We start from the raw sequence: 136,155 nt of genomic DNA, 5'->3' as shown, positions 1-136,155 counted from the left end.
CCAGTCCAAGTAGTTTCCAAGGCAGTTTCCTTCCCTCAAGGACATTAGTGAACCAGATGGGTTTTGTTTTCCTGACAATTGACAGTGGATTTGTGGTCATCACAGATTTTTAATTCCAGATTGCTTTTATTAAATTCAAATTTTACCATTCATTGCAGGATTTGAACACGATTCTCCGGAATATTACCTGGGTATCTGGATTAATAGTCCAGCAATAAATTATTAGGCAGTTACCTTCTCAGTGAAATTTGAAAATCCTACCAGTCAAATATATTAAGCTTTAAAATTTTAAACATAAAGGTCAGGAGGAATTTCCCCAGTCGGTGGGAGATATGTTCTGTGCCTGTGAGGAGTTAAATCCCATAAGAGTGACACTGAGTTGTGATGCACAATGAAAGGTAATCCTGGTTTCTGTCAACATAGTCATAAAGTCATAAGTTATAATGTTATACAGCAAGGAAACAGACCCTTTGGTCCAACCAGACTAAACCTGTTCCACCTCCCTGTGCGTGGCCCATATTCCTCCAAACCTTTCCTGTTCATGAACTTATCCAGATGATTTTTAAACATTGTAACTGTTCCTGCACCCACCACTTCCTCCAGTAGCTCATTATACTCATAAACTGCAAAAAAGTTGACCCTCATGTCCTTTATAAATCTTCCTCCTTTCACCTTAAAAATACGCTATCTGATGTTGAACTCCCCCATCCTAGGGAAAATACCCCTGTTGTTCACTTTATCTATGCCCCTCATGATGTTATAAACCTCAATGAGGTCACCCTTCGACCTCCTACTTTCCAGTGAAAAAATTCCCAGCCTCTATTTTTGTATCTCAAATCCTTCATTCCCAGTAAGTTCCTGGTAAATCAGAATATTTCCAGCATTTTCATATTTTCATTCAATTTGGGCGATTATATTATTCTTTAAACCCATCTTCTGACCATGTCAGCTAACACATTGGTTTCATGAGGTCTTGACCTTTCATCAAGTTGGAAATGGTAAGTGCACAGTAAAAATTCATTCTTCAATGATATTGGCCTACCAACCCTTCCTTCCCAGCAACATCCTGGTAATTCTTTTTTGTACCATCTCTAGCTTAATAATATCCTTCCTATAGCAGGGTGACCACAACTGGACACAGTACTCCACAAGAGGCCTCACCAGTACTTTGTACAACCTCAACAATGGACTCTATTCATGGATCTATTTCTATCACCTTCTCAGGAAGGGAGTGCCAAAAGCTCCCCACTTTCTGTGAAAAAATATTGTGCCTCATCTTGATTTTAAATGGGTGACTCCTATTTTAGACAATGACGCCTCATGCTACATTCTCCTGGAAGAGGAAATATCTTCCCACATTTACCGTGTTGATATCCCTCAGAATTTTGGAGGTAGCAAGGACTGCAGATGCTGGAAGACGGAGTCGATAAAATGTGGATCTGGAGGAGCACAGCAGGTCAGACAGCATCTGTCGGGTGCTGTCTGACTTGCTGTGCTCCTCCAACTTCACATTTTACCGACTCCCTCAGAATGTTAGATGTCAAATTATCTCTTACTATTCTGAACTCCAGCATGACAAACTTCGCCTATCCAAGCTTTCCTCATGAGACAACCTACATATTCCAGGTAATAAAGCTTCCCTGAACTGCCAAAACATCCTTCCTTAAGTAAGTGGACCAATACTGTGTTCTGTACTCCAGATGTGGTCTCACTGATGCCTCGCAAGGTTCCCATGTGTTTCACAAATTGTAAATAAATCAGAAAACAGAATGGGAAATGGAGTGATTGGTTGGGAGATGGGGAAAATTGAGCTATCATCACAATGCTTTCAAAACTAAACGGTGAAAAGCTTGGGAAGTCAAATTGTCATGCAACATAATCTCGACAAAGATCTTGGTGTTCTCGATGTCGAGATGCAGGAAGTTGCGGATCATTCCTAACTTTAGTTGCACAGATGGCAATTGTGTATTCTGTGATTCTGAGGTTTCTGATAATATGGAAACGGTAGGCTGAAAAGTCATGGTGTCACAGGGACTGCAACACAAAAAATAACATGAAGGATTGAAGACATTTTTGGATTATAAACAGAACCTACAAGTCACTTACACTGAAATGAAGCTGGAACCCTGTCACATGCAATCAAAGATAATTTGCACAGTAAGTACACAAAGTGGCTGACAGTGCATGCAGACTAAGTGAAGTAAGTTTTGTTTTGTTTTGTTTTTCCTGTTTGAGGCAGAGTAAGAAATCTTTGGAAGCTGTCCTGGGTGCCATTGGAGTAATTACTTATTCACTTATTCAGCAATGCCAACCATCTGACCATAATTTATAGATATTTTCCAAGCAACCTGCTCAGAGGATGTTATTACACATCTCTAGAGCAGGTAGGGCTTGAACCACATTACATAACAAGCACTGGGAGACAATACTTCACAGCTGCCAGATTTACACGCTTTGACAGAAAAAGAGAACTCAAGCATTTTGCTGTCAAAGAGAGAGATCCATAGCAGCTTCCAAACCCCAACAGCTGCTGAAAATTAAAATAAAATCCTGGTTCTGTGGGAGCTTGCTGCTTCTGTTGTTCCATAGAAGCTGTTTACTTTATTGGCTTGGAACAGACTGCTCATTACCACTGTCTCAACCTCTTTTCACAAAAATAAACCCAGGGCAACATACACCTCCTAAAGCTACAGTTTTGTCACATTTGTTTGTAAAGACAACGGATGGCACATTATGAACACACTGGAAAATGTAACCAGTGAGGCACTGTGTTATCATCACACAGGGGTAGTATAGTGGCTGGGGGGGTAGGGGTTATGGTGGTTGGGGTGGCATGGTGGTTTGGGAGCAGCACGCTGTCTCTCTAGTTAGCACTGCTGCCTCACAGCACAAGATATGTGAGTTCAATTCTCACCTCCAGCAACTGTCTGCGTGGAGTTTGCATATTCTCCTCATACCTGCGTGGGCTTCCTCTGGGTGCTCTGTTTCATCCTATAGTCCAAAGGTGTGCAGGTTAGGTGGGTTGGCCATGCTAAATTATCCATAGTCCCTAAGGATGTGCAGGCTAGGTGGAATAGCCGTGTGAAATGTAGGATCACAGGGATAGCGTAAGGGGTGGGATGATCTTCAGTGGGTCAGTTTGGACTCAACAGGCCAAGTGGCCAGCACATACTATAGGGATTCTGTTCTACAATCACAAAAATTGTGATGCAATAATATGCAATTCATATTCATGGGTGTTATTACGCAAAATATTCTACACATTCACAAAACCCACAGTGGATTATAAAGCATTTAAACATCTGTATTTTTTAAAAGGATGTTTTAAAGCCAAAGACTGTGGAAAGAATTTCTGCATATTTAAGAAGAAGTTACTGAAACTCATTGCAAGCATTGGAGTGGGGGTGAAGAGACAAGATGCCATGGCGCCTGTGTGTCAGCAGAATGAGATTCAGCCAGGAACAGATTGCTGTTTGTTTCGTACGATTGTGACTGGTTGTGGATACCTGAAGAGATCAGCTTTTAGCAACTTCTGATTGGCTTCTGGGCCTGGTGAACAGCTTGGGTGTTTACAATCGAGGGAGTGAAGCCTGCATACTGCTGAAAGTGCAGTCTCTATCTCTCTGGTGTACAAGTAACTGAAGTCTGAAGAAAATCAACTATTTTCTCCCAGCAGTTGCTGTAAGCTGTTGCCTTTATCCAGGAGCTAAGAAACTCTCTAATTAGTGTCCCAACTGGCCTGTGCCTCATGCAAAGAAGGGAAAGAACTTAAAGAGGGAAGTCAGAGAACAGAAGGTAATGGAAAGCAAAAGAACATCTCATCAGCTCCTGTGAACTGGTGCTATTGAACTGTGTTACCCTTAGTAATTTTTCGTCCTCAACCATAATATCAATGTTTCATTGTTTGTCTGTGTTTGTCTATATGTATGTGTAAGGCTAAATCTTAGGTTTTCTTGGCTAAGGCCAAGTTGCATCCTTCACATCCAGTCTGGCCCCATCTTACCACACTTCATTCCCAGAATGACTCGATGCTGAGTGGATATTCTAGAATTCATGGCATCCCCTGCACCAGTGCTATCTGTAAAGGCCAGTGATGCATCCAGGCAGGTACTATCAGTCCATGCTGACCTGCACAGTTTATGACAATTGCCCCAAATGTGGCAGACAGAAAATTGGCACCTCGCCATGCAGGCAGGTGTCTGGAGCTCCTGCTGGGCTTGCCAGTGCAAGTGAAGAGCCTGGAGATACCGCCTGGTCCAGGCCATGAGCTGAGTGCATGTCCCTGAATGTACAGTGCTCTTGCTGCAGCATTACAGTTGCAGTTACTGGTTTAGCCCAAGGTGTAGCATCGACATACAAAAGTCATCTGCAGGTGATGGGAAATGTGCCATGACAGTTGTTGGAGGCTGGCACATATCGAATGTGAATATCCATAATGTGGGGTGCATGTGTCTGGTGCCCGTGCCCTGAAATGTAGGTGCCTATTGTTCAACATGTCGGTTATGCAGAGCAAATGGTGAGCTGAGTTTGCTAGGCACTCATTTCGGTTTCCAAGTCAGGCTTTTCCAATGTTCAAAATGAAACAAATAACTGAGGATTTTGGAAATCTAGTTCTGAAGAAGGGTCACTGGACTCAAAACATTGACTTTCTCACCACAGATGCTACCATACTGCTGAGTTTCTCCAGCAATTTCTGTTTTTGTTGCTTGATATCGAGCTACGCACTGTGCCACCATGCTGCCCCACAGTATCAGTGACACTTCCTCCAGGGTACTGAAAGTGTTTGTTGAATTCTTAGCTGAATTTTGAAGGACTGTACCTTACAATACAGGATAGAACATAGAGAAATGTTACAGATATTCACTTTGACCTATTTGAAGCCATTTCAAGATTTTGCCAGAATAACCATGAGATGGCAGTAGTGTGAATTCATTCTGTACTACTACCTGAATGTTAAATACTAAGTATGAAACTTAAAAGGTGCCCAGATTAAAGTCTTAATTCCAGTTCATTGCCATTGAATTCAGAATTTATCAATACTGAATGAAATGTAGGTATTGTAAATTATATTTTAGGCAAGAAGTTGCAAAATAGAAAATGTCAAACTGTAGCTGTGAATAAAATTCACTGACTTTACATCATTATTTTGTGCATTAAGACAATTTAAATAAAGCAATGATTGGTACATGAAAAATAAATGATTAAAGATATTCAAAGTGCATTGCATTTGTATGGCCAAAATTCACAAGGCATTAATGCTGTCAGAATCTGCTACCCTTATCCTGTTAAACATCTCTAGAGTTCTCATAGTTTTGGTACCAATTTCAATGAGATAATTTCAAATTCTATTAAAACAAATTTTAAAGTGGACATGCATTAATTTACTCTACATTTATTTTGATATATTACATTTTAACTGATTATGGTTTAAATTAATTATAAATTAATTTTATTTCTAGATATCTTCGTTTTGTTATAAGTACAGCACAGAATAGAACTAATATTAGAAGATGATAAAATGTGAGGCTGGATGAACACAGCAGGCCAAGCAGCATCTCAGGAGCACAAAAGCTGACGTTTCGGGCCTAGACCCTTCATCAACTTTAGAAATGTGGTGAATGAAAAGAATAATAAAGGGGACAAGGAAAGCACCAGGAGTTGGACTATTGTACTTAAATTAAATAACAAAGACAGAAAGACAGATGGGTTGAGTGGCCAGTTTCTGTGTAATAATTTCTACGCAAATTGTTGGATCTACAGGCCTCAAATTCATGCTGGTTTCTATTTACTGTGAACTATCGATCTAGCTTGTCCAGATACTAAGTCCCATTGCAGTCAATGAAAATAAACACACAGGTGCAGTAGGCAGTAAAGAAGGCAAACTATATGTTGGCCTTCATAGCGAAAGGATTCTAGTATAGGAACAAGGATGTTTTGCTGCAATTGTATAGTGTATTGGTGAGGTCACATCTAGAATGTTGCATGGAGTTTTGGTCGCCATATCTGTGGAAGATGTTCTTACTGTAGAGGGTGTGCTGCAAAGGTTTACCAGACTGATTCCTGGGATGGCAGGACTGACGTATGAGGAGAGATTGAGTGAATTACAGTTGTAATCACTGGAGCTTAGAAGAAAGAAAGATTGCAAGAAGGAGCTCTGGCGAAGAGTCATCAAGACTCAAAATATTTACGCACTTTCTCTCCATGAATGTTGCCTGACTGGCTGTGAGCGCTAGCATTTTTTGTTTTCAGTACAGATTCCAGCATCTGCATTAATTTGCTCCTACAATGTAAGAAGAATTTTCCTTGTAGTGGAGGCATCCAGAACCAAGGGTCACAGTTTAAGGATATTAGACAAACCTTTTAGGACTGAAATGAAGAGAAATCTCTGCATCCACGAAGTGGTGAGGCTGTGGAATCCACTAGCACAGAAAGTGATAAAGGCCAAAACATTATGTGTTTTCAAGAAGCAGAAGGACATAACTCTTGTAGCTAAAGGGATCAAGAGATACGGGTGAGGGCAAGGTTAGGATATTGAGTTCGATGATCAGCCATGATCATATTGAATGGCGGGTGGCTGAGTGACCTACTCACGCTCCTATCTTCTATGTATCTATGTTTCATTGCACCAATGCTTACTGAGCTCCACTCACTCACCACCCTCATTCCCAAAAAAACTTGCATGCTTACGTTCCACCTCAGTAACATTTTCCAGTCCCATGCCTAAACTTGAATCCTCTGCTGTATTGAATTTGAGCATTTGATTGCCTATGCTTTCCCACTCCATACGTCTGTGCTGAAAGAGATTTAGATAAAAACATGAGAACTTGGTGTTAGACTGGGCCTTTCAGCCCCCTTGAAACTGTCCTACTATTCAATAAGATCATAGCTGACCCAACTATGGCCTTAACTCCAGTTTCCAGTCAGTGACTACACAATCATTCCCATCAGTCTGAATCTCTGACTCCTTTGGTGACCAATGGCTAGAGGAAAAGCTAATTGGGTCCCAGTGGTAGCCTCCCTCAAGCCAGAGGTGTTAACCAAGAGCTGAGGTTGCTACCATTCTTGTAATGTGATCATTAATCTCAGCTTCCATGGCCCCTCTGACAGATGGACCATATGTGCAGCACAGCTCAATGAAGAGGTTTCTCCTGCAAAGATGTTGATGTGCAGTTCTAGGAGAGACCCTAACAGTAATCTCCTTGACAAGGACAATGCAACATGATGGCAGCTGCAAGGCTGGAGAAACAAAGTAACCTGCTTCCTTCTCCTCCAAAACAACAAGGGCAGCATCACATAGAGCTGTTGAAGAATTTACGGCACCAAATCAGTTAGATCACTGAGTGGATCAATGTGATGCTATGGATCGATGCACTGTTAGTGTTTTGTTCTCATCGCACAGTATAAATAAATGTAAGTATTGGTAAACAGAGAGCTTGTGCAAAACAGTCAACAATGTCAATGCCAACAAAACGGCAGTTTGCCATCAATGACAAACATTCCTTCTATCAGCATAGGTTTCAATTTACTTATTAACGTCCAAGGAGGATATCCTTCAGGTTTTGCCACGTATTAGTAGAATCTTCCCGGGATCAGATGACCCTGCAAATGTATTACATCCTGGAAAGACTTTATTCTGATACCCTTGGCCGAAAGGCCTCCATGTTGACCTGAACCATGCCCTGATCCATCTCCTCCCACCTCCTCGCCTCATTTCTTCCTCTGACGAGATCTGACTTCATGATTTCTGCAACTTTAAGAGTTACTCTTTGTTGGTCCACATTATGGAGAATGCAGACCACAATTATTTGAGAGACTCTTGGCGGTATGCATTGCAGTTGCCACCCTACTGGTGCAAACAAGGAAAGTGCATCTTTAACACAACAACAAGGGTACTCAATGAGTTGAGCAGATGTCTTTCATTGTGTTATGCCTCTGTTTCTATTGTTTATGGAAAGATGAGAAGCTATCTGTTCAAAGAATATTCCTTGTCCCCTAATGTCTATTCACAGACTTTGGGGTGGAATGGAAGATGCAGTGAATTGACTGCTTGGGGATGGAAGCATCAAGACTGTTTCCAGGGCAATGTGCACACTCAGAGCCACCAGCCAGCTACGTTGTCAAAAAGTGCAGATGTTCTTGTGAATTAACCCTTTTGATCAGTCACAGGCTGGCCTCAAGATGATGTGGATGCAGTCAATAATGCCCTACACGGGATGTATCTGGTGATGGTGACAAAATCCATTAGCGGCCGAGCCTATGACACTCCATCAGTCATGAGATTCCTTATTCTCCACCCTTGGTGAAAAGAGCAAAATGATGATGCAACAGTCTACAAGATAACACACAGATCAGCAGCTCACCCTTGAAAGGATCTTACCCTGAATAAATTCAAGAACACAGTTACCAAGATTGGTTACTAGCTAATGAAGGGTATGGCCATCAGTGGGCCAAGTGGTTTGCTTTTCGCTGAGCAGTACAGAGTTATTTGTGACCAACTACCGGCAGGTTCACCGTCTGTTTTGGCACTGATTTTCAATCATGTCTAGGTAACTTAAGTTCTGCCTACAGATTCTGTGCTCAGACTACTACCTTACAGACCTTTCTACCTCACCTCTGCCCTCTGGATACACAGGTTCTCGATGCTCCTGTGCAGTCTGCACATTCAGTGGTCTATATTTCTGAAAGTGCAAAACCCATTTCTAGCTACAGCGTTCCTGGTGCAATCATATTGATCCACAGCTTTAATCGATGTTCCAATACCAATATGAATTGGAGTTTTGAGAACTTTGTGCATTTTGTCAAAGTTCCTACTTCCAGCTTATCCCTCGTCTTTCGATGTTTTGCCACAATATTCTCCTTAAGGGAATGAACCTTTTACCCATCAGCTGACATCACATTAACCTTCACAAAGTTTCAGCTCTCCTGACTTTCTCCCAACTTACATGCCTGCCCTTAATGTGTTTGAGAGCTAATAAGAGTCAACCACCAACATCAAAGTTCAGAAATTCTGAAATTGCAGCTTTTAACAAATCCCTCACACAGTTCAATTGGTCTGGTTAGGAATGTGGGTGAGATCGAAGGCTCATGCTATCCAATACCTTTGAAACATCACTGATGTCTGAACAGAAGAAGTCTTCTGAAGAAGGGTCACTGGATTCAAAGCATTAACTCGGCTTTCCCTCCACAGATGCTGCCAGACCTATTAAGTTTTTGCCAGCTATTTCTGTTTTTAGTCACTATATCTACTTGTTCACCTTTATTCAACCTGCTTGTTACATTCTGAGAAAGCTTAAGTAAATTTGCCAAGGAGGAATTTCCTTTCATAGGACCATGCTGATTCAGTTTGATTGTAGTATGGCTTTCTAACTGTCCCTCTTAATAATTGATTCTGGCATTTCTCAAAGTGGGATGTTACACTAATTGTGATACTGCTTCCTAAATTGTCTTTCCTTGAATGGCAGATTGATATCTGTGATTGTCCAAACTGCAGGGATTTTTCCAGGATTTGGAGAATGTTGAAAGATTACAATCAATGCATACACTACCTCAACAGGTATTTCTTTAAAGACATTAGGATGGAGACCATTCTGTTTAGGGGAATCACAGCCTTTGGTCCCATTAGTTTACCTGGATCTATTTTTTCCTGAGATAGTAATTGTCTAACCTTTTCTTTCCAGTTTTATCCTTGGTTTTTTTCTGTTATTAGAGTGATTTAGGGTCATCTGCCTTGAAGTTTGAACAAGCTCTCTGCCATTTCCTTGTTTCCATTATTAATTCCCATTTTTATCTTCTCATATGCCAATAGTTATTTTTATTTCGGGCTCAGGGTATTTTTTTTTACCTTTGAGCCCCTTATCTCTCACTTCTGATTTCTTGATGGGTGCAATACCCATTTCTAGCCACAGGCTTCCTGGTGCAGTGATATGGACACACAACCTTGTTCAAAGTTCCAATACCAATGTGGTGCTGAACAGTTGAGAACTCTGTGCACTGCTGAAGTTCTTACTTCAATCTCCTCCCTTGTCCTTTGATGTGCTGCTGTAATATCTTCCTCCAGGAAATGAGCCTTTCAAGTCTAGCATAGTCTGCTGTGTATTTGGTTCAACGACATGTTGTCCAATGAAAGTACTGAAACACACCGTAATTATCCAACATTCCCAAAAGAGCAGTTCCAATGATGTTGAAGTAAATCCAATCCCAATCAACAGCTCCCTCTTTCCCCAATACTGGTGGCAGTGCTTCATTTGTTGAAACCCATTTCTCTTCCACGCAATCTTTGAAACATACCTCAAACTCTCTGATTTCACTGACCTTCTGCCACTTCAATCATGGCTCATTTGTAATTCATAAATGATTACCTCTGTGGCTCTGCTTCTTAATTTAGACCCCAGCTGTTCATTGTCTTGTAGCAGACCATCTTCCTTAGTCCAACCAGCCTCATTGGCACCATGACAACCAGATCTCCCCCTCTCACTTCAATTTCTTCTTCAACTCCAAGCAAATGTTCTTAACTTTGTGCCTACCACACACAGTCTCATCAATCATGCACATAGTTGAAGAGAAAGCAGTGTCTATTCCCCAAAATATGCTTTCCCCTGCTACATAAGGTCATAGAGTCATGGAGTAATACAATATGGAAACAGGCCCTTCAGGGTAAACTGGTCCATACTGACCATGGTGCCCAATCAGCCTGTTTCAATTGCCCACATTTCATCCATATCCCTCTAAACCCTTCCCATTCATGTACCTATCAAAATGTGTTTTTTTTAAAATATTGTTACTGTCCCTTCCTCAACTACTTTCTCTGGCAGCCCATTCCATATACACACTCTGGATGAAGAAGTTGCCCCCTCAGATCCTTCTTAAATCTTTCCCCTCTCACCTTAAACCTATGCCATATAGTTTTCAATTCGCCATCCCTCAGAAAAAGGCAATATGCCTTCATCCTATCGATGCCCCTCACAATTTTATACACCTCAATAATGTTGCCCCTCATTCTCCCACACTCCAAGGAATAAAACCCTATCCTGGCCAATCTCTCCCCTTAACACAGCCCTACTAGTCCTGGCAAAATCCTCATAAATCTTCTTTGCACACTTTCCAGTTTAACTATGTCTTTCCTATAACAAGGTTGACCAAAACTGTACACAATGCTCCAAGTGCAGTCTCACCAATGATTTATACAACTGTAATACAGCATCCCAACTCCAATACTCAATGCCTTGACCGATGAAGGCCAGCATGCCAAATGCCTTCTTCGCCACCATCTCAACCTGTTATGCTGCTTTTAATGAATTATATACTTGTACTCATAGGTCCCTCTGTTCCACAACACTCCTCAGGACCTTATCATTTACTGTATAAGTCCTACTTTGGTTTGACTTTCAAAATGTAACACCTCACACTTATCTGTATTGAATTGCATTTGCCGATCCTCAGCCCACTTTCCCATCTGATCAAGATCCCTCTGCATTTTTTGATAACCTTCCTGACTATCAACAATACCTCCTAATTTTGTGTCATCTGAAAACTTACAAATCATGCCTTGTACATTCACATCCAGTTCATTTTTGTAAATAACAATTAACAAAGTTTCCAGAACTGACCCCTGTGACACACCACTAGTTTGAGGCCTCCAGTCTGAGAAACAATCTTCAACCATCACCCTCTGCTTCCTACCATCGAGCCAATTTTGAATCCAATTAGCTAGCTCTTCCTGGATCCCATGAGACCTAACTTTCATGACTAGCTTACGGTGCGGGACCTTGTCAAAGGCATCGTTAAAGTCCTTAAAGACAACATCCATTGCCTTACTCTCATCTGTCCTTTTGGTTACCCATTTGAAAAACACAAAAGATTTGTCAGACCTGACTTCCCACACACAAATCCATGCTGTGTATTGTGAGATCGCGGTCAAAGAACAAGACAACTAGACATCTGTCCTGGGTTTTTCTGGGGCTGCTGGGGTCTGTCTTGTCCTGTCTGCAGGGCTCGCATCTGAACTCCCACATCCCAGTCAAGCTGGTGGGCTCGGTCAGCCAGTTCACAGTACTTGGCCCCGCTTTGGTCCCAATCTGGTTTAGTGATTTCCAGCATTTTGGAGACCTCTGGTTTGAGTCCTGCCACAAAGACAGACTTTAGCAGGCTGTAGTTGCAGTTTTTGAAATCTTAATCATCCTTTACATGTGGCACCCCTGCCTTTTTATTCCAGGTTGTCCTAATACTTTCCTCATATTTGGGAACTTCCTCAGTGGCTTTTTGATAGCAGACAGTGATCTTTGTCCAGTCAGCCTTAGCTGGACTATATCCCCGTAGGCACTGTTTTATTGCTGTCCGGCCAGCTTGCAGCTCCTGCTCATATTCCCTGAGGGCACCTTTAACTGCCTCATGGAGGTAGCGTCCCTCTCTCTTGGTGACTGTGACAGTGAGGATTTTTACTCCGTCCCAGGAATGGAGCAGATATGTTCCCCTTCACCAGTCTAGGCCTTCCCAGGTTTTCATTGGCTCTTTCTTTGGGTGAGGCATTCCTTTAGACCACCTGTCAATGTTCTCAGGGTTCGCAGGCACATGTACAATCTGGTTTTCGGTCTGCCTCACCGAAACCTCTACCTCTACTCTTTGCCTGACCAATTTCACAATTTCTACTTTTTTGGTTTTAAGGGGCCGTAAGAAGGATGTTAGGGGCGTATAGTCTTTGTCACTGTTGCTGCCCGAGAATTCCTCAGTTTGAAGAGCTATAGCTTTGTTTTGTTTAATCACTTCCTGGATTTCACAGGTGGTTGGGTATAGACTCGGCATTGGTTTTGGAGCCAGGGGAGAAACTGACAAAACTGACTGTTCATCTTTCAGTTTCCTGTTTTCCTGTACAAGCTCCTGATTTTTTAACTTCGGCCTCCTCTCATTTGGATCTCTCCTGTAGTTGCTCCCGCATGGCTTTTATCTGTTCTTTGTATTTGTTTATTTCTCGGTCATGAGCCAACAGAGTCATGGTCTCATTTCTTTGGCGGAATTGTGCCATCAACGTGAGGGACATTTTAACCCTGTCCTTGTTCTTCTGTCAGGTTGATTTTCTCCCCAGACCCGACTCAGGTCCTCCAGGAACCACTGTCCTTTTGAAACACTATATTTCTGCTCTGTTCTAGTTAGAGTCTCCTCTAACGAAAACTGTACTTCAAAGTACTGTTGTAGCTGTCACAGCATTTCGTCCTCTTTTATGTCGGCGGGGGGTGAATTTACTAACGGGTGTCAAGCCCACCTTTGGAGGTTGTAGACGGCTTACTACTACTCGAAATCACACACCGTAGACAATTTCTTGCTGCGGACACCTTGTCCTAGACCTGTTTCGGCCGAATTTGAGCCTTCTAGCTCTGGGCACAGGGGATCTAAAATGATAGCTCACTCACGATAGGTTCCGGACGCTTTCAGGGACTAGATCGCGACAGAAAAGGGTGCTGCTTACCTCCTCTTAGTCTCTGTGGCCCGTCAGGTTTGATAGTGCCCCCAGTATCCTGCCGACTATGCCAAGTTGTGAGATCGTGTTCAAAAAACCAGACGACCAGGATCAGTGAGTGACACAAATTGCCTCTTTATTGCACATTCACAGCAGCATGTTGTGAGGCGAAATAGAATCCCCCAAATCGTAGCTCAAAAGTAGCCATTTTATACAGAATTCAAGCATACATCAACATTCTAACACTTGAGTGTTAAGCAGTAGACACTGTACAAAAACTGTTTTGCAGGAAATCGGAAATGGTTTAAACATATGCTAAATGTTACTGTTTATTGCTGGGTCTTAATGGTTATTTTAATGAGATTCGAGTGTCCTTGCATAATTCAAAAGGTGTTAGTCTTGTTTAGTTAGTTTCATGGTTGTGTCCACCTGTGGGTTCTATTTACTATCATTCATTCATTCGGTTTCATGGTCACACCTGTTGAAGTAATGCTGTCAGTTTCATTCATTCATTCATTCATTCAAGGTTGCGCAGGTCTGGACATCACACCGTTAGATTTATTAATAAGTTGCCAGATAAACATGGTCCCTGTGGCAGCTGATCAAAAACTTCAAAAAATCACCTACTTAAGCTAACTCTAATCCTTTTCTGATGAAGGGTCTAGGCCCAAAGCATCAGCTTTTGTGCTCCTAAGATGCTGCTTGGCATCCCATGTTCTTCCAGCTTCACACTTTGTTATCTCGGATTCTCCAGCATCTGCAGTTCCCATTATCTCTAACCCTATCCTCTGTGTTTCTAAATGGCATCTATAGTCATTACTTTAAATGTGCCTGGTAGCAGTAAATCTTACCACCCTTTGGACAAGGACATTTCTTCAGAATTGTTTCTTATATCAAAGATGTGCAGGTTAAGTGGATTGGCCATGCTGAATTGCCCCTAGTGTTCAAGGGATGCCGAGATTAGGGGCATTTAAGGGGGATAGGTCTGGGTGGGATACTCTGAGGGCCAGTGTGGCTGAAGAGCCTGTTTTCACAGTCGCGATTCTATGATTCCTCGATGACAATCTTATATCGATGGCCTCTAGTTTTGTTCTTCCCTCACAGAGAAAATATTAATTCTCCACCAATTCTATCAAAACCTTATCTGATTTTAAAAACCTTGATTAGGTTATCTATACACCTTTTTTGTCAAAGCATTTGCCAATCTTTTCCTGAAGTGTACCACACATTTCTGGTAGCATCCTGGTATTTTTTCTCTGCAAATCTTTCTGTAATGTGATGGCCATAACTACACGTGGTACTCCAAGGTTCCGTAGAAGTTCAACATAATTTTCCTACTGTATTTCTAAAAGAGATTGAATTGCAATTTTTTTTAATGTCTTCCTAATAAAAGAGTGAATTTACTAATTGTTAAACATAAGACAAAATGGTAACACAACACATTTACAGAAAACAAGAATTAAGAGGTGAGTACTATTTGATAAAAATATATGCAAATCAGTGTCTAAATTGTCAATGAAGAGAAGATGGTTAAACATTGCAGTTAGTACAGAGGATACTACTGGTAGTGTTGACATTGATAACTGAGCAATCAATTATGAGATACAAAAACAGAAGTTGCCGGAAAAGATTAGCAGGTCTGGCGACATCAGTGATGAGAAATCAGAGTTAACATTTCAGGTCTGGTGACCCTTCCTTAGAATCAGACCCGAAATGTTAACTTTGATTTCTCTCCACAGAAGCTGCCAGACCTGCTGAGCTTTTCCAGCAATTTCTGTTGGGGCTGACAGGCAGCAATCAGATCGAATGAGATAAAACAAAAAGTTGATGTTGAAGATTTGACACAAAAACAGAAATTGCTGGGTAATCTCAGCAGGTCTGATTATATAGGAGGAGAAAAACCAGAGCTAATATTTCAAGTCTAATTACCTTTCTTCAGAGAAAGTTATTTTGCTTCTTTATTTACCTGAGTACAGGGTTGTTTAAATGTCTGTTCTTGGAGTTGTGAACCTGAGTCCACAGGTTAGGATATCAGGACAATGATACACACAGAGTCATAGAGTCATACAGCATGGCAATAGATCCTTCAGTCCAATTCATCCATGCTGACTAGATATCCTAAATTAATCTAGTCCCATTTGCTAGCACTTGGCCCATATCTGTCTAAACCCTTCCTATTCATACACCCATCCAAATTCCTTTTAAATGTAGTAATTTACCAGTTTGCACCACTTCCTATGGCAACTCATTTCATACATGCACGACCCTCTGTGTGAAAAAGTTGCCCCTTACATCCCTTTAATATCTTTCTCCTCTCTCCTTATACCAATGTCCTCTAGTTACGGACTCCCCTACCCTGGGGAGAAGACCTTGGCTGTTCACCCTATCCATGCCCCTCTTGATTTTAAAAACCTCTAAAAGGTCATCCTTCAACCTCCAATACTCCAGAGAAAATAACCCCAGCCTATTCAGCCTGTCCCTATAGCTCAAACCCTCATACCCCGGCAACATCCTTGTAAATCGTTTCTACACACTTTCTAGTTTAACAATATCTTTTGTATAGCAAGCAGCCGAGAATTAAACAGAGCATTCTAAAAGTGGCCTAACCAATGTCCTGTACAGCTGCAATATGACCTTGCAAATTTTTTGTCATTATGTAGAACTTCTGGCTATAAGGAAGAGACCATTGTAAATCTGAAACCAATTGTTTGTGCAATTGTTAGTACACTGATGCTCACAGTGTAGCTCACATATGCTTGCTAGAAATTGTATATATTCAACTGTAGGGACATGTCCTGTGCATTCATTTTTTTGATTCAGCAGAAGTATGGTTGAGGCATTGCCATGCATAATGCACCAGCAAATTATAGCCGCTATTCCATAGCCAAGCAACAGCCTTTTCTAATGCAGTATAAATTGTCATTTCCTTTTGAGATGTGGTTGTATTTGCTGATGCTTGTCTACAAATGTCACCATTCACATCCCATGTGGTTGCAGTTTCTGTGATGCCACAGCTAAAGGTGTCAAAGGTAGTTGCTTTTGTCATAGAATGGGACTATCCATAACAATGAGCAATTCAAAGAACTTTCAACAATTGCTGAATAAATAGTTTGTGTTTTTTCTTGAATGTTTCTGTGATGTGTAGAATTTCAAAGTGTTTCATGGTGTCACTCTGCCAGGCTAATACCACGGTTCAGGATTGTAATTGTAATCTTCACAATCATTAAAATCACTAAAAGTATTAGAGAAAAACATTCAAACCAGTCTCAGACAGTATAAGCAGCCCCCCCCCCCCTTATTATTACAGGGAGAAATGAATCATAGGTACTGAAATTAGCAGATATTTGAATGTTGATTGAATGAACACATTAAACACTACTTGTTAGCTAAAGAATTGTAACAGTAAGTGTAACCACATAACTGTGTTGGAACTGATCAAAAATCAATATTCTTTTGTATTTCTTGTAATGAGGAATTGAAAAGGTCCTGAAGTAAGGGGCAAGTAACCAATTGATTGGCAGTTAACACAGTGCAGTTGGCAAATGTTAACTGAATACAGTATCTATTGTGAAAAGCCTCAAGAAGGGACATAACAGTGTCTGGAAAACATCATGATGGACTGGGATTTGGCCACAAGCCTGTCTGTCTCTTTGTCGTTCAGTGATATGACTAGTTTAATTGGAAATACATTGAAATTGCTGAGGTAAGCTTGAACTGTATAAGGCGCTGTGCCAGAGAGCTAGTTACAAAGGGATAACTCAGCACCGCTGACCAATAGTAATCAAAAGGGGGCGTGTGTGCTCTAAGTTTAAACTGTAGAACTGTCTGGAGAAATGAAGCTGTAAATTGCCATAAAGGTTACCTGACATCACACTGCAACTTACAGTCTCATTGGAAACTCTGAGATCCAACAGAAGGCAGTAAAAGTTGGACAATTTCCTGATCATCCCTGTGACAGAAAGAAATTGGAATTTCTTCCATCAGCATCCATGTGGATCAGATTAGTGCCAACAGTATTGGAATACAATCACCATTCCATCTGAGATAACAAGGCATAGAACTGGATGAACACAGCAGGCCAAGCAGCATCAGAGGAGCAAGAAGGCTGACATTTCAGGCCTAGACCCTTGGGCCGGATTGGGACCTGCCTCCTTGCCTTAGCCATGGTGGAGCCACATCTTGTTGCTCATACCTGCCTTTAAGCAGGGAGGAGACATTTCTCTTTGTCTAGATTGGAGATTCTTAAACACACAAATCAAAACAATCTCAAAAGCAGAATAAAATTATTTCTACAAAAAAAAACAAAGAACTGCAGATGCTGGAAATCTGAAACAAATACAGAGAAATTCAACAAGTCTGGCAGCATCTGTGGTGAGAAAGTTGAGTCAACATTTTGGGTCCAGTGACCCTTCTTCAGAACTGACTGTAGCTAGTGAAAGGTTGCTCTCTATGCTGAAGCTGGGGGCAGGTGGAGGAGTAGTAGTAGGTGGAGATAGAGCCCAGGAAGAGAGAGATGGAGAGGTAAAACAGAGCTTGCTTGTTAGACAAAAGAATGGATAATAGTGAGCTGGGGAGAAAGGAGAGCTGCTAATAGTAGTGGATGAATAGTTATTGCTACAATTTGACTAGCCATTTATTGGTAACAAAAACAGAAGTTGCGGGAGAAACTCATCAAGTCTGGCAGCATCAGTGGAGAGAAAACAAGTTAACCTTTCCAGTCCAGTGACCCTTCTGCAGAATTGATAGCATCTGGGAAAAAGTTGGATTTACCTTGATCACATTCATTGACTACTTTAAAGGTACAGCAAATGTGTTTGTCGGAAAAAAAATTAAAGGCACCGAAGCTGCAAAATTACAGAATAATCATATTTTCTATCTAAAGATACGATCTGTGTCCATCTTATCTTGATCCAGCAGTTGTGATATTCCCACAGAAGAACAACCAAGCAGTCAGAGAGAGGTGTTAACTCGTTGATCTGCTGTTAATAAAGTGAAACATTCCCGTATAACTAACAGTCTAGGAAACATTTGGTTGCTCTAGTCTCACACATTCTGTCCCTCCTTGGAAACCAATCTCCTATTCTTCCAACAAAGTAGAGATTTCGCACGGCCGATGCCATTAACGGAAGACGGCAAATATTTGTATGTGTAAAACAAAACAAACATATCTTTCGGTATAAATGCGAAGCTGTGAAAGGAGACAAAGGAAATCAAAACTGTGCTCTACCGTTGTCGCCTTGTGGCTTGTAGACATATCTAGCATGAAGAATGGAACTGTATGTTGTAAGTTGAGCTGGCCCCACTGTCTGCAAAGAGTGGTTGAATCCCAATATGATGTCATGTAGAAACCCAGTTGTGCAGCTGCCAGACATAGATTCCCTGTAATACCATCCAGAGCAAAGGGAGCTGCGGGTGGAATTGCGGAGCATGTATACAGCTGACTTTTAGGTCAACAAAATATCCGGAATGGTTTGAACCATACGCACGATTTAACCTTTCTATAGAAGGGTAAGTGAGGATGTAATTTTTTAAAAAGAAATATAGTTTATTGCACTGAATGAATCCAGATACTTTTAAGCGGCGATTAAACTGACAATTCAGTGCTTGCCTTACGTTCTGTGATAATTTCCTGTTTTGCAAAGGATACCGTTAGACAATGTCATTGGAATTTTTTGGGGAGGGGGGAGAGAAAAGGCGTGGTTTTGCAGCAAAACATCTGAAGGGCAGACTATTGTTTCAGAGCACAAAAGAGTGTCGAACTGCTCAGAGATAATACACGCTTTTACCGTGGGCAGCTGGGAAGCTCGCTTATCAAAAAGTGCCTTTGTGTGCCCATTAGCTATATTTCTTTTTATTGCAATGTTAGCTATGAATGTAAATGTATCGAGATAGACACAACCAATTAGACATTGTTATATCTGTCATTCTCGAGCCATAACAAAACCGAGGCACTCAGCAGTATTATGTACCAAATGAACCAGCCATAAATCCTAATTGAAAGTATTAAAGGGCTTTTACAATATGCGTTATGGCTTGGGGAAAGGATGTAACCTACCCGCTAAATGGTATTTCAGTTAATTGACAAATGGTAGCAAATAACATGCCTAATGCATACATACATATATCTGAAGTTTGCCATTTTTAAATATAAATCAGTATTAAAAATACTTTTTGAATGATCCCTGTTGAGAGTTCAAAATGTTTCTGTGTCATTTGTTTCATAAAGTGTAGCAATAACAGTATTATTGTATAAAATCCTCATTTTGATTGTTCTGGAATTAATTTGTGACATATTGGACTTACATAGCTGGTAGGGGATAAAATACTTAATTTTGTTGAAGGATTAATATGCCAACAGATCCCACATATCTTCTTTTCTGAACCAGGAGGCAGTTTGCTAAACACTTAACTGGTTTCCTTTATTCTTATCCAGTATTAAAGCAGGTGCGCATTATAGTTCCTAAATGCAAATAATCATTATACACAGCAACATTCTTCAGCTCACGACTCAGATGAAATCACTGTTATTTCCAGAACAGAATAATTTGAGGGTCATGTACAGTAACATCAATTATATTATCATTCCCAAAAATGAAGGTGTTTACTTCTAAGACTGTAAGAAGACAGAGAAACAAAAAATAACAAAGGAACTGTGGATGCGGGAAATCAGAAACACCATCAGAAATTGCTGGAAAACCTCTGTTCTGAGAAAAGATCACTGGACTCGAAATGTTAACTCAGCTTTGTCTCCGCAGGTCTGCTGCCAGACCTGCTGAGTTTTTTCTGTCCATTTCAGTTTGTGTTTAAGAAAACATGTATGGAATGAGCTGCCAGAGGAGGTGGTGGAGGCTGGCACAATTACAATATTTAAAAGGCATCTGGATAGGTACATGAATAGGAAGGGCTTAGAGGGATATGGGCTAAATGCTGGCAAAAGGGGTGAGACTTATTTAGGTCAGCATAGGCAAGATGGACCGAAGGGTCTATTTCCCTGCTGCACATCTACATGACTCTACAAAACAGAGCCTCACTGGCTCTAGTTAATATGTTTTTCAGTTCCAACCAAAGACTGGAGATATTAAATGTTACACTTTTAGTTCAAATGAAGTATGAATCAGGGAATTATAAAACCATATGGAAAGAAGGAGGCCATTCAACCCTTAGAACTTGCTCCCTCATTTCATTTAGAGCATGGCTGATCTTTACCTCACCTCCCTGTTGCTGACTTAGGTTAGAGTATTAAGAAATACAGAGCTAACAAAGAGCCATTAGTCACAGTCTTGAAAACTCTAATTGTCTCAGCACCTGCAGCCTTTTGGGACTGAATATTTTATATTTTTACTATCTTATATCTGGAAAAATGCTGCCTGATTTTTCCTTCTAAGTTGCTTAGCTGTGATTTTAAAGGTTGTATTTCGCGGTCTTTTAATCTCCCCTCCGCAGAAGGTGGCATATTTCTACAACATATAAAATCCTTTTCACATTTTTAAAGCCTCAACTAGATTACCCCTCAATCTTTCGTATTCTAGCGTACAAGGCAAGTTCATGCAACCTGTCCTCATAATTGAACACTTGGATCATTATGATCTGTTTATCTTTTTCTGGAGAAAACAGTTAAGAAATTATTAATAATATCCAATAAAAATGTTAAGGTCATCAAGTCTGTAGAGAACTGTCAATATAGCTTTGAAAGCCAAAGGGCAGCCTGACAAATTTACTTGAAATCTATTAGGAAGCAGACAAATTAGTATTGACAGATAGCTAGCAAACTAAATTACGGGCATCTTAGAACAAGATTGATAATGTTTTGAAGATTAAGAAATAATTCTTGCTTTGTGGCATGAAAAATGTTTGTTACATATTAAATTACATTTTGAAATGCATTAACTATTATACAAGCAAATACCCACAAAATCTTAACAACTTGACATATGACCAGGCAATCGGCTCTAGCTGATGTTGTGTGAGAGAAGAATATTGGCCAAGACACAATTAAACATTTCTGTCTGAATAGTGATGAAGGGTTCTGAAGCTTGCCTGCCTGCACCATTATGCTGGATCACAGTTCTGATTCCACATCCAAAGGACAGATGAAAAAAGTTTGGGACTAAAGAAATTAACGGTAAATTAATTCTTTAATTGCAAACTGGCCAAGCAATGGAAGGTAATAATAAATGAAAAGGCTTATCTTGGACTGTTACCAGTAGAATGCCAGGAAGATGGTTCTATTTCTTCAGCTACTGAAGTGCTTTTACCAAGAATATTATGCATAGTAGCAATTATTTTGAAGATGAATAAGAGAAATGCATTTCTAGAATGATGTACTTTCAGATGGAATCAGAAGTTAATGCATTCAAAAGTTTTAAATGATATTCTAAATATCTACTGAAACCAACATGTTTATTAAAGATAATTTGTATTTAAATAGGATACATCAAACTTAATGCAGTCTCTTTCATTGCAGTGGCAGTGTCTCTACCTGAAGGCCTAGTTCAAATCCCAGCTGCCCAGAAGTGTGTAGGTTGGTTTCAATAGTTCAGTGAGGGTGAAGAAAAAGTAAATTTGTTATTTTCATCTGTATTCAATTAATATGAAGCAGTTGACATCAAGCTAACAAAGTATTTAATTTTTAAAACAATGAAGGTTATTTTGACTCGAAAGTTTGAGCTGTTGATTTATTGTCCATTGTATAGCATTCTGATTTGGCATTTCACATTCTGAAGTGATGAGACCGAGAGCCTAAGGTTTTGCTACAGATAATTGAGAGGAGATGTGATCCAAGTTTTTTGTCATGTTGATAAATATGAGTAAATTAGATGTAAACTGTTTAGTTTGGAGTGCAGTACACTGAAAGGCTTAGGTGCAAAGTCAGGAAACCTGAGATGATCTAGGAAGTTAAATGAAATTCTGCCTAAACACACACACCTACCATAAGATAATAAAATGTGAGGCTGGATGAACACAGCAGGCCCAGCAGCATCTCAGGAGCACAAAAGCTGACGTTTCGGGCCTAGACCCTTCATCAGAGAGGGATATGGGGTGAGGGTTCTGGAAGAAATAGCGAGAGAGGGGGAGGCGGACCGAAGATGGAGAGAAAAGAAGATAGGTGGGGAGGAGGGTATAGGTGGGGAGGTAGGGAGGGGATAGGTCAGGCCAGGGAAGACAGACAGGTCAAGGAGGTGGGATGAGGTTAGTAGGTAGATGGGGGTGCGGCTTGGGGTGGGAGGAAGGGATGGGTGAGAGGAAGAACAGGTTAGGGAGGCAGAGACAGGCTGGATTGGTTTTGGGATGCAGTGGGTGGAGGGGAAGAGCTGGGCTGGTTGTGTGGTGCAGTGGGGAGAGGGGACGAATTGGGCTGGTTTTGGGATGCGGTGGGGGAAGGGGAGATTTTGAAGCTGGTGAAGTCCACATTGATACCATTGGGCTGCAGGGTTCCCAAGCGGAATGTGAGTTGCTGTTCCTGCAACCTTCGGGTGGCATCATTGTGGCACTGCAGGAGGCCCATGATGGACATGTCATCTAAAGAATGGGAGGGTGAGTGGAAATGTTTCGTGACTGGGAGGTGCAGTTGTTTATTGTGAACCGAGCGGAGGTGTTCTGCGAAGCGGTCCCCAAGTCTCCATTTGGTTTCCCCAGTGTAGAGGAAGCCACACCGGGTACAATGGATACAGTATGCCACATTGACAGATGTGCAGGTGAACCTCTGCTTAATATGGAAAGTCATCTTGGGGCCTGGGATAGGGGTGAGGGAGGAGGTGTGGGGGCAAGTGTAGCATTTCCTGCGGTTGCAGGGGAAGGGGAACCCGAAGGTTACAGGAACAGCAACTCATGTTCCGCTTGGGAACCCTGCAGCCCAATGGTATCAATGTGGACTTCACCAGCTTCAAAATCTCCCCTTCCCCCACCGCATCCCAAAACCAGCCCAGTTCATCCCCTCCCCCCACTGCACCACACAACCAGCCCAGCTCTTCCCCTCCACCCACTGCATCCCAAAACCAATCCAGCCTGTCTCTGCCTCCCTAACCTGTTCTTCCTCTCACCCATCCCTTCCTCCCACCCCAAGCCGCACCTCTATCTCCTACCTACTAACCTCATCCCACCTCCTTGACCTGTCCGTCTTCCCTGGACTGACCTATCCCCTCCCTACCTCCCCACCTATACTCTCCTCTCCACCTATCTTCTTTTCTTTCCATCTTCGGTCCTCCTCCCCCTCTCTCCCTATTTATTCCAGAACCCTCACCCCATCTCCCTCTCTGATGAAGGGTCTAGGCCCGAAACATCAGCTTTTGTGCTCCTGAGATGCTGCTGGGCCTGCTGTGTTCATCCAGCCTCACATTTTATTATCTTGGATTCTCCAGCATCTGCAGTTCCCATTATCACTCACATCTACCATAAGAAATGGTTTTATTGCTTAAATGTTATGTTGTTTATAAATTAAATATATGGGGAAGTATATAACTGAGAATAGATCAGGAGGTTGCAGGATTGTCTGACCTGTTCAAAAGAAGCACAGACATCAATGTTTCTGGTGCTGTGAGGATGTCAGATGAGTCATCTGTAGCTGGCTGGAGTTGAACGCGTGGGCAGGAGGAATTGAATACTATCTTAAGTTTCGTTGGCTATCTAAATGAAGGCCACAAAAAAAATTGACAAAAATTTAACTTTTCTTAGCTTGCCCACCACCCTCATGCTGAAGAAATTGAAGACAGAACAATTTCTGCACAGTCTGTGAATAAATAATAACTTCATCTGATTCAGTACTTCTATGTTCGTATCTTTATAATATCGAATATTTTTACATGGGCATTTCCTAGTTTATTTGGATTTAAAAGCATCGCACTTAATGGTGTAATGCATACAAACATATTGTTGCATTTGTATTTCAGACAGTGAATATAATACGTTATTTGTGGGGATAGTCCCAAAGAAGGGCATGGCAGCAGCTGATTTAATGCTTCTGTGGTAAGGACTTCCAAAGTCACACAACCCTCTGAGAGAAGAAATTCTTCCTCATCTCAGCCTTAAATTGATGCCCCCTCTTTTTCCTGAGACTATGCCCTCTAGACCTAGACTCTCCCACGAGGGGAAATATTCTGTCACCATTTACCCCATCAAGCCCCTTCCGAGTCATATATGTTTCAATGAGATCAGCTCTCAGTTTTCTAAACTCCAGAGAGAGTTGTATCCCAGTCTGTTTAGCCTTTGTCATATGGCAATTGCTCCATATCTGATCATCCTACTGAACCTTCTCTGGATTGCCTCTGATGAAACAATATTTTTTCCTACAGTAAGGTGACAAAAACTGCTCACAGTATTCTAGATGTGTTCTCACCAAAACTTTGTACAGTTGCAGCAAGACTTTCTTACTGTTACTCCAACCCCCTTGAAATAAAGGGCCAACATTCTGAGCTTCAATTTCTGAAGAAGGGTCTAGGCCCGAAACCTTTCTGCTCCTCCGATGCTGCTTGTCCTGCTGTGTTCATCCAGCTCTACACCTTGTTATCTCAGATTCTCCAGCATCTGCAGTTCCTACTATCTCTCTCCAACATTCCATTAGCCTTCCTGACTACCTGCAGCACCCATGTGCTGGCCTTCTGTTTTTCATGCACAAGACCCTCTTTGTTGCAGTTTTTCTCAGTTTAAATAATATTCTGTTCTTATGTTCTCCCTTCCAAAACAAATATTTTCTCCTACATTACACTCCATTTGCCACCTTCTATTGTCTCTCTGCAAACTGTTTGTACCCTCCCGCATGGCGCCTTTCCACCTAGTTTTGTATTGTCAAAGCAATGATGTAGCATTTTAATCATTCTAAAAATTATTTTCTTATTCAACTAGCTTGGGAACCATGTCCCACAAATGTGTTGTTATGTGAATGAAATCCATGCAGTTCACTCGCAACCTTGCGCAAGTAATGTAACTCAGATTCCATCATCGGCTCTGGCATCAGGTGTCAGTCCTCACTGGTATCTAATGAAATGATACTTTAGGTTTAATAAATGCAAATTATGGCAGACGCATCCAGGCTTAAACAAACAAACAAATCTGTATACAACTTGAGTGATATCCAAAGTAAACATATAAATTCAATACTGAATCTTTTTAGTGGATGTTCTAAATATTTTACATCCCAAAGAACCTATTATTTGAGCTGTTAATTTTCTTGGGGAAAGAAGACATCTTCACAATATCCCTCAGGTGATATGTTATACAATCATGAGAAATTCAAATAAAATGAAACAAATGCACAGAAATGATCTGAATATCTTTAATTCCTTTGAGACAGAAAGGTGTTTGCACTGAAAGTATCCAGAGGTCCTGTAAAATAACCAATTATGCAATTAAGTGAGATTTCTAATTAAATCAGAAGCCATCACTGGTAGTTTTAGCAGAAACAGCCATTTTAATACATGCAACACAGAGAAAACACATTGCTATCATTCAAAATCATGAAATGTACATAAATTGCAAAACATATTTAATAGTTAAATGTTGCAGGATGCATATTCTCAAAACAGATGAACGAGAATGGACTGAAGTCATTCTAACCTGAATCTTGGAGTTTTGCTAAAATCTCATGAGCTGTATCAGTCAACTACCATAATCGAAAACTATTGTCCTGTTCAAGGAAAACAAGATGAAAAGTTCCTTTCATTAACGTCAGAATAGCTATCTCAGTAAAAAGATCATTTTAAATTAAAGGGAAGTGGTCACCTTCTCAACTTGGACAGAATTACTGCTGGTGATTTTAATGTGCCTTAAAATTAAGAAATTTCACTATTCAAAAATTAATTCATTTCAAATTTGCTAATTTTTCCCATATTATTGAATACATTTACAAATAGTAAAGTACATTCATTTTACAGAAAAGGCTATATGTTTTGCCTCTTGTTTGAAAATCTAGCTCATACATTAAGCTGACTCTTACCTTTCTCAGCTAAGTGTGGGTTCACTTGAGTTGTTTTGGAAGAATTTCTCCATGAGGCCGAGTGAGATTTCTTGCCGTATCCAGCCAAACTCACCTCATTAACTACATACCCACTCCCATGGATCTGTTATGTCCAATTGTATACCCATCTTATCACTTAACACTCAGCAGATATTTGCCAAAAGATCAACATCCCTTGTGGTGTGCAATCATTACTGGGCTGCTGCACAACCAGACAAGCGTTGCCAATCTCACCAGCAATACCATGACACAACAAAATCAAGTTGTCCACAGCTGGCACTCACTCAGTATAACGCCATTGGTGCTCAACCACAAGACCACACAGTTTACCCGTCTCTAGCAATATCCCATCTAAACAATTTCTGTAGGTTACCATTACTCTGATTTCAGTGCCTGCTGGGTACCAACATTTTTGTCATTTGCCTGTGGGTGATGTTCCCATTCTGGTCATCAAATAGAGGTTGCAATTTGACCCCACGATGCAAACCAAAACCTGACCTCATGACCGATGACTATTTTATAATCCATGTTGGTCTGCTGCATCCAGCCTTATCCACTGGAATCCGGTGTCAGTCCTTTCTGGTATTTAGCACATGATGTAGCTGAGCTCAGTCATGTAATGCCGTTGCAGCCCCCAGCTCCCCCCACCCCCACCCCCTACTCCTTGGAAGACTGCTTCATCAATTCCTCAGCGTCAATCGCATCGCCTCATTGCATGCTCCATATGTGCAGAGCACCTACTGGAGGGCCTCCCAGACTGGTCCAAGCAGCAGAAACACATTCAAGAACTCTAATGTATGCTCCTGCATGGCCCTGATAGAACCATGGGCATTACTATATCTGTGTCCTGCATCAATCAGGGGGTTGCGGCACCTGTCAGGGTGGTGGGCACGCATCTCCAGGTGTGGTAATGGCAATCCCAGATCACCTTTTGAAGGCCTTTTCTGTAGATGAGTTCTGCAGTGTTGTGACATGGCCTTCTCGGAGCCACAGGTGTGCGCAGTCGATAGCACTTGTATCCCAGGGAAACCAGATTCACTTCTGAATCCTGCTGCCCAGGCTGCAGCACTCATCATTGGGAAATGAGAATGAACCAATGTGACCCTACACAGGTGGTATCAGTCACTGCTATAATGCATTTGTAATTGGATGACTGAGTGATTCAACACAAATCCCTGGAAGGAGCCAATTTGCATAGACTTGCCCTGAGTCTATAGATTCTTGGCAGATTACATCCATTACTTCTGCAGCTACTTCCTTTAATATCTTAGCATGCTTCCCATCTTGGGTTAATTACCTCTCCTCCTTTTGCCCCTTAATTGTGTAATAATTTTGGAATATTGTCTTCTACTTTTGAAGATGGATACAAAGTGTTTATTCAACAAGCTTTTTGACTTCTCTCTTCCCTTTTTTTATTTGAAGAAGCTCTTGCTGTCTGTCTTGATATTACCTGCAAGTTTGCTCTCAAAGTTTATGTTTCCGTCCCTTTTTTGTAATCTTTTGTTGGGTTTTCAACCTTCCCAATCTCTACCCCATCACTAATCTTTGCCATATTGTTTGCTGTTTCTTTTTAATTTGATGCTACCCTTATATTTACTGGTTAATCTGGAGATTTTAGATTGCTATCCCGGTGTGTCATTCAAAAAGATGCCCATTTACCCAAGACAGATTCCTCATGACAAGCTTGACAAGTAGCCCTTCTGTGTGTCTACGTAAAAGAGTGCATCAATATGACAGTACTGATAGCCTTTGGCGCTGGCTGATGCATCTATACAGTAACAGCATGGTGTGGCAAGGGTGTGGACGGTTTGAACATGCTCATAGGTGCAAAGCAAAAAAGCCCTAAGAGCAAAACCTGAGATGCTGCCTCACTAAAATTCTCACCTGTTTCTGCCACTAATCTTCCCATAATCCACATCACTCGGGCTTGTAAGATTCCACCCATTATGCTTAAAAATAGTGAAGTGCTGTGCCTTGATTAAAAAATTCTCATTAGTTTTAATTGGGCAACATCAACAATAACAAAGTAACAACATCCATCATGTTTTGTTATTTGGTTACCATGTACTGTAGACAGTGCACAAACCATCCAATTTTTGAAGGATAATAAAATGTGAGGCTGGATGAACACAGCAGGCCAAGCAGCATCTCAGGAGCACAAAAGCTGACGTTTCGGGCCTAGACCCTTCATCAGAGAGGGGGATGGGGAGAGGGAACTGGAATAAATAGGGAGAGAGGGGGAGGCGGACCGAAGATGGACAGTAAAGAAGATAGGTGGAGAGAGTATAGGTGGGGAATTAGGGAGGGGATAGGTCAGTCCAGGGAAGACGGACAGGTCAAGGAGGTGGGATGAGGTTAGTAGGTAGCTGGGGGTGCGGCTTGGGGTGGGAGGAAGGGATGGGTGAGAGGAAGAACCGGTTAGGGAGGCAGAGACAGGTTGGACTGGTTTTGGGATGCAGTGGGTGGGGGGGAAGAGCTGGGCTGGTTGTGTGGTGCAGTGGGGGGAGGGGACGAACTAGGCAGGTTTAGGGATGCAGTAGGGGAAGGGGAGATTTTGAAACTGGTGAAGTCCACATTGATACCATATGGCTGCAGGGTTCCCAGGCGGAATATGAGTTGCTGTTCCTGCAACCTTCGGGTGGCATCATTGTGGCAGTGCAGGAGGCCCATGATGGACATGTCATCTAAAGAATGGGAGGGGGAGTGGAAATGGTTTGCGACTGGGAGGTGCAGTTGTTTGTTGCGAACTGAGCGGAGGTGTTCTGCAAAGCGGTCTCCAAGCCTCCGCTTGGTTTCCCCAATGTAGAGGAAGCCGCACCGGGTACAGTGGATGCAGTATACCACATTGGCAGATGTGCAGGTGAACCTCTGCTTAATGTGGAATGTCAACTTGGGGCCTGGGATAGGGGTGAGGGAGGAGGTGTGGGGACAAGTGTAGCATTTCCTGCGGTTGCAGGGGAAGGTGCCGGGTGTGGTGCGGTTGGCGGGCAGTGTGGAGCGAACAAGGGAGTCACAGAGAGAGTGGTCTCTCCGGAAAGCAGACAGGGGAGGGGATGGAAAAATGTCTTGGGTGGTGGGGTCGCACTCATATTCCGCCTGGGAACCCTGCAGCCATATGGTATCAATGTGGACTTCACCAGTTTCAAAATCTCCGCTTCCCCTACTGCATCCCTAAACCAGCCTAGTTCGTCCCCTCCCCCCACTGCACCACACAACCAGCCCAGCTCTTCCCCCCCACCCACTGCATCCCAAAACCAGTCCAACCTGTCTCTGCCTCCCTAACCGGTTCTTCCTCTCACCCATCCCTTCCTCCCACCCCAAGCCGCACCCCCAGCTACCTACTAACCTCATCCCACCTCCTTGACCTGTCCGTCTTCCCTGGACTGACCTATCCCCTCCCTAACTCCCCACCTATACTCTCTCCACCTATCTTCTTTACTGTCCATCTTCGGTCCGCCTCCCCCTCTCTCCCTATTTATTCCAGTTCCCTCTCCCCATCCCCCTCTCTGATGAAGGGTCTCGGCCCGAAACGTCAGCTTTTGTGCTCCTGAGATGCTGCTTGGCCTGCTGTGTTCATCCAGCCTCTCATTTTATTATCTTGGAATCTCCAGCATCTGCAGTTCCCATTATCTCTGATACAATTTTTGAAGGAAGCTGTTTTCTGTTTTTTCCTTGCTATCAACATGTGACTCCAATTCAACCCAGATCCATGTGTCCCCCTTTAAAGTTACATTTCCCCAATTCATTATTCTTATTGATTGTTCATTATCCTTTTGCATAATCTTCCTGAAACCTATGATACAGTGATCAGAGTCCCCCAAATGTTCTCCGAATGGCACTTCTCCTTGCTCCAACTCTTGGGAGAGTCAGATGTAGAGGTTCATCCTTTTCCTATTGGAATGGACACTACTACTTTCAGAAATTCTCCTGAATGTCCACGATGTACTCTTGCTCCTCTCTGACTATTGCACAACTACAATCCCAGTGTATATTCAGATAATTAAAGTCCCCAACATAACTACTAATTATTGGACCCCTGTAATTTTCTTGCCAGTTTGTTCCTCTTCCTCCTTTCCACTAGTTTGTACACTACACCCAGCAATGTAATCATATCATTTTTGTTCCTTAGATCTAGCTAAATCGATTCTGTGCTTGGCCCTTCTGGGTCATCTTCTTTCTCCAGTTTTCTTCTCTATCATTACTATTTCCTCTTTATCTTTTGATCCTTTCCCATCCTTTCTGAGCACCCTGTATCCAGGAATATTTAACATCCTCTGTCCTGCCTTGAGCCAGGTTTCAGTTTTGGCCTCAATGTCATATTTCCACATGGTAATCCACATCAGCAACTCACTAATTTCATTTACTGCACTCAGTGCATCCATTTACATGCACATAACCATGATTTAGACTTCATTACTTTGTCACTCACCCTGCTCCATTAAATTCTTATGCTGTCTTCTAGTGCTATCTAGCTCTCCTAATATTTTCTGTACCTTGCCATTCTTTTCTGATATTATCTTCAATTTCCATACCTTGCCCTCCCCAGCAGCACTTGCAAAATGCCCCAAAAGGAACTCACTCCTGTCTTTGTTCAACAGCAAGTCACCTGACTTGTACAAATCCCATCTTCTCCTGAGCTGGTTCCAATGTCCCATGAATCTAAAGTCCTCACTCCTGCACCAATTTTTCATACTCATTTTTCTTATCTTATTTTTATACTCATTATATATGCCACTCGGAATAACCTGGGGATATTATTCTTGAGGTTCCACTCTCTAATTTTCTGTTCACCACCACCCCCACCACCATTTCAAGTAACCTAGCCTAAAACTTTTGCAGTCTTCCCTGTACCCCCATGTGCAGCTGAGTCATTGACTATGTTCCCCAGATAAACCATCATTCTTATGAGTATTCAAAGCTGAATACTCTTTGGAGAGCAGGTTGCATTCAGTAGAAACAAAAACAGAAGTTGCTGGAAAAGCTCAGCAGGTCTGGCAGCATTTATGAAGGAAAGAAAAAATCAGAGTTAACGTTTTGGGTCCAGCAGAAGGGTTATCGGACCTGAAACTTTCACTCTGATTTTTTTCTTCACAGATGCTGCCAGGTCTACTGAGCTTTTCCAGCAACTTCAGTTTTTGTTCCTGACTTACAGCAGCTGCAGTTCTTTTGGTTTTTATTTTGTATTCAGTAGAGACCTTTACTAGCCGATAGTCAAAAAGAACAGTCTGGTGGTCACCCATACAGTCTCCCCCTTATTATGATTCACCGGGTTAGCACACTGGAAATCCAGTCCCACTATCGCCAGGGTCACCACAATAGTTAAAGATTTCATTAAAATTTGCAAAATCCCCTATTTTACCTATCCTTTTAGACCCAGGTTAACAGCAAGCACAGACTGGGTTTCTATACTTAACAAGAGTTATTCTTGATAGCAATTAAGTAGAATGTGGCTAGAGGTAAATAATTATGAACTGTCAACACATAGCAGGAGAGGCATGGTGGCTCAGTGGGCAGCACTGCTGCCTCAGAGCAGCAGGGTTCCCTGTTCGATTATACCCCACGGGTGACTGTCTGTGTAGAGTTTGCACATTCTCCCGGTGTCTGCGTGGGTTTCCTCTGGCTGCTCTAGTTTCCTCCCACAGTCCAAAGATGTGCCGGCTAGGTGGATTGGTCATGCTAAACTGCCCATAGTGTACCAAGGATGGTCGGCTAGGTGGATTGGCTATGGGAAATTGCCCATAGCATTCAGGGGTGTGTAAATTAGGTGGATTAGAAGTGAGAAATGCAGGGTTACAGGGAAAGTGTAGGGGGATGGATCTAGGTGGGATGTTCTTTGAAGGGGCAGTGTGTACTTGTTGGGCCAAATGGCCTGTTTCCACATTCCAGGGATTCTATGATAACTCTGCTAGGTGAACCTCTAGGCCCTTGTCCACAGTTTTCACTGAGATGATCTTGAGGTCAGAGAATGAAGCTTTTCATCTTACACTCAACTAGGACATACAAAAGAGACTCGGAAGAAAGGGCACCATTTTATATAGAATGAAAGAAAAGGGATGTTGGTTAAAGCATCTTGAGATGCAGCAAGATCAGTTAACCATCAGACCAGGTAGATAAATTCTGATTGGTCAGGGTTTGGGCATGGGCATGGAGTTACAGCAGATTTTGACTGTCTGTCACCCTCTTCTAAAAGTAAGATGTGCAAATCCTTTTTTCTATGTTATACATTGTATTTAGTACTTGTATATAGCTTCTAACACACACAAATGCATCACACTGTGAGCCCAGATGATGAAGTTTAACTGGTTTCCATTGTAATGCTGAGCACAGTCCAGATTATTCAATGAATGATTCTCCAATAGCAGAATACATCTGATGAACCATGTACTAGCTGAGGCTTGTACACATGGGCTGGTTGAGTATGTGCACCCTGCTGCCAACAGTGAATGGTTAACAGGGCAGGTTGTTTGATATCTGTATGTTGTATGTTTCACTGACTCTCAAACTATAAAAAGCAACATGCAGCCCAAGCAATCAACATTCGCTTCTCATTCTGTATTAAATCATAAAAACAGACTTGGAAAAAAAAGGTGCATGTCCTAGTTCTGATGAGTGCACAATGAAAATCTTCAACCTCTGTTCTCTTTTTAGAATGCTTAAGATCTATAAATGTGCTATCCACAGAGCTGTCAGCCTCATGGGTGCACTGTAGTGATGCCAGCTACTGCTCAAGTTCCATTTCAGAGTTTGAGCTGTTTTAGCTGACGACAATTGATTTTCCAGGACATGTAAACATCCTGGAGATTACAAATAGCACAGGACATGCATTTTCATTTTGAAAGAACTCTTACTTCTTTAGTTATTAGTTAACCTTGCCACAAAGATTATCAATTCTATTAGTTTATACAAGTGTTAATTAATCTTAACTAGTACTGATAAATTTTATTAGCTGCTGTAGACCTCGATTAAATCACTTTTCCCTCTGTGCACTGAATTGCCTGTCCCACCCCCATCTGCTGTTACTCAGCCGCAGTTCCCTAACTCTCTGGCTCTACTGTCTGTGTGGTTTGAAAAACGTGTGACTTACATAGAGCCTCTGATGAGTCACTTGCTGATTTAGCTTCCTGCTACTCTCATCAACATCAATTGAGCTAACTACATTCGGATGATTGACAGATTACACCAGTTTACCCGGCTGTTGTTTAACAATGCTGTAATCTGAAGGGTGATTAGTTTTATGTCAGGCCTGACTCTTCTTTTTTCTTAAATTTGAAAAAGAGTTATCGACCTTACCGGGTGAATGGAATTCACTACCATAATTGTGGTCTCCTGACTCTCCCTTGCTTACCCGAGATAGTGGGTATTCCACAATGGAAAAGACAAGGGCCTTAACCTGTGCTCCTTAGGAACGGGAGCAGGAGTGGGCTGTTTGGCCTGTCAAATTGAGAGGGAGCGTTGAGGTATAAAAACTCTTGTACCAATAAGCTCACAGTTCCAAATTCTTAATTTATGGCAGAGGGGTTCTCAATGAGATGGTACAAACAATCAGTACTTGTGAATCAAATAGACTTTTAAGCAACATTCCAAAAATACATAACACAAACGAGCAGTGAGGGCAAGATGAATCCTTCAGGGTTCAAGAAACCTTGAACATCGCCAAAATAGGCGATGCCTTCCTTCTCTCAGCTCCAAAGTGATATTATATTGAACTGTGTTTCAGAAGAATCATAAATGAAAAAATGAACAAATGGAAAAATATTAAACAGGAACAGGCCCTACGGGCCTTCAATCTTATGCTGACCATCATGCCCTAATTAATCTAAAAACAAACCTGCCACATTTTGATCCATATCCCTCTATTCCCTCCCTATTCATGTACCCATCTATGTGTCTCTTAAATGTCTTCAATGTGCCTGCTTCCCCACTTCTTCTGGTAGTGCATTCTAGGCTCCTACTGCTCTCTGCGTGAAAAACTTGCCTCGTACGTGTCCTGTAAACTTGCTCCCTCTGACCTTGAACCTGTGCCCCCTTGAAATTGAAACTTCAACTCTCGGAGATTGCCTCTGACTATCCACCCTATCTGTGCCTCTCATAATTTTATAGACCTCTATCAGTTCTCCTGTCAGCCTCCATCTTTCCAGTGAAAACAATCCTAGTCTTTTTACCCTTTCCTCACAGCCAGTGCCCTTGAAACCGGGCAACATCTTGGTGAACCTTTTCTGCACTCTCTCCAAAGCTTCCATGTCCTTCTGGTAGTGGGGTGACCGAAACTGCATACTATACTCCAAATGTGGACCTAACAAGTGTCATGCCACACAAGTCATGGTAATGCTACAACAAGACACCAGGTTACAAGCCCATATTCCTAATTCTAAGGACTTCTTATTCATAGAATCCCTTCAGTTGGAAACAGACCCTTTGACCCAACAAGTCCATACTGACCCTTGGAGCATCCAACTCAGACCCATCCCCCTGTAACCGACCTAATCTACACATCCCTGAACACCATGGGCAATTTAGCAATGCCAATCCACCTAGCCTGCACGTCTTTGGACTGTGGGTGGAAACCGGAGCACCCGGAGGAAACCCACACAGATGCAGGGACAATGTGCAAACCCTACACAGACAGCCGCCTGAGGGTGGAATCGAACCCGGGTCCCTGGCGCTGTGAGGCTGCGCTGAGCCACTGATTCCTCATTAGGAAATGCTTCAATCAATTAGTTTGAATGGCATAAAGTAAAGATCATTAAATGTCACCTTAGTTTTTGAATTAGAGTCATGTAGGATAAACAAATCTTCAACTCTCCTGCCCTTAGGCCCGAGTTTCATTGTGTGGATAAATGATACATCCTGTTCGATATAGAGAAGTTGCACAAATAACAGTAGATCCTTTTAACAATGACGTCGATGATCATAAACCGTTCACTCAACCATCTGAGGAATACTGAAACAATTAAAAACAAACATTTCTGATAGTACGTCAGATATCCTTTTAAAATATAGATATATGCTAAACAACCTTTCAGGCCATTGAAGTTGACAAGATCAGTGCCACACGCACAGCTGGCTTACATTAATTGTCTCACACACAAATTCAAATTGAACTATTTTCAAAAATAACTTAAGCCCCCAAATCCTAAAATGTTGCTTTAAACTAGCATATGACCCTAAAAATTAGTGTTACTGTCAAAATCTTACAGAGCCTGTTCCACCATTCCATGCCATCATCGCTGATCTTCTGTATTCAACATAATTCCTATGAATGAGTCAGGATCATTGTGTTTATATGTGAATGCATAAGACATTAGAAAAAGGTTGATGGTTAAAGAGAATTAAAAATATGAAATCAAATAGAGCAGCACGGTACAATTTATTCCAGTCTTGTTTGAGATAAATCCAGAAATTTGGCTTCAACCAATGCAGAGCTGGAAGCTAAGTATTTCCTGTCTCAAAAATTTCCAGAAAGGTAATCAAGGAAGGCTGGAAACAAAGGGGAATTGGTCACATTAAAGATATATCCAGTTACAGCCATTACTTTGCTTACAGTCGACTTAGGTTAACTTAAAGTAATCAAAAATATGGGGACACACTTATGGTTAACCAAAAACCATTTGCAAATAATACTTGTTGACATTTTAGAGTGTTCTTCATCGCAAGAGTTGTAGCACTGGAATATTACATTTCTTGTCGATAGAAAAATGACTTTCTTACCAGATCCTGTCTTCTAAGTTCTCAAATGACCAATGTTGCTTGGGAGGACAACAGAAGTACTTCAGATATACTCTGAAGCAGTCCTTAAAGCGTGGCAGCTTTGACATTGATGGTGGGTAGGGTCTTGCCATCTGTTGTTAACAATGATGACAGCTACCAAACTGCATCAAATTTTGAGTCTTAAATGATAGAAAATCATGGCATCAGGAAAGGAAGGAAAAGGAACAAAGATAATGGGAACTGCAGATGCTGGAGAATTCCAAGATAATAAAATGTGAGGCTGGATGAAAGGGTCTAGGCCCGAAGCGTCAGCGCTTGTGCTCCTGAGATGCTGCTTGGCCTGCTGTGTTCATCCAGCCTCACATTTTATTATCTAGGAAAAGGAACAAATACTGTTTTCCTGATCACACTACCTCATGGAATTTTTAAAGGTGTGAGCATTGATTTAAAAAGAACTGCAATAAAGGCTAACTAGGCTCTGTACTTTATAAATGGGGCACTGAACATTAAGGCAAGAACATAGCATTGAATTTGTACCCGACAACGATGAGACCACCATTGGAGTGAGGCAGGCAGTTCTTATGCCCACATAGTTTATTAAAATTCTATTACAAATGAAAGGTTATGCAGAAGAAGAAGGGGTTTAAAAATGAATTTGAAAGGTTAAAGGGATGTCTAAAAGAGGGTTTCAAAATTATAAAAGCTGCTAAAAGGATAAATAGTGAAATATTGTTTGCAATTATTAAAGCATCTATATTTCTACTGGTTGACGGATCAATGATCACAGAGTGTGTGTCACCATTCGAAGGATGATTTTGTTTTCTCATACTGGAATTATTCATCATAAATCAGAAATAATTATTTGCAACGGTTTAAAATAAATATTAGGAAAGATAAAGTGCAGGAAAAGGGCACAGAAAAACTAGAATTAGTACTAGTCAAATTGCATCTTTATTGTTCTTTTTAGGATGACACAGCAGAGGTGTTTCAAAACTGGAAAGATATCCCACTGGGTTTTAGTGGCTTCAAAAGGACAATTTTTAAAAATCTTGGAATTGTACCAGCAGTCTATTCTGGCTCTACACTAGTACGCATTTTGTTTACCAGTCTTTCCTTTTATTATTGTGCCAGCTCTACAGACCTTTTGAATGCTTGACTTTCCAGAGTGCAATCAACATATATTCCAATGTCAGTGTAACACATGTGTATGCAAATTGTTTCTTTTTGGCAGTGTCCATTTTTCCTACTGGAATGATGTGCGAAGGAGTCGTACTATTTATGTGATGCATACGATGCTAGATTTCTTCTGTAGCTCTTCATGAGACATTAGGCAGAATATTAGAGAGATCTGGACAGTGTGGCCTATGGTGAGACATGTGGCAGAATCACATTTGGCATTCCATATGTTCCAGCCTCTAAGAACCCTCATGGCACATCTATGATCCTTTTACGGGATACTTCTGCTCTTCAGTGCTGCACTTGGGCTACGCAAGCAACTGCCATTCTAGTGATGTAGTGAGGACCCTTGGCATTCAGGGACACACACCCAGCTCATGGGCTAAACCAAGCTGCATTCGCAGGCTTTTTGCTTGGTTATAGCGATAACCCAAATTGACCTTACCAGAACGCTCGCAGTTTTCTGATCTTGCATTGCCATGTCTTCCTGCACTTTGCCCATTTAACCAGATGCACGTTACCGCCATCTTGCCATTCCATTTAACACAGACGCAAAGCCAGGAGGCTGGACTGAAGTCAAGAGAGATAACCTTTGCTCAGGATCTCCCAAAGTAGTGAGGCAAGGACATCCACCGATATCAATCCAGGGCAATAGGGTCAGGATTCTCTCCTCATAAGGGAAGCAGAAAACTGGATGATAGACAGCATGTCATTTGATTCCTTCTGTCGTATTTTGTGCTGTTTTCTTCCTGGAATGAGGGCAGGGGCAGGTATTATGGAAGATGATAGTAGGTGGGTCAGCTGTTAATTTGGTCCAAGCAGGGCAGTGCCTCTGTATGCAACACAGAGGGCTTACAGAGTTCATGATGTCTGCATTTGGGGTGGGTGAGTACAAGTGGGAAAGATATTCCAGGGAAAAGCAAGAGTGAAACAGCCATGAGCCTTGAAGGTGCCAATTTCCTTCTGTCTGTCAAGTCTGAAGCAAATCTCAGCGACAGTGCAGAGCTGCTCTGGACTCACAGAGCTTGTCCAGTACAAAATGGCCTTTTAAATATGATGCTGACAGCAGGGACATGAGTGAATTCTGGGATATCTGCTGAATGGCCAATTATTTTGAGAGCACTGTATGGTAAGATGGGGCAGAAATTGGACATGAGAGACTACATAGAGGTGTGGTAGGAAGTTAATGAGGCAAATTAATTTGGTAAGATGCAGCAAGAGAACTCAATAGGTCTTATGATGCCATATACTCCAAGAAATTCATCACAACTTGGACTTAGTCAAGAATTGTAAGATTCAGCCCATAGTGTCTCATTTAGTGATTCATATCTTCATACAGAAAAATAAGACTTTCAAAAGTTGTAGATGTATTAATGACTTTTGCCACGATCATCATTTCAGATCAGATGCAAGATTTTGCAAGTCACTCCGGGAAATAATTTCTTGGAAACAAAATAATTAAGTAAATGTATGGATATTGTATTTTAAGCTAATGAACCCTTGATTTTGGCATTGGACAAAAAATGTCGATCTCCACTTCCACATCTCATCCCAGCTTCAGCTCATCTACTGAAAACATCAGGAGGTAGATCTTTATTGTAAGATTTAATCTTTATCTTTTTCTAGCTACAACATTGGCATCTACCCAGCAATGTGGAGAATTACCCAGGTATATCCCATACACAAAAAGCTGGATAAAACAGAACTTGAACCTCGAAACCCTACAGTGCAGAAACAGGCCATTTGGCCCAACAAGTTCACACCCATTCTCCAAAGAGTTTACCACCCAGACTCACCACCTCCTACCCTATCTCTGGAACCCTGCATTTCCCATGGCTAATCCACTGAATTTATAGGTCCCTGGACACTATGGGCAATTTAGCATGGCCATTTCACCTAATCTGCACATCTTTGCACTGTGGGAGGAATCTGGAATACCCAGAGGAAACCCACACTGACAGGGGAGAACACGCAAACTCTTTTAAGACAGCCGCTTGAGGCTAGGATTGAACTCAGGTCCCTGATGCTGTGAGGCAGCAGTGCTAACCACTGTGCCGCCCTGTGCAATAATCTTCTTGTTGGCACCCAGTTTGGGTTCCATAAGGGTCTTTCAGACCCTGGCTTTAGAATGGCCATGACTCAAACATGGAAAAAAGACTGAAGAGGTCACTGTCCTGCAAATGATGCAAAGGCAACATTTGACTGAGTGTCATGTCAAGGAACCTGAGCAAAACTGGAGTCAGTGGGACTCAGGTGGAAAAGTTCTCCTCTAGTCGGAGTTATAACTGGCACAAAGGATGATTATTTGGAGCCGCTGAATGTCAGTAATCTCAGCTCCAGGATATCTTTGCCAGACTTTCTCAGGTTATGGCCTAGTCCCAACAATATTCAACTGTTCTTCAATCACCTTTCCTCCATCATAAGGCCAGAAATAATGATGGTCTGTAATGATTACACAACATTCAACAGCATTTTGCAACTTCTCAGATACTGAAGCAGCCCATGGCTGAATGCAGCCAGACGTAGACAATATCCAGGCTTGGGTTGGCAAGTGGCAAAGAACATTATTGCCATACAAGTACCAAGCAGCGATCATCTCCCACAAGAGAAGCTAACCATCACCTCTTAACATTTAAGGGCATTATTGTCACTTAATCTGCCACTATCGACATCTTGGGGGTTACCATTGACCAGAAAATGATTTGGACTATACATATAAATACTGCACCGAAAAGAACCAGTCAGAGGCTAGGAATCCCGCAGTACATAACTCACCTCCAGACTCCACAAACCATGCCCATTGTCTACAAGGTACAAGTCAGGAGAGTGATGGAATACTCTCCACTTACTTGAATGGATGTAGTTCCAAAACACTCTAGAAGACACCTGCTCTTATAATCACAGTCTTTGAATGGCTGGTCTAACTCAGTTTTTGATCAATGGTAAGCTCCCAGAATTTTGATAGTGTGGATTTCAGCAACGATAATGCTATTGATGATCAAGGGGCTATGGTTAGATTCTCTCTTATTGGAGATGGTCATTGCCAGACACTCATGCAGTGCAGTTGTTACTCGTCATTTGTCAGCACAAGCCTGGATATGGTCCATATCTTGGTATGTGAGGACATGGTATGCCTCAGTATCTAAGCAATTCAGAATGGTTCTGAACATTGTTAAATCGTCAGAGAGCATTCGCATTATCTCTCCATAATTGAGAGAAGGTCCCTGATGAATCAGCTTAAGAGACTTGGGCCTATGAGGAACTCCTGTGGAGGTGTGCTTGGGCTGAGATGAGTAACCTCCAATTCTTCCTGATTCCCATTGACAGCAATTTCGTTGGTGCCCTTAATTCTGTATATGATCAAATGATGCCTTGATTTAAAGAGCAGTCGCTCTTATTTCTGATTTTTACTCTCTTTGGACTGAAGCTATAATGAGGTCAGTTGCTGGGTGGTTGTGGTGGTAGCCAAACTGAGTGTCAGTGAGCAGATTCTTCCTGTTCCTAATGCCACTTGTTAGCACATTAACAACCCCTTCCATCATTTTGCTGGCAATTCAGGGTAGATTGGTATGGCAGTAATCAACCAGGTTGGTATTCCTTTTTCTTACACACAATGGGCAATAAATGCCGGTCAATGTAGGTGTATTAGAGTGGCTTGGCCAGGTGTGCAGCTAATTCTGGAGCACATTTCTCCAGACTTTTGCCAAGGGATTTCAGTACCCATTCACCTGTCAGCCATTATGCTGGCTGATTTACATTTGCTCCTGGTTAACCATCAGCTCTTAAATTCTCATTCAGAGATAGTAAAAACTGCCGATGCTGGAGTCAGAAATTACACAGTGTGGAGCTGGAGGAACATCAGAGGAGCAAGAGCATTTTCTGAAGAAGGATCTCAACCCAAAACGTCAGGTTTCCTGCTCCTCTGCTGCCTGACTGCTGTGTTCCTCCAGCTCCACACTATGTTATCTCTGACTCCATCATCGGCAGTTCTTATTATCTCTGATGGTGAAAAAGAATACTTAATGTAGAGATTGTGAGAATATGGAATAACTGATTTGAAAGCTACGATAAGATAATTTACATGATAACTGGTTAAGGTAGCTGTCAAAGCTACAAAGTGAGAGGGAAGTTGTATTAATGAGTACATAATCCCAGTTGAACAGCTGATCTGCATAGACAATGGACTGACTGAGCTCCATCGCTGCTGTAATTTCTTTGATTTTTAATTTCAACAGAAATAATGCCAATTAAGGAATCTAACAGCTTTAGAAAGATTAGTCAAAATAAGTATTGAAATGGCAAATGCATATATCAGTCAATTTGTTAATTCTCTTACGTTGTGTCACTGGTTTGTGAAGTAATTGCCACTAGTGTTGACTGATGCTATTTTTAGAAGGTCCTAGCATGAGACGCATACAGCTACAGTGTATGAGTCATAAAATGTACACGGATGCTACTGAAGCTCATCTCAGTCCCGGTGCACCAAAATTTCAGTAAATGCAAAACCTTCAATTGCAAAATATTGCAGACATTATCAAAAGTAAAATCCTCCATTTAAATACAGAGATCACATATGATTATTGATGCTAGATATTGGTTAAAAATACTAGCCTCAATCACCATAAGTTGTCGGTACAACATGATAAAGCTGAAAATTAGTATATTCAGAAGTTTCATATTTTTAAAAAATTGATGGCTGGCTCCTAAACACCGTATCAAGCATTGGAGACCATGATGTGTACAATGAAGTCATCAGTTTGGTGGTTTTTGTTAATATTTGCTAATGGTTTTAAATTTGTACATTCTAGATTCTGATGCAAAACATCTGTTCACTCTTCATTTACATTTTGTTTCTAGGTATATTCGAGCTTCTAATATTGTTGTTATAACAACTATGAAAGTTTATAAATATGCAATTGCACAGACTTAGAAGAATTACGTATGATTTCAAATAATTGTATGAGGTATTGTGTTGATCAAAGGATGCCTTGGCAAACAGTGGCAATAGGTTTATATTTGAAATAGAAAATATGCTTAATATTCACCAGATTTTGAGAAAATTTAGAGAATTTGCCTACCACCAAGCTTGGACATGAGAACTAGAGAATGGAGTTGTGTTTTAGCTCCTTAGGCCTGCTCCAGATCATGAGTGATCTAATAGAGCCTAAACTCCACTTTCCTACCTGACTCTCATAACCCTTGATTTCTTTGTCCGTCAATAAGCTGTCCAACTCAGTCTTGAATATACTCAATGACCTCTATTACTCACTGTGGCAGGGAAGTCTAAACATCTGAGACCTTGTGAGAGAAGAAATTCCTCCTCATCTCCATTATAAATGGAAGACCCCTCCTTGTGAAATGATGCCCCCAGTCAAGAAATCTGCACAGGGAAAACAGCAAGAGATGCCCACAGGGAACACATTGCCAAGCTCCCTCAGAATCTTACATCTTTCTATCAGGTCACCTTTCATTCTTCTAAAGCCCAATAAATACAGCCCCAACCTGCTCAACCTTTCCTCATAACACAGTCCCTTTATCCCAAGAATTGACTAAGTGAATCTTCTTTGAACTGTTCTAGTGCAGAAATGTCCTTCCTTAAATAAGACCTCCAACACTGCATACGTTATTCCAGATGTGGTCTCAGCCATACCCTGCATCTTTGTAGCAAGACTTTACCTGCTTTTGTACTCTATTACCCTTGAGATAAGGCCAACATCTTGTTTGGCTTCTTAATTATTTGCTATACTTGCATACTGAATTTTATGATTCATATACAATTGCATACAAGCCCCACTATCCCACAGAATGGTGCAGTCTCTCTCCATTTAAATAATGCTATTTTCCTACTCTTCTTGTTGATGTGGACAAACTCTAATTTACCTACATTCTACTCCATCTGCCCATTTATATCTATATCCATATACAGACTCTTTAGTACAATTTTCCCCTCTCTTTTATGGCATGAGTAAAAATGAGAACGGGGGAAAAGCCGGGTGGGAATGAAAAAAATCAGAATCTTGTAGTCAAGAACGTTTTTTTTCCCTTTTTCCCCCTCAAAATTCAAATGGATAATTCAGAATTTTGCCAATGAATGACAAATAGTTTCTTTTCATGTATTTGCATCGCATTAAAGTCTCAACTCACGTTGGTTATATCTCACCTCCCATTCTCCACACCTTCCCGAAGAAACTAGATGGTGCAGAGACTCCATGTGTCAATCAGTGCAGGTAGCTGGAGGCTGTAACTCGCTGAATGCTTGTCCTGACCATCATCCAACTGTTTCTTCATAACAACATCCCCTCATGCTTGTGGTCACCATGTTCCTCAATTCTTAGTCCACACAAACTGACACGAGCAAACCACCAGACTCACCACATCATCATGCCTGCTCGCAGATCAACTCAGACACTAGTTCAGCTCTTCAGCATTTTACTTTGGACCACAGCTATGGCCATAGCTTGTGTGATTCTTTCAGATTGTTTTGTGCAAAGAGACTCATGTGCAACTCATCACCTACACAGGAAGCATCTTATGGATCTTAGCTTGCTCTCTTTGCATTTCCTCACTTTGTATTTCCTCACTTCGTGCTCATCTGGAGGCTGCTAACTTCTATCCACTTCACACTTCCTTATTAGCATGCACTCACTGCCTTCAGCACTGACTTATGGCTGACTGCCTTTGTATGTCACATTGCTTTCTTAGTGCACATTTACAGACTGCCACCTTCCATGGCTTGCATTGCTTTTTAGCTCAGAGGGAGAGACAGGTCGCATGTCAAGGGTGAAATGCTGCACACTCAAGCAGGTGGGCATTCCAGTGTGTGGCAACATGTTATTGTCAGGCCTGCAAAGTGCGTAAGCAGTTTATGCAGCAAACACATTGCATATGCTGAAAGAAAATGGAATGTCTAAAAGGAACCAATCTTAGCGCGGTGAAGGCAGACTGCAGTCACTGACAGGGTACTGCCATTGTCAGTGAAAAAACCTGCATGACTCCATTCTTGGTATTTGCTACAGGCAGTCAAATGTTTGTTCTGCCAATTTCCAGGCATCCATAGGTTATGTCAAATGTTAGAGAAGCGATTATGCTTCAGTAGTATCTCACTGGCTATGAAGCACTTTGAGGACATATGGTCATGAATGATCATTTGCAGATGCTAGTTTTTCTTTCTTCTAGTATAGGCCTATACTAGAAGAAAGAAAAACTAGCATCTAGCCAGGCCTGGCTTAAGCAACTTTCTAAGTTCGTTACTTCCCTGTTTCATTGAACTGCATGCTATTGCAGTAACCTTAAGAGGTGCAAGAAAACAATTAAAGATGAAGTCAAAAAGGCAAAAAGTTCAGAAAAACTGCCTCTATTTGCTATCCTCATGGTGCATCTATTAATGCATGTTAGATTTATTGAACATTATTAACCCAGTGTACAATGTAACATATCAAACAGTGATTTGATTGTTTTATGATTGACTCACATCAGGAACTAACCAGTGACTGCTGCTGCACGCTCTTAGCTTGTTGTTGACTGCTGGAAAGATTCAACACAGGATTCAAGGACATTGATTTTCTGTCCTTCAAACACTCTATAATGTAATCTGCTTGTTCAACGCTTTCTATCAACTTGCAATGTAACTTTTTTGAATTGATAAGACCAACTTTTTATCAATTCAAAGTTTCACTGAAGTCTCACAAGCACGTGCAAAACTCTTAAACATTTAGTTTATAGGTTTCAAACTGGAGTTTCTAGGGATGTCAATATTTATTGAACTCAGCACGTTTTTGGTGTTAAATGAAAAACAACAAGAAGTTGTATTTATATATCATTTATAGAAAACTTTAAAGTCGTGAAACATCTCACAGGTACATTATCAAAGAAAATATGACACAATTCCAAGACAAGAGTAAAAAGGATGATCAAAAGGTCCTTCAAACAGGAAATGTTTTAAAGGAGGAAAGCGAAGTAGCTGAAAATGTTTAGAGCAGGAATTACAGAACTAAGTGACCGGACACAGCTATCGATGGTGAAAGTGATTAAAATGGAGGATGCTCATGTGATGAGAATTGCAGAAGCACAGATCTCTGAGAGTAACAGAGCTGGAGGGCTTTACATCGACAGGGAGGACTAGACTATGAGTGGATTTGAATACAAGAATAGGGTTCTTAAAATTAAAGTGTTGTTTAGCCAGAAATCAGTTAGCACGTGTGAAGTAATGAACAAATAGGACCTAATGTGAGCTGCACACAGGGAGCAGAGTTTTGGATGAAATAATGTTTACAAGGGGTTGAACCTGGTAATGCCTGTCAAGCTGGTCTTCAAATAGTTAAGTTTGGAAGTATCAAAACTACAATGATTAAGTGTTACAGCAGCACAAGTAGAGAGGGGGATAGAGTGGGGTACTTTTACAAGGTGCAAGCAGTGGGTCTTGATGTGAATGCATGATCTGAAGCTTAACTTATGGTCAGGTATGACTTCAAGGTTGTGAAAAGTTTGGTTCAGCCTTAGCTGGTTGTCTGATAGGGGGATTGAGTTATTGCCATGAGAATAGAGTTTGTGGCTGGGACCAACTAAATACAAGATTCTTTTTTTGAAATCTCTGGACGTAAGTCAGATGATATCGTATGCAATTTTGAAAAACTATATTACATGTTGAGATAATAGGAACTGCAGATGCTGGAGAATCTGAGATAACAAAGTGTAGAGCTACATGAACACAGCAGGCCAAGCAGCATCTTAGGAGCACAAAAGCTGACGTTTCAGGCCTAGACCCTTCAAAAGCCTTATGGTGAATATTACTTGAGAAATCTCAAGTAGATCATTGGAAACAGGGGATAGCCAAGAGTGCCCAAATTATATTGTACAATATGGTGCAAGAATTATGATGATTTATAATGCAGGTAGAAGGAGAAATTCAAAATGAGATTATCTTAATGTCTCTCACAGAACTTTGTCAAATAAAATTTTGATGGACAACTGGAAAAATAGATAATGGATATTTATGTAGTCACTCATGTATTACAGTATTTTTGTTGATGTTATTGCAAAGCATTTGTTTTGCTGCAAAAAATAATCTTTTAACTTGCTACAGAGATAGTAGGAAATGCCGATGCTGGAGAATCTGAGATAACAAGGTGTAGAGCTGGATGAACACAGCAGGCCAAGCAGCATCAGAGGAGCAGGAAAGCTGACGTTTTGGGTCTAGGCCCTTCTGAAGGGTCCTCTGATGCTGCTTGGCGAGTGTGTTCATCCAGCTCTACACCTTGTTATCTTTTAACTTGCCTTCTGTTTGTACAGAAAAGTTGGTTGGTCATAAACTTGAATGTATTTACAGAATTCCAGAACAATACAAAACTAGTGCAATGTAACATATAACCTTGCTGTTTTACCCATTCCCATCCCTTTCAATGGTCATGTTTTTTGATCAATCATTGAGTTGCAGTTAAAAGTAATTATAGACTCTGCCTCATCAAGGATTTATGGCACATAATTCCACATTCTAATCATCCACTGTTGAAAGACATTGGAATAGATTATTTGTCTTTATTAGATAGTGTAATCTTGATGCCCATTGTAGAATCTGCTCAACTTTTATTCCATCGATTTAACCCCCATCCCCCCAGTCCAATGTAATAATGGCTGAAATGCAAATAGCAAAACAAAAGAAAGTCCTCTGCTTTTAGTGTGTTTTCACACAAAAAATGGTCCCTGGGTAAGGCACTGAATGTTACTGGCACGTACAGAGCCACATCTGGAAAGGACACGGTAAATTGCTGGCAAGAAAATACAAAAATTGGGATAAAGTCACTTAAAAACCTATGTAAGTGAGATGTAGGCTGCGAAGCATTTACACGTCATGGAGCTGAAATTGACAGAAAGCATAAAAAATTGGAAATCATTTGGGAACATCAGTATTATCCAACTAAAGCATTCATTTACGTCTCCCGTAGATTAGTCATCCCAACATCATTGTGCTAAGAATAGGACAAAGGTGTGTTGTCACTATGGGTGAAATGACTTTCAAAATATTTTACTACATAAGTAGAAAGAGTACTGTGACTGTATGTACTACTTGGCATGGAATAACAGTGTCCCAAATTAAACATCTTTTCAATGTGACAATGACTTTGATCAGGTTTTTCATGTCACAATTAGCATCTCCTGCAATATGGAGCATCCAGAAAACTAATTAGACATTATTGAGAAGCAACTCTTAAGCCATCATCCTGTCGACTTGTGCAATGGGTGGCATTTAATGATGAAGGTCAAGGGACATGATGTCTGTCATGATACCCAGACTGACCTGATCTCTGGGAGCCCTGAAGGAATTAATTCCATTAGTGGCAGTGGGATCTCTCCTGTAATGGATTCACGCTTTGTAGGGGATGCACAAGGCAATGTTTGATTTTTTTTTAAGACTTCTCTCATTTGGATCCCACTTCTGAGAATCCACTTGGACTGTCAACAGGGTCAACATGGAAACCCTGGCAGATAGTAGTCACAGGAAGGGGGGCACCACTGAGGAGGTATTGGGGAGGTTGGGAAAAAAGGCCAAATACTCCCCCTTCCTGATGACAGGTTGTTTTCCTCTGATCAGATACTGTGCCTTTTAATAGCACCTCTCCGACCCCCAGGACACGAGCCAGGTTTCCCTGCCTGCCTTCCTGTGTAGCAAATCCCCTATCCACCATTGGATTGAGTAGTGCTGGTGGAGGAATGGAGGCCCTAAACAATTGCTGCTTCAGGGCTTGAATTAAGGCCATGGGGTATAATTAGGAAATTCAGCCCATCAAGTATGTTCTGTGTTTATGAGATCACGGCTGATCGGATAATCCTCAACTCAAATAAAAAGTACCCATCTTTATCCACAGACATCAGCCACTTCCCCTCAGGAAATCCCAGTATCCCACATGACAGACAGGGATACCAAACAAAATACTGTGAAAGAGCTTCCAGTCAAGAACACTGCCCATGATCCTTCCCACTCCAGACTTATTGAACAGAAGAGGATGAGGGGATATAGCAGAGAGCCCACTGCTGCTCTCTTACCCAATCTAACAGTGCCCCCACCCTCAGAACTTTCATCCAGAGTTTCATCATAACGTTCCACCCCATCTTTTTAAGTTCATTTGTTATAATCGCACTAAAGCTGACCATCAAAACTATTTTCCTCTTTCATATCTGTGTTTTTAGATATAAATTATATAGTTTCTAACTGGATAATCACAATGTATAAAGACAGACAACTTGTGTATAGTTGCTGGAGTTACTTGTGTTGTGAAGGAAAAGCATTTCATTCATTTGGTAATTAATTATAAGTTTGCGTGTTGTTAGTTTGTTGGCTTAACTCCTGAAACAGCTCTCTTGGTAATGTTAAATAGCTGTTTGTATTCATAGATAATTGCAGGTACCCATCATTGGAAATGTGCTTTCTTTTAATAGGTATGTATCTGTGTTTCTTATTGAAATCCACAGATGCTGTCTGGCTGGACTGCCCACTCTCAGGACAATTGTTAAGAGTGAGGATAGTTATTACTATTTAATTACCACGAATGCTTTTCTTTTGAAAATAGGAATAACCATGGAAAGCTGTGGTTTTAGAAAGATTTTAAACCACCATTACAGAATTTTCACATTGCATCTTAATGTACATTTAAATTTATTCTGATGAATAAGTGAAATTTGTTAACATAAATCGGTACACAACTGCTTTTAGAGTCCACACTCATACTAGTAATCCCACTAATGGATATTGATTACATGGGCTAATTAAAAGTGTGCCTATTTTTGGATCTTGTAACTGGGTAGTGGACAGACAAAATATTAAAATGACCTACTGTGTGTTGGTCACCTATGGCTGAGTGGATTCAACTTTCAAGCCTGTTTTGAAAAAGAACATTATTTAATATTTTTATGTATTCTAGTTATGTCTTCAGAGAAATTGCCAGCAAAACTTTAACGGGCAATGTTCACTCTTGAGGAACCAGTGCTTGAAATTTCAAAACACCTTTCCAGCTTATTTTTGTAGGCACAGAGAAGTACACATTTGCTAGCCCACTGCTGGTCATTCTGTGATTCTCTTTAGACTACTCACTCCCTGCCTTTATTTGTGTATCTGTAGGCATATTTTGCCCAGGAGCAGCCTTACTTTTGTCCTCCCTTGATTTGTTGGAAACTGTCCATCAACACTTGTTGAGTGGTGGTACATTACAAAACTATGCAGATATGACTACTCCATGAAAGTGACACAGTCCTTCCATTGGTGGCATTGAGCCAGTGTGCAACATCATATCTACTTTCTGCCCAACCTGCTCAAAAGTTCAACATCATCCACCCCGGTTATACTCTCTTCCACCCTCTTACATCAAGGCAGAAGATATAAAAATTTGAATAGATGTCTGAGATTAAAGAATTGCTTCAAAGTTAACATCACGTTTTATGATCTTCTTTCAATTTCCTTATATATCTTCTATCCCATTGTATATCACTCATTTCAGAGCAGTAATTTTGAGTTGTTGAAAAATATTTAGGGAAAGATGCAAAAACATAGTACCTCGGAGGTTGAGATTTTTTTTCTCCGTTTGAGTTTATATGATGGGAGGTCATGTTACAGATGTACAAGGCATTGGTAAGGTCACATTTGGAGTACTACATGTAATTCTGGTTTCCCTGCTATAAGAAGGATGCTATTAAACTGGAAAGGGTGCAAAAAGATTTACAAGGCTGTTTTCGAGACTGGGGGACTTCCGTTATAAGGAGAGGCTGGGATGGGCTGGGGCTTTTTTTCTTGAATTGTCGGGGGCTGAGGGGTGACCTTATACAAGTTGATAAAAACATGAGGTGAATAGCCAAGACATTTTCCCCTGGATAAGGGAGTTGGAAACGAGAGGGAATAAGTTTAAGTTGAGGGGGAAAAGATTTGAAAGGGACTGAGGGGCAACTTTTCCATGTAGAAGTTAGTGCATATGTGGAATGGGCTGTCAAATGAAGTAGTAGAGGCAAGTATAATTACAGCATTTAAAAGGCATTTGGACAGGTACGTGGATAGAAAGGATTTAGAGGGATATGCGCTAAACATTGACAAGTGGGACTAGTTCAGTTGACGAACCCTGGTTGGCATGAATGAGTTGGACCAAAGTGTTTGTTTCTGTGCTATATGACGATCACTCAATGACTCACAAGACAATGATGCTGTGACAGTGTTGGGATGACCACTGGTGGGCTCCTGGGAGAAGATAGCAACCTCATAACTCATGAGGAAGGCATGAGGTACAACTGGTGGAGTAGTGCCTCAGGTTGTCGGACTGCTTTGGGAAAATGAAAGGCTCTTTAAACACAGGCGTTATGACATCAGCCTGTGCTTCCGCAACTTCAACCTGAGCTTGCATGGTGGAGTTTCCATGACAGCACTCAGATATTTGGTGAAAGCTGTTTGTGCTGCAGCAGATTTTGGGACCCCAGTCTTCAGATGCTGCACCATGGCTCGCTGCATAAATGATGAAATTAGCCCCATGTTTCTGGAAAAGTTGGGCTGCAAGTTCTGTGCAAAGCCCTGTGCAAGCTAATGCCTGATCCCTCCATGTTCCTGGACATTGATTGCAGCTTTCTGGGAACATTGCCTATGCATCAAGCATTTTTGTTGACCTCCATTGAAGTCAGCTTATGAGTTCTGAGGGAGTGTCACTGCACCCAAAATGTTAACTCTGATTTTTTTTCTTCACAGATAGTGCCGGACCTGCTGAGCTTTTCCAGCAACTTCTGTTTTTGTTTGTCATCTTTCATTTGATTTATTGTGGTCAACTGTACTAAGATACAGTGAAAAGTGTTGTTTTGCGTGCTGTACAGGCAGGTCATACTGCACAAAGTACATCATGGTAGCAGAACAGAGTGCGGATTACAGTGTTACAGCTGCAGAGAAGGTGCAGAGAGAGACATCAAAATTAATATTTGAGACGTCTATTCAAAAGACTGATAACAGCAGGGAAAAAGCAAGTTTTCAATCTCAGACGCCTGCTCAAATCTTTTTACCTTCTGCCTGATGTAAGAGGGTGGAAGAGAGTATAACCGGGGTGGGAGGGGTCTTTGATTATGTTGGTTGCTTTTCCAAGGCAGCAGGAAGTATTGACAGAGTCAATGGATGGAAGGAAAACAAAAACAAAGTTGCTGGAAAAGCTCAGCAATGGAAGAAAGGCTGGTTTGCATGAAGGACTGAACTGTGTTCTTCACTCGCTGTAGTTGCTCTGGCCTTGTGAAGAATAGTTGCCATGACATGCTGTGATGAATCCAGATAAGATGCTTTTTATAAAACTTGGTAAGAGTCTTTGTGGACATGCAAAATTTCCTTAGCATCCTGAGAAAGTAGGGGCATTGTTGTGCTTTCTTGACTGTCATGTGACACTGTGGACCATCTCCACCTCAGCACCATTGATGCAGACAGGGGCGTGCCCTCCAGCAACAGTTTCTGACTTCAGTTTCATGTGAGATGGCCCACGTGCTAACCTTTCCCACAATTCCCCTCCTCATGTATGGTATATTGGCGAGACCATGCAGATGCTATGTCAATGGGTGAATAGACATTGCGCAACAAACACCAGGCAGGAATGATCCCTCCCAGTCAGGGAACACTTCAATGGTCAGTCTTTGGGTAAGCCTCCTGCAAGGCAGCCTTTGAGATATAAAACATGTAAAACATCGAGCAGAAACTGATAGCCAAATTCCATACCAGTGAAGACGGACTCAACCACAATCTTGGGTTCATGTTGTGCTACATGTAATCTCATGATACTGTTCTGTGTATGTAAAATTTTCCTTATTGTCTTATTTGGACACCATCACCTCGACAATTCATTATGATCTCTCTACCTTTATTATTTGTACAGTTTTGGCTTGCGTGTTACTTTAGTTAGACCCCCATGAAACGACTCTTATACCTTTCATGTTATGACAGCCATTTGGTTTGTCTCTAGCATCATCTTATTCATTATTTTTTTTTGTAATTATCTCTCTGCATTAATTAATTGGATCATAGGTTGTCCCTTTACTTGCTATTAATCTATTGACACTTTACTCACACTGTTTGACACTTTTGTATCAGCTGCAGAGATCTGTTATTCAGCCTGTCGACACTGCACTCTCTGTTTGTTTTAACTTTGACACTTTATTATCTAGAATTAACTGGCAATGATCTTTCTGCCTATAACTTCTGTGCCTGTGTGCTTCTCTCCATTTCACCTGATGGAGGAGCAGCACACTGAAAGCTGGTGATTTCAAATGAATATGTTGAATTATAAGCTGGTGTCGGACTTCCTCCCCACAACTCCGGTTACAGGCTGCTTAATGGCCCATGCTTTACAATGGGGGGAATCTGCACTTTGCTGAGCAATGAGTTCAGTGTCAAAATCTGAACTGGCAACTGCAGCAGTAAAATTGATTAACAGTGTGTCTTCCTCATCACTATATTCCTCGTCTTCCTCCACTCCCTAGTTCGGTAGAATTTCTTCTTGTGCATCTGAAAGGAAGAAGGTGCAAAGTTATGTTGAGGAGAAGTAAGAATTGCATGTTTTCGCTATCTGCAGCTTGAGTATGGAAAAAGAGGAACGTGGGAGGTGAAAATGAGCAACAGGTTTGAGCATGTCATCATGCTGAAGCATTCCAGTCCTGTTACTGGCAACTGAATAGCAGCCCTACCTGTAGTGATGAGTGTTATGTCCTCCAAAAGGGTGAGAACATATGAGTGTGTTCAGACCACTTGGTTAGATTTTGCTGCCTCTGGCTGTGCACCACTGTCTAAGTGAGCGAGGTAACAATGTCAATGAGTGCATTGTTATGGCTGTTATGTTTGAATAGCTGACATTATATGCAAGCTGTAAGGTACAGGTGTGAGGCTAGCAGCAGTGCTAAAAATGTGAGGGCTAAGTTAAGTGAGGACAGGTTTGAGTCTGACTGATAGCGATTGTTGATAGGTGAAGAATGGGAGCATTGTGAATTGAACAGTGCCTGAGGCTGCTAACGTACTTGGTAGGATATAATACCATACCTGAAGGTACATTCCTCGTACTTGTCAATTCGGATGAGATCATTGAAATTCTTATTGTTTCCCTCTTGGCATTTGCTGGAATGGCTATTTGTTTCCACTACCTTTTCATTATTTGTCTGAATGTCCTTATGTCCAACCACTCCCCATTTCTCTCTATCTCCTCAATAAAAACCCTCCAGTACAGCATTTAGTAAAACTTGCTAGAAGCTGCCTCATGCTCAACCATTGTGTTTTGTCCAGATTTCACTACCTGCAGCAGCCACAATGCACCTTCCCCTTAAGAGGACCAGGGCAGCTGTATGTTATGCCAGCAAGTAATGATATTGGGCCTTTTGCTGATATGTGCAGAAATTAAGCAGCAAGCTTAACACTGTCCATGACTCCAGTGTTAAGTTCAATGGACATGGGGTAATTGCAATCCCAGGATTATCAAATATAATCCCTGCATGCTGCCTCTGACTGGTCTGCCTTTTGCATGTGCCTCATTGCAGAGTGTCTTCAGGGCCCATGCAATTACCCATGTGACCTGTTGTATTAGTTGGATATTTAGGCATCTTGTCATCCCAAGGTAAGAAAATCTGCAAAAACAATCTTACAACCTGCAGAATTCTGAAACTCAAAGTGAAATGTCAGGCCTGGTGATTAAAATGTATCTTTCTGGCAGCATGATAATTGCTGATGGAGTTCCAGTTGAGTTTTTTGGCTCAGAAACTAAACAAGTTAATCTACAGAATTTCATTTGATCAGATGGTAACTTGATAAAATTTTAACATTGTATTTTGTTTTGTTTTCCTTTGCCTTTCTATTTCTTCTTCTCTCTTTCAATCCACTCTTTCTCCCCAACCTTTATTTTTCTTTATATACTTGCAAGCCAGATTTCTTACCTCATGCCAGTTTTATTCACTCCACACTGAGCATCCAATTGTCAAAGGCCCTAAGCTCTGGAATTTCCAACATAAACTTGCTGTCTTTTCTATGTATTGCTTTTCTCCATCAAGTCACTTTTTAAAACCTAAAACTTTAAGCAAGCTTTTGGCTAGCTACTCTTACTACTTCTAATGTCATTTAGCCTCAAATTTTGTTTGATAACATTCTTATGCAGTGCTTTAAGCTGTTTTACAAAGCTGGAACCAGTATAATGGAGCAGGCTTAAGGGTACAACTGGCCTATCCCTGTTCTGACACGAGTGCAAAAATGCTGATGTCGTTGCTGATTTGATTCAAACGCAGACTTCTTCTCAAGTCATTCCTCTGATACTTTGTTAATCTCTAAATCTCATTGCTTAATGAATTAAACTGTTGATCCCACCATTCATTGGTATCCTGAATTCCCCTTTGCCCTGGTCACACTGATGCCAACTTGACATTCTTTGTTTGTAGAACCATATTTGGACATATTTGGAGTGGCATCCTTCCCTGTTTATTTGTTGCTTAATGCTTCAGTGATAAAATTGTGCACAATGAGGATGCCACATCTTTTAAAACTAGTATGTGCCTCTTCTGTGAAGAAAAAAATCAGGGTTAATGTTTTGGGTCAGATAACAATTCTGAGAAAGGATCACTGGACCCGAATGTTATCTCTGTTTTCTTCACAGATGCTGCCAGACCTGCTGAGCTTTTCCAGTGACTTCTTCTGTTTTAGCTCCTGATTTACAGCTTCCACACTTCATTCATTTTTTTTAAATGTGCCTCTTCTGCTATTTCTTACTAAACATGGCCACCACCTAAAAATAAGGAAGTCTTATTAAAACTATACAAGTCACTAGTTAGATTACACCTAGAATACTGTGAATGGTTTTGGTTTCCCTATTTAAGGAAAGACATAACGGTGTCGGAAGTAGTTCAGAGGAGGTTCACCAGATTGATTCCAGGCACGGACAGAATTTCCAAAGAGGAGACGCTCAAGAGTTTGAACTTGTATTCATTTGAGTTTAGAAGATTGAGAGGTGACCTTAATGAAACATATCTGATTCTGAAAGGACTGGACAGTGTCATTGTAGAGAGGTTGTTTTCGTTAGTGCGCCCCCAATTCTAGACTCTCCCATTATCAGTGTAAAGGGTGACCCATTTAAGACAAAGTGAGTAGGAATGTCTCCTCACAGAGGCTAATGAATCTGTGGAACTCTTTACTGCAGGGGACAGTTAAAGCTGAGATGTTAAATATATTGAAGGCTGAGACATACAGATTATTTAATTGGTTCTATGCCCTGGAACCTTTCTGGCCCTGCTGTGCGGTTGCTTTCCACTTTCAATATGTCCCATGATAGTCATTAATCTATGGCACTCTGTGCACCAGAATAATTGAATTTCTTCTTTTAATGTAACTGGATGTGCTCTGTTTTGGGCCTCTGTTTAAGCAAAGCCTTTTTAAAAGTTTACAGGTAACTTACTGAAGACACATTTCACAGGTTGGAAACAAATTGTTCTAATTTAAGAATGAAACTGTCTTATCAGAAGCTTTTTAATGCTCGTATAGTCCAGGATATGAAACAGAGGCCATCCAGGCTATTTCTTTTCTGAATAACTTGTGGACAACTAATTTTACTCAAAATGTTCAGTGTTCTTCAAACTTGCACACTGCTGTCATATTACATTATGTTCAGCTTCGTCAGATTATTGTTGTGTTTCTAATGCATTTTGTCAAAGATTAAGATTTCTGTGGCTGCTTTTGTTTATATTCAACAATTGAAAAGCCAAGTTAGGTGACACTAGTAAAATTGCCAGAGATAATCCTGACTCCAAATCCAATACTCCTAGGTATAGGATGCCCCATGCCACTGAGCCTTTCTTGACTCTCTTCCTCATTCAGAATGGCATGGGGCAACTCCTATTTGCAAACTGGTAAATCAAAGTGGGCATTGCCAATATGTGATCATACGGATGGCTAGCTGTCTGTGCCAATTGTATATATGAATCTGCCTCCAAATTTAAGTCAGTGATCATGGGAACTGCAGATGCTGGAGAATCCAAGACAACAAAGTATAGAGCTGGATGAACACAGCAGGCCAAGCAGCATCTTCAGAGATGCTGCTTGGCCTGCTGTGTTCATCCAGCTCTACACTTTGTTGTCCAAATTTAAGTCAGTCAGTTGGCTGAATTCTAACTCACTTAGTTGGGGAGGAAGATGGGTCATTGGAACTTAGACATTTCAACAGCGAGTTGCTAGTGGTTTCTGATTACTGTTTATCCTAAACAAGTTGAGTAGGCAAGACTGATGATCCATCATTGTCAATTTGACAGCTGCATAGGCAGAAGCAATGGACATAAGATGGACCATTGTATTGGTGATGTGGTCATGGGGCTGTCCTAATCTCATCTGGTGACAGAATTAAATATTATATAATCACATTGTAAATCATACTCATGTTAACTTGTCAACAGCCACTCCAAAATGATGAACTGCAAATGATGATTTAGAAACTTGTCATCATGTAAGTTCTAATTCATTTCCTTCATCTCCCACTGGACTTACAACTGTCCCTTAAGAAATGTGCCAGAAGTAGACGAAAACTCTTCAGACGAGGTCAGTCACTCTAAGACTGCACCATTACACAACCCTTCACTCCATCAGATACCCACAGCTTGATGCAGCCACCAAAAAAGATTTCTGGGTTATCAAAGGGTGAACCCCTCAACTCAATTGAGCAGGATCCCGGGGTTGTAGGCAGGAATAGCAGTGTGGAAATCCCTGTTGAAAAGTGCAGAACAGTTCAAGCTCTTCTCAATTTGTAGGGGTGGCAGGATGGCTCAATGGTTAACACTGCTGCCTCACAGCACCAGGGACCAGGGTTTGATTCCAGCCTTGGGCAACTGTCGGTGTGGCGTTTACACATTCTGGCAGTATCTGCATGGGTGTGCTCCGGTTTCCTTCCACAGTCCAAAGATGTGCAGGCTAGGTGGATCGGCCATGCTAAATTACCCATTGTGTGCAAGGATGTGCAGGCTAGGTTCCTTAGCCCTGGGGGAATGCAGGGTTACAGGGATAGGTAGGAGGCGGGTCTGGGCGGGATGCTCTCCGGAGGGTCAGTGTGGACTTGATGAGCCAAATGGTCTCTCTCCACACTGGAGAGTTTCTTATAATTCTTAGACAAGATCCTAAACAGTGAAGCAGAGCAGAAGAAGAAACTACATGAGATTCTGAGTCATTTCCAGAGCCACTGTGCAGAACTAGTGCGAGCATAGCGTTGTCAACTTCCGGCACGAATACACGATATTGTAATTTATTGTGCTGAAGGCTATGTCTCTGAAAAGATTGGTCACTTATGAAGAGAATCAGATGTACAAGCGCACTGTGTTTATGCTAATCCTCATCAACGGCCTGCTCACTCAAACCCCCACATCCAGCAGGTTTGCGGAAACTCGTAACTTGGCCAAGGCCTAACTCTACTGATGGAGGATTTCTGTGTGTCAGCCTGAGTGAGTTTAAACGTGCTGTCATCCAAAATGCCTCAAAGCCTCTGTATCAGACCCCTGCAACACCCCATTAATTTTATTTCACCATTCATTCATGGGAAGAGGTATTGGCCTCTTTTTTTCTTCTTTATTCATTCACAGAATGAGGGCATCGCTGGCTAGACGGCATTTATTGCCCATACCTAACTGCCCAGAGGCCAGTTAAGAGTCAACCACGTTACTGTGGGTCTGGAGTCACATGTAGGCAAAACCAGGTAAGGATGACTGCTTCCTTCCCCTAAAGGACTTTAGTGAACCAGGTGGGTTTTTCCAACAATCAACAATGGATTCATGGTCATCATTAGATTCTTAATTCCAGATATTTATTGAATTCAAATTCCATCATCTGCCGTGGCAGGATTCAAACCCAGGTCCCCAGAACAATATCTGGGTCTCTGGATTAACAATCTAGCGATTATACCACCAGGCTGTCATCTCCCCAGGAATCCTATTGGAGGCATCATCTTTACAACGGAGATGTGCATATGATCAAGCGCTGGGAGTCCACAGCTGTCCTGTACAGTTCCTGTCAATTGTCCCAAACTTGTTGAAGAGAGGAAAATTGGTACTCCACTTTGTCAAACGTTGTTTGGCGATCCTAGTGGATGTGTGTAGTCACTGCCCTTAGACCATGTCCTGAGATGTTTATGTCTGCTGTCCAAGATGGAAAGTAGAAGGAGGAAGTGGCAAACTGGAGTCTGGCTTTCATACTGGGAATTGTCATCTAGTTTCCAAAAAGTGGATGAGGTAATGTGAAAGTGGATATGAATGAGGCAAACTGGTGTGATAATCTGGACATAAATAGGGATCTTGCCATTCACAAGCAAGAACTTTGTCTTGCCAAGAATACTTGATTGGAAAATGGGACTTTTGCTCTCAACGTTTGGAATCTCCATATTTGGAGTTTGGGATTTGGGCAGGAATCATGACAATCCCGTACGATTCTCCAAACTCTCTCCCCTATGTCCATGTCATTCAAAACATTTCACTCATGGTGTTTAACACTGTTTTAAAGTATAATTCTGTTTAATCTTTTTCAACCATGCTCTTTGCTTCAATGATATAATGTGCTGTTTTTGCCCATTTTTACTTTGCCAAGTGGTCTTTTGCCTTGTGAAGAATAATATGTTAAACGTGATTTTTTGTGAGAGGGATGGTCTGTTGTTTCGTTTTAAGGGCTTGAGGTTTTCATATTTGGTGTGTTAGATATCTCTGCTTAACTGAAACATTTTAGCCAGACGGATGACATCAGCCACTTCCATTTTCTCCTCCTCTGCCTCATCATCTTTCTCCTCTGAAGATGTACAGCATTCATCAGCTTTCTCCAAGAGATGCACGAGTCCTAACTGCTGTACAATATTGTGTAAGGTGCAGCTGACTATAATCATTTGGGAAATGCTTATTGGTGCATAGTGAAGGGTAATCTCCAATCTTTCTGGGCACCTGAAGTGCATCTTCTGCATTCCAGAGGCTTACTTATTTACATTATGCTGATATTCCTTCTGTTGTATGTTTCCTCTCTTTCAGTGACTTCACATGGGTTTCACAAGCCATGTCCTTAGACGTTAGCCCTTGTCCCTGAGGAACCATAGTCTGAAGCTGCTTTGTGAAGGCAGTATCTTTGGGAAACTTGTTGATTAATGTAGAATAAAAGCATCATTACAGCTTCTTGAGTATCTTGTCTAGTCATGCGTAATGAATTCTAATATTTGCAAACCTGCTGAACATTATTAAGATGAGATCCCTTTTGGTTGATGAAGAGATCTGGATGGCTTGAGAGCACCCAGATTGTCATATGTTTGAAAACTATGACTCCCTGGGAAGCCAGCCAGAACAGCAGATCTGTTGGTAGCTATTTGAGTCCCTGAAATGGAGCTGCAAGTGAAGAAAGTAATTGCTGTGGTAACCACTGACAATACGTTCACTTGGGTGAAGCCTTCTTCCTGGAGTTGCAAATGCCAGCAGCGCCTGATGGGGAAAGTTGGAGACCTGTTCGACCCTGGTGCTCTGTCATGACTGTAAATGTGACAAGATATCAGCTTCACAGGTACAGAAAGCCTCTATCACGATTGTTCCTGTTAAAATCTTCTGATTGAATTTGTACTAAATGTTAGCAAATTCAGCACGATTAAAATAGAAGACAATAAAATGTGAGGCTGGATAAACACAGCAGACCCAGCAGCATCTCAGGAGCACAAAAGCTGACGTTTCGGGCCTAGACCCTTCATCAGAGAGGGGGATGGGGTGAGGATTCTGGAATAAATAGGGAGAGAGGGGGAGGCGGACCGAAGATGGAGAGAAAAGAAGATAGGTGGAGAGGAGAATATAGGTGGGGAGGTGGGGAGGGGATAGGTCAGTCCAGGGTAGACGGACAGGTCAAGGAGGTGGGATGAGGTTAGTAGGTAGGAGATGGAGGTGCGGCTTGGGGTGGGAGGAAGGGATGGGTGAGAGGAAGAACAGGTTAGGGAGGCAGAGACAGGTTGGACTGGTTTTGGGATGCAGTGGGTGGAGGGGAAGAGCTGGGCTGGTTGTGTGGTGCAGTGGGGGGAGGGGACGAACTGGGCTGGTTTAGGGATGCGGTGGGGGAAGGGGAGATTTTGAAGCTGGTGAAGTCCACATTGATACCATTGGGCTGCAGGGTTCCCAAGCGGAATATGAGTTGCTGTTCCTGCAACCTTCAGGTGGCATCATTGTGGCACTGCAGGAGGCCCATGATGCACATGTCAGCTAAAGAATAGGAGGGGGGGTGGAAATGGTTTGCGACTGGGAGGTGCAGTTGTTTGTTGCGAACCGAGCGGAGGTGTTCTGCAAAGCGGTCCCCAAGCCTCCACTTGGTTTCCCCAATGTAGAGGAAGCCACACCGGGTACAATGGATGCAGTATACCACATTGGCAGATGTGCAGGTGAACCTCTGCTTAATACGGAATGTCATCTTGGGGCCTGGGATAGGGGTGAGGGAGGAGGTGTGGGGGCAAGTGTAGCATTTCCTGTGGTTGCAGGGGAAGGTGCCGGGTGTGGTGGGGTTGGAGGGCAGTGTGGAGCGAACAAGGGAGTCACGGAGAGAGTGGTTTCTCCAGAAAGCAGACAGGGGTGGGGATGGAAAAATGTCTTGGGTGGTGGGGTCGGAGCTCTTCCCCTCCACCCACTGCATCCCAAAACCAGTCCAACCTGTCTCTGCTTCCCTAACCTGTTCTTCCTCTCACCCATCCCTTCCTCCCACCCCAAGCCGCACCTCCATCTCCTACCTACTAACCTCATCCCACCTCCTTGACCTGTCCGTCTTCCCTGGACTGACCTATCCCCTCCCTACCTCCCCACCTATACTGTCCTCTCCACCTATCTTCTTTTCTCTCCATCTTCAGTCCGCCTCCCCCTCTCTCCCTATTTATTCCAGAACCCTCACCCCATCCCCCTCTCTGATGAAGTGTCTAGGCCCGAAACGTCAGCTTTTGTGCTCCTGAGATGCTGCTTGGCCTGCTGTGTTCATCCAGCCTCACATTTTATTGTCTTGGATTCTCCAGCATCTGCAGTTCCCATTATCACCGATTAAAATACAGGAGTTTTGTACTACACAATATATAACATAATTTCTTATGGTGTTGTTCAAGCAGAAAGGTCATTTTTTCATCTACTACTGTCACACCACACGTGTTGTTGTACATGTTTAGTGAATGGAAGGATGGAATTTTGAATCAGAAACTCAGAAGTATAGGTTTCCCTGAACTCTGTGAAGCTTTAGCTCCAGAATAGTTTTAATGTGTTTCTACAAGTTTCCTAACTCACACCCTGTTGGGCAGAAGAGGGGAGCAAACATTGAAGGTGTCAATAGAGCAGATTTATTGCAGGTGGGGGGACGGAGAGGAGAGACTGTGTCATTGTGGGGAAGGCAGAGATGTTGCTGAGTGGCATGGTTGAGTTGTACTGGATTGATTCTTGACCAGCAGGAAGCCTTCCTACTGCTGTTGCTGACAAGCAATGCTGTAAATCTACCCTGCTGATGGATCCTGCTTCTTTTTGCCTATTTAATTTCCAGAGGCAGGGAAAAACCAGTTGATAGTCATTAAAAATGTACATTGTATTAAAGTTGAGACTATAGCCTCTTTAAAAGATTTTCCCAGTCAATTATTCTCTGGTTGTTTGTTTGTCCACCCCATCCTGCTTTTGCCCTCATTAAACCTGGATGAGCTCAGAATTGAAATTTTCAATGTTTAACTTCCCACCTGACTGAAATCTATCAATCTTTAGATGTTAGACTGTTCCATGCCTCCAGCATCAATCTGATTTCCATTTGTCCATCAGCTGCTTTCTCGCTGAACTTTTTTTTGTATTGATCAATGTCATTGTTTTTTTCCTTCTCTCTTTTTCATACTGCCTCTCATTATTACGGTGTAGAGTCAGAGAGTCATACAGCACAGAAACAGATGCTTCAATCCAACTTGTCCATACTGACCAAGTTTCCCAAACTAAACTAACTCCACTTGCTTGCCTTTGGGTCATATTCCTCCAAACCTTCCCGAACATCTTTTAAATGTAGTAACTTTACCTGCATCTATCGCTTCCTCTGGCAGCTCAATCCACGTACAAACTACCCTCTGTGTGAAAAAGTCCCTTCTAAGTCTTACACCTCTCACCTTAAAAGGGCACAGGCTATTTGCTCCACTTCAACTCCGATGCTGTTTGTTTTCCACTCAAACCAGTCTATTTCATCCCAAAATCCTGCTTGATCTTTAGTAATCACCTTTTTTGAGTAACCGTTTCTGGGAATTTAACTGTATAAATGCCAACAACACTTTGTGACATTCTAACCGACTTCTTCACACAGGGAAAGACAAAGTAAGATGTGGTTGATTTAATATGAAATTATATAAAAATGCTATCACGTCACACAGTATGTGTGGAGAAAGGGAAACAATATCAACACTCAGTTTTGTTCATCATTGCCTGATATAAATTCCTCATGTTAACATATGCTTCTGTGAGGTAATCTGTCCCAATTCATTTTCATCATCTTGAAGACATTTACAACTTATCGTGGCGTCTTTGTTCCCCTACTAAATTTAATGCCTTGCCATTTAAAGATAAAAATCATTTTCCTCCTTCCTAAATTACTTGTGAACATTTTGCAAAATTGCAGCAAAGTAGAGTTGGTGTAACAGTCGTATTCAGCTGCTTAAACATCTTTATACAAGGGCATTTTACACTTGACTGTGTAACATCTTTCCTGGGAAAGTTATTGGAATATATAATTAAGGACAGGAAGATTGAGCACTTAGAGCAAATTGAGCTGATCAGAGAGAGCCAACATAGATTTGTAAAAGGTTAAGCAATTTTAAAAAAACAAATTAAATTTTCGAGGAAGTCTCTAAAGTAGTAGAGAAGGGAGTGTTTATGGATTTTTTTATATCGACTTCCAGAAGGAATTCAATATAGTTCCTTTTAAGAAATTATTAGTTAAAATTAACTTTGAAAGAAGTTAAAGCAAATTATTGACCTTGTTATAATGATAAAATGATATAGAACAGAAGGAGACCATTTGTCCCAAAGTACTTTGATAGGGGTCAGTTAGCTCAGTGAGTTGGACAGTTGATTTGGGATGCAGAGTGATGCCAGCAGCATGGCTTCAGTTCCTGTAGTGACTGAGGTTACGATGAAGGACTCTCCTTCTCAACCTGTCCCCTCGCGTGCGATGTGGTGACTGTCTTTTTTGAGAGAGCAGCCTGACAATGACAGTGTTACTCTTTGATAGAGCTAGTCAATTGATCCCACCATCTTGGTCTTTCCCAATAACCCTGCAATTTATTCCTTACAAATAGTTATCCCATTCCTTCAAGAATATTCATGGGAATTCTCATTCTCTACTGCTTTAGGCAAAGCATTCCATGTCACAATTCACTCTGTAAAAACAGAAGCTTCCTCACTTTGCCTGCGGTTCATTTGACAATCATCTTAAATGAATGTCCACTGGTTAGAATTAAAATTGGGCTTATTGTCACATGTACTGAAGTATGGGAGTACAGGAGTATAGTGAAAAGTTTACAATGTCGTCCCACATGGTGCCGTCTTAGGCACAAATTATTTAGGCCCAAATCTTAGATACAGAATAGAGAACTACAGAGAAAATTAGTTACATTATGGATTTTTTTATATGGACTTCCAGAAGGAATTCAATATAGTTCAACTTAAGAAATTATTATTACCTTACAGTTATTCATTGTATAAGTTAGCAAAATAAGAAATAAAATTAATAAGATAAACATTGCAGTCTTTCTGATCGACTGCAGGCCCTTTATGTGCATGACTCTCAGTTGCCCTCTGCAATGGCCTAGCAAACCATTCAGCTGTACCAATCACTACAAAGTCTCAAAGAAATGGAGGTGGACAGATGACCTCGAATCAGCCTCAGCACCAGAAAGGACAATGGCAGAAACAGCCCTGTCGACCTTGCAAAGTCCTCCTCGCTAACATCTGGGGATTAGTGCCAAAATTGGGAGAGCTGTCTCACAGACTAGATTATCAACAGCCTGACATTGTCATATTCACTGAATTATACCTTACAGGCAATTTCCCAGACACCACCATCACCATCCCTGGATATGTCCTGTCCCACTGGCAGGACAGACCCAGCAGAAGGGATGGGACAGTGGAATACAGTTGGGAGGATGTTTCTCTGGGACTTGTCAACATTGACTCCAGACCCCATGAGGTCTCGTGGCTTCAGGTTAAACATTGGCAAGGAAACCTCCTGCTGATTACCGCATACCATCCTCCCTCATCCGAATTTGATCAGGGACCTCAAAGTAAAGGAGCCATTAGGAGGTAGTGACCATAATATGATAAGTTTTAATCTGCAGTTTGAGAGGGAGAAGGGACAATCGGAAGTGTCAGTATTGCAGTTGAATAACGGGAACTATGGAGCTATGAGGGAGGAGCTGGCCAAATTCAGTGGTACAATATCCTAGCAGGGATGGCAGTGGAACAACATGGCAGGTATTTCTGGATATAATGCAGAAGGTGCAGGATCAGTTCATTCCAAAGAGGAAGAAAGATCCTAAGGGGAGGCGGGGGCGGCCGTGGCTGACGAGGGAAGTTAAGGACTATATAAAGATAAAAGAGAAGAAGCATAACATAGCAAAGGTGAGTGGGAAGCAGGAGGACTGGGAAGCTTTTAAAGAGCAACAGCGGATAACTAAAAAGGCAATACACAGAGAAAAAAATGAGGTATGAAGGAAAACTGGCCAAAAATATAAAGGAGGATAGTAAAAGCTTTTTTAGGTATGTGACAAGAAAAAAAATGGTTAAGACTAAAATTGGGCCCCTGAAGTCAGAAACGGGTGAATTTATCATGGGGTACAAGGATATCGTAGAAGAGTTGAATAGGTACTTTGGATCTGTCTTCACTAGGGAAGACACAAGCAATCTCCCAGATGTTATAGTGGCTGAAGGACCTAGGGTAATGGACGAACTGAAGGGTATTTATATTAGGCAGGAAATAGTGTTGGATAGACTATTAGGTCTGAAGGCAGATAAGTCCCCGGGACCTGATGGTCTGCATCCCAGGAGGTGGCTCTAGAAATCGTGGATGCATTGGTAATCATTTTCCAAGGTTCTATAGATTCAGGATCAGTTCCTGCAGACTGGAGGGTGGCAAATGTTGTCCCACTTTTCAAGAAAGGAGAGAGAGAGAAACAGGAAATTATAGACTGGTTAGCCTGAAGTCAGTGGTGGGAAAGATGCTGGAGTCAATTATAAAAGATGAAATTATGACTCATTTGGATAGCAGTCACAGGGTAGGTCAGAGTCAGCATGGATTTATGAAGGGGAAGTCGTGCTTGACTAATCTTCTGGAATTTTTTGAGGATGTATCTATGAAGATGGATAACGGAGAACCAGTGGGTGTAGTGTACCTGGACTTTCAGAAAGCCTTTGATAAGGTCGCACATAGGAGATTAGTGAGCAAAATTAGGGCACATGGTACTGGGGGCAAAATACTGACTTGGATTGAAAATTGGCTGGCTGGCAGGAAGCAAAGAGTAGTGATAAAAGGATCCCTTTGGGAATGGCAGGCGGTGACTAGTGGGGTACCACAAGGTTCGGTGCTGGGACCGCAGCTGTTTACGATATACATTAATGATATAGACGAAGGCGTTAGAAGTAATATGAGCAAATTTGCTGATGATACAAAGTTGGGTGGCAGTGTGAAATGTGAGGAGGATGTTATGAGAATACAGGGTGACTTTGGGCAGGCTAGGTGAGTGGATGGATGCATGGCAGATGCAGTTTAATGTGGATACATGTGCGGCTGTACACTTTGGTGGCAAGAACAGGAAGACACAATACGATCTAAATGGAGTCAAGTGAGGTTAAGAGGAAATACACGAGATCTAGGTGTTCTTGTACATCAGTCAATGAAAGCAAGCATGCAGGTACAGCAGGCAGTGAAGAAAGCTAATAGCATGCTGGCCTTCATAACAAGAGGAATTGAGTATCGGAGCAAAGAGGTCCTTCTGCAGCTGTACAGGGCCCTGGTGAGACTGCACCTGCAGTATTGTGTGCAGTTTTGGTCTCCAAATTTGAGGAAGGACATTCTTGCTATTGAGGGAGTGCAGCGTAGGTTCACGAGGTCAATTCCCAAAATGGCGGGACTATCATATGTTGAAAGATTGGAGCGACTGGGCTAGTATACACTTGAGTTTAGAAGGATGAGATGGGATCTGATTGAGACATATAAGATATTAAGGGATTGGACACTGTGGAGGCAGGAAACATGTTTCTGCTGATGGTGAGTCCAGAACCAGAGGACACAGTTTAAAAATAAGGGGTAGGCCATTTAGAACAGAGTTGAGGAGAAACATCTTCACCCAGAGAGTGGTGGATATGTGGAATTCCCTGCCCCAGAAGGCAGTGAAGGCCAACTCTCTAGATACTTTCAAGAAAGAGATGGATAGAGCTCTTAAAGATAGTGGAATCAAGGGTTATGGGGATAAGGCAGGAACAGGATACTGATTGTGGATGATCAGCCATGATCATAATGAATGGTGATGCTGGCTCGAAGGGCCAAATGGCCTACTCCAGCACCTATTGTCTATTGTCTCAGCTGATGAATCTGTACTCCTTAGAAGAAGCACTGAGGTTGGCAAGGGCACAACATGTACTCTGGGTGCGGGATTTCAATATCAATAAGAGTGGCTCGGCAGCAGGACTACTGATTGAGCTGGTCAGGTCCTAAAGCTTATAGCTACTAGACTGGTGGTCTATAGACTCTGCGGCAGTTGGTGAGGGAACCAACAAGAGGGAAAAACATACTTGACCTCATTCATACCAATCTGCCTGCTGCAGATGCATCTGTCCATGACAGTATCGGTAAGAGTGACCGTTGTGCAGTCCTTTCGGAAATGAAGCCCCACCTTCGCATTGAGAATAACCTCCAACGTGTTGTGTGGCACTATCAGCGTGCTAAATGAGATAGACTTCGCACAGATCTAGCAATTCAAGACTGGGCATCCATGGGGTGCTGCTGGCCATCAACATTAGCAGAATTGTACTCCAGCACAATCTGTAACCACACGGCTCGGCCCAGTCCCCTCTCAACTATTACCATCAAGCCAGAGGATCAACCCTGGTTCAATGGAGAGAGCAGGAGGGCATGCCAGGAACAGCACCAGACATACCTGAAGATGAGGTATCAACCCGGTGAAGCCACCAAACAGGACTACTTGCACGCCAAACAGCATGAAAAGCAAGTGATAGACAAAGCAAAGCAAAGCAATCGTACAACCAATGGTTCAGATCTAAGCTCTGCAGTCCTACCACATCTAGTCGTGAACGGTGGCGGACAATTAAACAACTCACTGGAGGAGGAGGCTCCACAAATATCCCCATCCTCAATGATGGAAGAGCCCAACACGTCAGTGCAAAAGATAAGGCTGAAGCATTTGCAGCAATCTTCAGCCAGAAGTGGATGATCCATCTTGGCCTCCTCCACTGGTCCCCAACATTACAGATACAAATCTTCAGCTAATTTGATCCACTCCATAGTGAAATCAAGAAATGATTGGAGGCACTGGATACTGCAAAGGCTGTGGGCCCTGACAATATTCCAGCAATAGTACTGATGACTTGTGCTCCAGAACTTGCTGCTGCACTAGCCAAGCTGTTCCAGTACAGTTACAACACTGGTATCTACTCGGCAATGTGGAAAATTTCCCAAGTATATCCTAAACATAAAAAGCAGGACAAATCAAATACAATCCAGCCAATTATCTCCCCATCAGACTATGGTCTTCTGTGGAAAATGGTCGTGGATGTTGGAGGTCAGCCATCTCAGCTCCAGGACATCTCTGCGGGAGTTCCTCAGGGTAGTGTCCTAGGCCCAAGCATTGTCAGCTGCTTCAGCAATGACGTAATGACCTTCCCTCTATCATAAGGTCAGAATTGGTCTGAGGTTAGACTCCTTCGACACTGAAGCAGTCCTTGTCCAAATGTACAAAATCTGGAATTAACAGGGCTTGGACTGACGAGTAGCAAGTAACATTTACAGGCTATGACCATCACCAATAAGAGACAATCTAATCCTTAACATTCAATAGTGTTACCATCACTGAATCCCCCACTATCAATGTCTTGGGGTTTTTCATTGACCTGAAACTCAACTGGACTCACCACATAAACACTGTTGCTACAAAAGCAGGCCAGAAGCTAGGAATACTGCGGCAAGTAACTCACCTCTTGACTCCCCAGAAAGACTGTCCACCATCTACAAGGCACAAGTCAGGAGTGTGAGGGAATACCCCCCACTTGCCTGGATGAATGCAGCCCCAACAGCATCGAGAAGCTTGACACCCCATCCCCACTCACATCCAGGACAAAGCAGCCCGCTTTGGCACTTCATCTACAAGCATCCATTCCCTCCACCAATGACGCTCAGTAGTAGCAGTGTGTACTATCTACAAGATGCACTGCAGAAATTCAACAAAGATCCTCAGACGGCACCTACCAAACCCAAGACCCCTTCCATCTAAAACAACAAAGGCAGCAGATAAATGGGGATATCACCTTCATGTTCCCCGCCAAGCCACTCATTATCCTAAGCTGAACATATATTGCTGTGCCTTATGGACGCTGGGTCAAAATCCTGGAATTCCTTCTATTGTGGGTCAACCCACAGCAGAAGGATTCCAGCAGTTCAAGAAGGCAGCTCACCACAACCTTCTCAAGGACAACTAGGGAAGGGGCAATTAATGCTGGCCAGCTAGCAATGCCCGCATACCACAAATGAATAAATTAAATTAAAATTAACTGTAAGTTAATGGTAGCTTTTTTTTTCTTTATTTCTCTATTTGTATCCAAGATTTGTACCTATATTACTGATCCTTCTTCTGTTAGAAGCAGGGTCTCTGATTTGTACTTATCAAAACCATGAACACAGTGCCAAATCTCTTGCTGCCTTCTCTGCTGTCAGGGGCAAAACTCTCTTTATTTCGATAGCTGAACTGTCTTATCCCTGGTACCACTTTAATCAATCTTATTCTGCACCCTGCCTTAAACTTTCCTGAAGTTGTATTGTATACAGGAATGGCTCTGAAATACCTCCACAGAGGCTGGTATCCTATTACCAAGGCACCCTTTAATTGCACATGGAGAGCCAGCTCCCGGAGTGAATAGGATGCTTGATATTTCTGTTTATATTTGTTAACCAGGGCTCCCTGTTTGACCCAGATTAACAACCCCAATCAGGGAACTCACATTCCATGCGGTCCAGCTGGCTGACCTGTTACAGTCACTACAAGTGCTGAAGAAGTTAATGTTCTTGTTATGTTGAGCCCCACCCCTTGTGATGATGTCATGTACAGTCTGTACAAGCTTTCACAGGGAACAGATGTACTCTATACAGCTCCTGAGAGTCCATGTAATTATGCCTGACTTATAATGTAATTGCATTTATTGCCATCATATAAAGCAGCTTCTTAACGAAGAACAGTGCCTCTTCTGCAAAGTGCAAACAGTGGTGTGTCCTCTATCACTGATTATGTGATAGGTGAGTCACTGACAGCAAACTACCTCAAATAGCCTTTTGTCTGACCCACATACGGGCGGACGTGTCATACATCACGAGCTATCCCCAGCTGTTTCAGTTTTTCATTTTGGCCAAATACAAGACATGAACACTGAAGCGAAATACTGTGGATGCTGAAAATATGAAATAAATCCCAAAAATAACTGAAAAACCTCAATGCGTTGGACAGCAGCTGTGTAGAGAAACAGAGCCAACTTTTCAGGTTGATGGCTTTTCAACAAAGTTGAGAAAAGTTAGAAGTATTTTCTGACACTGAGGCAGATTGTAGTGGTTGTGGGGGAGGTGGTTATGGTGGAAGGTATCAGGATGGGGGAGTGGGAGCATAGCAGAACTGTACAAGAATAACAAGTAAGTGACAAGCTGTGTTCAACTATGATTGCCACTCTTTGGAATAGCAGGGCCATATCTTTGGAAAGTGGAAGAACCAGGGAGTCTTCAGGGCTCCATGGGTTGGATTATAGTACAGGCCCTTCAGCCCACGATGCCAACCTAATATCCTACTGTAAGATCAAACTATCCTCCATACCCTACATTTCACTATCATCCATGTGCCTACCCAAGAGTCGCTTAAATGCCCCTAATGTATCTGAGTCCACTACAGTGCATTCCACACACCCACCATCTCCCCTATAGCCTCCTCCACTCACCTTTAAACCATGCCCCTTCATAATAGTTATTTCCGCCCTGGGAAAAAGGTGCAGGAATTATATATAGGTATGTTTATTGACAGCACCTACTAACGGCAGTGCAGCATGTGCATGTACACAATGTTAAGGTGATTATTGAATCATAGAATTCTTACAGCATGGAAGGAGGCCTTTGGATCCATTGGGCCTGCACTAATTCTATTACCTAGTCTGGCTCTGGGTCTAGTGCCAATCTCCTGCCTTCACCCCATATCCCTACGGACTATCACTATCCAAATAACCGTCCAATGTCCTCTAAATGCCACAGTTGAACCTGCCTCCACCACATTTCCAAGGAGTGCATTCTATACCCTAACTGCTTGCTTTGTGAAGACATTTTATCTCATATCACCCTTGCTTCATTTGCACATCAGTTTAAATGTATATCTTCTCATTTATATTTCTCCTAAAAGTGGAAACAGCTTCATCCTATCTAAGATATATTGGGAACTGCAGATGCTGGAGAATCCAAGGTAACAAAGTGTGAAGCTGGATGAACACAGCAGACGAAGCAGCATCTCAGGAGCACAAAAGCTGACGTTTCAGGCCTAGAACCTTCATCAGAGAGGCCTTTCTGATTGTGTTCATCCAGCTTCACACTTTGTCATCCTATCTAATCTATCCAGCCTGCTTATCATTTTGACAACCTCTATCAAATTTCTTCTCAACCTTCTCTCCAAGGAGAATAGTTCCAACTTCTTCAATCTATCCTCATCACTGATATGTCTCAAACCTAAAATCATTTCTGTGAATTGCTTCTGCACCCACTCTAATGTATTTGTAGATTTGCTATAATGGCATTTGTGCACTAACACCTGAAAAAGGAATGATGCTCCAAGAGCTTGTATTTTCAGATAAACCCGTTTGACTAAAACCTGGTGTCCTGCAATTTCTGACTCTGAATTAACAGTCCTCTGATAATACGACTAGGCCATCGCCTCCCCCCACATTTAATTAAAACAATATCTTTAATGAATATTTGTAACTTTATTGATAAGAGATGAAATTGATTGTGCACAAGCTCCTGGTGTGATCACGTGCAGCCTTGCATAAATTAGGTTTAAATTGACAGGGACTCAGAAGTTAAGGGGTGATTTATATACTCTTGTTTCGGATTTGAGAGGAATTAGTGGAAAAGCTGGCAAAAACCCTTTTCAAGATTGGGAAGTCGAAAACAATGGTATGTAGCCATAATAGCAGAAGCTGGAAAGCGGTTGGGAATCATTTCTTCAACTAGGAAGTGATAGAATTGTGGATTTTTTCATCAACAGAAAGCAATAGGTATTAGCTGTATTAATAATTTTAAATCTGTGACTGATCAGCTTTTCTGGCAAAGTGTTAGAGGATATGGGTGGATGGAGTTAGGATACAGATCAGACATGATGTCATTGAATGTGTAATAGATTCAGGGCTGATTGGACTTGTCCTAATAGCATTGAATTGAGTGAGTAACTGTGCAGCAAATGTTTGGCATTGGATGCAGCACAGCTGCTAAAGCTGGGAGGCGAGTAACAGTAACAGCAAATGTAATATCTTTGAACCCCGGGATTTTGTCAACACCCTTTGTCATCTCTGGTTCCATATTTCTTGATAACCTCACCAAATAAAAAAACTATCTTGAGGTAAGGCTGGGCTGTTTGCAGCCTTACTGCTATGTTTGGCCTCAAGATGAACCACATATTCTCAGCTTCGGTTAGACCACCCATTTTTGCCTCTGCAATGTTGCCTGACTTCACTCTTGTCTCAGTTCACCTTTTACTGAAGCATTTATTTATCTCTCTGTTAATCCAGAATGGGCTTTTCCAATATACTCCTTACTGGCCTCCCACATTTTATCCTCAGAAAACATGGAGTCATTAAATACCAAGCCACCCATTTCTAGTACCAAATCTTGTTCATCTATCTGCCCTGTGCTTGCTTATAGTCTCCAGGTTAAGCATCCTTGTTTATAACTCACTTTATCTCCTCAGTCCTCCATATTTCTGTAATCCCTTCCAGCCCAAAGCCAGCTACGATTGTGAACCAGGGAAGAAAAGAAACTACAAAGATAGCAAGACCTGCAGGTGCTGGAGCCAGAGATAACACAGTATGGAGCTGAAGGAACACAGCAGGCCAGGCAGCATCAGAGGAGCAGGAAAGAAAAGAAGCTCGATAGGTCATAAGAAGGGCAATTCACACTCCTCACATTACAGCCTTTTGAACGTCCACGATTTTCATCTTTCTGCCACTGCTGATATGAATTCAACTCCCATGACCTTGGGACAAATGCTCCAACAGTTAGACTGCAGTCAGAAGGAGCAAATGCAGTTTGGTCCATGCATCTCTCACCCCCACAACCCCTCACTCACTCCAACTTTAACTGAGACAATACATCGTTGATGCTTTCATCAAAAACAATAGTAACTTGCGAAATTGTGTTATTGAGTGACAGGCGAATGCAGACACTCTGATGGGTGCCAGTAAACACAGTGGTCATTGTCACTGGGCCTGGCGGGGCATAATTGATACTAACAATCCAGATCCTTTTGACTCATGACTCAGACAATATGGCATTTACTTGTTAAATGTAAATCCCTCTGAGCAGCGTTCATCAGTCCAATCAATATAAAACTAATGGGTGTCTGTGAAACCTGAGGTGACATTTCCTTTTAATTTCCTGTACGATTGTTAACAAAGAACCCATTTAGAAAATAGGAAATTAATGTCAGTAACTGCCTTAGATTCGCTCCAGAATGCAGAGTGACACACAAAGCAGAGGTGTCTTCATCTCCAAATGCCTCAAAGGATACCTTTTTGGAAGTCAATGAAATTAATCTGAAACAAGATTTAATGTCAGCAAAAATGGGAACAGGCTTAATTTTGTAAAGGGCAAATTTGGGATAGGCATCAAGAGTATTTATTTAGCAGGAGAATGACAAACAGCTATAACATGCTCCCGGGAAAATTGCTGAAGGCTAGACCACAGGATTCATTTCAGTAAAAACTGTCTCAGGCCTGCTGCAGTTCTCTAGCAAGATTCAACGCAATCTGGAAGAATAGCATCTCATTTTCCACTTGGGAACCCTGCAGCCTTCAGGACTCAATATCAAGTTTAATAATTTTCGAGCATTACTGCCTCATTCCACACCTACTACAGAACCCACACCCCAGATCCTTTTTGTTTTATTCATTCACGGGATGAAGGCATCGCTGGCTAGGCAGCATTTATTGCCCATCCCTAATTGCACACGGGACAGTTAAGCATCAACCACATTCATGTGGGTCTGGAGTCACATGCAGATCAGAATGGCTCAGGATGGCAGATTTTCTTCTCTAAAAGACATTAGAGAACCAGAGGGGTATGCCTGACAATTGGCAATGGATTCAGGGTCATCACAAGACTCTCAATTACATATTTTTGTTGAATTCAAATTTCACCATCTGCTATGACAGGATTTGAACTGAGTACCCCAGAACATTAGTTAGATTGCTAGGTTAATGGGCCAGTGATGATGCCACTAGGCCATCAGCTCTCTGCTCTGCTGTTGGTTACTTTCAGCTCAGCCCACTGATAGCCCCCATTATCACCTAGCTGGCTTTTTTTCTGTGATGAAGGGTCTAGGCCCGAAACATCAGCTTTTGTGCTCCTGAGATGCTGCTTGGCCTGCTGTGTTCATCCAGCCTCACATTTTTCACATTTTATTATCTTGGAATCTCCAGCATCTGCAGTTCCCATTATCTCTGATGCTTTTTTTCTTCACTGGTTTACAATCTCAATCCCTTTGTCAGCCTAACTTTCTGTCTTTCTCCTTCTGGGTTCCCTATCTGCTCACTCCATTTTCACCCCAACTCCAGGATAGGGTGATATCTATCCAGTTGCTATCTGTTCTGAAGAAGGATCACTGGACTCAAAATGTTAACTCTGTTTCTTCTCCACTGATGATTCCAAACCTGCTGAGTTTGGCCAGCAATTTCCATTTTTGTTAGAAAGATATCCATCATGTGTCCCATTGGATTTGAATTCAGCTGCAGCTGTTGGGCAGTACAAGGACATTGACAGTCACAGAGAAGTTAAGAACAGAACAGGAAATGAAAGTGAATTTTTGCAAGGGAAGGGTTTTCTTTATTAATATTGTGTCAAGTTATCATTTATGTTGTTGAACAGTGTTAATTTGTGGTTCATAGAACACGAATTGCCCACAGGCTTTGAGACCCTAATATCAGTATTATGTAGAGCACCTGAACCTGCATTTTTTGGAAGTCAGGATATTCGAGCTTTTCTGCTCCTAAGATGCTGTTTAGCCTGCTGTGTTCATCCAGCTCTACACTTTGTTGTCTGGGATATTCGAGCTGTTTCTCTGAAGGCAGTCTCCTACTGACTATCTCTATTTCATGGGTTCCTGATGTTGCTGGGCCAGCCAGTCTACAGGAGATGTGGGCACTGCTGCTCAAGGCAGAGATAAAACTGAAGATCCACCTCAAAATGAAGGCACCCTCCAGAGTGTGGAAGTTATTCTGTGTTTCAGAGTAGAGGAGGTATGGTATTTTCAGGTTGGAAGGGAAACACCTCCTGTTCTATTGTTGGGTTGTTTGCTGCCCACGCTTTCCGAATGGTTCCTGAGACCGCCACTTAGAGACTAATGCTATGGTCTGCCCACATTGGCAGGCTGTGGAGGGCACTCAATGTTGGGCAAAATCTCTAGTAATTGGGTTCTTTTTTTAAGTTGCCCTTATCTGTGTGGCAGGTTGCCAGTCTATTTCCCAAGCCGTTCTGGGAATCTTCCATGGGAATGCAGGAGGGATCTGTGCCGATGCAGAACCCCCATTCTCCTCTCCACACCTCCAGTCCTACCACCACAAAGCTGAAATAAATCCCAGCCTATGATAGCCAAGAAGAGTTAGTTAATTCCTTAAATTTACAATTTTGCCCTAATGTGTATGGGGGCATGGCCTGGTGGCTCAGTGATTGGCACTGCCGCCTTACAGAACCAGGGACCTGGGTTCAATTCCACCCTCAGGTGACTGTTTGTGTGGAGTTCGCACATTCTCCCAAGGGGGTTTCCTCCAGTGCTCTGGTTTCCTTCCCACAGTTCAAAGATGTGCAGGCTAGGTGGATTGCCCATGCTAAATTGCCTGTAGTGTTCAGGGATGTGTAGATTGGGTGGGTTCTAGAGATGGGTCTGGGTGGGATGCTCTGAGGGTCAATGTGGACTTGTTGGGCCAAAGGGTCCGTTTCCATGCTGTACAGATTCTACGAGATTTATGCGTATGACCATTTTGAGTCATTAGACGATAGCAAAGATTTGTAACTCATTTACATATTTTCTTCAGACCATTTCATACATGACCAGCTCATGCAGTGTTACTGTTAAAACAGTTGTTGATGCAAGTAGCCTATGACTCATCGTCAAACTACCTCATTCCTGCATGGAACATCTCATGTTGCTTCCCAGCTGACACCAGAAACTCATCCAGTTGGGGAAATGTCAATTCAGTCCTATATTGTATCCCTAATCTACACCATTGGGACACAAAGACACACTGATCTATAACCACAATGTATTCACTTTTCACATTCAGGACTGGATTTTTTTCTGAGATATAAGGGATATCTGACTGGGTCAAAATGGTTGGTGCCAGATTCCAGAAATGCTGAGCCAAATCCAACACCCTATCATTTTCATCAGGGTGGGAGATAGAATACAGAGTGATTTGTAATTTGCACATCTGTGATTCATGAAGGCAACTGCACAAAATTTAAACGACAGATATAAATCTGCCAGAGTCATTTGGAGGGGGAAGAAATCATTCTGGATGGTCCAGGGACCCCTTTGGAGAGTTCAGATACTTTTAGGAAGATGTTGGGAGCCTTTGGGCGAGGTAAGGTACCCTTTGAATGGTTACAAGTAATCATGAATGTACATATATTATAACTAAACTCACTGGAACTGCTAGATAATAAAATGTGAGGCTGGATGAACACAGCAGGCCAAGCAGCATCTCAGGAGCACAAAAGCTGATGTTTCAGGCCTAGACCCTTCATCAGAGAGGGGGATGGGGAGAGAGAACTGGGCTGGTTTAGGGATGCAGTTGGGGAAGGGGAGATTTTGAAACTGGTGAAGTCCACATTGATACCATTAGGCTGCAGGGTTCCCAGGCGGAATATGAGTTGCTGTTCCTGCAACCTTCGGGTGGCATCATTGTGGCACTGCAGGAGGCCCATGATGAACATGTCATCTAAAGAATGGGAGGGGGAGTGGAAATGGTTTGCGACTGGGAGGTGCAGTTGTTTGTTGTGAACTGAGCAGAGGTGTTCTGCAAAGCGGTCTCCAAGCCTCCGCTTGGTTTCCCCAATGTAGAGGAAGCCACACCGGGTACAGTGGATGCAGTATACCACATTGGCAGATGTGCAGGTGAACCTCTGCTTAATGTGGAATGTCATCTTGGGGCCTGGGATAGGGGTGAGGGAGGAGGTGTGGGGGCAAGTGTAGCATTTCCTGTGGTTGCAGGGGAAGGTGCCGGGTGTGGTGGGGTTGGAGGGCAGTGTGGAGCAAACAAGGGAGTCACGGAGAGAGTGGTCTCTCCGGAAAGCAGACAGGGGTGGGGATGGAAAAATGTCTTGGGTGGTGGGGTCGGATTGTAAATGGCGGAAGTGTCGGAGGATGATGCGTTGTATCCGGAGGTTGGTAGGGTGGTGTGTGAGAATGAGGGGGATCCTCTTTGAGCGGCTGTGGTGGGGGCGGGGTGTGAGGGATGTGTTGCGGGAAATATGGGAGACGCGGTCAAGGGCGTTCTCGATCACTGTGGGGGGAAAGTTGCGGCCCTTGAAAAACTTGGACATCTGGGATGTGCGGGAGTGGAATGTCTTATCGTGGGAGCAGATGCGGCGGAGGTGGAGGAATTGGGAATAGGGGATGGAATTTTTGCAGGAGGGTGGGTGGGAGGAGGTGTATTCTAGGTAGCTGTGGGAGTCGGTGGGATTGAAATGGACATCAGATACAAGCTGGTTGGCTGAGATGGAGACTGAGAGGTCCAGGAAGGTGAGGGATGTGCTGGAGATGGCCCAGGTGAACTGAAGGTTGGGGTGGAAGGTGTTGGTGAAATAGATGAACTGTTCAAGCTCCTCTGGGGAGCGAGAGGCGGCGCCGATATAGTCATCAATGTAACGGAGGAAGAGGTGGGGTTTGGGGCCTGTGTAGGTTCGGAAGAGGGACTGTTCCACGTAACCTACAAAGAGGCAGGCATAGCTGGGGCCCATGCGGGTGCCCATGGCCACCCCCTTAGTCTGTAGGAAGTGGGAGGAGTCAAAAGAGAAGTTGTTGAGGGTGAGGACGAGTTCAGCTAGGCGGATGAGGGTGTCGGTGGAGGGGGACTGATCGGGCCTGCGGGACAGGAAGAAGCGGAGGGCCTTGAGGCCATCTGAATGCGGAATGCCCACCACCCAAGACATTTTTCCATCCCCACCCCTGTCTGCTTTCCGGAGAGACCACTCTCTCCGTGACTCCCTTGTTCGCTCCACACTGCCCTCCAACCCCACCACACCCGGCACCTTCCCCTGCAACCACAGGAAATGCTACACTTGCCCCCACACCTCCTCCCTCACCCCTATCCCAGGCCCCAAGATGACATTCCACATTAAGCAGAGGTTCACCTGCACATCTGCCAATGTGGTATACTGCATCCACTGTACCCGGTGTGGCTACCTCTACATTGGGGAAACCAAGCGGAGGCTTGGAGACCGCTTTGCAGAACACCTCCGCTCAGTTCGCAACAAACAACTGCACCTCCCAGTCGCAAACCATTTCCACTCCCCCTCCCATTCTTTAGATGACATGTCCATCATGGGCCTCCCGCAGTGCCACAATGATGCCACCTGAAGGTTGCAGGAACAGCAACTCATGTTCCGCCTGGGAACCCTGCAGCCTAATGGTATCAATGTGGACTTCACCAGTTTCAAAATCTCCCCTTCCCCAACTGCATCCCTAAACCAGCCCAGTTCGTCCCCATCCCCCCACTGCACCACACAACCAGCCCAGCTCTTCCCCCCCACCCACTGCATCCCAAAACCAGCCCAACCTGTCTCTGCCTCTCTAACCTGTTCTTCCTCTCACCCATCCCTTCCTCCCACCCGAAGCCGCACCTCCATCTCCAACCTACTAACCTCATCCCACCTCCTTGAACTGTCCGTCTTCCCTGGACTGACCTATCCCCTCCCCACCTCCCCACCTATACTCTCTCCACCTATCTTCTTTACTGTCCATCTTCGGTCCGCCTCCCCATCTCTCCCTATTTATTCCAGTTCCCTCTCCCCATCCCCCTCTCTGATGAAGGGTCTAGGCCCGAAACGTCAGCTTTTGTGCTCCTGAGATGCTGCTTGGCCTGCTGTGTTCATCCAGCCTCACATTTTATTATCTTGGAATTCTCCAGCATCTGCAGTTCCCATTATCACTGGAAATGCTAAGGTGTTTAAATCCCTGAGCTCTTTCAATTTAAAACAAAAGCCTGTTATTACCTGCCTTTTGTTGACATAAGCCCAAGAGTTAACATTGTAAAATTCGTGCTGTATGATTGATTGATAGCTCTATGTGTTTATAGTGTCTTTGAATTTCATATATGGTTTAGTACTCAAAGGAAATTAATGTATTCAATTCATCGTTTTATTAATGAGTGCAAATTTACAAAGTAGTCAAGTCATCAACAGCACATAACTGATACGTCTCTGCAATTGATCAAGGAAGAAACGTCCCAAGTCTCTACAGAGCTCTGATGATTGCCAGGAAATGGGTACCCATTCAGCCACAGGCAGAAAATGATGCTCTGTTTTTGGCTTTATGAAACTGCACACAGGCATACACACAGAGGAATATCAGATAGTTTTGTCAGAGGCACTTGTCGATGTCCCCATGTTCCAATGCAAGGAGCTGCAGTTGTAAGTGAGTGTGTCCAAGAGCAGGAGTAGTATTGTGTGATGAGGTTGGTGTTTTGTCAATGCTACCTTTATGAGGATGGGGTTTGAAGGGGATGGAGTGTGCAGGGACATTGTTGTGAAGGAGCAGTTAGGTGTTGGCCAAACAAGTATCATATCACAAGTGTGGAAACAGGCCCTTCAGCCCAACAAGTCCACACTGACCCTTGGAGCATCCCACCCAGACCCTTGACCCCATAACCCACCTAATCTGCAGACCCCCGAACACTGTGGGCAATTTACCCTGGCCAATCCACCTAGCATGCACGTCTTTGGCCTATGGGAGGAAACCAGAGCACCTGGAGAAAGCCCACGCAGACATGGGGAGAAAACTACACACTGGCAGTCACCCGAGGGTAGAATTGAACTCGGGTCCCTGGTGTTGTGAGACAGCAGTGCTAACCACTGAGCCACTGTGCTGCCCTAAAACACTAGCACAAATGGCAGCAGTGGGATTTGAACACACATGCCCATAGAGACTGGAGTCTTAATCCAGCACCTTAGACCGCGTGGCCATGCTACCCACAGCCTAATTATTCAGTGAATGGCAGCCATCAAATAACCATCCTGCTTCAAATATCGGAAATTTACACTGTCTACTTTCTCAATGGAGGAGAGGAAAGGTAAAAGTTGCAGGTAAATAAGGTGCATTGGAGCTTTAATGAGATGAAACACGAGGCAATAAGGCACTTGTCATGCAATGGCAAGTCTCTGAAGTCACCATTCAATGCTGGAAAGGAAAATCAGAAAACCCTGGCACATAAACACAAGCATTGGCAATCTGGTGTTGCCCCTCACTGACAATGCAAAGGCACAGCTGCACAATGCCATACTGTTTACAGCACATAGCCGGCTGGCATGGTCAACACTCCCTACAACCTCATTCTCTCACCTGAATTAGTGTTTAACCAAAAGGCCACACCGTTTACTTTGGTTAAATCCTCTCTGAATCTCTGCTATTCTTTCTGCAGTGCCCAGTAGTCACCCGCATTTGTCTCTGTCTAAAAGGAGAACATCACTTACAGACAAGCATTCAAACAAATACATCCATGAGCTTTATCGACAGCCTGGAAAAAAGGAACATAAAAAGCAATGAATATAGGCTGCAGATAGTTTCAACAATGCAAACTAAATGCCGGTAATTTGAACCTGACAGTCCATCATTGTCTTTTGCACCCAGTTATTATCTCCTGTCTATATCTATACTGTTATTATCTATATCTATCTTATCTGTAAGGTCCAGATGTCTTGTAACATCTGGTGCAGCTGTAGTAATACGTTGAATACTTCATGCATATGCCTAAGAAGTGTATGCTAGTGTACTGCAAGCCTTGTTGTTACCCAATTTGTTAAGGAACACGGAACATAATGAATAAGAGGGTCAATATGTCAACTACTACTGCAGGAATGGTGTCTTTGATCAATGTGGATCATAAGAAAATGTAGATTTGTGCAGGCTGGTCAACCAATAATAGTTGGTTTCAACAATTTAAAAAGTTTCAAGTGTCTATCCCAAGAATCTATTTTGGCAATTAACACAAACAGAAACTAGGAGCAGGAATAGACCATTCAGCCCTTCAAACCTTCTCTGCCATTTATTATGATCATGGCCAATCATCCATCTTGGTACCCTGTTTCTGCTTTCTCTTCATGCTTTTTGACCCCTTTAGCTTTATAACTACATATATCTCCTTGAAAACGTTCAGTGTTTTGGCCTCAGCTGCTTTTCTGTGACAGAGAATTCCACAGTCTCAGCATTCTCTGGGTGAAGACATTTCTCCTCATCTCTATCCTACCTCTGTGGTAGAGAATTCCAAAAGTTTATCACCCTTTAAATAAGAGCATTTTTCCTCAAATTGGACTTAAGTGACATTCTGCTTATTTTTAAATTGTACCCCCAGTCAACTAAAGGAAATATGTGTCTACCATGTCTATCCCTTTAAGTATTTGTAAGTTTCAAATGAGTTCACTCTCTCATTTCTTTCAAACTCTAGAAAACACAGATCCAGTTTGCCCAATTGCTGTTCATAGAACAGTCCTGCCAACCTGGGAGCAAGATTGCACTCTCTCTTGGAGGAATAATATTTTTCTTGAGACTAAAACTTCACACAGTACTCCATATGCAGTTCAGTCAAGCTCCTATACAATTGAAGCAAGACTGTACTACTCCTGTACTTAGATCCTATCATGATAAAGTCTAACATTCCATTAGCCTTCCTAATAGCTTGCTGCATCTACATGTTGGCTTTCAGTGACATATCACCTCGGCCCATTTACACATCTACACTTTCTACCCTCTTAGCATTTAGGAAATACTTTGCACATTTGTTACTCCTAAATCAGGCAACCTAACCTTTTTCCAAATTATATTCCATGCCTTGTTCTCACCCATTCACTGAGCATGCCCAAATTGTCCTGACACTAATTTACATCTTCCTCACAAATTCACACTTAGCAAATTCGGAAATATTATGCATGGTTCCGCCTCTAAATTATTGGCAGATATCGTGAACACTTTACACTTACACCAGGACTGATTTTGACATTGTTGTCCATTCTTTTTGGAGTAAGTCTCTTGGATGGAGGTAAAGGCTCAGCGTTTCTGTCACCCGACAGGTGGAAGACTTTATCACATGGGTTGCCTGTCTGTGATGTCTATGCGGTAACATTAATGATGAAAGGTGTGTGATTTGTACACATATTAAAATATATAATGTCATTTATTAGTAATTTTGAATTTTAAACTTGTATTTTTAAACTGGTGTTTGTTCGATATTACCTAGGTTATGTACAAATTCCTGTAGGAAACATTTTGTAGCAGCTGTGGAAGCAACGCTTATAAGATTCTTAAAATGTTACCGATATTTATGCATTTACCATTAATTAACCTCAAGAAAAATTGGCACATTAGTTTTTTTTATTCATTTTGCAGGATGTAGGCATCGCTGGCTGGCCAGCATTTATTGTCCCATCCCTAGGTTCCCTTGAGAAGGTAGTGGTGAGCTGCCTTCTTGAACTGCTGTGGTCCACCTGCAGTGGATTGACCTCCAGTGCCATTAGGGAGGGAATTCCAGGATTTTCTCCCAGCGACAGTGAAGGAACAGCAATATATTTCCAAGTCAGAATGGTGAGTGGCTTGGAAGGGAACTTGAAGATGGTGGTGTTCCCATATGTCTGCTGCCCTTGCTCTTCTAGATGGAAGTGGTCATGGGTTTAGAAGGTGCTATCTGAAGATCTTTGGTGAATTTCTATAGTGTATCTTGTAGATAGTACACACACCTGCTAGTGAGCATCAGTGGTAGAGAGAGTGGACGTTTGTGGATGAAGTGCCAATTGAGCAGGCAGCTTTATCCTGGTGGTGTCAAGCTTCTTGAATGTGGTTGGGGCTGCACTCATCCAGGCAAGTTGGGAATATTCCACCACACTCCTGACTTGTACTGTGTAGATGGTGGACAGGCTTTGGTGAGTCATAGAACATAGAACATAGAACAGTACAGCACAGAACAGGCCCTTCAGCCCACAATGTTGTGCCGACCATTGATCCTCATGGATGCACCCTCAAATTTCTGTGACCATATGCATGTCCAGCAGTCTCTTAAATGACCCCAATGACCTTGCTTCCACAACTGCTGCTGGCAACGCATTCCATGCTCTCACAACTCTCTGCGTAAAGAACCTGCCTCTGACATCCCCTCTATACTTTCCACCAACCAGCTTAAAACTATGACCCCTCGTGCTAGCCATTTCTGCCCTGGGAAATAGTCTCTGGCTATCGACTCTATCTATGCCTCTCATTATCTTGTATACCTCAATTAGGTCCCCTCTCCTCCTCCTTTTCTCCAATGAAAAGAGACCGAGCTCAGTCAACCTCTCTTCATAAGATAAGCCCTCCAGTCCAGGCAGCATCCTGGTAAACCTCCTCTGAACCCTCTCCAAAGCATCCACATCTTTCCTATAATAGGGCGCCCAGAACTGGACGCAGTATTCCAAGTGCGGTCTAACCAAAGTTTTATAGAGCTGCAACAAGAGTCAAGAGGTGAATTACTTGCCGCACTATTTCTAGCTTCTGACCTGCTTTCAGAGCCACTGCCTTGATGTGGTGAGTCCAGTTGAGTTTCCAATCAATGATAATTCCTAGGATGTTGATAGTGGGGGGGATTCAGTGACAGTAACACCATTGGATGTCAAAGGGCAGTAGTTATATTGTCTCTTATTGGTGATGACCATAGCCTGGTATTTGTATGGCACAAATATTAGTTGCCGGTTGTCAGCCCAAGCCGAGATATTGTCCAGATCTTGTTGCATTTGGGCACGGACTGCTTCATTAACTGAGGAGTCGCAAACGGTGCTGAACGTTGTACAATCATCGGCAAACATCCAATCTTTTGACTTTAAGAGTGAGGGAAGTTCTATTGTTCCAGTCACTTCTTATAATTATATACTTTTATCATAGGATGTATGATTCTGTACACCTGTAATCCTACGTCAAAGATGTCACATTACTGTGGAAAAATTAACGCTCTGAGTGAATGCAGTATGCAAGACACAAAAGCAGAAGTTGCTGGAAAAGCTCATCAGAACTGGCAGCATCTGTGGAGAAAAATCAGAGTTAACTTTCAAATCGAGTGACCCTTCCTCAGATCTCAGTATTCAAGGTGCTGACAGTAGTATTTTAAAACAAAATCCAGTATCTGCCTTCCGCTGACATTTATGAAATGAGTATCTTAATTACAGTCAACCTGCCATCCCGATCAGATCTGCATCAAGACTTTTAATGGATCAGTTTTGTTATGAAACACTGTGAAAATGCAGCCAATTGTAAAGCATTATATTAGATGCTGTTGTGTGTAAATGTATAAATTCAGTTCTCCAAATTTATAAGCCAAGCGATGCTTGAGATCAGTTCTAAGACTGCTTTAAATAAAGACCATTCTGAAGAAGAGGCACTGGACCCTAAATGTTAATTCTGCTTTCTTTCCACAGATGCTGACAGACCTGCGAGTTTTTCCAGCAATTTCTGTTTTGTTGTTTTCAAAAGACAGCCCCAGTGATCTAGTGACCAAATCTATAGGTGGCATACATGCTTGTGATTTTTAAATATTCCCACATGTAGAAGATTAGTTTGGTTTAAACATTTATTTAGCACATAACTGTGAGCAATAACAGATGGTAAAGTCAGTAAGTGACCCTGCACTGTGTTTGCCTTGAGTGAAACTCTTTGGATAGCTTAATGATAGCTTACAAAGTGTAAATTAATCTAAAATTAGATGTCAGAAACATCATGGGTCAGGCTATTTTTTTATATGAGCTAGCTTGTTTTTTTTTGCAGCGATATGAATAGCAGGCCGCAGGCCTGTGCAACTGAAATTGAATGTTGTTGAGTTGCTGTGATATCAAATGAATAAGCAGCAATTCAATGCTTGTGGTTGGTGGCTTATGTAAAGATTGAAAAACAAACAAGAGTGTAGAAAATGCTTGAGATAACAAGGTGTAGAGCTGGATGAACACAGCAGGCCAAGCAGCATTGTAGGAGCGGGACAGCTGATGTTTCGGGCCCAGACCCTTCTTCTGAAATAAAAGATGGATTGTTTTTATTCCTTGCTTCTGTTGTTTTCATTTAAAGGGTAAAGTAGGAGTGAAATGGGGAGTTTTTTTTAAGATTGATGTGTTGGACATTGCTAATAATTCAGTACAAAATTCCTGACAGCCTCTAGATTTGGGAAGATTCATGATTTGATACTTGTACTAAACTCTTTAACAGCTTGATTCTGTTTTATTTGTCTAGGAGAAGGTAGAAAGCCAGCATAAAGAATAAGAAACTGAAAATGAGAGAAAGTAATAACACTTATGAAACACGTAACAATGATTTAGAGGCATAAATCTTGTCAGTGTTCCTACCCATGGTCTATTTAACTATTAATTAAATCATAGACAGGGCTTCTAAATTGAAAATGGCCAGTGCCAACCATGAACATGGATCTGAGAAGGTCTAGTCATAAATACACCAACTTAATGGTTGCTAGAAGCATCTTCATGAAGGATTGCAGAATCTTCTTTGTGGTTCCCAATGCTGCACTACTTCCTCTAAAAAGAAGCAAATACCTGCATCAAGTAACAATCTTTCGAAAAGAGGAGATTTTGAGGGTGGAACCATTCTCAGACAAGGGGAGAGATCTGGAACAGGAGCTGCTCTAGTGGTTTGAACATGGCAAGCCAAGCAGCATCATAGGAGCAGGAAAGCTGACATTTCAGGCCTAGATCCAAGGATCCAAGGACCCAAGGGCCTAGGCCTGAAACGTCAGCTTTCCTGCTCCTATGATGCTGCTTGGCCCTGCTATATTCATCCAGCTCTACACCTTGTTATCTCGGATTCTTCAGCATCTGCAGTTCCTACTATCTCTGCTCTAATTGTTTGTCAAGCCTGAGAGAAGTAGTAAGACTTTGGGCTTGTGCATTTCCTAATAAGGGGGAAGGCATGCACAGCTCACATTCTGCTAACTAGAGCCTGAAAATAATGATCAGGATCCTGTATTTATCACCAGACCTCTATTTGGATATTATTAGGTTGGTAGACTGCCATCCAGTGATAGGACCTGCAGATGGTGAGGCACTGTTATCCTGATTTGAGGATTCAGAGTCATTTGCAATTATCTTTAGCTCAATATTTTAGAATTGCAATCGTGATCTTTGCCTAATTCCTGTGTTACAAACATTTCTGGTGAGTCTCTTCCACTATTTATTGCCCTTTTGTTTTCAGTTACATACATGACAATCTGTTGTTTAAATATCAGACACTTATTATTTCCTTTTCACTAATTTATAGTAACAGCTTTCTAAATTTTTTTGTCAATTTTCAAAGGTTCATCTGTGAATAGGACATGCCACTTGAGTGTATGATAGAAATGAATGCCAACTTTTTGAAGTGGTACAGAGTATGGAGTAGATTTAGATTTAGATTTTTATTGTCACATGTACTCAAGTACAGAAGTGCAGTGAAAAGTGTACATTGTCACCACACACAATGCCATCTTAGGCACAAGTACCAAGATACAGAATTATAAGAACCAGGTAGGAAGAAAGAACAAAGTGAAACGTGACAGTAGGTCTTAGTATTCAGTAGAAAAATAAAGGAATAATGCTAAAAGTCACACATTACATTACACATGCCATTGGGCCAAACAAAATAGCAGTTGTGTCAAATTGGATTCTCATTGGGCTTTGGGCAAGCAGATGATGCAAAGTAGACTTAAAAACCTACATTTCAGATACAGAATATTTTAAGTCCTGTGCCTAATCTGGATTCCAGTGTGCTATATCATTTGCTTGATATGTGCCTTCATTATGCATTCTGTTTTATTGATAAGGCAGCTTGACAATTGTCCTAAACACCTGTCTTAAACAGATATCAAACAGCTGGGAATCACTCACAAATGTCAGGATTGCCTTTAAATGCCTGTTGCAGAGACAATTTTCCCTGACATTGGTATTTTTGTCAAAGCAGGTGGATTCTTCAAAGTTGTGGGGACCAGATCTGTTAATTCAGTTTGTGAACCTTGGAGGAAGCCTGCTGTGGAGTTGGGAATCTTTTAACAGGTAAGTTTACAATGTCATACCTCCTTCAAATGCCATGGCGTGGCAGTGATGAATTAAGTATACATTTAATGTAGTGATTGAAAGTAGAGCTTTGATCTGACAAGTTGTGATTTTCAAATTAGGCAACATTGTGTAAGACTTCATTTTCATGAGAAAATTTTGTCCCATGGATGAAGTGCACCCTAACGTTTGACATTAGTGTAAATCTAATTAAACGTGCCAATTAGACTTTGTGGTTTTAATGTTGTAGTGATACACAGTCCAGAAATCTATTAACTTATGGTAAAAGAATTTAACAGATGCTAGAAACTTTCAATTGAAACTTCACTGAGCCTTTCAAAAAAAGAGCAGATGGTTAAGTATCTGCTCAAGCAGCTTTAAAGATCACATTACATAGAGTTCTGAAAGTTTTTTTTTAAAATTATCAGCAGTGCGTTACAAGTCCTTTATGAATATGCAGAGAACTTAAGATGAGGCTTTTTTGAGGGAGTTTCAATGGCTGTTTGTTTGATTGACAATATTATGAGATTCTAAGATGAACAATGTTGTTCAACTGTAATTTGGATGGCTTTTGTTTTATTTCCTGAGCATTTTAAAAGACTTCCAGGTGTTATCTTAGGGCATTACAGTTCTGTAATTAGTGGATATTAGGCAAATAAAATGGAGGAGGCACGGGGCTTATGAAGGAGACACATGGGTGGATAGAAGAATGAGATAGGTGGCCAAAAAATAGATCAATTTTGCAATGAGTGGACACAGACCTCCTACCCTGCCAGCCTCATCATCTGTCTACCTCATGCTTTGGGATAGTAGCCATGACTGCAACCTGATCTTGATTCTGGAAGATAATTATTCTGAGTGAACTGGATGACTTTAAGCACTTGGGATTGCAATCTGAGGAAATGGCCTGATTCACACTTTGTGACTTGATGAGGGAGGTCCAGCCTCAAATCTCTACCTGGATCCCAACTCTACCTGAACTAATATTTCTCAGACACATTGCATTCAGCTCACTGAGGCTAATCTAGGAAAGTGGAGGTTTTTTAAATTCTCTGGACCCCCAGGGGCTCCAGAAATCACTTGCAGAGTCACAGGTTTGAAATCATGATTTGTGTGGAAAAATTCAATTGTGTTGAAAATAAGCACATTGTTATAAATGTAAATTAGCTGTTAATGATAGCCAATAATTGAGAGTCAATGTCTCCTGTCTGTTGTAAAATTGGCACACAATAGATGTACAGAAACAATGATCCTTTGGCATGGATGAGTTAGCCAATGTTTTCATCAATTCTTGCCATCTTGCACAGTTATGAACAATATATTTATCATCTACAGATGATATAGTGATGTGGACAAGAGAGGATGATGTACAGTACAGCACAGGAACAAGCCCTTCGGCCCACAATATTGTGCTGAACATGACACCAAATTTTGCAATGCACCAAGGTTAAAGAAATCTATCTAACGTAACGCAGGGCACTTGTTTGTCACCCATCCACCAATTTAAGCATCCACTTCCACTGTTCACTTCCAAATACTCACTACAGTGCACACCATCACCAACTCTTCAATATCATTGAATCAAAATCCTGGAACACCCGGCTGAATAGTAATGTTGGAACACTTTCACCCCACAATCCTCAGATGTTTGGGAAGGTGACCAGGAGGTTAAATACTACAATGAATTGCACACCTTAAATTTAACCCATGTCTACATTGAATTCTGGTCAGCTGGGTTTCTGTAGTCTTGGGAAATCCAGCAGTTAAAGTAAGACAAGGAAATGCCTGGAAGAGATGTGGTTTTCCAGCAATATTACCAGTGTGCTCCTTGTGCTTGTATATGAGAATTACCTGGAGAGGTAAAAAGAATTGTGTAAATTTACAATGTGGGAACAGGTCACTGAATCTAACGTGACTATGCTGGTGGTTTCTGGTGAGTGAACTTAAATGATTGCTCAGTTGTTACTCAGGTGACTCCTGGTGGAAAGGACAATGATAAAAGCATGGTGAGTGCAGGATTGTGAGTTCATATAACTCATGAATTTAAATAGATTTTACTGTCTGTGGAATTGGCATGCATTAAGTTGAAATAGCTTTCAGTTCTGCTGAACAGAAATGCTTTGTAAAGGATGAGAACCTAAAGGAATAGGAAATACATTCATCCATGTTTTGAGGGTCTATTGTTTGGATGTAGACGATGGTAAAAAGTAATTAAAGAACTAAAATAGATTGTACAACTGTGGGTACATATTTATTGAGAGAGGTGGAAATAAGCATGAGTCTATCTTCTTGGCAACAAGTTATTGAAGTCTGTGTTGCCTTCATTTTAATTATTGTAGTTCTGTACAAGAATAAATGGAAGAGGTGAAAAGGTAGACTTGGTTTAAGTGTTTCGGACAAACTACCGTTGCTATAGCCAGGTTGGTAATGTGAAACAGGGTAACGGAGTTCTTAGATTGAAATGTAACCTCATTAATAATCTTGTCGTTAGATGGAGGAGGAGGGAGGAGATGGCCTTGTGGTATTATTGCTGGACTGTTAATCCAGAGACCCAGATAATTTTCTGGGGGCCCGGGTTCGAATCTACCATTTTGGAATTAGAATTCAATAAATATCTGGAATTAGGAATATGATGATGACTGTGAATCCATTGTCGTTTAACAGGAAAAACCCATCTGGTTTACAAATGTCCATTAAAGGAAAGAATCTGCCATCCTTACCTGGTCTAGTCTACATGTGACTTCAGACCACAGCAATGTGGTTGAATCTTAACTGCCCTCTGGGCAATTAGGGATGGGCAATAAATGCTGCCTAGCCAGCGATGCCCTCGTCCCGTGAATGAATAAAGAAAAAAAAATTATCTTGTGTGATTGACTGAGTATTTACTAAAGAGCTGGTTCTGTGGTTGTACAGCTGGTGTTTATGGTGGCAGAGCACTCATGAATGATTTCTAAAAGCCCCTTTGCTTCTTTATCACTTCTAAACTTTTCTTATCTAAGCAGTATATGTTTAACGTTATGAACGAAAATAGACAGGAAAGCCATCCAGAAGTGTTTTCACTCCTGGCAAGCCTCCTCCCGTCATATTTCACCTGATTTTATCAACATATCCATGTACTAATTTCTCCTCTATTTGTTTAACTGACTTCCATTTAAATGCATTGATGCTGTTTGACTCTACTACTTCTGAAAGTAGAGTCCAAATTGTAACCATTCTACAGATACAAGAGTTTCCTCACGATTCACTATTGGATTTATTAGTGACTATCTTGTATTTATGACATTAACTTTCAGATTTCCACAAAACTGGAAACATCTACTGTATCAACCTCTTGCATTACTTTTAAAAATTCTGTCTATCATTACACCCCTCAGCCTTCTCTTTTCCGAAGTAACATGTCCACAGCCAGTTCAGCCTTTTCTAATAAAGTAAACCCTCTCAGTCCAATAATATCTTTGTGATTTTTATTTTTTCATTGTCGCCGTGCCTCTGAGAATAGTTTATCATGATTAACAACCACTGAACCAACAACCCAGTAGCCTAGAATGAAACATCAACAGACAATGAGCTCAGTACCTGCATTTAGGACGAGCATTTGAGAATGAAATTTAAAAGTCTTAATGCTCCTTTATCACTTTCAAACTTTTATTAACTAGACAGTGTTGTTTCAATATTTTTCATAAATGATGGGATGAGAATGTAGGGGGGATGATAAGTAAGTTTTCGGATGATATAAAGATTGGCTGGATTGTTGACAGTGAGGAGGAACGTGTTATATTACAGGAGGATTTCTGCCACCGACCCTGCCCATCCAATCAATCCATTGAGTCACACAAACAACCTTCTACCACCAGCCTCTGTCTCCTATCACTAAGCCAATTTTGGATTTATTTTGACAACTCATCATGAATCCCATGAGCTTTGACACTCTTTATCAATTTCCCATGTGGCACCTTATCATAGACCTTGTTGGAATCCATATAAACTACATCACTGTCCTACCCTCATTCAAACACTTGGTCACCTCCTCAAAAAATTCAGTCACATTTGTTAGGCATGACCTCCCTTTGACAAAGCCATGCTGACAATCCCTGATCAAACTTCGCATAAGCGGAAATTAATTTTGTCCTTCACTATTTTCTGTAATAGTTTTCCCACCACTGAGGTTAGATTAAATGGCCCATAGTTTCCTGGTCTATCACTGCCAACCTTCTTGTAAAATGGAACTTCATTAACCGCCCTCCAGTCTTTTGGCAACGCCCCGAGACCAAAGATGATTTAAAAATTTAGGTCAGGAGACCTGTTTTCACCCCCATCCCTCCAATCTCCTGTGCAATACCTTGTCAAAAAAATCTTTAGAAAAATCCGATATATCACATTTACAGTATTATCCACTTTTACTGTTTTACTTTATTAAAAATGGTAATTATTCTGAATGAAACTTCATTTTTAAAAAACATGTTATACCTATACATATTTTTAACCTTTAGTTGACCTTCTGCTCAATCTTTGAGAAATGAATCAAATATATTTCCTAGATATATTTCCTATGTTTAGCAGAATAGCCTCAATTTCCAGAAATTTTTTTATCTCTTTGTCAAATATGTAGATGTGCTTACATTGAATCTTAATGTCGATAATGTCATCGTCCAAATTAATCCCCAGCTGGTTAATTCATGGTAACAATTTTAATGGAATCTCACAATTTACACATTTCTGTGGTATAGAAATTATTCATTGTGTTGAAAGCTTAAATTCCGTTTATTTTCAAATTGATTAACCCAATCTCTGACTTATATTCTCGGAAGTTAGGATGCATGTCATCAAGAGGGCTTATGGGACACTATTCTTCATTATAAATGAGTTGAACATGAAACCAACCTCATTCTGATTCCGTTATACAAGGTTTTGGGGTGAAACCACATCTTGAATATTGTGTGCAGTTTTGGTCTCCTTATTTACATAGAAACTAAGAGCAGAAATTGATCATTCAGCCTGACTAGCCTGCTCCACAATTCTTTATGATCGTGGTTGATCCCTATCCCAAGGCCATATTCCTGTTTGCTCTTCATATCCCTGACGCCTTGAGTGCCTAATAATTTGTCATTCACTTTCATTAGTATGCTCAGTCAGCCAGTCCCGTCAGGCTTCTGTGGCAGTGAATTCCACCCTCTGAGAGAAAACATCTTCCTCCTCTAACTCCAAGCAGGACCGCACTGTATCTTGAGACTATGACCCCTGGTTCTAGACACCCCAACCAGGGAAAGGTTATCCCTGCATCTAGTCTGTCCAGCCCGGTTAGAATTGTAAGCATTTCAATCAAGCTCTCTACCATTCTTCTATACTTTTGTAAGCACTGGACCAGGTGAACAAATCTCTCTTCAGTGGAGATTACTGCCATCCCTAGTATCAACCAGTGAACCTGTGCTGTAACCCCTCTGTGGCAAGTATATCTCCTCTTAAGTCGGGTGATCAAAAACGCACACAGTACTCCAGCTGTGATTTCGCCAATGCCCTGTGTAACTACAGTAAGACATTCCTACTTTTGAAATAAAACCAAATCCTACTCTAATGAAGACCAATATCTCATTTAATCATAATTACTTTACTTGCTGCATCTAATTCTATGTTTGTTGAGTGGTATACAAGGATTCTCAGATCGCTTTGTACGTGCACACTGCCCAGTATATCACCATTTAAATAGTATTTTGCCTTTCTGTTTTTCACATCAAAGTGCATAACTTAATGTTTATCCACATTATACCACACCTCCTTGTCTTTATCCACACACTGATTTTGTCTAGATTGCCCTCAAGCCTCCTTGCATTCTCCTCACAACCCATAATCCCCTATAATTTTGTTCTAATTTCACTACATTCAATGTTTCTGTCTTATGTATGCAACTAGTTACATCCTCAAAAACCTCCAGTCGATTAGTTGGCGTGTTTTCCCGTTCGTAAACCCATGATAAATTTGCCTAGTCCTATTAATACTTTTCAAGTGTTCTGTTGTCACATTGTTTTTAACAGATTTAAGTATTTCCCCAAAACCGATGTCAGGCTAACTGCCTTATAATGTTCTTATTTTCTCCCCCCTTTTCTTCGTACTGGCACTATATTTGCCACCACCCAATATGTAAAAACTGCTTCTGAGCCTATAAAATTTTGGAATTCCTCCAATGTTTTCAGGGTCATTTCCTTCAGCACTCTGGGATACAAATATTGGGTTGTTTGGCTTTATCAGCGTTTAAGCCCCATTAGTTTCTTTAACATACTTTTTTACTAACTGAATTTCTTCATTTCTTCCCTCTCATTAAATGCTTTGTTCCCTGATATTTCTGGGATTTTATTTGTGTCCTCGTTTGAGAGGACAGAATCAAATTAAGTGTTCAATTCTTCTGCATGTTTTTCCCGATTATAATGCCCCCATTTCTGACTTGATGGGACATATGCTGTCTTTGCTATTTCTTTTCCTCACATTATAGAAGCTCTTATAATCAGTTTTCATGTTGACTGCAAGTTTACTCTCAAATTTGTTTTTTCCATCTCAATATTTTTGTTTGCTTAGACTGAAACTCAAACTGCTCCCAGTCCTCAGGCTTACTGCTTTTTCTGGTACTTTATTATGTTTCTTCTTTGGATCTGATATCTGTAATTTCTTTTCCCAAACATGGTTGGGTGACTTTCCTGTTCCAATTTTATGCTTGGTAGGAATAAATAATTTTTGTAATTCATGTACATATACATTAATTATTCACCATTGCCTATCTACTGCCAACCCTTTTAGTTAGATTCCACAATCAGTTGCACTTCACATCTTTGTAGTTTCCATTATTTAGTTTCATGAACCACCCTGAGTTTTGAATCCAACTTCTTTGCCTTCCAACTTAATGGACAATTTTATGATGTTATGGTTGCTCTTCCTCAACTGATCCCGGACAACAATTAATCCTTTCTCACTGCACTAGTTTAAAATAGCCTGCTCTTTAGTTGATTCTTGAATGTGTTGGTTTAAGAAACCATCGCGTATACACTCCAGGAAGTTCTTTCCTGTCCAATTTAAAGTAGGACATAAATATGTTTGAGGCAGGCCATAGAGTCATAGTCATACAGCACGGAAATAAGCCCTCTGGCCCAACTCATCCTTGATTGATAGCTGAAAGAAGTGGATTTTCTTATGGATATATGTTGGACAGTTTCCACTGAGTTGGTACACTTGATTAAGATGTTTAAGATCCTGAATGGCTTGATAAAATAAATAAAGAACACATGTTTCCTCTTGTAGGTGAGTCCAGAACTAGGGGACTCTGTTTTAAAATTAGGGATCATCCTTTTTGGACAGAAATGAGGAAAAATTCTTCACTCAAAGAGCTGTGTGAGTTTGAAACACTCTGCCTCAGAAGGCATGAGTTGAAACATTTGAATATTTTTACAACACAGTCAGATGAGGAGAGGCCACTTTGGATTTGGCACTTGGCAACAAACTAGACCAAGTGTTAGACCTGTTTGGAGAGCAGTTTGGTGGTAGTGATCATAACTGATTCTTTCACGATAGCCATGGGTAAGGATAGGTTCATTCGGCAGGGTAAGGTCTGTAATTGGGGGAAGGGTAATTACAATTCAGTTAGGCAAGAACCAGGTAACATAAATTGGGAACAGATGCTGTCAGAGAGGAGTACCACAGAAATGTGGAGATTGTTTTAGGAATGCATACTGCACGTGTTTGTCTCTAGCAGGCAGAGAAGATGCGGTCGAGCGAGGGAGCCGTGGTTCTCGAGAGAGGTCGAATGACTGATTGAGAAGAAGAAGGAGGCTTATGTAAGGTTTGGGAAAAGAGGAACAGAAAAGGCTCTAGAGGGATGCAAGTTAGCCAGGAAGGAGCTGATGAAAGGGCTTAGGAGAGTGATAAGGAGATATGAGAAAACCTTGGCGGATAGGATCAAGGAAAGCTGCAAGGCTTTTTACACATATGTGCACAGCCGATCAAGGATTGTAAAGGGAATTTGTGCATTCAGCCTAAAGAGATAGGAGAGGTCCTTAATGAATACTTTTCTTCAGTATTCACAACGAGAGGGACCTAGTTGTAGAGGAGGACGTTGTGAAACAAGCAGGCAGTGTAGAGGAGGTTGATGTTTGTAAAGAAGATGTGCTAGGAATTCTGAGGAAGTTGAAGATAGATAAGTCCCCCGGGCCTAATGGGATTTATCCAAGGATTCTATGGGAAGCACGGGACGAGATCACAGGGCCTTTGGCGATGATCTTTTCATCATCACTGTCCATGGGTATAGTGCCAGAAGACTGGAAAGAGGCAAATGTCATTCCCTTGTTCAAAAGAGTGAACAGGGGTAACCCTGGAAATTACAGACCAGTTAGTCTTACATCAGTGGTGGGCAAATTATTGGAAAGGGCTCTGAGAGGCAGGATTTATGATCACTTGGAAAGGCACAGTTTGATTTATGATAGTCAGCATTGATTTGTGAGGGGTAGATCATGCCTTACAAACCTTACTGAATTCTTTAAGAGATGACCAAACACGTGGATGAAAGTGGAGCAGTGGATGTGGTATACATGGATTTAAGTAAGGTGTTAGATAAGGCGCCCCATGGTAGGCTCATGCAGAAGGTAACGGGATGGGGGAAATGTGGAAGATTGGATTCAGAATTGACTGACCCTTAGAAGACAAAGGGTGGTAGTGGGCGGAAAATATTCAACATGGTGCTCAGTTATGAGTGGTGTATCACAAGGATCTGTTCTGGGTCCTCATCTATTTGTGATTTTTGTAAATGATTTAGATAAAGAAGTGGAAGGGTGGATTATCAAGATACAAACGTGGGTCACGTTGTGGACAGTGCAGAGGGCTGCTCTAGGTTAAAAAGGGACATTGATAGGATGTAGAGCTGGGCTGAGAATTGGCAGATGGAGTTTAACACTGAAAAGTGTGAGGTGATTCATTTTGGAAGGACAAACTTGAAAGCAGAATACAGGATTAATGGAAAGATTCTTGACAGTGCGGAGGAGCAGAGGGATCTTGGGGTTCATGTTCACAGTTCCCTGAAAGCTGCCACCCAGGTGGATAGAGTTGTTAAGAAGACGTATGGTGTGTTAGCTTTCATTAGTAGAGGGATTGAGTTCAAGAGTCGTGAAGTTATGCTCCAGCTATACAAAAGCCTGATTCGGCCACATCTAGAGTATTGTGTCCAGTTCTGGTCACCTCATTACAGGAAAGGTGTGGAAAAGGTGCAGAGGAGATTTACCAGGATGTTGCCTGGAATGGAGGGAAGGTCTTATGAGGAAAGGTTGAGAGAGCTAGGGCTTTTCTCTTTAGAACGACAAAGGATGAGAGGTGACTTGATAGAAGTGTACAAAATGATCAGAGGTATAGATAGAGTAGACAGCCAGAGACTTTTTCCTAGGGTGGAGGTAGCTTTTACGAGGGGACATAGTTTTAAAGTGAAAGGATGTAGATATCTGGGAGACGTCAGAGGTAGATTCTTTACTCAGAGAGTGGGAGGGACGTGAAATGCATTGCCGGAGAAGGTAGTGGAGTCGGCCTCGTTAGGGGCATTTAATTGGCTATTAGATAGGCATATGGATGATAGTATAAGGTAGGGGTGGAGGTTAGAAAGACCTTAGGTTTCGGGTAAAAGTTCGGCACAACAGCGTGGGCCAAAGGGCCTGCACTGTGCTGTACCATTCTAGGTTCTATGTCCAATGTTCCATGTTCTATGAACTGTAGATAGGTAGGGAAATCAAGGGCTATTGAGGGAGACAGAAATGTGGACTTTAGATCAACTATTATCTTATTGAATGGTGGAGTAGGCTTGAGGGGCAGAAACGTCAAATCCTGCCCCTATTTTGTTTCATCATGGCTAGGACAGAATTTATTTTTTAAGTAAGTTTTGCATTTTTTTGAAATTGCAGGACTGTATTTCACACCTTTTACCTCCAGTTTGTCATAGCTTGAGTACAGCAGAAATACTGGCAGGGGCTGGTTGGGGTATGTGGCCTGTTTCTGAGCTATGTATTCTGTGTACTGTTATGTACTTAAAACTCACCTTGCTGCAGTGACTATTCTGCTGTAATACTATTTACTGGTTTCATAATTCTATGCTGCTAAGTTTAATGTATCTTACATTATGTTGAACTGATGCTGTGACAGTAGTAAATTGCAGATGCTCCCACCAAACTGCATTGATCGAGTACGTTTTTACCCACGAGCGTCAGAAAATCAGTCTAACTACCCATTGACTGTAAAATGTGAATTCAATTCACATGTAAATCAACAGTTATTAATCATGTATCACTTCCTGGAAAAGAAGATGATTCTTTTGATATAGCTAAGTCCTTCGCTGCAGTTTATTTCCGAAGTTGGCTTGCTTCACGTAAATGAAATGGTATTTAAAGACCAGTTTCAGTGGTTGCTAAAACATGCAAGAACATTCAGGAACAGTGACAGATTTAAGACAATTATAATCACTTGATCCTGGCCTGGCTGCATCTGGCCAAAGTTACGTCTGTCCATATTAATGGATTATTTGGCAAACAAAGCCAATAGGGGTGCTGGTGTTGGACTGGGATGGAGGTTTAACAACATCTTAAGTTTGTTTAATACATCCTCATCAGTGGTGTGACCCTTTGATCTTTTACTTATAAATTCTGTGTCAGATACCACCTAACTAAACTTCAAGAGGGGGCAAGGCTCAGAAAGCTTGTGTTTTCCAATCAACCTGTTGGACCTTCCTGCAAAAGATTTGGCTTGTAATTCATTGCTGCAAGACAATGGACAAAGAAGGTATGAAAAGAAAATTGGCTTTGTTTGCCAAATAATCCATTAATATGGACAGACGTAACTTTGGCCAGATGCAGCCAGGCCAGGATCAAGTGATTATAATTGTCTTAAATCTGTCACTGTTCCTGAATGTTCTTGCATGTTTTAGCAACCACTGAAACTGGTCTTTAAATACCATTTCATTTACGTGAAGCAAGCCAACTTCGGAAATAAACTGCAGCGAAGGACTTTTCTATATCAAAAGAATCATCTGATGATGCCACTATTTCAGATATCTGCTGGCATACAGGCAGAGACAGCTGCAACAGATTTGATGGTAGGTAATGAGATCTTCATTAACCAAAATAGAACAAGAATTTGGCATTCTGGGAACAACTTGCCTGAATACAAAAATATTTATAGTTGCCTCAGGCAACCTGTAGAATTTCTGAAATGCATCTAGTAAAATCTAGCCATGTTTGAAATCCTCTTAAGTCACTGGTTATGCATTTTACTAGGCAGCTGAATGAGTGATATCCTACTGCTTTCGATATACGTAATTGGTAAGTTTGTGGTAAATCCCTTCCTTGTACCTACTTGCCAAATATTTGAAAATCTGTTGAGATTCAGATATTATTTTAGACTGCATACAAAATATATAAGATACAGTGATGTGGTTTCTCCTCTGTTTGGCAATTCTAATAGCTGACTCACTGTCTGTTGCCATTTCTGAAGCCACTTTAGAAGGCAGGGTAGATTCCAGATCAGAAAGCGGCTCTTAATGCCATTTGGAGAGAAGGAAATATAGTTCTGGAATTCCCTTGACAGAATTACCCTCAAGGTAATAACAGTTGGATTAGCCCCAAGTTTCAAATGCATCATTGGCTGTGACTTTGGAAGGTGGTGCAGGCTGTTGAAAGGAATGTTAGAGAAGCAAACAGTGCAATTTCCACCACCTCAAGGACGACTAAAGCCTGCATAAAGACTTAATGACTTAAGTGGATCATTGTTAAGTAAGGATCAGTTAGCTCAGTAGGCTGGACGGTTGATTTGCAATGCAGAGTAATGCCAGCATATAGGCCTAATTCCTACACAATGAAGGACTCTCCTTCTCATCCTCTCCCCACGCTTGAGGTATGATGATCCTCAGGTTAAACCACCACCAGTCATCTCTGTAATTAGTGCAGCCCTATGGTCCAGTAGGTCCACAGTAACTTTAACAAGTTAAATCAGTACTGCCTCACTCTATGCATTATGTTTCAGTCATGCAGCTTAACTTTGTCATAGAGTCATACAGTTCGGAAACAGACCCTTTGGTCCAACCAGTCCATGTTGAACATAATCCCAAACTAAACTAATCCCTGGATGTGAGTTTGCTTGCTGAGCTGGAAGGTTAGATTTCAGATGTTTCATCACCATTCTCGGTAACATCATCAGTGAGTCTCCGATGAGGCTTCATTGGAGGCTGACTGATGATGTTACGTCGAATGGTGACGAAACGTCTGAAAACTAACCTTCCAGCTCAGCGAGCAAAATCACATCCAGAAACTCAGCCTGAGCTACAAATCTTCTCTAAACTAGTCCCACCTGCCTGCTCCCAGCCAATATCCCTCTGAACCTTTCCTACTCATGTATTTACCCGAGTGTCTTTTAAACATTGTACTTGTGCCCACTTCCATCACTTCCTCAGGAAATACATTCCACATGTGAACCACCCACGGTATTAAAAAAAATTTGACCCTCGACTCTTTTTTAGACCTCTCTCCTCTTAACTTGAAAATATGTTCCCTAGTTTTCAAATCTCCCATCCTAGGGAAAAGACAACTAGCATTAACCCTATATATACCCCTCATGATTTTGTAAACCTCTATAAGGTTACCCCTCAACCTCCTACGCTTCACGGAACAAGGCCCAACCCATCCAGCCTTTCTTTACAGCTCAAACCTCCCATACCAAGCAACATCCTGGTAAATCTCTTCTGAACAATCTTTAAGTTAATAATATCCTTCCTATAACTGTGCGACCAGCAATCCTCCAGAAGAGGCCTCGCCAATATCCTACACAACCTTGATGTGCCTTCCCAACCCCTATACTCAAAGGACTGAGCAATCAAGGCAAACATGCAAAATGTTTTTTTGTAAACCACCCTGTCTACCTGTGATGCAAACTTCATGAACTACCTACCTGCATTCCTAGATCCCTCTGTTCTATGACGTTACCCAAGGCCCTACCATTAATTGTCTAAGTCCTGCCCCTGTTGTGCCAAAATGTAATATCTTGCATTTATCCAGAGTGAACTCCATATGCCATTTTTCAGCCCATTGTCCCAATTGATCAAGATCCCTTTGTAATCTTGGAAAACCTACGTCACTGCCTACAATGCCACTAATTTTGGTGTCATCCGCAAACTTACTAAGCAAGCCTTCTATGTTCTCATCGAAATCATTTTTATTGTAATTTTCACTTAGCAACTTTCTTCTAAAGGCAACCTTACTAAACACCTCTTTGCTCCAAACTACTCTGTTTCCTCACAGCAGGGAATTTTCTCATTTCCATGAAATAAATTAGAAATTCTGATTTTCTCCTGTAAAGTATACAACCACAAACCAATAACCTGCACACGCACTGATTGCTGTTTGAAAAACGTTGTGTCACATTTGCCTACATAATAAGTGATTGGATTTCAGAACAACTTAATATATGTGAAGCTGTTTGAAACATTTAAGAGAGACCCAATTAGCCATCATGGAAATGGATGTTGTTCTTTCAAAAGAAGTTCAATTTTGCCACCAAGATTAGTTGCAAAAATGATTGCAGGGACTGCAGTTAACCTAAAATATTAATTGCAATGCAAACAAGATGCAAACTTTGTACTGCTTTCTCAGCTGCATAATTGAAGCATGAAGCCAGAGCTGGGCATACTTTTGCATAGCAGCATGTCTGAGCAGTGAGATTTTTTATTTGTTTATGGGATGCATGTGTCGCTATGTGATAATTCCACAGAGGCTGGTTTCCTGTGACCAAGTCACCCTTTGTTTTCACGCAGAGAGTCCTCGACACTGACCCAGCTCCCTCAGAGCCAGCTTTCAGTGTGAACAGGACGTCTAACAGTCCTGTTCTTATCTGTCAGTCAAGGCTCTCTGATCGGGCCAGATTAACAGCCCCAATCAGGGAACTCATTTTCTATGGTGTCCACCTGGCTGGCCTTGTTACAATCACTCCAGCTGACTGTGCCGACATTTCTTGTCTATCCCTAATTACCCTTGAGAAGGTAGTAGTGAGCTACCATTTTGAACTGCTTCAGTCTTTGAGTTTTAGGTTCATTGCTATTTAGAAGAGAGTTCCCTGAATTGTGACCAGGTGACAGCGAAGGAACAACAATATAGATACAAGGCAGAATGATGTGTGTCTTGAAGAAGACCATGGTGGTGTCCCAACGTATCTGCTGCTTTCACCTTGCTAGACGGAAGTGGTTGCAGCATTAAAGATCTGGGAGATGCTTGCCAAAGGAGCCTAGGTACATTACTGCAGTCCATCTTGTGAATGATACGCACGTTGATGGTGAAGGGAATGAATGATGGAATGATGGAGTGGTGGATGGGCTGCCAATCAAGTGAGCTGCTTTGTCCTGGATGTTATGGAGCTTCTGGCGTGTTCTTGCAGCTGCACTAGCCAGCCAGGTGTATTCCATTTCAGTCCTGATTCATACCTTTAAGATGATGGACAGGCAATAAAGAGACAGGAGGTCAGCTATTCACTGCAATTATGTAGCGGGTCCAGCCCAATTTCGAATCTGGTCATCCCCAAAATGTTGATCGTGGGATTTTCAATGGTGTACTGTTGAATGTTGAATGAAGAAGGTTAGATCCCTCCTTCTTGTTAACACTTACTAGCTGGAATGCTGGTGATGTAAACGTGACTTGTCACTGAGCAGCCCAAGCCTGGATATTGTCCAGATCCTGTAACCTATAGACTCAGGCTGCCCTGGCTGAGGAGTCATGAATAGTGCTGGACATTGCATAATTACAAACAAATAACCCAGTTCTGACTTTATGCTGGAGGGAAGCTCATTGATGAAGTAGCTGAAGGTATTTGGTCACAGGACACTGTCCTGAGGAACTCCTGGAGAGATGTCCTAGGATGGAGATGTTTGACCTTGGACAATCACAACCATCTTCTTTTGTGTCAGGTATTACTCTAGTCAGCAGAGAGCTTGCCCCTTAATACCATTGTCTTCATGTTTGCTCATTCTGCTTGATGCCATACCCAATCAAGTGCTGCTTTCATGTTCAGATCTGTCAGTGTCACTTCATGAGTTGCTGGTGCATGTTGAACCTAATGTAGAGCTGCTAATTAATGCCTGCCTACCCCTCTTCCGGTGCTGGAAGTAACTAGAATGAAGATTCTGACCTCCAAAACGAGTGGTTGTTATTATAACAGGTGAGACAACCCAGGTTCTTCCACACTGAGGCAGAGATTTTGGTGTAGAAGTGGATAGGAGGAGCGAGACTTCTATCCACATGGAGAGAGGATGCCCTCAAGGAAAGTTTTGAGTAGGCTATGGCATTATGGTCAATGCTTGCAGTGTAGATCTGAGGGCCTGAAGACAGGCACCATTTGTCACCCACCAACAATACCAATCAATACTCATGCCTCACATTCATAACCTCATTTGGCATTCACATATTTAGAACTGCTGCAAGCCTCACACCCATGTTCGACAGCTGCACCAAGTGTCAGCCATTCAATCTGTGACTGTATTGGCTGCTTTCTCCTCCTTTCCATCTTGTGTCTTATACGTCCTCTTCTTCCTCAGATGCTTGCTGTATACCTAATAACAAGTGCCTCAAGATGGTGAGGTCCCACAGTCGGTAGCTGAGCACAATGAATCGTGAAAGGTGCCCTGGAAAATATTGCGGGATTCCTCTGGACCGACCCAGCCAGTGTTTGTTAAGAACTTCACTAGATTAGTTAGGGACATTCTATGTAGCAGTTTGACTCAGATTTATTTATGTGTAAGCGGGTGACACATTGGAGTCATTAGCCAGGCAGTCAGTGGTAGCCCTTGTCACCCAATCGTCATTTTAATGGTGACTCAAGTGAGCTGGCACAGAATATAGCCATAATTCCTGTTGATGCATTGTGCTTCATAATGCACTTCACACGTTGACCACCAGGTTAGATGTGAGGAAGGAGAACCCTTTACACATGTGTCATATCTCTGCATTAAATACACTGGCCACAAAGCAACATATGAGGAGTTAATGCTACCTTGTATCATGGAGAAACCTACTGTTATCAAAACCAGTGATAATGGGAACTGCAGATGCTGGAGAATCCAAGATAACAAAGCGTGGAGCTGGATGAACACAGCAGGCCAAGCAGCATCTCAGGAGCACAAAAGCTGATGTTTCAGGCCTAGATCCTTCTCTCTGATGAAGGGTCTAGGCCCAAAACATCAGCTTTTGTGCTCCTGAGATGCTGCTTGGCCTGCTGTGTTCATCCAGCTCCACACTTTATTATCTTGTTATCAAAACCAAATGCTTGCTCCATCTGCTTCTATTTGAAAAAGAGAGAATGCTATGCATCAGAGATAGTAGGAACTGCAGAGCTGGAGAATCTGAGATAACAAGGTGCAGAGCTGGATAACCCAGCAGGCCAAGCAGCATCAGAGGAGCAGGAAAGCTGACGTTTCGGGTCTGGGCCCTTCTTCAGCCCAAACCGTCAGCTGTGTTTATCCAGCTTGACGCCTTGAATGATATGCATCACCCTTTTTTAGTTTTGATCTTTCACCAAACCCTCCCAGTTTTCTCTGTGATATGGCTTCATTGGTTGAGATTTATAGCCATTACCAACAGAACCAAGGAAACATGATAAGTTGCTGAGAAGGAAAGACGATTTAAATCATGTGTGTGTTGGTGTTGAGAACAATCCGCTTTAACATTGCCTTTGCAGTTTCACTTGTATGAAAGCAAAATACTGCAAATGCTATAAATCTGAAACAAACACAGAGAATGCTGGAGAGGGTCAGCAGATACTCAGCAAGTATGGAGAGAGAAAGAGCGTTAACATATCAAGACCTGTATAACTCTTCAGTAGTGAACTGGACTCAAACCTTAATGTTGTTTCTGTCTTAACAGATGCTGCCCCAGATCTGCTGAGTTTCTCCAATGTGTTTTTTGCAGCTGCATTTTTGGGTACCTTCCAAATGTAAACATGGAATCATGATAAAAATACAAATCCAGTATATTCATCCAATTTCACAACATGAAATAATCAGCCCTACCATTTCCCAGATTAAAGTGGTTAATCCAGGGACAATATTTAAACAATGCCAGTGGACAGAGGGCACAGAACTGATGTAGACTGGTAAATATTGGACAACAACAGAGCAAATGCCAATTTCTGGGTGAGCATGAAAGAGAGAGGGAGAATGTCTGAGGAAGATGATGCAGGAGAAATTGGTTAGACCTGCAAGTGCCAGTTAAGCATTTCATCTTATTAAGCCATATTACAGAGAAGATATTGAGGGTTTTGCAGAAGATCATAACCTCCATCATTAATTCTACTTACCACCAACATACTATGATAAATACAGAAGCAACAAAGACGCATGGTTCTGCAATGAGCTGAAACTAAAGATTTCGCATACCATCCTGTCCCTGAAACACATGTCACTTACACACCAGCTCTGGATTCAGTAGGGCCACATTATCCTGGGCATAGTTTGCCCCTGAACAATGTTTGATCAATGGAGGCTGATATTCTGGTGCAGTTCGGAGGGAATACTGCGCTTTAAGAACTGCCAGAGACATTAACTGAGGCTGCATATGCTTGCTATTTCCCAGGATTTCCATGCCCCTTCTGCTAAAGTTACAGCAGTTGAGTGGGGGGAATGGTGTAAAAAATGTAATCCCTTGGCATTACACACTGCAGGATTCCTAACCTCTAATTGGTCCTTGTAGTGCAGTATTTATAATGGCTAGCCCAATTCAGTTTCTGATCAATGGTAACCCCCAGGATGTTGATAGTGGCAGATTGATAATGCCTTTGAATATTAAGAGGTGCTGGTTAGATTATATTGTGGGAAGTGATCGCTGCTTGGTACTTGAATGGCATGAATGTTCCTTGCCATTTGTCAGCCCAAGCCAGGATATTGTCAAGACCATGGTACATTTGGTCCTGGACTGCTTCAGCATCTGAGGAGTTGTGAATGTTATTTTTTCTTTATTCATTCATGTGAGGAGAGTGTAATTGGCTAGGCAGCACTTATTGCCCATCCCTAATTGCCCAGAGGGCAGCTAAGACATTGCTATGGGTCTAAAGTCACATGTGGGCCAGTTTCCTTCTCTAAAGGACATTAGTGAACCAGATGGGTTTTTCTAATAATCAACAATGGATTCATGCTCATCATTAGATTCTAAATTCCAGATATTTATTGAATTCAAACTCCATCATCTGCCATGCAGGATTTGAACCTGAGCCCCCCCAGAGCATTATCTCTAGATTAACAGTCCAGTGATAATACTATAAGGCTGGCCATCGCCTCACCTAAGAATTGAACATTATGCAGTCATTAGAGACTATCGTTATTTCCGGCTTTATGATGGAGGGAAGGAGATTGAAGAGCAGTTGAATATTGTTGGGATTCGGACATACCTGAGGGAGTTTGCAGAGATATTCAGGAGTTGAGATGACTGACCTTCAACAACTCCAAACATCTTCCTTCCTGCCAGTTCATCTTCATACCTCCTCATTCAAACATATTCAATTACCCTGATGTAATTCTGTTCTGTTACCCTGATGCCCTTAGGTAAGGTATGGTTTGTTTGATTAGTGTGCAAAACAATACTTTTCACTGTATCTTGGTACATGTTACATTTGATATCAAGGCCGCATTTGACTGGGTGAGTTCCTGCCAGTTATCACTCCAACAAGTGGCGAACCTTCAACCTGATTCGCATTGATTCCAGCTTTGCTCGGGCTCCTTGTTACTACTTTCAGTCAAACGCGGCCTTGATATCAATTGTCACAAGCACCAAGATACAGTGAAACGTATTGTTTTGCATGCTAACCAAACAAGTCATACCATGCCATACGAGAAGGTATGAAGATGAATGGACTTTGAACCTTGGGCCTCGTCAACATATCCAGCACGTGTTACCAGTGCAAGGAATTGCCCAGGCAGTATTGCCAAGTGTAGATAACAATACCTGGCAGCCTGCCTATCTGGCAGTAGCTTTTGGGCTAGTCCTGAGAGGGGGAATTAAAGTAGGTTACAGCGAAGAAGAGTGAGGATTGCAGTTCCTTTGGATTTAAGAGAGCAAGCTGAAATAAAGAATCCTGAGCTCTTACCACTTATCAGCAACCACCTTCAATAAATTTGCTTTTAGGCTTGGGAATTCCTAATAATTACTAGTAGGGCCAATATATGTGCACAATAAATGCAAACCATCACGTTGCTAAATTGGTATGCTCTTCACTACTTTTTGCCAAACAGCTGATTGCAATGCATAACAATTTCTACCCCATTGTCTCGGGATAGAATCAACTGCCGATGCCAGACAATATTATGAAGTAACATTCCATCTTTGTGCTTATGCAGATGTAACTGTAAGTTGCTATGGCATTGCCTAGCAACCACAACAAAGCTCTCATGACAAACTTGGCTAATATCTGATCTGGCTTTGTATGCAAAAGAGAAACTTGGAGTTGCAGCAATGACAGAAAATACCACTTGCACACGGAAATCTGAGACTAATATTGCTCAGGTACCACTTCATCATATCGTTGTACATCACTTTCTTTTCTCTCACAGTTTTCTGTTTCTTATTTCTGGCACCTTTTTATTCTCTGTCCATCTTCTCTAGTGCTGAGCCAAAACGGTCAGTCTTCAAGTATGGCATTTAAGTCACTCTTGGCAGTCTACTAAAATTGAGAGGCACTGGATGATAATTGAGCAAGGAGCTGTGGGAATTTTGTTGATCCAATCCTAGATCCCTATTCTTACAGTTTTCATGTCCTGAGCAAATTTCCGCTCCACATGAGATTGGATGAATGTACACTGTAGAAGAGCCGTTGAAACCGGGATACCCCATTCGTCCTTACCATTGCTTCTATCAACAATCTACCAACAATACTGCAGGTGATTAGGAGAGTTTCCATGAAATTTAGCCATTGTAATCTGTTGGATAGATGAATTTTCCTGTATACAGATGGTGCCACATCTGTTGAGTTTCTGCAGCACTTTCTGTTTTAATTTCAAGTCCTGACTTAAAGAAGACACATTTACAATTATTTCATTTAAAGATTTTTTTTTAATATTATTAATTTGACTTCAATTTTCTTTGCCAAAGCTGTCCACCTCTGTGGCCCACGTGTTCACGTGACTTCCCCCCAGTGCTCTGCTATTGTCTTCACTCCTTCTTTTATTTCCATCTACCACCTTTACAGCTCCTACGTTGTCTCCTTCCAGACTCAACCCTCATCAGGCCTCACCCCCATTACTGCTGTTTGCCTGGCCTCACTGTCCCTTCTCCTTGATCCCACCTTCCTTTTGATTTGTGTGGTTAGAGAGCAAGAAGTATTGTTTTGCACAATCTTGGTACATGTGACAGTAATAAATCAAATAAAATTACATCCAGTTGGAAATGGGCACATTGAATGGCTTTGGGTAAGTTACCTAATAATTTCTTACCTGGAACCCAACAATCCTGATTTTAAGCTCTTCAGAATGACTACAGCCACACTTGGGAGTGGGAACAGTAAGTGATGGAGGGGAGCTTCAATTTCAAGTGATGTGAAGTTCTTGCGTGATACAAACCCCTGGAGGCAAAACATATGGACCTCGAGCATTTACCTACTGTGTGCCATTTCACATCCTTGTCCCAAGCATTCTTGATCGTAACAGACAATATTACAAGTCAATCTCATTATCGCCGTAATGCACTAGCAAAGTTTTGCCACCTATAAAGTTTCACCCTACTTACTAAAGTTGCAGTTGCTTACCATTTTCCCATCATCTGCACATGGCGCTGAAGGAGCTCACTTCACACCTAGGATTGTCAAACCCCATGTAGTCCTAAGGATGGCTAGGCTCTGTACCTGTTGTAGTTACACCTAGACAGACATAGATACATTCAATGAAGAAAAGTGAATATATATTTATGAATGTGATTACATATTTACTGTGACTGCTCTACCACACTGCCTATGTGCTCTCAGAGCATGGCCTCCTTTCTCGCCTTTCGTTGACTCCATGCTGTCCCAGGTCCACAGTCGAGCTGGAGGGAGCCTGTGGGAGGTTAGGGCTGTAAAAGAAATAGAATGAGTATGAGATAGCAGAGGGAAGATGGTGGCAGTTATCCTGGTTGAGTGGAGACGGCCATTGACTTGCTTATGGGATTGCTGGCTGTACCTTCAGACAGTTGAGACCACATTGACTTGGATGGCAACTTAGGCCAGGTTGGCATGGTCTAGTGTCGTGGCCTCTTCTGACAGTCCTGGAGGAAGCGGCATTCTCCCCTGAATTATCGTATCCACCAGGACTTCCAGCTCCTTGTCTGCAGAATGAGGTGCAAATTTCCCCTTATCTGACATGTCAGTACTGATGTGTTAGTAGCTGTATCCAATCACTAATATTCCTCCAATCCCTCATATGACTAGAGTGTAAACTGAGCAAACTTCGTGTATAATTGACTTAGCCATTCATCTCCAGTTCAGGCGTGAACACATCGAAAAATCTCTGCTCCCCTTCTCCCTCTCGACTAAAACCAACCACTATTCTATCACTGTTCTGGAGGGCAAAGGTTATTATTTGTCAGATAGTGACCAACTTCTCTTGGCTTTTTCACCCTCATTCACATGAAGAGATCATGTATCTCACCGTGATTGAGACCATCCATTCCACTTCCGGTTTACCTTCATTAATTTGACTGTAATTCTCTTCTATTTTAGCCCTCAGCCCATGTCTCTGTCTCTCTCTCTGTCTCTTCCCACAGTCCCTTCTCTCTTCAAGAACTTTTTGCCCATGAAATTTACCTCTTACTCTCTTAATCCCATTCCCATGTAAATCCATTTCACTGTTCACTCTTTCCTAGTCAGCAGATCACCTCTCATTGTAAACAGTTCATTCTCAGCAGCTATTTTTCCCTTTTGAAATCTGTAGCCAATATTAAGTTCCTCAAGAACCTTACTCTGAAGTCTCTGCTGCCGACTCTAACCCCAATTCCAACCTCTCCTTTCTGTACAACACTTAAATGAGCTAGCAGCTCTCTCCTTCATGGTATATCTTTCACAACTCACTGTTTTCATCCCTACCACAGCACAGAAATAGTTCATAATGAATCATAAAAGACATTCTTCACGGTTGAAACTATGGTGCATCGTTCTCGTCGTCCTCCTTGACTTCTCTGTAATTATTGATGAGTGTAAGTCCACGATCGTTTTGCCTTTCTCAATTCTCACTACTGTTTTATTTTATCAAATCATAGCCACAGTATTTGTTGCAATTTTTACATCCTTTCACTGTCACCTCAGGTTTCCCCTTCGTATCTATCCTTAGCCCCATTCTTTCTTCATTTACAGATTTATTTCTCGGTAATACACATTCTGGCACTAGTTATTTTCAATTTATTTGCAAATAGCATCTAGCTGTACCACTCCTTCATATTCTTTGATCCCTCCATTGTTCTATCAGACCAACCAACTTGTATTCGTGGACAAGCCTTCATTTCCCTTCCCCCTTCCCCCACCGCATCCCAAAACCAGCCCAGCTCATCCCCTCCCCCCATTGCATCACACAACCAGCCCAGCTCATCCCCTCCCCCCACAGCATCCCAAAACCAGCCCAGCCTGTCTCTGCCTCCCTAACCTGTTCTTCCTCTCACCCATCCCTTCCTCCCACCCCAAGCCGCACCTCCATTTCCTACCTACTAACCTCATCCCACCTCCTTGACCTGTCCGTCCGCCCTTGACTGACCTATCCCCTCCCTACCTCCCCACCTATACTGTCCTCTCCACCTATCATCTTTTCTCTCCATCTTCGGTCCGCCTCCCCCTCTCTCCCAATTTATTCCAGAACCCTCTCCCCATCCCCCTCTCTGATGAAGGGTCTAGGCCTGAAACGTCAGCTTTTGTGCTCCTGAGATGCTGCTGGGCCTGCTGTGTTCGTCCAGCTTCACACTTTATTATCTAAACCTTCATTTTGTTTGGTTTTGATCTGACTGAAGCTATTTTCAACCCCCACCACAGGGTTTTATAATATTTATTTAACAGTCCGAGGTGGAATTGGGAAATTGGTTCTTTATAATAGAGTAGTTGGTTTTCCAGTGAAAATGAAAAGGTAGAGGGAGACAGACTGCAGAAAACAACCCAGACTATCAACGCTCAGAAACAAGACAAAGCAGCTTAGGCCCATGGTTGTTCTTTCGGAAAACTTACTGGAAAGTGAACATTGTGTGATTACTGGTTGAGGGCAGGGCCAGACTCTTTTAGTAATATTGAGAATTGGTCATGACATTTAGCACAGGACTAGAGAGAGTATAGCATTTGACTTCAATGTCTTTCTGCTTGGTGTAGTGCCATTCGGAATTAACTGGTATATCAGTACCACAGGCCACCTGCTTCTTCCTGAGAGCTGTCAAATTAAATCGAGACTGTAAGCACAATATCAGAAGTGTGTGTTTTTATTGATTTTCAAGGGAGCGTCAAATTGTTGTTCTTTGATATGGCATGACATGTATAAATATGTTATTTATAACTATTTGGATTTCTTTTCTAAAAAGGGTTCTTCTGATAAACGACTTGTTTTCCCATTTTTATCTTTTCATGCCGTCTCTAAAGTTCACAGGAAATACTATTCTTTATTTAAAAGACGCATTTTTGAAACTCCCTCCCACTCGCATGCATTATACAATAGTCTTGTTGTGAGTGGGAGTCTTGAGAATACATTGTCAAAATTGGCTTACTATGCATATTTGCCCTAAATGTTTCTAATTTTTTTTTCTTAAATATATCGGATGCACGTTTAATAGGCATTTAGATAGACACACAAACAGGCAAGGAACAAAGGGTATGGACACTGTGCAAACAGATGGAATTAGTCTAGAGTGGCATCCTGGCTGGCACAGACATGGTGGGCTACATTGCCCCGTGTTCTATAATATCCACAATATCTCTTTAATCCCTCCAATTTCCTGTCCAAGGGCATTTTCCAAGCTGTCAGAAACTGCCCACTTTCTCTAGAGTGGTAGGAGGTAAGATTTTTGCCTTTGTGGGTGTACATCGTAAAAGCCTGGACATAAGGGCTAACTTCCAGATTATGACATTTGAACTGAGTCTTAGGGTCTCACTAACACAAGCCTACAATGCCCATTTGGAGGGACTACAGTGGAGTATAGGAGCCCCAGCATGGGTGACAAAACAAGACCAATGGACGTAGTCCATTACCATCCTAGGAACTCAGCCAGCCTCTCTTTTTTTCTTACCTATCAACACCAGCAAATTTGAACCTAAGAGAATATTAGGGAAGGTGTTCACAAATTGGGCGGTAGGAGGGTATCAATGTTCTTAGTGCCCATTACCTCAAAATCTATTATCCTGCCTATAAGGAGCCTTATCTGTCATGAGCACACATCTGGGTGACATGCTGCCTGATGTTGCAAATATTTAGAACAATGGACCTAAACGTTTACTCAAATGTGGCCACATTTTTGCAGATACTGTTATTATGTGAGACATCCTGTCAGAAAACCAGGCCTGGATTTTCAGAGTTAAAATGACTCCAGGAATCTTTCTTTCCAAAAAAAAAGGAACCTGGATCCAAAGGTCTCAAGCCAATTTCCAGCCGATCCTAGTTTTGTTGGCAGTGGGATGTGGGTGGGGTTTGAGTCGGGCTGGTAGTAAACATAAACATAGCACAGCCACTTGAAATTTGTACTGACTCCCACCTACCCTCATTTTCCCTGTGATAAGAGTTTTAGAGTAATCGAGGTCTGCATGACATAAAAAGGCCCTTTGGCCCATTGAGTCCATGCCAGTCAAAAACAACCACATAACTGTTCTAATCCCATTTTCTAGTACTTGGCCCATATCCTTGTATGCCTTGGCATCGCAAATGTCGGGGGAGTGTGCCGTGAGGGAGTCACAGTTTTACGGAGGAAGCACCAGCATTCTTAAAGGTTGAGTAAACTCTGATCTGAAGTTATTTCAATCTCCAACCCTTAAAAACATTTAGAAAGAACTGGACTTCAGCTGCCAGAGTGAAAACAAGATATGCCACTGCAGTGCCTGAAGTCAAATATTGATGAAGTCTTAAGAGGCTATTCAAGGACTATCTGAGTTTTATGTGGTTACTGAATAGAAGCTTATTTGATTTTATAACAGACTGCATTCACAAGCATATTTAAAATCTTTCAATGGGTTTTGTGAATGAGAATTGATATTTTTTTCTTTCGCATGTGTGAAGGATGTCTAAATATATTTGTCTAATTGTGGTGTAGATCCTCATGCCTGCCCATTATAGGAATTGAGGGAATGGTAATGTATATATTAATGAGTTGTGAATTATCATGAATGTATCATGTTGTATAAAGGCAACAAGAAGGGTATGGTATTCTCTTGCACAACTATAAATACAAATGCATAGGATTTGTTTGACATAGCCATCATTGTCCTGTTTCCCTCCACAATAGCCTATTTTAACCGGGCCTAGATAATGTGGACTACAGTGGGATTTGTGGCAGAATTGCGCAGAATGTCTGCTAAGACTTAGGTTGATGCCAAGAGTTAATCACGCCATCTTTTTATGCATTTGCCAAGTGGTGAGCCAGGTCTCTTACTTGCAGCTGCATGGCAACGTCAGTTCGCTGCTCCAAAGGGCTTCCGTGTTAGACCCAAAGCACCAATGTCTTGGGCACACTTCATAGGCATGGGCCAAACACATCCCACATACATATGGATGATGATGGGATAGTGTAGGGGGAGGGCCTTAGATTAGTTCACAGGCCGGTGCTACATTGAGGACCGAAGGGCCTGTTCTGCGCTGTATTGTTCTATGTTCTATGCATGAACCTTGGCATCTGACATGTGCCAGAGGCATCTGCACTTCAATGTTGCATTGCTGAGTAATATTGCAACTATCATCATATGCGGCTATGAGAACACTGCTCACTCAGGGACATCCATCAGCTCATTGACTAAACCAAGTCTACACCTTCAGCGTGTCTGCTGGCTGTCATAATGTTCACTTACTCTGAGCCAACCTAGATGCTCATAAGATCACTGCCTTGCATCACTCTGCATTGTCTTTCATTATTGCCATTTTCCACCCTCAGCCAGAGATACTAGGCTGATATTACTGATATGTTGCCCTCCCATTTAGTGCAGACACAAAGGCAGGAAGCTCATCATGGTTGACAGCAGTCCTCAGTAAAGTTAGGGGGGATAGCTTGTGGGATCCTGGCACTGTAAGCCAAAAGCAGCCGCAGTTCCAGTTTAGAGAATCGGACACAGTCTGCCAGTTGAGATGGTCAAGTCAAGATGCTGTTCACATAAGGAATAAGGAACTCATTGTCAGGCAGCCAACCACCTGTCCTTGACTCTTTCCCCTCTTGTGGGCTGCTCTCCTCCTGGAAAAAGAGAGAGGCAGGTATTACGGATGATGAAAGTGGACAACATAGATGTTAGCTTTGGTGCGAATGGGGAGGTGATGCAAGTGCGTGAATGGGCAGCTCGGAACGATTGTAGGGTTAGAGGGCAAGTGGTGAAGACATTGTGAGAATGGTGGAGGCTCGGTAGGAGGTAGTACAATAGCAGAGAAAGAGAGTGTAAGTCATTGAAGAGAAAATGGTGGCACTTACAATGGTGGAGTGAAGAAGGTCATTGACCTTATTCCTACATTGCTCTGCATTCCCCCAGATGGGAGCCAGGAAAAAACGTCAGTCCAGACAGGCGTGGTTTGGCACCCTCAGCAGGTCCTGAGGGCAGAGGATGTCCTCTCATGCCCTTCAGGCCCCTGCCCACAAAGCAGGGCAACAAATTTCCCTTATTGGCAACATTCAGGTCTGTGCAGCTCCAGACTGACAGCACTGCCTGGTTGTATAATTGGCTTCTAAAGAGGACACTGGTGCCAGGGATGATGATCTTTTCTGGAATATCTCACCAATGGTTAATTCCAGAAAGGCAAGTGACGAGTCAGGGCTGAAATCAGACGAGAGGGACAGTGTAAGCCTGCATAGTTAATGAAGCAATTTTGGTAAGATACTGCTAGAATGCTCACTAGCTTCACGGTGGACTTCAAAGAAAGAAACTCAACACAGCCACCAGTGAGGCAGTAAAAGTAAAATACAGCTTCGTATCAGTGTTTTCAGTGGGCCCGCTGTATTTCTCCCAACAACTGTATGAATTAATTTGTTGAAAAAATGTGTCACGATTGTGATTTTCCATGCAGATTTCTTCTCATATTCCAATTCTGTGACATTTAATACCTGTTTTGTGAACCCTGCACCTTTCTTGTTTGCCAGGATTTATGCTATTTTCTGCATTTTATAAGTTTTTTTATCTTAGCTTTATGGCGTCTCTTACCTCTTTTGTTGTCCATGGATGTTTTTTTTTGGCAAGTAAAGCTCTTGCTTTTTGGGATATAAACTGGTTCCATATTGTATTAAATTACACCTCCCACTGATCTTATGTCGTTTTACCCATTAGCAGATTTACTCAGTCTACTGTGAACAGTCTCTGGCTGACTGCACCTAAGTCAGTCTTACGTAAATCTCGAACCTTACTTCTTGTGTATTTTCAAAATACTACAGTGAGCTTGAGCTTAATAATAGCCATTATTAGATAAATTCTCATTCACTATCAGGCTGTTTACTAAAATTTGACTTGTGAATCATTACAAGATGGAGTTTGTCATACTCCTCAGCTCACTGTTCCAACTGTGATTATAGAAAATTTTGACATCTTCGACACACTGAAGAAATTAATTACCCTTCTGTAATGTGCTAGTCTTTATCACAATCGATATGAAAATCAAAATCCCGAAATTGCTACACTGCCTTAGCTCCATACTTGTCTATTGTCATAACTGCTGTCTATTTATCTTTCATTACATCCTCTCCCAGCAGTCAAGGAAAGTCACACTCAATCTCAAATTCTGTTCCTTTCCCTTTACCATTTTCTTGGTCTTTCCTGTACACCTTGTGCCTTGGCTTATTTTTGTTCCTTTTACTGAGTGCTTTTCTCACGTGTCTAAGCAACAGCTACCATATCATTATCCTCCAAGTTGAATTTGTATCTGCAGTACACTTAATTTCTTGCCTATACTGGTATATTTGCACTAAGAACACTTTTTTGGGCCACTGTTTTCTGCTATTATGTTTTACTTATACATTCCTTATTTCTTTTTCCAACCGTAAACACTTTACATTTATTTCATTTATTTTCATTTATTCTCTTCCCCTTTACCTGTTGTTCCTTAAGCTCAGTTTCTGATTGTTGTTGTGCTTGTCTATTTGTTTTTAAACTTTATTAATACCACTTTTACTGTCTTTCCCATCAGAATGACTTAATTTAAAAGTCTTCAGACCACTCTTTTTATCCCTTCCATTAAGCCTCAGCCAGATTCAGTAATTCCCTAATGCCTTGCCCAATATAATTGCCTGAAAATGTATGAAATTGAACCCCTGATATAAAAGAAGTGTAGAGCTGGATGAACACAGCAGGCCAAGCAGCATCAGAGGAGCAGGAAAGCTGACATTTTGTGTCTGGAACCCCTGTTTCCCACACCACTCCTCCAGGCATGTAGTCACCTCCCTAACCTGATCATCCCTGTGCCAAATCACATGTTATAACCTATGTAGTCACCTCCCTAATCTGATTATCCCTGTGCCAAATCACATGTTATGACCTATTGAGGTCATCTTCTTTCATTTAGCACCTAGTCACTGAAGCTTTTCTTGCCTACTTCTCCTGTATTGTTCATCCAAACGTGGATCCCAAGCACTGGACCCTCCTCCTTCCTGTCCACATCCTTTCCAACCAGTTTGAGGTGTCCCTCCCTTTTGCAGCAGGTTGGAAACATACCATGTGGGATGATGGTTCCTGTGACGAAGAGTTCTAAAAATCCTAGAACTACCAATTTGTGCTTCCCCTCCTCCTTTTTCCTTTAGACAGCTCCTACTCCAAGATGCCATCATCTACCTGGCCATCTGCTGGGTCCTATGTAAAACAGAGACTTCAAATTCATGTATGTTTGCATAGAAAAAATGTCTCACTGTTCACAAAGTTCCACATCCTGCAGTTCAGATACACAACTTGCTCTTGTCATGTATTAGTCTAGATTATTTTATATTTTTATATACACATGCCAGTTTGATGTATTGTTTTGTATTTAATTCTCGGAACATTAACTTGTACTGAGCACTAGTCAAAATGATCAAGCGCACGTGCTGCCAGCTTGCACAAGCCACGGCAAATAAAGCAATTGCTCCTTTCCCCTCTGCACTAAATTCGCATTCTTACCAAATTGACAACTTCTGCATTCTATTTATGATGAAATCCTGTACAACTGCACTGAACTCTGGATAATTCCCTACCAGCAGTGCTTACCAGAAAATTCCCACACTCAGGAAATTCTTAACTTTTGAACTCTATTTACAATGCACTTCCTTCATGACTACAAAATCCCATCACTGAATTAGGGGCAAAGGAAAAAAAAGCTGTTTTTTCCTGCCAAATCATTTGGTTACCTTGTATTGTTATAGAGCAGTGCAAATTAAATAAGTATTACACTGGTTAAGTATCTGCTAAGGTACCTTAGAGATTTCTGAAGAACAATGAATAACTACCGTAAGAAAAGATATCCTTTTCTTTGTGCGTGGGGAGTTTGAAAGATTATAATGATTTTCTAACTGCTTTTACCTTTAGGTTACTTTTTAAAATAGTTGGTTATTTTTGATTGAGGTGCAAGCTATTAAATAAACTAAATATTGTACTAGTTGACACATTCAACTTTTTCAGGACCGAAGCATAATTTGTTCTGGCTTATACATAGTGGCATTCACAATAATGACACTTGCATTTAAAGCAGAAGTATGAAACGTTTATGTATAAACACTGCTGAAAGACTCTGGGTGACACAGATTACAATTACGGCTGCCATGAACATGTGACAGGTACATTTGGAGTTCTCTCTCAGGAATTTTATGCTGCTTCTTCCTATAAACTCTTATTTGTTAATGTGCTTGAATTGCAGGTATTGCTATGTGGAAACTTGTCAGCAATGACTGATGTTGAAACCTCGTATGCAGACTTCATCGCTTCAGGAAGGACCGGACGGAGAAATGCACTGCACGACATCCTGGGTTCTCCATCTGGTGTAAACACAAGTGACTTAAGCCTTAAATTAGCAGAGCTGAATATTGATAAAAAAGGTGAAAATGTTTGATATTATCAGCTCTTTTAACTGATTGTGTTCTTCAGGTGTTGACCCTGTGATCTTTGTTGTCAAATTATTGGAGAAGGAAAGTCTTTGTTGTCCATCATTTAGACTACAGACAGTAAGTTAACTTATAAGTAAACCAATTGAGCAATTAATTAGTTTGGTTTTGGTTAACATTTAGGTTATTGATCACTATTTATTGATCACTGTCCAGTATCAGTGATGATAATTGGATATTGGTATATTCTATCTAGGGAGTTGTGTAGGTAGTGATGTAAATAAATGACCATTTTTAGCTATCCTTAGCTTTAATCTCTTTTGCAGTCTATTAAGCCTGAGACCGATTATCTTGCAGGATATGGGCTACTTTTGTTTTAAAGCCACTACTCTTTAAAGAGCATAAAATATTACACCACATAATTATACAATCATCATCATTTTCAACAGGTTATATAAGTGAAGCATGATTTGAAATTTATACGAACTGAAAGGACTGTGGTTTCTTTAAATCAGGAACAAAAACTAAGTTGGTGGGAAAGCTCAGCAGGTCTGACAGCATCTGTGAAGAAAAAAATCGGAGTTTAACGTTTCGGTTCTGAGGAAGGGTCACCAGACCCGAAACGTTAACTCTGATGTTTTTCTTCAGAGATGCTGCTGGACATAGAACATAGAACATAGAACATAGAACAGTACAGCACAGAACAGGCCCTTCAGCCCACAATGTTGTGCCGACCATTGATCCTCATGGATGCACCCTCAAATTTCTGTGACCATATGCATGTCCAGCAGTCTCTTAAATGACCCCAATGACCTTGCTTCCACAACTGCTGCTGGCAACGCATTCCATGCTCTCACAACTCTCTGCGTAAAGAACCTGCCTCTGACATCCCCTCTATACTTTCCACCAACCAGCTTAAAACTATGACCCCTCGTGCTAGCCATTTCTGCCCTGGGAAATAGTCTCTGGCTATCGACTCTATCTATGCCTCTCATTATCTTGTATACCTCAATTTGAAGTATTTTTGATCAAGCCGTCAGTAGAGCATTTAACAGTCATCGTTGTAACCTAGACTTAGGTTAGCTCTGGAACAAGAACAAGGGATCAATTACAGTAAGAACAAATAACCAGTGAAAAGCCAGCTTCAATACAACTAGAATGATTCTGCAGTTGGTAAGTTGGAATCAAATCTTTCCAACTTACCTACTGCAGACGGCAAAACGGGAGCTGAGCAATTGGCTGCCTCAAGCAGAGAGAATTTGGGCACAGTCAGGATATTCTGCCAATAAAGAGAACAGTAGTACAAAGAAAACTACAGCTTCCTAGATGATGAAAGAGATAGAAATTAAGGTGAAAAGTTTGCTTAGGGCAGATGTCAAGTGAACAGTACAACTGAGAACCAGATTGAACATAAAAAATTCAGAGGGAAATTGAAAAGGTAAATTAAAGAAGCAAAGAGGGATGATGAAAGGGACTGGCAGCTTACACAAAAGTGAATCCCAAAGCTTTTCTATAAACAAATAGATAGTAAAAGAGTGGCAAAAGAAGGAGTGAGGCTGATTAAAAATGAAAAAAAATCGAAGGGGAATAGCTAAGGTATTAAATGAATATTGTGTGCCTGGCTTTCCTTCACAGGTTCATGCTTTAGGACGAGATAAGTTTGAAAGGAGATTTGTTAGAGGCATTGAAGACCGTAAGAGGTCTCAACTAAGTAGATGGAAATTAACTGTTCCCTTTGGTGGAAGAATTGAGAACAGAAGATTAAGATAATTTGCAAAATAAGCAATGGAGACATGAGAAGAAACCTTTCCACACAGCAAATGGTTAGGGTCTGAAATGTACTGCTTGAGAGTAGGAGGAGGCAAGATTAACTGGATATTTAAGAGAGAACTGGATTATCTGAAAACACAGATTTTGTGGTGCTATGAGGACAAGGTGTGGAGATTTACCCCTCAGAGAGCCATTACAGACTTGAGGGGCTGAATGGCCTCTTGTGCTACATTAGTTCTGTGACTCATTGTTTTGAAATGAAGATTTTTGATAGGTCCTTAACCATTCAGAAGAAAAAATATGCAATATTTGGAACTTCTGGCAGTAAAAGGTATTCTTCTAATGCTTTTAATATTTCACTCACAAGTGTTGGTGACTGAAGCATTATTTTTCTTTTAGCACTTACTATTACAAGGAAGGACTGCCTGTGTTAAGTACCATTCAGCCAAACTTCCATAAAGCTTGGTCCCTACATTAGACTTAAGAGAGCATGCACCAGCCCAAAGATGTGCAGGTTAGGTGGATTGACCATGTTAAATTGGCCATAGTGTCCAGGGATGTGTGGGGAAATGTAGTAGGACAAGGGACAAGGTAGGGGTGTGGGTCTAAGTGGTATGCTCTTCAGAGTCAGTGTGGACTCAATGGGCCAAATGGCCTGCTTTCACACTGTAAGGATTCTATGGTCACTGTAAAACCCAAAGCAAAACCTCCCAGATCATGACTAATCATTGTTATACGTGATTTTGTGGAATCTTGACCTAATTTTCAAAAGTGATCAACTGTGCACAAGATCACATAAATTCATTTATTCTAGTTTCTTTACAGCCAGGCTTCATACTATAATTCTTAGTTTAACTTGAATGCAAGGGAGAAATGACCTTGAAGTGAAATGAGTGAACAGATCAGTGTCAGATGGGATTCAGCTTGGAGAAGTGTGAGGTCATTCATGTTGGGCCTAAGAAAAATAAAGTGGTATTTTCTAAATTGTGTGAACTAAAAATTAAGAGATAACACAATGTGGAGCTAGAGGAACACAGCAGGCCAGTCAGCATCAGAGGAGCAGGAAAGCTGACGTTTCACATTGGATCTCAACCTAAAACGTCAACTTTCCTGCCCCTCTGATGCTGCCTGGCCTGCTGTGTTCCTCCAGCTCGACATTTTGTTATCTCTGACTCCAGCATCGGCAGTTCTTGCTATCACAGTGAACTAAGAATTGTAGTGGAGCAAGAAATATTTGGGGCACGTGATAAAAATTAATGGCCTATTATATCTGTACAAAACATATTTTTAAAAGCCAGCAAAGGGCTAGATTTTCATCTTAGATAAAAGAAACTCACGTCAGGCTGCCCAATTCATTTGTGTTTAGTAAACATTTGGGCTATTGACTACTATTTACTGATCACCATCCAGCACTATTGATGATAAATAGAAATTAGAATAGTCTATCTAGGGTAATCAGTATGTGGCAATGTAAGTAAAGCCTTTCTTCAATCAACTTTATCAACCCAAACTTATCACTTTCTCCCTGGCCATTATATTTTTGTTGCTCAGAGACATGAATGGGCAATGTTTACAGCTACAATCTCACTAGGTAAGCCAAGGCAGCGTTGGTACTGTGTCGACACTGGCTTTCACTGGATAGAGATCCATCCTGTTTCGCAGGGGCATTAGTCCAACTCTCCAAATTGTTCATTTCCACACTAACCCTCACAATGTTTACCCCTCTCACTCGATCACCCACGCCACATGCCCTACATTACTTCTCACACAGTACCATTATGGACAGAAGTTAGGAAATATGTAATAACAACAAGACGTCTTTTAAGTGCATTTTTAAAAAAGAGTGAACCCTGATAATGCAATCATGTCATGTAAACACATTATTCATTTCAGACAGGAATAGGAAATTTCAGAACGATTAACAAAATTCAAATCCCTCAAGTAGTTATTAAGTTGTTAAAACAGGCAAAGATCAATTTAAAAACCATGAAGACATAATTGTTAAATAAGTTAGTCACAGAGCCACAGAGCTGTACAGTCTGTAATCCAACTCATCCACACGGACTAGGTATCCTGAAGTAATCCAGTCCCATTTGCTAGCATTTGTCCCACATCCCTCTAAGCCTTTCCTATTCATATACCCATCCAGGTGCCTTTTAAATATTAATTGTACCAGCCTCCAGCACTTCCTCTGACAGCTCATTCCCTACATACACTACCCTATGTGTGAAAACGTTGCCCCTTAGCTCCCTTTTACATCTTTCCTCTCACCGTAAACCTATATCCTGTGGTTTTGCAGTTCCCCACCTCTGGGAAAAGACCTTGACTATTCACTCTATCCATGCTCTTCCTGGTTTTATAAACCTCTATAAGGTCACCACTCAGTCTCTGACACTCCAGGGAAAATAGTCCCAGCCTATTCAGCCTCTCCCTATAGCGCAAACCCTCCACCCCTGGAAACATTCTTATAAATCTTTTCTGAAGCCTTTCAAGTTTTAAAAAACATTTTTCCTACAACAGGGAGACCAGAAAGACATACAGTATTCCAAAGTGGCCTTACCAGTGTCCTGTAGAGCTGCAACATGATCACCCATATGTAAAAGAAAATGTCATCAAGACCATAAGTTTTGATAGATACCAGTGAACTTAAGAATAGATTATCAGAAAAGTCAAATAGAGTTTGAGGTTTATTCTGAGGCATCAGATAAGCCAGTGATCCTGTTTTTAAACAGTTTTACTCCAATCACAGTACATTGTACTAGATCATCATAGGAAGATGCTGTTATTTCTAAAGAAGAGACACAACAATAGAAGAGCTTAAGCAATCAGTTGAACTCATTTTGCACTTGAAAATACCACTTTTAAGGTCTTGGTATTAAGTATGTAATATCCTCATGTTCAGCATGTTTTGATTGCAAGGAGAACTTTATAAATCTGGAGAAATGCATGCTTAAGATTTCCATCCTTAGGTGACGCAAAGAACATGAAGCTCGTCATTTTTGGCACCTCCCATGCTAAAACCCTTGATGGATAAACTAGTTCAATTGCTGTCGTTATATTTCTTATTGGTGAAAATAGGAAAAGTTGTCCTTTAGTTTGGGAAGGTAACCAGAATGGCTGGGAAGAATATCTTATCTGGTGAAACACAGAATGTAACTGAGCAGTGGATCTGCAAGTACTTTACATGAGACTGTGTACAAGGGACCAAGTAATGTGTTATACCCATTGAATATTATGTTGATAGTCATTCATCCTAGAATAGTGTGTATGCAATGAAAAGTGTGACTGAGAAAAAGGTTACAGGTTTATATTCTAATCGGAAACAAATACTGGAAAAAGTCTCTGAAAATATGTGAGTGGATGTAAGTCATCATGTCTTCAGCTGCTGTATGTACAAAGGGGTTTTTAAGCATCCCAGAGGGAGGATGTCTCATAAGGTAATAGTTTATGTACAAAATATGGAGGTTAGATATTTATGATTGATAATGGGAACTGCAGATGCTGGAGAATCCAAGATAATGAAATGTGAGGCTGGATGAACACAGCAGGCCCAGCAGCATCTCAGGAGCACAAAAGCTGATGTTTCGGGCCTAGACCCTTCATCAGAGAGGGTCTAGGCCCGAAACGTCAGCTTTTGTGCTCCTGAGATGCTGCTGGGCCTGCTGTGTTCATCCAGCCTCACATTTCATTATCGAGGTTAGATATTTAAACTGTTTTGAAACTTTGACTGTATTGAAACTTCCTTTTTCTTTAAAGAGGAGAAGGAAATCTTTAATTGCATATTGTTGCATTTAAATATTTGTAGGTTGTAGGTATTAACATTAAATTGCATGCCTACATAAGGTCATGGAGTGAAAATATGGTTGTGAGATGACTAAGTGTATGTTTGTAATGTGTATTCCCACTGCTTACAAAGATGGGCTCCAGTTCTATCCTTCATCTCCTTGCCTTTTGGATTACAACAGTAGCCTGAAACAGAATAACTTCTATCTGCATTTAGGTGGTATTACTAGAGGTTTCTATGCTGTAGTGAGCGCATCCCTACTGTGAGTTGAGCCTTTACAGACCATTCATGATCGTCGTTCCTGTGAGCAAAGCCAAAGGAAATGGCACAAAATGAACAAGAGCTGTCACAAAGCTAATGACAGCCAATTGACAGAGACATAACTAAACATCTACTATGATATGAGAAACAGAAAATTATGCAAAAAGTGGTGAGGTATTGTCAACAGGCCGAGACAAACCAAGAACAGTAAAAGTAAACATAACAACATAAACAAGACTATTTCTGTAAGAATAATTTATTAACTATTTTCTGAAGTTATTTAGATAGTTCTGCATAAGTAGGGTAGAATATGCAACCACTCTCATGGAGAGCTATTTAGTCTATCCGAACTCCCAGGGACAGAGTCATTCCAGAAGTATGAATGGGCATCCCATTCCTATCACAGTAAAGCAGACACATCCATTGGATGTCAAAGGAGATGAATGCAGCTTGCACAGGAATCCTGACTGCAAGAGTCAGTGGACTGGTCCATATTCAAGAATTCAATAGTCAACCTAAAGGGGTCACAGACTTCATCAGTAAGTGTGTTGAGGACTGAATGCCAAAGCAATTAATCCTGTCTTAAACTATTAATTAAAATGCATGTAACCAGCTGTTTCACTGCTTTTGAAACTCAGCTACTAAATCCAAATGGACTGAACTGTCAAAGCACACCAGACAATGAACTCAATTGAAACTGAATGAAGAGCTAACTAGGTTTCATCTAAGCTTCACCAGATGTCCTGGTATTCACAGCAATGCAGGATCATTTGTTTTTAAACACAGTGTGGAGCTGGAGGAGCACAGCAGATCAGGCAGCATCAGAGGAGCGGGAAAATTGACATTCTGGGTCAGGACCCTTCTTCAGAAATGGAGCCCTATTTCCTGCTTCTCTGATGCTGCCTGGTCCACTGTGCTCCTCCAGCTCCTCGCTGTGTCATCGCTGACTCGAGCATCAGCAGTTCTTACTGTCTTTGCATACGTTTTTTTAATCGTTCATTAATGCAGAATTTTGCCTGCTTAAGATTAAAGCCTGTGGGTAAAGGAAGGGTAGTTTTTTTTTAAAAAAAGAAAATCGTTGTACTTAGAGCTTTTTTTGGGCCTTACACAGAATATAGGCTTTAAGTTCTCCTGGAATAGTGTGTCAGCAGCATTAGTCTATAAACACTGGATTTCAGAAAAGTGTAGGTCTCTTTAGGCAAGTCTATGTTAGCAGTTTTAAAGGGTCAATTATGGCAGTTAGTTGAGTGCTATGTTCCTCCTGTTGGATGTGGGAGATTAGGGAACAGTTGACAGCCCCTGGAGATTATGTTTGCAGGACGTATGTTTATATCTCTCACATCAGACCATTTTGATCAGCTGGAGAGGCAATTGATGTCACTGGAGCATACAAGAAGCACAGATGCTTTGTAAATGAGATAGATGGTCACACTGCAGGTTCAGTCAGATAGATGGGCCACTGTCAGGAGAGGTAGGAAGGTAGTGCAGAAATATCCTGCAGCTATTCCTTTCAAACAGATATACCATTTTGGGTACTATGTGGGAGTGGATTTGGGGGGAGGTGGGGCAATAGTCTCTCAAAGGAACATAGAAGTGGCAGCCAGATCTTGGCCACCAAGAATGAATCTTCTCTCAAACGAAGTTTGACAAGGTTCAAACAATCAATTGTTACAGGGGATTCTTCAGTCAGGACACCAACAGGAGATTCTGCAACCATGAGGAACAATTAAGGATGGTATATTGCTTCCCTGGTGCCAGGATCAAAGACGTTGTAGCATATCGTCAAAGGGGGGAGTCGAAAGCCAGAGACTGTCATACACATTGATTAAGAACAACATATTTAAGGAAAATGTTGAGGTTTTGCAGAGTAAATACAGGAAGTTAGGTAGGCGGTTAAGAAGCAGAACCTCAAAAGTAGTGATCCCTGGATCTGCTGCAGGGGGAAGGAGATTCATATTTTTGGATCATTAAGATCTCTTCTGGGACAGAAAAGACCAGTTCAAAGGTAGAGGTTTCATCTGAACTGGAGGGTGATCTAATATCCTGGCAGGGAGATTTGCTAGCTCTATTTTGCAGCCTTTTAAGCTAGTAAGGAGGAAGGGGAGAATAGGATATCCTCAGCAGTATTGAGAATAGCGAGATAGATGAGGATGGTTCTGGACATAAAGAGAGCAAGTTAATTAGACAAGGCAGGCAGGAGCAAGCCAGAGAATGAGGTAACTCTGAAGAATTAAACTGCATTTATTACAATGCAAGGGCTCTTACCAGAAAGGCGGCTGAACTCAGGGCATGTATGGGAACATGGGACTGGAATATCAGAGCTGTTACAGAAACATGCCTGAGGGAGGGACAGGACTGGTACCTCAATGTTCCACAGTTTCGATGCTATTGAAAGGATAGAAAGGAAGGCAAGAGAGGAGAGGGGCCATTGTGATTTTGATTAGGGAAAATGTTATTGATGTCTTTGGGATATTTCTCTGAGGGATCATCTAGTGAAGCTGTTGGTGGCAGATCACTTTGGGACCAATGATCATAGTTGTATTAGTCTTTAATTTTAACACATGGCCTATCTTTCTCTGAACAGACCCTTCGGCCCATGATCCATGATGTTTGCCAACCTATTATTCTACTCTAAGATCAAACTGCCCTGCATACCCTGCATTTTACTATCATTCACATGCCTATCCAAGAGTCACTTAAATGTCCCTAATGCATCTGACTCCACTACCACCGCCAGCAGCACTTTCCACACCACTCTTAACTAAAATTAGTCAGTTAGTCTCTTAGTTCTTAACTAAAATAAGGCACATTTTGATGATACGAGACAGGAACTTTAAAAAGTTTATTGGGCTAGTCTTATCACAGGTGAAGAGACAACTGGCAAGTAGGATGCTTTCAAAAGTGAGTCAGTGAGCGTTTAGAGCCATTATGTTCCTGTTAGTGTGAAGGGTAAGGCTGGATAAAAATATTGAGACTCTGATCAAAGATGAAAAGGAAGCATATGTTAGATATAGACAACTGTGATCAAATGAATCTCTTGAGGAGTATAAGGGGTGTAGGGGTATTCTTAAGAGGAAAGTCAAAGGGGCTAAAAGAGGATATGAAGTAACTTCGGCCGATAAGGTTAAGGGTAAGGGTTACAAGATAATGTATGGTTTAGAAGGGGTGGACGCTGGGAAGTTGTTTCCATTAGGCGGGGAGACTAGGACCCGTCGGCACAGCCTTAGAATTAGAGGGGGTAAATTTAAAACTGAAATGAGACGACATTTCTTCAGCCAGAGAGTGGTGGGCTTGTGGAATTCAGTGCCACGGAGTGCAGTGGAGGCCTTCAAGGCAGAGATCGACAAATTCTTGATCTCAGAAGGAATTAAGGGCTACGGAGAGAGTGCAAGGAAGTGGAGTTGAAATGCCCATCAGCCATGATTTAAATGGCGGAGTGGACTTGATGGGCCGAATGGCCTTACTTCCACTCCTATGTCTTATGGTAATCCAGAGATTCTACAAGTACATTAAGAGCAATGAAGTAACCGGAGGAGAGTAGAGCCTCTTAACGATCAACAAAGTAGTCTATGTGTGGAAACACAGGAGATGGGAGAGATTATTAAATGGATATTTTGCATCAGCTTTTTCTGTGAAGAAAGACTAGGGGACTCAGGGAAATAAATAATGAGGTTTTGAAAACAGTCCACATTACAGAAGAGCAGGAGCTAGAGGTCTCAAAAAAAACATAAAGGTAGATAAAGCTCCGAGACCTGATCAAGTGATCCCAGAAAGTTTGGAAAGCAATAGCAGTGCCCATCTCATCTATAGCCATGGATGAGGTGCCGGGAGGGTGGCTCATATTGTGCCTTTAATTAAAAAAACCTGTAGGAAGAAATTTAGGAACTGTAGAACTATGAGCCTGATGTAATTGGCGGGTAAGCTGTTGGAGGAATTGTGGAAATCAGGATCTGTCACTTCCAAAACCCTGCTGAGGCTGGGTCCGTTGAAAATTTCAAAACCATGATTTTGTTTGACAAACAATCAATGACTATGCAACCAAGATGTATAGATTGTGTTAAGATACAGATTAGCCCAATTCTTGTTGAATGGCTGACAAGGTTCAAGGATCCGAAATGAACTTTTTTTTATGATGCACTTTTTTTATGAATTGTTGTTGTAATTACTTGCACACCATTAGTTGACTAAATGTAATGGAACTTAGCAATGTAGTTTTAGATAATTAATTCACTATAACACTGTGCGGTATAATATGCATCAAGATGAATGACCACAGCTGAAAAGCAAAATACTGGGATGCTGTGAATCTGAAATAAGAATAGAAATAGGACTCAGCAAATCAACTATCATTCTGTACAATACTTTCAAAGATTTCTAAATTGTCTTTCCGTTTTTTTATTAGAAGGGGATGCTGATAAGGAAACACAGGCTTCAACAAACCAACCTTCTGGATCTCAGGAGGCACAAGAAAAGGGAGAAAGTTAATCTGTAAAGAACCTCTTGAACTTACTGGTGCTCCTCAACAGTTATTGTGTTTCCTAAAATCACCAGAATTTGCTTGAAAAGGTTAAGAAATTGAAACATGGGTTCTTTAGAAGACTGGCAATCAGGAAATGGACCCTTTATATTTTGGACTGTATATATCATAACATGCAAAATGGACTCAACCTTCCTCTTTCTCAATGGCTGAAGAGATGCTGAATTGAATTATTAAAGAAAATGTGATTTATGGGTCAATTAGCTTTAGCAGGATGATAGAACAGATCAAATATCTGATCGAATTATCAGACTTTCATGTGTCAATATGTGTCAATATCCAAGACAGAGGATCCTATTGCATTTAAGGAAAAAGATTCAGTGATCCACAGAAAACTATAGGTGCCCTGACCAAAGTGCTGTAGTCAGGAAAGCTGAAGTGGTTTTCTTTTGATTTTTGCAAGTGACCAGAAACAGTGCTTTACTGATGCCTGTGTGCACTCAGTGCTGTTTACCTGTATGTGTGTCAACTAGACTATCTTTGATCAAATGTAGTGGAAAGGATAGAACTTTTGTAATATAACTGACCTGCTTGGAGCTTGCAGTAGTTGTTTGTAAAGATTTGCTTTATAATAGTTTGTGTTGTTAAGATTTGTTCTTGGATTACTTAAACATGAAAGTCACCAAGCATTTGCATTAAGTTTCACAAGGAGACAGCCTGTGGGCACATTCACATCTTTGCAGCTTGCCATGTTTATAATTTATTTCTGTTTCGCAGTATCTGTTAAAAGCTAAGCATTCCCAGAGACACGATACCCAGTGCAGTTTATTCAATTCAATACAATTGTTTATGATACCTGTAAAATATCCACTCTTCATCAATACAGAAGTTATGGGAGAGACAAAATGTACTTTAAAAGAACATTATGATTTTTAATCATAACCAGTTCAAATTATTAAAGAAAGTAATGATCTTAACTTGAAATATTTGCATGTGTATTTACAATTGCTTTAATTTCACAGGATTAGCCCTTTAATTAATATTAACATATATAATATATATGCATACACACATCTATGCTTTTAATGGAATGCCTCCCAACAACATATTCCAACTTCTAACTTGTGCGATGTTCATCTTTGGTCCAACGTTATGAATTGTTTTTCTTGTCACATCCTAATAGTGAATAATTATGTCAACTCGACTGAACATTTTAATCAAATTCCTTATTGTTTCTATGCCTAATCTTTCTGCGAATTTGTGAAATTTTTACTGAATCAGTTGTCACAGAAACGTTTAAAAAAAGAGATGCTCTTCCAGCAAACAGACAATAACAAAATGTTCATCATTTTTTCAGACTTATAATTGAGAATGAACTTTTCCAGGGTCTAATTAAACATTACGTAATTTTGGAGCTTTGTAAACCTTTGATACACTTTGTGTATTTATTTTGTATCAGTCGATCATTCAAGATTCTAAAATACAGTTTTACTAAATTATTGTAAAGATTAACCACATTTGCTGTCTACAGTTTTAAAGCGTATCAATTAATCTTGCAGTTATGTTGTAAAATTATGAGTATGACAAACAGTATTAATTGTTCTAATAACATTTCTTATTGTTGATCGGTTTCAAACTTCAGTGTCCAACAATGCTAATATCAATAGTCTAAATAAAGCTTTGCACTGTTATCTAAATATCCATTGTTAAAACTTGAAGAGGAAGCTTTATTTTGAGCCTTTTTCAATATATACTTTTTTGATAAGAGGTGAGCAAGCAGAGGATAAGTTTCTGGGAATTATGTATTCTTCAGCTTAATTAAGAACCGATTCAAGTCAAAATGTCTCTTCATGTGCACTGTTCATTATTATGGAACTCTTCACCTTTTTTGATTTCTCCCATGTGATGATGCAATGCATCAGTATTGTCATTCTGTCCAATTTGAAACAAATTGCACGCCCAATATGATTTTAGTATCTCTTCATAGTTTTAAACTTGCAAAATTTTTTTAAACACCTCTTGAAAATTATTTTGTGATTGTGCTTCAGAAAACATGGAAAACCTTTTCAGGAATCTTTCCAATGCATGTTTATTTTAATTCAAATCCCCTTTTAACAAGATCACGATTCATCAGTGTGGATAGAATTAATTGGGAGACGAAAATGTTTGATATTGGACCAGCCGCCCATCGTACATGATGACAAGAAAAAAGAAAATCAGGGGAATGGCACAAAGGTGGCTGCTTCAGCGTTGTCCATTTTACACCACAATTACTGTGACTCTAAGTGTGTCTTACAGAATCTGACAAACTTAGCTCCTACGAAAAGAGGAAAAGGAGCACTGAAGAAAACAATGATGACTAGAAAGGGTGATTTCAAATAGCTCTGCTGTTGGTGAGTATACGTATGGTATCCTATGTTCATTCTCATGAAATAAAATTGCAATTCATGCTTGTAAATCTGAAATAATTTGCATCTTCTTGTGGGTGACCTCCTCATTTTAGCCTCAGCATAATATGTGCAAAGGTTGGGAAGCAGGAGATGGGAGGGAGATGGAGGATGGAATATCCAAGACTTCCCTGCCAGTGGAGGAGGGATGATCCACCTGGAGGTCATTTGAGGTCCATTAGTGCCCTTCTAGATGATTCCTTGGCATTATGGTCCACCTCCTAAAACTGTACCTGTTTTCCCCGAACAGTGGGCGGTGGTGTAAAATTAATTCCTACTTTGATGTCATAAACCCGTTCATTCTGCAGCAAACAATCGTAGTGCTCAAGGGGTTTAAAAAAAACTAAGGATAAGAAAAATACAGATCTCCTCTACAACATTCCAGTGTTAAGCAATCCATTCTACGTTATGGTACAGATTCTACAGTATCGATGAGATTGTTTAAAAATCACAATTGGATGTATTTTTGCTATAAAACATGTTTCGCTAATACGATTTTGCTGTAACCCAATTGATGAACAGTGGGTGCTGCTTGGATAATGCGAACTTTCTACTATACAGTATAGTAATTTTCTACACCAATTTCCCTATAATGTAATTTTCAATAGCATGAGGACACACCAGAACGCATCTGTCACATTACAGGAGAAATCCTGCCTATACTTCGTTTTCTCACTGCAAATTTTTCACAAAGCATAATTTGATGCTAGCGTGGGGCCTCTATATGAAAGCTGTGCCACTGAGCTGTACAGACAGACTGATTCAATATGTACAGAGCCAGCAAAAGAACATCAGGCACAACCCTTGATGTCACCAACCCTGCTACCTCTGGATAAATCTTGGAAGATTATTTTCTGAAGAGATTCTATATGCCTTTTTGCTACCAGCAATAGTCCTTTAAATGATTGACATCTTCAGTAGGATGAATACAGCTAAATAAAGGAGAGGATTATGTATAATGAGGCTATTACTGTTCTGGGCTAGTGGGAAGGAACACCAGTACAAACATTAGACTGATACAGTTTCTGTCCCTGATCCTTCTCATAGTGAGTTACCTTTTTGGTTGGGCTGGCATGGAAAGTCATAAATTGGAGATATTAAGCTTTTCCACAAGACTTAAATGCACTGAATATTATTACAGAACATTTCAGACAACATTGCCAGAAACTGAGAAGCAGATCACTGACCCCACAGCTGGTAACGGGGATAGACCAAAAAGATAAGATGAGATATATTGTTTTCTAAAATCATCTACTCCCAGTGACTGTGAAAGTCACTGCCTGTTTGAACTTCGGTGCTTTATCCAGGGAGCAATGGGTGACCTATATTGGATCTCTCAGTTGTGCAACTATAAATACATCAGGACAGTGACCAGTAATATCTGTGCTGGTTCACACCGATTCACTTCATTCCCTGATAACGCGGTCGGTGTTGTAGCCAGGGCAATAGGATTTGGAAATATAGCTGGCTCCCCCAGGTACAGGATGCCATAGACTCTCCACATCTGGCACTGAGAGGGCATTAGCACAACAAAGTCAAATCTGTCAACAAGAAGCACTTCCGTTTGATTAATGTGCGGATTTGGCAGCTGCCATGACTCCTATGCCCTGCAGAACTTGCTTGTACCTGTGCTTTTGAGGGTTCAGGAAACTTATAGGGCTGGTTAGTGGGGCATACCTACTGTGACCATGTGATATGGCACCATTGTGCGACTCCCTAACCTACGCAGGCAGACCAGACAATAAGGGTGTTTAATATACAGGCCCACTTGTTGGCTGGGGGGTGTTAGTGAGGGTGTCCCTCCAGGACAGTCTGGACAGTGTATGCCACAACATCCATCCAAGGAGGCAGATGAGAAATTTAGGGAGGTGGAATCTCTCCATGGCCAATACAGAATTCAGCTGCGTTAGGCACTACAAACCCCAGGGGACCTGACTGACACTCAGTCCCAGTAGATGAGAGAATCCAGGGAATGTAAAATAGTTATTGGCAGTTCCTAACCAACCTCACAGAACTACATGCATTGTTTCCATGTCTAAAACTTACACACTTAAAATATTCATGAAAAATTTTGAAGCAAACTTCTCCAAAGATATTCGCAACTGCGAGTTTCTCAGGCATCTGTGCTGAACACAGATGGTTCGCTTCCTGCTGGATGCAATCCTATTTCATGTGTTACAACCACCCACTTGTTTCAAATAGTTCGAGAAACAGAAATAAGAGGCCCATTATTTTTCACACCAAGCTGCTAATTCCTTTCATTGCTCTTCTAAACCATGGCCTTATTGGAAGCAGCACACTTGAAGTATATGCTCATAGCACCCCCTGCAGTGATGAAAGCCTGCTTCAAAAACATATCAAAAATTTTGAGAATATGGCAGGCTTTTTGAGAACAAAATTTAGACCAATCCTTCCCATATTGCAGATAACAAGGGGATAGATAACAGGAAGAACAGGTTAGGGAGACGGGGACGAGCTGGACTGGTTTTGGGATGTGGTAGGGGGAGGGGAGATTTTGAAGCTTGTGAAATCCACATTGCAACTGATAGTATCAACGTGGATTTCAATCAGTTGCAATGTGGATTTCACAAGCTTCAAAATCTCCCCTCCCCCTACCACATCCCAAAACCAGTCCAGCTCGTCCCCACCTCCCTAACCTGTTCTTCCTGTTTTCTATCCGTTCCTCCCACCTCAAGCCGCACCCCCATTTCTGACCTACTGACCTCATCCCACCACCTTGACCTATCCATCCTCCCCGGACTGACCTATCTCCTCCCTACCTCCCCAACTACACTCACCTTTTCTGGTTCCATCCCCACCTCTTTGACCGGTCTATATCCTCTACCTATCTTCTACTCTATCCATCTTCTATCCGCCTCCCCATCTCTCCCTATTTGTTTCAGAACCCCTTCCCCTCCCCCATTTCTGATAAAGGGTCTGGGCCCGACATGTCAGCTTTCCTGCCCCTATGATGCTGCTTGGCTTGCTGTGTTCATCCAGCTCTACACTTTGTTATCTCGGATTCTCCAGCATCTGCAGTTCCTGTTATCTCATCCCATATTGCACTTTGGTTCTATTAAAAACAAATACAGTATGAAAACATATCAATATCCTTTACACCACCTTCTTTGACAAAGCTTTTGAACATCTGTCCCAATATCTCTGTGTGAGGATCAATGTTGAATTTTGTTTGATAGCTGAGCAAGGAAGTATTTTAGAATGTTTTATTGTGTTACGGTATGAATATAATGGAGGATATTGCTGATACAGTATAACTGTTCAAATTATTAGTTTTGCAGAATTTTGGAAAAATGGTTTTTCATAATTATGATTAAGATAATTATTTACTCCAAGTACTCCACTCGTCAATCTATATCAATCATCTAATTATCTGACTTCCTTTCAAAGAATCCTATGCAGGTGAAAAAATATTATAACATTTTACAAAAATAACGATTTGCAGCTCACTGTTTCTTGCTTATGATATCAGATTGTAATGTTTATTCCCAAACCTATTATTTTACAGAAGAGTTGATGACACAGGCTGTCACTTGATAAAGTGACCCATGCACAATTTTTAACAGAAGGACTACAACAATCAACATCATATCATACAGCCATTCAGAGTTGAGTACAGCTATGAATAGTTGCCTGAAAATTATGGCGAACACATTAAAATATGTTTCTTTCTGTCTCATGCTATGTCGCTATTTTTTACAATGTCCTACTTTACATCTGTCACAATCTTAGTGTCAAAGGACATAATCTTGTCGGGGGCCTGAGCAGTATAATGAGCCTTATGGCAAAACCATGCAGGACATCCAGTGATCTGAGATAATGGAAACTGCAGATACTGGAGAATCCAAGATAATAAAATGTGAGGCTGGATGAACACAGCAGGCCAAGCAGCATCTAAGGAGCACAAAAGCTGATGTTTTGGGCCCAGACCCTTCATCAGAGAGGAGGATGGGGAGAGGGTTCTGGAATAAATAGGGAGAGAGGGGGAGGTGGACCGAAGATGGAGAGAAAAGAAGATAGATGGAGAGGAGAGTATAGGTGGGGAGGTAGGGAGGGGATAGGTCAGTCCAGGGAAGATGGACAGGTCAAGGAGGCGGGATGTGGCTTCCTCTACATTGGGGAAACCAAGCGGAGGCTTAGGGACCGCTTTGCAGAACACCTCCGCTCGGTTCGCAATGAACAACTGCACCTCCCAGTCACGAACAATTTTAACTCCCCCCTCCCATTCCTCAGACGACATGTCCATCATGGGCCTCCTGCAGTGCCACAATGATGCCACCCGAAGGTTGCAAGAACAGCAACTCATATTCCGCTTGGGAACCCTGCAGTCCAATGGTATCAATGTGGATTTCACAAGCTTCAAAATCTCCCCTCCCCCCACTGCATCCCAAAACCAGCCCAGCTTGTCCCCGCCTCCCTAACCTGTTCTTCCTCTCACCTATCCCTTCCTCCCACCTCAAGCTGCACCTCCATTTCCTATCTACTAACCTCATCCTGCCTCCTTGACCTGTCCATCTTCCCTGGACTGACCTATCCCCTCCCTACCTCCCCACCTATACTCTCCTCTCCACCTATCTTCTTTTCTCTCCATCTTCAGTCTGCGTCCCCCTCTCTCCCTATTTATTCCAGTTCCCTCTCCCCATCCCCCTCTCTGATGAAGGGTCTAGGCCCGAAACATCAGCTTTTGTGCTCCTGAGATGCTGCTTGGCCTGCTGTGTTCATCCGGCTTCACACTTGGTTATCCAGGACATCCAGTGATATCAGTTTGTGTCAGGAGCATCTCCTTTCATCTTTTATGCTTTTGGCAAGTAGCAAGGTGAGCTTTTCACTAAGTGAAAGAGAATTACTGGTCAAGGGAGTGTATTGCTTGTTTTAAACACCTTCTCAACAGTACCAGTTGTCTCATTAATATTCAGCTTCCCGTCTTACCAAACATCATTGACGCTCGATGTCACGCAGTATTGACATGGAAATCAGAGTGGTTACCTGCTGGATTTAAATATTGTTTGTTCTGAAGTACAGAATGTTAGACATCAGACACCAACTCTTAGGTCATGTTGAATGAACTTTGGGCATTCACACTGTACAACCCTGGACATTGGCATATGACATGTGATAATGGGAACTGCAGATGCTGGAGAATCCAAGATGACAAAGTGTTGAGCTGGATGAACACAGCAGGCCAAGCGGCATCTCAGGAGCACAAAAGCTGATGTTTCGGGCCTAGACCCTTCATCAGAGAGCTCTCTGATGAAGGGTCTAGGCCCGAAATGTCAGCTTTTGTGCTCCTGAGATGCTGCTTGGCCTGCTGTGTTCATCTAGCTCCACACTTTTGCATATGACATGTGCTAGTTTTTCAGAACCCTAATGGCACAGCTCTGACCCATTTACGGGATGCTCCTGTACTTCAATTCTCCACTTTGGCTTGCAGACACTGTGCTCTCAGGGGCACACACAAAGCTCACGCACCGATTGAGGCAGTATCTCCAGCTGTTTGCTTGCCTTTCTTAGAGGTCAGTCACCTTCAGCCTACCTGGATGTTCACCCCCACTCAGCCAGAGATCTCAGGTTCACAGTCCTTCTGTCTCTCTTTGCCATTTGAAACAGATGCAAAACCAGGAGGCTTGCAATAGTTGTTAATTTTTTAAAAATTTATTCTTAGGATGTGGTTGTGACTGGCTACATCAATTGCCCACCCCTAATTGCCCAGAAGGCAGTTTAGAATGAGCCACCTTGCTGTAAGTCTGGAGTCACATATAGGCCAGACCAGATAAGGATGGCAGTTTCCCAAAAGGCATTGGTGAACCAGATGGATTTTTTCCCCCAACTACATTATCTCTTCTTTTTTCAATTCCAGATTATTATTGAACTCAATTCATTATTATTGAATTCAAATTCCACCATCTGCCATGGCAAACCCATGTCCCCACACCTGGGTCTCCAGATTAATAGCCTAGTAAGAATATCAGTAGGCTTTCACCTGCCCTGGTTTAAGGGAGATAGTCTTTGATTAGGAGATCTCAGCCCAATAATCAAGAGCACCCTCTGATACCAATCCAGAGGCTGGGGCATGGTCGGTCAGTCAGTCAATCAGAGCAGTTAGAGCTTGGATGCTTTCCTCATAATATCTACTGC

The 136,155-nt window shown here is 41.7% G+C and overlaps 1 protein-coding gene across 3 annotated transcripts; it reads left to right on the top strand.

Moving 5' to 3' along the window:
* Positions 1-18,814: 18,814 nt before the first annotated feature.
* On the top strand, positions 18,815-129,409 carry pkia (cAMP-dependent protein kinase inhibitor alpha). 3 transcript variants are annotated; one of them, XM_048530087.2, is made up of 5 exons: positions 18,815-18,958; positions 21,465-21,572; positions 86,963-87,057; positions 117,080-117,257; positions 127,481-129,409. In XM_048530087.2, the coding sequence occupies exons 4-5, from the start codon at positions 117,107-117,109 to the stop codon at positions 127,561-127,563; spliced, it is 234 nt and encodes a 77-aa protein (XP_048386044.1). In that variant the 5' UTR covers positions 18,815-18,958; positions 21,465-21,572; positions 86,963-87,057; positions 117,080-117,106; the 3' UTR covers positions 127,564-129,409. The 3 variants fall into 3 exon arrangements, with proteins under 3 accessions (XP_048386044.1, XP_048386043.1, XP_048386042.1); XM_048530086.2 differs by lacking the exon at positions 21,465-21,572 and having other exon boundaries at positions 86,966-87,057; XM_048530085.2 differs by lacking the exon at positions 21,465-21,572.
* Positions 129,410-136,155: the final 6,746 nt, after the last annotated feature.

The sequence above is a fragment of the Stegostoma tigrinum genome, chromosome 5, assembly GCF_030684315.1.
Source record: "Stegostoma tigrinum isolate sSteTig4 chromosome 5, sSteTig4.hap1, whole genome shotgun sequence".
Lineage (NCBI taxonomy): Eukaryota > Metazoa > Chordata > Chondrichthyes > Orectolobiformes > Stegostomatidae > Stegostoma > Stegostoma tigrinum.
Note: the sequence above shows the minus strand (reverse complement) of the source record. Positions and strands in the feature narration are given on the sequence as shown.

Bases quoted from the DNA above. Each gene is read 5' to 3' on its own strand.
- pkia (XM_048530086.2), top strand. From the start codon at position 117,107: ATGACTGATGTTGAAACCTCGTATGCAGACTTCATCGCTTCAGGAAGG. The intron at 117,258-127,480 runs GTGAAAATGTTT...TTTTTTTATTAG, and splicing joins GCTGAATATTGATAAAAAAG to AAGGGGATGCTGATAAGGAA.